Genomic DNA, 121,896 nt, shown 5'->3' with positions numbered 1-121,896 from the left:
TGCTCTTTTCAGGCCTGCTGAACTCTGGCAAAGCAGAACGCCATCCTCTTCATATGAGAGAACTGGGATATGTTTCTCTGCCAATTCTGGGGATGGTGAGACAGATCGTTCATCCTAGCAACTTAAGGATTGATATACTGTGACAATAGTGGTGGTGCCAGAATGCATCCCTGCCAGACTCCACTACTGACAGGAATCTCCTTGGTATAAAGTCCCTGGGAACCGTATTTGATTCTTATAGCTGAATTATCGTATAATTTATAAATAAGCAGAAGGAGCTTAGGCTGGGAAATTAGATCAAAGGCCACTCTAAAATCTCTAAAGGCTGCATATAGCTTAGCATGTGGTTGGGAGGTATCTTTTTTGGCCAGGTGGCCATGGGTGAGCGACTCCAGTTACAGCTCATATAGTAAGAAAAGCAAAGAAGGAGGTGAAAGAGAAACAAAGCTGTTACTCTTCAGATAAGCACAGAGCATAGAAAACGTCCACAGCAGGATACGAACTTGTCCATATGGACCCTTTGGATCTCACCTTCAAGAGAGGCAGAAGATTGCTGGGCACAGGAAAAGTATTTCGCTCTCTTAGTTCTTGCGAGCGTAAGCCCAAGATCAAACTCTTGCTGTTAACTGGAACACCCTAAAGAAAGACCTGGATGAGTTATAATTTTTCATCCATGGTGTTTCAACCCGGCTTGTCTTGGAAGTTGTAAGAGGTGACCTGTAGTACTAGACTCCAGAAATTTAACAATTATGGGGGCAGGTCTCTCTGAAGGACTGCCTATTGCCCTCAATCTGTAAGTGTCCATTATCTCAAGTTTAAAATCAGCCAGCAGTGAGATGATTTCCTGAAGGCATCTTTCTATGTAATTTAACAACAGCTTCTGCTGCTCAGCGTCTAAAGGTAGGTTAATTATTTTTAAATTATTTCTGGTGAGTTGCCCCTGCACTGTACACAGTGCAGTTTGTAAATTCGTAATGAGTTTGGGATTGATCCTACCCCCCGCCCCCCATGTCTTAATTAGTTTCAAGAGAAATAGCAATAATTCTCTTCAATGATTCCAGATCTTTATCAAATTTAAAGGCTTGGGATTTTATGATTTTGGGCTCAGTGGATCCTAGATATGCTATTTTCCAAGCTTACTGTAAATTGATCATGCCTCCATTTAAGAACTGATGGGAGTTTCAGCATTAATACAAAGCTTGCTATCTGATCTTGCTGAGATGGTGACACATTGGAAGTTAATAAAGTTTTAGCTGATCTACCAGAGCAGAGTTTCTCCACCTTGGCAACTTTAAGGTGTGTGGACTTCAACCCCAGAATTCCCATGCCAGCTGGGGAATTCTGGGAGTTGAAGTCCACACACCTTAAAGTTGCCAAGGTGGAGAAACTCTGCACCAGAGATGGGGGAGAGAACATCACTCCTCTAGCTGAGATTTCAATAGAGGGCATCGGCTCCTCCTCCTCCTCTTCTCCCTTGCCATTATCCAGAGTAGAGCCATTAGCTTGAAATGGAGGAGGAGGAGCCCTCTTAATGCTATGAGGCATATTGTTAAAATAAGATTACATCCATGCTATAAAAGCAAGCTGAGAGAATTTGGGTATACATCACTCACTATCGAGATGAGCAATTCCATCCACAGTTTCAGCTCAGAGTAAAGAAAGGCAGCCAGCTAGGTAGTCATAAAAATTAGAAATCTCTCTCATTCATGTCAGTGAGGATACCTGGAATGCTGGCTGGTTTCAAATGAGGGTGAGATATGCTCTACCCCCCCCACCACCCCCAGCAATGATAAGTGTTATTCTTTATTTCATTTTGCAGTCAGCATTCTTGGGGCTTTACAAGTGCAGGAGTTGGTCACTATGTCCAAGAAAGGTTTCTCATGAGGGCCACTAAAGCTCTAGGGCAGCTGCATTACACCAAAATATGACTCCATGGTCTAAGGTAGACTAAAAGCACAAGGGGATGGTCCCTTTACCAGCTATAGGTAAAGTTCCAGGCAGGAACTTGGCCCACTGAACATCCTTAGGACCATTCCAAGGTTTAGGGAACCTGTCTGAAGGGTTCATTTCTTCTAGGAAGAAAAGCCAAATTTAACTAGCTATCAGTTATGTTTAGTCACCATGCCAGCAGTATTGGAAATGGATTTTGGAATGTTTCATTTTGGCATTCATTCATTCCAGACTAAATTCATCTGCATCCAGCTCTGGTTTACAGACAAGTGAATTCACATGAGATAGGGCATCTGCCCTTCAGGAGCTTCTCAAATTCCAAATTGGTGGGTCAATTTGGTGCAAAGATCCTGAATTGTTCATTTTGCTTTTCGACAGGTCACTACAGAGAACGGAGTATGGATGTAGTATGGCAGAATGGAGAACCAATGTCCTTTTGGATATCACTGAAATATAACTGGGCCAACATACTGGCTGGGAATTTGGGGAATTGGAACTCCCAAAATATCTGGAAAGCACCAACTAGGAGAAAGCTGTCCTTTCCTCTTCTATTTTCCTGCAGGTAATTTTGTACTAGGGGATAACATTTTCCATAAAGTTCCCCCATTGCTACTAGCATATGGACCAAACTGAAGCCATTTAGTGGCCTGCTAGAATCACTGAATGAGCAGAGTTTAACACAGAGGAGAACCTGAGCACAGAAAAAGAATATTATCTTAAAATAGCTTTAATGAGCATGTCAGAGAAACACAGGTTATTGATCTTACGCACTCAGCCCTCCCAAGCATAAAGAATTACACACTTAGATATAGTAGGTTAAGAAGTAAAAAGAGTCTTACTGACTTTATTCTTTGTTGTTACAACCATCTTCGGTGGAAAATGAAGTTCCTTGTATCTTCTGTTCTTTCTAAACTTAATTCACCCTAAACTCTCAGCCCTACAGCTGCCAAGAGCTGTGTGGAAGAAAAGGGAGAAAGTTTCTTTTCTTAGGTTGACCGCATGGCCCAAGATGGAGTGGGAGGCAAAGCATGCTGCATGCTTTGCTCCCGGTGGAAGAAGGAAGAGAGAGGGAGGAAGTGGGAGTGGCAACAGCTTCCTCAGAATCACAAGAGTTGCATCCTAGAGCAACTATCCATATGCTAATGAGGCATGCTGGATTTGCCAGGACTTCCAACACAAACTAGATCCATGATATGATCTTTTGCTTAGAAACAGTAGTATAGAGGGGATGGAGAAAGGTGAATGTGGATTAGTGGTGGCTGTGATATTAATGAGTGAAACAGTACCTCTTTCCTCCTTGTTTCTACTTTAAATATCTGAATAAATATCTACTTTAAATACCTTTCTCTCCCTCCTCATTCTTTTCCATAGCCAGTTTGGGATGCTATGTATCTCCATATGGCAAAAAGACCTTCCTGATCCTTTTTGTACTCAGGAATGAAATGCGTCTTTTGTTTCTGGATGGATGTCAGCCTTACTGACTGGTAATTCAGAGAGACAGGTTAAATAACTGAAGATGAAAAAGAAAAAAAAGAAGGTAAGATAAAACTAACTGAGCATCACATGTGGCATGTTGTGTGAACACAGCCAGTAAGTGACCTAATTATATTGTGCCTGGATGTTGCATCTTCAAAGTGTAAACACACACACACACACACACACACACACACACACCAGTGATTCGATTATTTTGTCCTCTCAGATTCCTGATCATGAAAGAAGCCAAGCCTAGTAGGTATAATGTTCCTTCTGAGAAAGCTTTCAAGTCTTCCCAGGACTGTTAGTTTTTGAATCTGTAACTAGGACTTCAGAGCTGGGAGTAGTTGAGAGACCCTTTGCCTGTATGCCTAAGTACAATTACTTGGAAGTAAGGCTCACTAAATTCAGTGGAACCCCGGAATGCAGAATAGTGAGATGTGAACTTCCCATGATTCTACTTGATACTTTGAGCAAGCTTCTCTAGCAAGATTAACACATCCCACTGTTTACTCAAGCCATAGTGGTTGAATTCACATTTCTTGCTGAGCCATATTGAAACAAATCACATACTAGCTTAACACAAATATGAACTCAGTGTCCTTACCATTGCTTGGATTCTCACAACTTGTTAAACCAATCAATATGATTTTTTTTCCTATTCATTGTGTCAATGTGGTTTTTAAACACTAATTTACAATATTGTGTGAATTTAGCAAATTCTGCTTAGATGGTTTCACAAATCCGCTTTATATGTTGTGTGAACAAAGCCATTATACAAAAGGTAGCAATTTAACCTGGCAGGAAGATTGATTAATGGACAAGACTGTATCGCCTGCATTTCCCTTACCCAGAAACGTGGTGGTAGAGGCAGCACCTCTGCCATTTGCATGCTATTGCTGCTTAGAAATTATTTCCAAGTGCATAAATCAGCATTGATTTTATTGCTGTGAAATGTTCACTTAAATGTGGTCATATTTTCTTAGGGTCATGTCTAATAGACATGTCATATAAGAAACAGAAAGATAACTATGCATTTCATTGCCAAGTTACAAAATGGGAGGGGAAACCATGAAGTTTTGTCTTCTTGTGTCCAGGTGCTCATTCATACTTAATACAATTACAGTGATTGCTGTACAGAATCCATCATACAAAAGGAAAATCAAGGGTTAAAATTACAGTTATTTTAAACTGGAACTGAAATTGGACCTTTATCTGATGTAGGAAAACCACCTGCTCTTCCCGGCCTCCTGATCTGCAACCCAGCCAAGAGAAAAAAGGTTTGAAAATCACCTCTGAGAGAATTTCTATTGGCCTGAAACCTGTTACCGCCAGTTTCTCTTGCCCTTTTATAGGTCAGCTATTGGGGCGTGATCTCTTTGAAGATCAGTTGATGTAGAATGATCCACAACCCTTTCTGGTGGATTAGTGTCCAGAACAAAAGAATTTTTCCCTCTCTTCATTTTATTAAAATTCACCAAAGTAGAGAGGGATACAAATAAAATAAAACAAAAACAGAACAAAACAGGGTGCAATCAGATTAATGCTTCTACGAAACAATCATGCCTGTGAGGAAGTCTTGAAAGTAAGGAATGAACAGGATGCAGTATTTACACAGAGGTTTGAGAGAGACCATACACTAAATCTGTTCATGTTCATCAGTTAAAGGTGAAACAATCATACTACATATCAGATAGCAACGAATAATTTTTTTTGTGGTATGAAGCCTCGGGCTATATTATATTCAGCTGCAGCCTACTTCCTAGTTTCAGACAAGTGGTTTCCACACTATTCATTTTTTAGATATGCATTTTATAAAAATGTAAAACGTGAAGGACGTCCTAAGGATGGTCGCATGTCAGGTAGAGAAGAGAGATCTTTGGGTAGTGAGCTTACTTACTAATCAACAACAGAAAGAACTGATCCTTTAAAGACCCAGTGAGTCGTTTAAATATGAACGGAACAAGGAAAGGACTGTAAAGCTGCAATGAAGTTTTTGCCAGGATTTCAAAATTAGGGAAAGGCCTTGATTGCTACCATCTAAAGTCATTTGTATGATGGCACAGTAGACCCCCCGAATGTTGAATATACAGTCTCAAGTGGCCTGCCCATACTAACTGAAAAGATCTTTCTCTTGAACCCGGAATGACATTTCTTAGTAGAAGCAGTCACTGGCAGATCTCATCAATGTTTGTTGGTGGCTACCAACAAACAATTGACAGATTTAGAGACTGATGTCTTACCCACACCAGACATTTGGAATCAAACCTAACAAGAAGTTAAGCTTATTAAACTCAATTTTGAATCCAAAGGTACAAATAATACATTTGTATGGCATACAGGGCATCTCTACCATACTTAAACAGTCATATGTGTAGCCATACTTTAGTGAAATTACAGTAATTGCTTAGGTGTGGAGATTTCACTGTAGTATCGCTGACTCTGGTGGAACTCCGTTTGCACCATTGTGTGTGGTTGGTTCTTTTTTGGGAACAGATGTCTCCTATTGGAATGATACGCTCATTGCATGGGAGACATATTGGCCCATAATTGTTCTTCATAATAGGACAGTACCATGCTTAAGCAGATCGTGTGTTTTGAATGAACTGTGCCAGGAGACCAGCTGAGGTTTCATTACAGGTAGTCCTTGTTTAGTGACTGTTCGCAGTTATGACGGTGATGAAAAATAACTTTACAACCAGTCCTCACATGTACAACCTTTGCAGGTCTGTAAAGCAAAGGAAGGGCAACAGGCTAGAAACCAGGAGACTGAGAGTTCTAGGCCTGCCTTGGGTGTGAAAGCCGGCTGGGTGACCTTGGGCCAGGCCCTCTCTCTCAGCCCAACTCACCTCACAGGATTGCTGTTGTGGGGGAAATAGGAGGAGGAAGGAGTATTAGGTAAGTTTGCCACCTTGAGTTATTTATAAAAATAATAAAGGTGGGATAGAAAATAAACAAACAAACAAACAAAACTTAAGATCATAAGTACAACTGCTGTTTCACTTAGTGGCTGCTTCACTTAATGACCACGTTGCTGGTCCCACTTGTGTTTGCTAAATGGGAACTACTTGTACTGCTACTTTGTGAGTACTTGTCCTAACAAGTAAATTTAACCAAGCTGATCTTGGCTGATTTGAAAAAGTTCAGGAAAGCAGGTTAATACTAGGGGAGGAGACCACAGGCCTTTAGACTAGACTAAATTAGACTGTTGTAAGCTGCCTGAAATAAGAAGTTGGGCATTAATTTACTGATAAATGTAATTTTTAAAGAAATCTACTTGGAAGATGGCAACGGTAAACAAGTTCTACATCATTCCCATGTAAATTTCATGGGCGACTTGAATGAGCAGACTTTACCTTTCGGAGTCTTACCTCCCTCCTGAATTAAAAACTCCTCCTCTCTGCTTCTGTAAGCAGTTAACTCTTACCAGCATGGCAGTACCAGAGCAGCCAGGAACCCATACAAGAGTGTGTCTTCTAAGGATGGTCACCTTAGTTTATATTTACATCGTTAGTTTAGAGCTAATGGGTCTTCTGAAAAGTGTTATCATGAGAAAAATGTTCTATGGATGATCCCAGAAAAGGAGGAGACCTCCTGCTTGTTTTAGCTGGCCCTGTTACTGCTCCTTATGTATGACATCTCCACGTTTATGACAAGACAACTTCTGCAGCAACGGGCACCTTGATGTGGGCTGTGCCTAGGTGATAAGGAATCTTGCCTATTCAAGGATGCCCAGGGCCTACCCACTTACAACTCAGCATATAACATTGTTCTTCCAGGCATTCCTAGGGATATGTCCTAGAGGACTAGAGCAAGGAAGAACAACTCTGGCCTGCCCTCAACCCGCACCTGGATAACACCTGGTGTTGAGTCAGAACTGTTATGAAAAGGGATACAAAAAACAGTAATATCAAAATAATACAATAGACCTCTCCAGTCCCTTCTTTTGAACCCGCAGAGCATGTGACTGTATATCACTTCTTGCCGAGGTGAAAATTGGCTAATAAGAGGAACTGCAAATGGGAAAGGGACTCATTGAGGTGAATCTGTCGTTTGACTTCTCCTAGAGGGAAAAAGGCAATAGACTGAAGCCCAGGTTTGTTCATTCTAATCTGTGATTTCATCCTGATGTTGTATCCTGAGAAGGACTTGCCTTTATGGGCTTTGACATAGCTCTGGTGAGGATTATTTATAAATGCCCAGGCCTCAGTCATCAATTCTGACAATGCAGTAGTTGTACTCTCAAAAGCTCTGAGGTCTTTCATTTCCCAGTCCAGGGGTTCTTTCATGCGGTCTCAGTGGAAGTGAAAAGAGGTGTTCTTTTCCCTTTCATCCATCAGATGGGTGGGGTGATAGAAGTTCTCCCAGAATCTGTGTATCCCATGATGTTGTATTTTCGTAATACCTGATGGCACTCCCAAGTCTGGAAGTGCTATGAAAATGTGTGTTAGTGTAATATTTGGAATGACTGGATGTATGTGCACGCGCACACACACACACACACAAAGCAGTTTCAAGAGCAACGCTTAAAAATGGATAATCTTATCACATAGTTAGTGTACATTGCTGTCCTTAGAGTTGTTCAGGTTGGTGAGTTTTTACAAACTTTTTTCTGTTCCCCCGTTCAGTTTGGTCCACAGGAGCTAGATCACCTTCAATGAGATGTATAGGCATATATAGATATAGCTAGATAGATATATGTTTTAAAAAAAAATAACAGCAGCAAGGTTCTCTGGAAATAAATTCTGTCTGATGTTGCTAGTCTGTCTTTTCTGTTTTGCCCTCTTTCACTGCTGCCTCTGATGTTTTCCTCAGTGGGCCTTTCTCCGAGCTGCTGTGTCCTTGGCCAGATTCTGCTGCTCCACCATTTTTGTGTGCTGTGTGTTTTTCCAGGTAGTTCAGCATCTCACTGAGAACAGTTTGGAAAGTGCTTAGGGCAGCACAAATCGCAGGAGTTCCAAAGCCATGAGTAATCAAACTGTAAAGCAGGCAGAAAAGAGGAAGAGAAATATTAAAGAGTTTACTGTATGTATGGATGTATATATACACACATACATTACTTTTGGTGGAAAGAAGATTGCTACCCCCCCAACAAACAAACAAATCCAGGCAAATATGATGTCAAAGACTGTTTTTTATTTTCTGTATGGAGGTGGTGTGAATGCCAAATGGATGCAAGTCTGCATAAATGCATGGTTTCCAAGAAATTTATCCCAAATTGCCCTGCTGTGAGGTGTTGCCATTAAATCCCCAAAAGCAAGACCATGTGACTACCAATGGACTTGTCTACTGAGATGATGAGGGGTTCATTTGAAATAAATAATCCCCTCCCCACCCTCAAAGTTGGAACATGTTGCACTCATTTTAGACTTCTGGACTAGACAGCTGAACACCAGTACTAACGTCAGCCCTTTGTATATTTGTAAGTAGAATTCATGATCTAAAAACAGTATTTTCCCCAGGACTGATAATGACCTTTGTGCCAAATTACAGTCTTGCTACCTTAGGTGGTTCTTGTGAGAAGAAAATGGTGGTGTATGGAATCTCATACAATATTGAGAGTCTTAAGAGTAAAGGCAACTAATAAATATTAATGATTCATTTTGTATTTTTTTAATGCATTCATTTTGACTTTATTTGCTGTGTTACTAAAGCTTTACCTGTTTTCCACAAACATCACAAGATAGGGCTGTGAGTGCTTCAAAAACAATTCAGGTTCTTACCTAAGCACAGCACTTCTCTGCTATTCTTTAAAGAAAGGTGAAAGGTGAAAGGTCCCCTGTGCAAGCACCGAGTCATGTCTGTCCCTTTGGGGGACACCGCTTTTGCAATGTTTTCTTGGCAGACTATAGTGGGGTGGTCTGCCATTGCCTTCCCCAGTCGTAATTACCTTTCCCCCAGTGAGCTGGGTACTCATTTTACCAGCCTCGGAAGGATGGAAGGCTGAGTCGACCTGAGCTGGCTACCCAAGAGAGAATCCAACTTCTGCTGGGATCAGATTCAGGTTGTGGGGAGAGTTTTGGCTGCAATACTGCCGCCTGCCACTCTGCGCCACACGAGGCTCATTCTTTAAAGAAGCCCATCTTTCTTTTTCATGCTTCTGTGCCAACCTGCAAAAAGGATGTTGCTGCTTTAAAGCAACAACTTATGCAGGTTAATGCGCTTCTTAAAGCAGACCTGCTGCTGCTCCCGCACTATGGAACACTCTTCCCCTAGAGGTGAGACAAGCCCCCACTCTGCCGGCTCTGTCAGCTCCTGTGGGGTGGGAGGAGGAGCGGCCAGCCCTGGGGGTGCCTGGCACCCTGAAGATGCTCCTGCAGATTAAGACCTTTTTAACACCTCTGTCTTGGATTATACTTTGATGTAAGAATATTGTTTTATTGTATTTTAATGATTATTTATTTTTGTTTTATTTATTATTTTATTATTTTATTTATCTAATTTATCCCCGCCCATCTCCTCCCGTCGGAGGCCTCTGGGCAGTTTACAACAAGCAATTAAAACCATCACAATAATACAAAAAGTAAAATACAGTAAAAAAATACTATAAATAGAAAGAAAAAATAAAGAATAAAAAATCCAAGCGGTGAAGCATCTAAAACAGTTTTTATTGTAAACTGCCCAGAGTCGCTCCTTGAGTGAGATGGGCGATGACTAAATTTGAAGTATAAATAAAATAAATAAATCACAAATAAATCACAGATGTGAGAATGGATTTTATTATTAATTTTAACCCTGCTTTTCAGGGTAGGGTTTATTTATTAAACAAATTTATATGGTCACCCATCTACCAGAAGGAACTATGGATGGAGAACAAGAGTAAAAAACACATTATTGTAATTATTATTACAACTGTTTAAATGAAAAATAGTGTTGAGGCCCTGACAAACATTTATATCCATAAATCCACCACACCATGCCAACTCCATCAATATCCTGGTCCCGATGCCTGGGGAAAAGCCAAATTTTTATTTTCATATTCATTTGTCAAATTCATATAGCCGCCCATCTCACAAAACAAGTGACTCTGGGCAGTGCACAACAAAGCTAAAAGACAATAGTTAATAAATACCATCAATCATCATCATCATCATCATCATCATCATTCAAAATTATAAAAAACAAAGCTAAAAGAAGAAATAGTAGGCGAAGGGATGTTAAATAATAATGAAACCACCTACTAGTGCACCAGTTCCCTGGGGTCCCCAGGCCTGATGCCACAACCAGGTCTTGAGGGACCTTTGGAAAGCCAAAAGTGAGGGAGCCAGCCTCACCTCAGGGAGGAGGATATTCCACAACATGGCTGCCACAGCTGAAAAGGCCTGCCACTTAGGGCCTGCCAAATGTAACTCCCTAGATGACAGGAAAATCCTCTCTGCTGGATTTTCACAGCTTTCCTGAAGGCCAACAGGGTAGGGGCCAGAGGCATCTCTGAGGGGAAGCTGTTCCATAAGGCAGGTGCCATGAAAAAGAAGGCACATTTCCGAAGCCCTGCCAGGCAACACTGTTTCAACGAAGAGATTTGTAGCATGCCCACTCTGCCAGATCTCATGAAATGTGCAGAAAACACAATAGTCTTGGAAATTGCTGCCATCATTTCTTGAGACTGTCTGTGTTGATGGGCCATATTGGCTGGTATAAATCCAAATAAATGAGTCCATACTGGGCCACTATCATTCCTTTTATAGAAGTAGCAAACTTATCACCACCTGTTTCAGTTCTCTGGGGCAGAGAAGGCCTCGGATTCTCAAACACTGCTGTTCGGTATTATTTTAAAGAAAGCATCTCAAATGGTTGGCTACACTCAGAGAGTTCAGTGAACCAAGCAAGTTCTCAACATAGCTTAAAAGTCTACTCTTCCTCTTGAATAAAAATGAGATTAAATATAGACAAAGGCTTGAACACAATGAACTCAGTTTGTTCATATTTGCCAAGAGTCTTCAGAGATCTTAAAAGAGAAAGGGAGGGGTGGTTAGGTCTACCACCTGTCTTTTCTAATCATTATGCAGTTTATCAGAGCTGGATGGGAGGGAAAGCCCCTGTCAAGTTTTAATGATATCCTTTCATTGTATGTCAAAGCAGCCAAACTGGCCTCAAGACTTGGACTCTTCTTTGACGGCATCCACAAGGTATCTCACATCCTACCCTACCCTTCCACCCTCATAACCCAAGGCGGACACAATTTCATCTTACTGCAGAGGAAATACTTTCCTTCTCCATGGAGAAGGGGGAGAAGAAGAGGAGGATGCCATCTGTCTATATCCAGTTTCCCACAATGGCTATGTCTAGGTATCGCTAGCAGCAGAAGTTGCTATCAAATATTTACAGCGTACTGTGGCCAATGGATGATGCTCAAAGATAGTCACATTTTTCTGCTATGCCCTGCTCATATGAAAAGCATCTGGCCCCAGGGCTGGCCCATGTGATTTCAACAGAGTCTACCTGCACTCCATAGAATATCTTAAAAGATATTTGCTGTGTTTCAGCTCAGTCCTCAACTTTTGAGAAACTACTAGCATTCCATGGAATTGATGAAACAGTGATCTGTACTAAGCCATTCCATTCTTTACAGTAATGCATATGGGGTGACACCTTCAGACTTTTTAAAATTGCAAATGCCTTTTTAAACAGCCACGCTTTCCTAACTTATGCATGGCCATCATTGTTTTCACTCATCACATAATAACCCTCAGATTATTCCTGATGATTAATTACAATTAAACCAGCACAAAACTTACTGTACCCAATGGAGCAGCATAGAGGAGCACAAGAAAGGGCAACCTCAATGATGAGGGGCTAGAACAGCTCCTTCTCACACTTGTACTTTTTAGCTTAGAGCAGTGATGGGCAAGAAGAGAGATGATAAGGTACATGAAATCATGCATGAATTACCCAGAGCTAAAATTAAGAAAAATGATGCAGTGTGGTTGGAATTAAGTTTTTCTCCCTCTCTCACAAAATTTAGGGTTTTAAAGGGAGGGAATTTCAAGATTGATAAAAGGAACATAGGTATGTGAACAATATGTATTAGAACTGTGAAATCTGTTGCCAGTCCCAGGTGATGATTACTGATTAGGACGGCTTCAAAAGGGGGACTAGAAAAAATAAGGGAGGGCAGGGATCTCAAAGGCTAGCTGTCTACTTTCAGAATCACAGAAAGCATAACTTAAACATGAGCTGCTAGAAAACTGAAGTGGAGAAGGGCTATCATCCCTCTGTCCATGTTTATCGTCTCCCTGAAAATATCTGATGGGCCATGGTGTGATGCAGAATGCTGACCAGATAGGCTAATGGCTTGACCCAGTAGGGCTCTTCTTTGGTTTTTAGGTTAGATAGTCTCCAGTTCAGAGTGGGCAGCACAGATCTTTGCAAATGAGTGTGCAAGAATTTAGTTAGGGTGAAAGCCTCTGTGTTTAGAGAACAAAGTATAGGCATCTTTTTTCAGGCATTTCTCCTGATGTTGGCGGTCCAGTCGCAGGACACTGTGCAACCTTAATAGTGTGGCTACTAATGAGAGTCCTTTCTTCTTGACATTCTCTTTGACAGAAATAATACACCATTATTTAGTTAATTGTTTATTTAGTGCCTTTGAGTCAGCCTTGACTCCTGGCAAGGACTTGGACAAGTCCATGCAGTTTCTTGGCAGCATTTTTGGAAGAGATTTGCTGGTGCCTCCTTCCTAGACTGAGAGAGCGTGACTGGTCCAAAGTCACCCAGCAGACTTTGTGCCAAAGGCAGAAGTAGAAGTCAAATACCTTAACCACTAGACCAGACTAGCTCTGAATACACAAATAGAAATACTTTAATCCCAAATGCAATTCAGGGGGTCACATGGATGTTCACATGATCCACAAAATTTATGAACATTATGTATTTTAATAGTGCCATTATTGTAACAATGATATTAGGAGGATGAAGAGATTACTAGGGAGATTTGGCAACAGGCTCTTTGCTATTTCTGTAGAACAAACACATGAACTTCAATTATATCAAGAAAAAATATGGCTATTCTACTGGGAGTGCTTATATTTCTGTTTATTTTGAAGACAACATTGTACATAATAACTGGGGAAAATTTACACGCTATTATAGGATAAGGGGACCATATTCTATGAAGACTAAATTCAAAATTGTAGCACTTCTAGAGTTTACAAATAATTGCTAGGAAAATAAAGTGCATCTTTGCACTATAGATGGATTCTTCATATGTATTTGCTCCAACCATGGTACTGTTCCACCATATTTATATAACTGATACCTGGGAAAAGCTAAGCAATTTTCCCCAGGTAGTCCTACTTAGGTAAAACTGGAATTGTATTTGAAACGGACTGCTCTTTTAGGGGCAAGAGTGAAATTGTAAGGTAATATTCCTCCTCTTCATGTTTCCATAGGATGTGACACCAACTCTACTTCCTTTGTTCAAGAAACATTTAGTTCTTTCAAGGACCACTAGAGGGCACCTGACTGCTTGTTTGCTGCAAAACTGCTGTCTGGGATTAAATGAATGATCTGGGCAATATTCCAATGAGCTTCTACTGCAGCTTTCCTCCGTCGTGTGGTCTTCAGATGTGCCAGACTTCAAGCCCCTTGATCCCATGCAGTTTTGGATGTTTCATCTCTTGAGTGCACCAACCTGGGGAAAGCTTCTCTACTGAATCCTAGCCTATGTGAGTCTGAGGGCAAATTTCCATGCATGTGGGTTTTGTGTTCTCCAACAAACAAAACCCTGTGTATTCAACTAGACAATTTTTCATCAAAGCTCCATGCAAATTATGTAAAAATAAATACTGATTAATCAACTGATACATGAAGAACCAATTTCTTTCAAGGAACCCAAGGAGACTGACAACACTGAGTTAACAGAAATATAATAAAATGACTTCACACATAAATACAAATTTATTATTAAACCAACAGGGCAACTTCCAGCAGTAAAGCAGATCAGTAGAGGAGCTTGAAAAGCATTCACAGTCCCAACCCTCCTAAACAGGAAGACTTTGATGGGAGGGACTGAACAATATTAGCTCCCCCTGGATTGCTGCTCTCTGGAGTATTCTCTCATTTTCTCATCATTGTCTCGGAACAGGAAATGTGCAAGAAGTCCCAAAGGTCTCCTTTGTCATATCCCGAAGAGCTATGCATGCTGTTAGCTATCCAACAAGGGTCCAGGGTTCCAGGAACCCACTGAATGCTAGAAAGCAATGAAGTGTGCACTTCTTCAGTCTTCAGTTCTTAAACAATGAAGAGCTTAGACAGCCTCATTCATATACCTGATCTAAGACCACCACATGCATATTATTGATAATTGCTCAGTCTTATTAGATCCGTGTCCTTCCTGATGGCTTCTGTTGAGTTGAGTTTACAGATATGGGCACATGCTGAGAGCACACCGAAGATGCTGGAAGCTGGCCCAATCTTTTTGCAGCACACCAGCTTACCATTTACTTTTATTAAAGTGCTTTTATAAAGTATACTGGAGGCTAGTCAGTGGTGGGGGAGGTCTCCATATATACAACACATTGCATACTTCTGCACAGAGGAAATACTCCTAACATTTCCAGAACCGATTTTTTTTTTTAAAGTGACTCCATAAATAGATTTCAGAGGTCATACCTGAAATGTGTTAAATGTCTCTGAATATCCAGATCTAATATTGGGGTAGGTCTTGAGGAGCCCAGAGGTGACCTGTCTTGGCTTAGCAGATCCTGGAATTCTTTACATATTTGCCTAGAATCAGAATGGATACATACTCATTAAGGTTGTTTGCCAAGTTCATTGAATACATGTTGTAAGTTTCATACTACACATTCTTCCTTCAGCACAATTATACCACTATAATATAACTACAAAACTAATACCAATTTATGTAAATTTCTAGAACAAGAATGAATTACACTAGAGGCGGTTGCATGCTATATACTCAGCAGAGGAGCTGATTTCCTTCTTTTGTCAGTGATCGATAGAAAAAAAATCCTAACATTTAGGATCATTACTGGATGACCTAAATGTTAGGATCACTAAGAACAAGGGTGTATAATATGAGCCCCACAGAAATATGCACCCTCAAAAAATTAGGTAGATTACCCTGAACCCTTCCAAAAGTGGCCACTGCAGTGTCATTTTTCAATGTGCCAGAAGGCAAACGTTATTAAAGAAGTGGGGAGGAATCATATCAATTGTGTTGAATTAATCAAATTCAGTCTAAAGTAAATTTAAAGAAAAAGTTAGTTCTTGTCCTGGCCCTGCTCATCCATTGTCCTGGCTCCACTCACTTTCTGACATGCATCCATCCTCCTCTGATCTCCTACCCTCCACCCCACCCACCCACTCACCCACCCACTACTCAAAGGCCAAGTGGGACTCTGGGCTTGAAGAACATCATTCATAAATTGTAAGTCACTGGAGGGGGTGCACCAGAACAGATTATCTAACTGTCACAGTCCACACCCACTACATGCGCAAATATCCTTCAGTCAGAAGCCAGCAAGACTTTGTCCCTCTTCTCCGGCATACATTTAGATAACACGCCAAAGATTTCTAATTGGCAAAGGGCCTTCCTTGGCTTTTTCATATTTATCTCTTAAAGCTAGATATTGAAGAAAAACAAGTTTTTCGAACTAAAAAGGCCCAGCACTACTTTAAAATGAAAGCAGAATATGCTTAGGTTCGATTATTCCCCCTTTCCCTGTGTCAAACTGTACATTCTGAAAAACTGTAATGAAAACCACTCGACTGAGTGAGCCTTCCTTCAGAGATAGCAGACTAGGCAAAGCTACATCTCTCTTGGTAGAAAAGGCTCACTTTGAAATGATGCATTGTCACATATGCAGATGCACAAATAGTGTGCTTTTGTCTTAGTAAATGTTTTCAGATTCTGTTTGGTCATGGCAGTGTTATTGTTTTTTATAGCTCCTTTGGGAAGCTACAGAGCCCTTTATAACAAGGCCAGCTTGCTTCCGGTATGTTTGTGCATTTTAGAACTTCTGACTGTAATGTCTGCGTGTGGCCTAATAAAAGGGGAGGCTTGTTTTCTGCCACTTTAAGTCAGTTTGGTGATTTTTGGATCGTGGCATGCTGATATAGCCAAAGGGGATTCTTTGAAGAGGGGTTACACATCAAGTAGGAAAGAGGCTTCCCTTTCGAAGGAAACAGAAAGCTTGCTACTTTCATGAAACCCTTTGATACCGTATGCATTCTCTGCAGTAACCTCCTTCTTGTCACCAGGCTTCAAGTCATGGCCATGGAGAAACACAAAGATACGTCTTAGTGGACACAGCTGTTCTCTGTCCTTAGGTATAAGCACATGCTTAGAACTGGGGCAATATAATGTAGGCAGCTTGGTTCACAAATAAATTGGACTTGGTACTTGTGATTAAACCCTATACAGTCCCACAAGAGCACTTAAATCTAGTTTATTTCATATACCTTGAATGGTTTGTGGATCAGATTATAATCCTAAAATTAACCAACGAGTTGTAAAAAAGCCACTTTAAAGTTGCTGTCGCAGTCAGCGGAACTGCCTGAGTCATTTGTTTACAATGCCAGCAGCATGGCTTCAGTCAATGCAACCCATACATTTCGTCTACTGTACTGTGAAAAGGATGAATCGGGGGCTCAAATACACCATACCGTGTCCCATGACATACAAATATGAGATAAAACAATGGTAAGAAGCAGTCCTGGGCATATTTATTTGAGTGAGTTCTCACTGAACAATTTGATAATCTCTAGAACTGGGCTGAGAATTGTTAGCAGAATTTGCTTGTGCATCAGACAAGCTTAAGTTCAAATCCATGCGTAATGTGATTTGTTTTATTACTACTTTATTAAAGTAAGCATGAATGTTTTTTTCCCCCAAGGATACCTTCCTAAATCCAGAATATTTGTGCAGTTATTAGTATTTCATAAACTGTTTGTCAAATGCTTAATTTACACAGTAAGAATTCCACAGATACTAATCAGTGATTTCCATGATACATTGCAAGAGCAAGTCGCTGTAGCAGCAGCTCAGCTCTCTGGTTTGTCCCTCCATGTCCCTGTTAACTACAGATTGTAGAATTTGTTCATGTAACATGCTGGCATTAATGGTACAAAATGTTAGAATTCAAAATGCTTTGTTCCAAGTTCAAAACAGCTGCTCCAATTTTACTGGAACTGTTCCAAACATTCCAGAAATATTCCAAACACAAAGGAGGTTCAAGCTCAAACCATTTTTGGAATGGTCAGAAGAGCACTGGAACGCTTGTGATAATGGTGGAACAACCCATTTTGAACTTGACACAACTTTTGATTTGGAAGGCTTTGAGTACCTAATTGACATATCTATGGGGAACTTTCTGAAGGTGTATACTTACTTCATTCACGCAGGTTTTCTGAATAAATCTTCCCAAGAAAGGAAAATCTATGTGGGCCTCAGGATCCCCTCTGATCTGAGCACAACACTTAAAAGAGCCGAAGTATGAATAAAATTTATCTTCTGCACTGCTACTTACTTACTTATTGGATGTATTAAGGCCACCCAACTCCAAGAAGACTTGCCTTAGAGGCCTAGTATGGTGTTAAAACGAATAGTCAGCTTTCAGACTCACATGCAAGCAAAGAAGCATTTAAACAACTTACTTTGTTGCTAGGATCATTTTTTTCCTTGCTGTCTGTTCCTTCTGTTCCATGTGCTGCCTGGCAAGATGTTCCCCAACTGCCTTGGCTGGGAATTCAGTTTCACACGTATAGCCAAAATCCCTGGCCAAATGCAAAGCTTCTCCTATGACCAAACAAAAGGAACTGTGATTTTAAAAGCAGCCTGCTTTATAAACCTTGGTTAGTTAAAAAGACTTTTGGTATTCACCTGAGATGAACCATTCAAGAATGTCACTGCCCATGAGAAGACAATCCCCTCCTTTCTAAAATTCATAAACAGAAAGAGGCAAAGAAGAAAACCAGCAGCAGGTCTTAATATTAGGAGGTTTCACCTGAATAGAAAGAAATGGAGTTGGCTCTCAGCAGAGCCATCCCTGCAGTTCCAGCTCTTCTGGTGCTACAGTTGGATGGAATGAGAACTGCCGGCTGAAAGCAAAGAGAGCAATCTAATGGAAGTTGCCCAAAGAGGGGGGTGAGCCTCCCTCAACCTCCTCCCAGAGAGATTATGTTTTGTAATGCTCATTTAGTACCCTCCAACCAGAGAATTAGCAACAGTATCTCCTCCCCAGGTGTCAGCAGTTAAGCTTTCAGTAGAAGTACAGTATTGTCCTACTACTTTCTATTTTAAGCACTCGTAAGTGCTTTGGGAGTCTGGGTGTCATTGCTCTGTTTCCTCTGGATCTTTCATGCATTATTCATGTGAAGGATCTCTACACTGACCCATGGGTCAGTGGGACTGAGGTGCTGGATGGTTTGCTCAAGGTCGCTCCAGTGGCAATACCAAAAATAACTCCTCACCTCTGAAGCCAAGCCTGAGCTACAGGGCTTTCCTCATCCCATCATCCAGGTGTCAGGCATACACCTCTATGCCTTGATAGTCTTCCTTAAGAGTTGGAATCCTTGTGAAGGGTTCCAGTTTTGAAGAACCCAATGCACATAGAGGTATATCAGGGAGTGGTGAAGCAAATATATGCCAGTGGTAGCTTGTCACCAGTTCTTACTTATATAAATCTGATACAATCATTTTTTTCTCAATTTTTCATCGGTGTGACGCAAGTTCAATTCACAATACTCAAGATTTGTATAAACATTTGTATTTGTTTTGGTGCATAGTTCTCCAAACAATGCCATTTTCTTTGCATTTTTGCCTAATATGCCCAGTTGTTGTAAAATATTTTCTACCATGGTGTATGTGCTGGTATATTTGGACAGATTTCTATGTAACATACATTTTTAATTGGCAGGTTTCATGGGAAAATTCAGAAATGTGTGGATTTTTAAGGCTAACATAACTCAAGAACTGAGTCATAGATGTGAAATTAGAGAAGTCTGTATAAGAATGCAAGACAAACACATTTTGATGTTATCTTGACACAGCCAGAGGTGTGCCCTTCTGATCCATTGACATGTAGATAACATGTGAAAGAACTTTACTGAGGAAAAAAAATGTTGACAGAACACTTAAACAACATACATTTGCTATTTTTAATGCTTGCTGAGATTGGGCTTACAGTATTTCATAAATCGGTGATAATCTTGGGGAACTGCTGGTTCACAATCATCCCTTCTCCTTCTCCTACTCCTTCTCTTTTGGTTATGGGCCTGTGAGTAAATGTGAGCTTTGTATACATGTATGAGCACATGGGTGAACGTAGTGTGTGATTGTGTGTGGGGGTATTTCCTTGTTCGATATCTTGACCAGGAACACCTCTGATGTCTCATGTAACTCATGATGCTTTCAACAAAGACTGTGATCCCACTTGAGAAAAGGATGCTACAGCATGCATTCTGCCCAATGTGCCAGAAGAATAAAGCTTGGCTGCAATGACTGGAAAGATGTTTTATAATAACAAATGAAACTGTGGGACTTCCATTGGTTCCATTGGTTCCAAATGGTTACAAGAACAGTAAAAATAATGAGAAGCAGAATTGTTTTCTAATGTATTGGCATCCTAGCCATATCTCCTTGTTCCAGGGAAGCACATAAAGAAAGGACTGACAGGTGAGCAGGAAAGGCACAAAGCCAGTCAAATGGCAGGTAGATATTAGACCTATCCAAGAAAAAATACCCTTCTTTGGTAAGTTGTAGGAGGGCAGTGGTTGACAATGGTGATGAGTGAATAGTGCATCCTGATTGATGGAGAAAAATGGGGTTATTAATAGAGTTAGGGGAGACCCCAGCACTGGGGAAAAAAATGGAACAAATGGAAGTCCCACAGTTTCAGAAACTTCCACAAAAGCCCATTTTCATCAGGTGGGGCAAGAAAAAATGCAGTGAGTTCAGAGGTGGATTCTCTTGGCCAGGAATGACTAAAAATGTGGAAACACATTGTCTATCCTGCCCACACTGCCAATATGTAAAACCCAAGGGGGACAAAACAAGGAACCCATGGAAATAATTCCTTTTGTCCCCCTTTCCATTTTCTAGAATTGCTATGGACATTGCTGGTCCCTTGCGAAAGTCAGCAAAAGGAAATCAGTCTAACCTTGTAATTTCTGATTATGCTACGAGATACCCTGAGGCAATTCCCTTCTGCAGTTACCACAAAAGTCATTGCCAATGAGTTGCTTAAACTGTTCAGTAGAGTGGGTGTACCTAATGAGATTTTCACAGATCAAGCCCCAAACTTCCAATCTGCTTTGCTAAAGTATTTATATATAGCACTGGGGATATCTGGCAGGAGAACCCACAGACAGATGGATTAACTGAATGATTAAATCAAATTCTGAAAAATGTGTTAAAGAAATCTGCCCGGGATGACTCAAACATTGGAATGTGTGCTTTCCCTATAGAGAGAAGAGTCACAGGCTTTCCACAGGAATCAGCCCTTTTGAGTTGCTGTATGGAAGACAATCAAGAGCAGTCATAGATGTGGTGAAGGACAGGTGGACTAATAAAGATCCTGGTTGACTATGCTCTCACTCAAAGGGAAAAACTGCAGAAACTCCGTGACAAGACACACAACATCCCAAAGCAGTGCCAAATATGCAAAATGCAGGTATGATATAAAAGCCAGAAACAAATCACTAGAAGTGGCAGATAGAATGTTGCTTCTGTTGCCTGCCAGGAATGCAAACTGCAATCCATAAAGTGGAACCTGTCAACTGCAAAATAGACTTGAGGGTGGAGAAATCACAGTCTGTCATGTCAACCAGTGGGTTGAGAGAAAAGTCTAGAATTGGGAGCTCACAGATCAGATTATTCAGCAGAGCAAGTCTAGAGCTGTTTGTCACACACACACACACAGAATGCATTGAGACATATGTATATCTCAGCTTATCTTCACAACAAAAAGCAGATCTAAAAACACTTTTAGAAGTCTTCAAATACATCTTTACAATGAGCACTACTAAATTAGTGGAGCACAGAACTAAACAGAAACCTTAACACATTCCAGAGACACACTGAAGAGGGATAAAACATGTTCTTGAACCATCTCATAGTAAAATGATCTTCACTTGAGTGTTAGTTCCTAAGCCAAAGGAAGAAGTTAGATTTTGTGTAGACCTCAGACTTCTTATTTAAGTAACCAAGTTTGATAGTTACCCTGTCCCAACAGTGGATGACCTACTAGATGAGTTAAGTGTGGAAAAATACTTATTTACTTTGGATTTAAGTTAGGGCTACTGGCAAATTCCTCTTGAGAAAACTCCCGAAGTGAAAACAACCATTTCTGTACAGGTAGTCCTCATTTAATGATCACAATTGGGACCCACAACTCATTCATTAAGCAAAACCACAACTGTTCATATGATCTTACTTCAGCTTTCCTTTGCTTTACAGATCTGCAAAGGTCATACATGTGAGGATTGGTTGCAAAGTTACATTTTCATCACCATTGTAACTGCAAACTTGTGTTGTATGAGGCAGTTGCTAAACAAGGACTACTTGTACTTCAAGGAGTGTCTGTAATAGAACTTCTACAACTTTCCAGAGACCAAAGATTTCTGGGCCAGGGGAAATACTATGAACCATATTTGGATGACATTGTTATTTACTGCAGAAGAACATGAGGAAAAATTGAAGGATGTTATTTCCAATCTTAGAGCAGCCAATTTAACTATCAATCTAGCTAAATGTCATCTGGGGTTTTCTGAACTGTCTTACTTAGGAGTCCTTGGTGCTCTCTGAGCTTGGTTGTTTGCTTGCAGACATTTCATTACCTGGCTAGGTAACATCATCAGTGCTAGTGAGTGTGGGGTTTGCTTCCTGTTTATATACAGTCGCTTGCCCTGCCAGTGTTGGTGGGGGTGTGGTTTTCTCCTTGCTAGTCCTTGATGAGAATATTGTTTCATGCTTGTTTGCCTGGTGTTAATTCCTGCTTATATGGATGGTGGCTATTGGGGAGATTGTGTTCTGGTCTTTTTTTTTTTCCCTTCTTAGCTTCTTTATTGTCTCTTTTGAATGGTGTGTACATGTAGTTTATTTGTATGTGTCTACTGATGGCTGATGTCTTACTTAGGTTACATCATTGATTAAGAAGAAGTTAAGACAGAAGAGCAGAAAGTGCAAACTATTCAACAGAAACAGCCTCCAGCCTCCAAAATGGAAGTAAGATCTTCCCCAGAGGTTGTGGGGTTCTGTGGATGATTAATACCTTGTTTTTCTGTCAAAGCAGAGATGTTTACGGTGTGTGTGTGTAGGGTCAAAACGGTGGATGCAACTAGGTGACCAAACCCCTGCCTCTTTTATGTTTGTGTGTGTGATACATATGGCCCACCTGAAAAGGAGGCGGCTCATCAATCACCTACTTGCACCCACCATTTTGATGTTGGATACCCCTGCTGCAAACCAATATCTCTCAAGATTTAACCAGGAGTTCACTGAAATCCTGAGTGTGAAAAGGCATTTCAGGAGTTAAAGACAGCTTTGCGTAGGCATCCTGTGTTAAGAGGGAACCTTTCCTTTGTTTTGTACATTGATGCTTCTGATGTGAGGCTGACAGCAGTGTTAATGCAATTATTTTAAAATGAGGTACATCAAACCCTTTATCTTTCAAAAAGCTCTTACCAAGGGAAAAGGAGTATGTGGGATCAAAAATTCACAGCAATCATGGACCACCAACTTCAACTTTGGTTAGAAAAGATGAAACACTCTAACAGAGGAGTGGCAAACTGGTATTTGATACTGCAACCATACACGTTTGTTCTGTTGCATTATTCAGGAAAACAGCACCCAGTTGCTAATTTCCTGTCTAGATAGGGAAATGACCCGGAGATTGCAATCTGTAACACATGTACAAATGGACACTTGTGAAGGCCTCAGAAAAATGAATCTCCCCTGGAGCTTTTCTACAAAGGAGGAAGCTATATGATGTGTTGCTATGGCTGTTTGCTGGCTCATCATGACTCATACTTTCAGGGAGTGGCAGCCGGGTAGACCAAACAGGAAACATGACCAGATAAGCTAATTGTACTTTATTGTAAAGCTACACTAACAGAATCTTGCAAGTCTGAACGTACAGTTCTCCCGCCATCACCTTTATAGCCTGAGAACTTAGGGAAGATCCCTTCTGAGCCCCTTTCTCCACACACTATACAGCTGTGGGCTATGCTGTCTCTTTACCTTGTCTCTCAAGGTCATTCCCACATACAATTACAGGTAGCCACCATAACACTTTGTGCTGGAATGGAGGTAGTGATTGGCAACTAAGGTGGACTTAGGCATCTCTGACTATTGATTTATAGTTTTAATAAAAACTATGTGCTGAAGATTTGTTAAGTCAAGGGAAAATCTGGAGAAGTCTGCTGAAGATAGTTTTTGGGCATGATCTGGAGAAGTTCTGAAGTTCTAAAGAGGATGATGATGATGATGGCAGGATATGGTCTACTGTGCAGTTGATCTCTCAGGGATTGTAAAGGATGAAAGTCTAACTATTTTACCACCCCAAGAAAAGTCAGCTAATAACCTGACAAATGATCTTGCCTTGCAGTGTAAAATGCAAATGGCATTTCTGTATTATCAAGGCTTGGGAGGAGGGAGGAACTCACAATGGAATCCAGTGTAGTTAGTTAAGCTTACCAAGTGAGGCTAGGAGAACAACACTGTTTTTGTTGCCTATTTAATAACTTACTTAATGAAAGGATACAAAAATCTGGAGTTGTGCACTGAATTTTCTATCAAATCCTGAGAACCCACATCAGCCATCATCTGATTTGTGGAGAAGGCTGAAACATCAAGATACGTTCTCCTAAGCCATGGATTTATTCCATATCCTCCTGTCCTCTTTCATACTACCTAACCTCTGAGGTTATTCCTTCATCCTGAAGGAAGGTGAAGAAGATGATGGAGAAACACAAGGCTCCCTTCTCTAGCTTCTACCCATCCTCCTGCAAAACTAAAGCTGCAAAAGTGCTGACCATTATGCAAGGAAAACGTAGGAAGATTGGTGTAGAAACCCACAAGTGGGCATTCTCTGAGGACCCTTGGCTTTGGTTTTCACTCCAGATTGGAGGAGCCCTCCATCTTGAGAGGCCCAGGAGAATTTCCTGTGATTCTCTGCATCTGCCCAGAAGAGTCTCCCAAGGTAGACAACCTAGTGGGATCTTATCTGCCTCAATTCGTCATAGCAACTGTAATTTCCAATCATGCAAACACTTTCTGATCAACTGTCAAACAAAATGGGAAAGCACATTTATTCAGCCTTGGCTAGAGTTGTAAATAAGACAGCTGGTGTCCCAGATTATAACAAAGGTAAGGAACAAGAGCACTGTAGCTGTTTCAGGAATCTGTAGTATGTGAGATATACTATGAGCAATTTCAGTATGTCTGTTGGCAGAATGGAAGGTTTGTTCATCTACTGCTAATTCTACTTTTGTCTAATCAGATTCTCAAACAGCTGACCAAATCCTGAATCCAAGCATCTTTGGGAAGAGTAAGCATGACTCAACTCTACTTAAACTATTTTCTAACTGAACATTCAGGCTATTCTGATGGCACATCGACTTATGTGCCTGGCCTTACTGCCACTCTCCCCAGTTTCTGCAAGTCTCTGCTAATTTTCTGCTTTCCCAGATGAAGCCAGACATTAAACTTGATCACCAATGGGACTTTTCCTGCTTGAAGTGGAAAGTCATGCCTCATTGGAAGAATGCAGGCTTGCTAGCAGAAACCTTTCAATTCAGTCCCCAAATGCTGAGTTATGTGGACTAATAGATTGATCCATGTAAGGCAGCTTCCTATATTTCAATCTTAAAATAGCTTTATCTCTTACCAGATTCACAATATTGATGCCTTAGTGAGGGACTGAAAAAAATGCATGCTACCTTACTGAAACAATAACTATCCGTACTGCTAGGATGAAATGTCATCCTTGAATTTTTCATTTTCAATTGTTCTTCTAAGAACAACACATTGGTACCTAAACAGTCTCTCTCATACATAAGTTAACTGATAACCCCACCAATAAAAATGGATAATATTGTTTAACTTGCTAAAACACAATCTGATTGAGTGTTAATTCTTTTGTGTGTTCTAAGTCCTATTTTGGAGGCTGATTATTGGCTTATTCCTATTTATTGCTTTTTCACTTGACACTGTAACTGTAGAAATGTGTCAACAAAAACATTCGTGTGTCACAACAACTCATTTTGTTCAATTAACTTTTGCAATTGAGCGCATCCTGCCAAGGATTTATAATGAATGCAGCATGACTCAGTTTTCAAATTTCTTTTTCTTTCTCCTTCTACTCCATCCTCTTTCCGACTGTTTTTCTACCTTACATCAAAATTTGGAGGTGAGTTACCATGGGAATCATGCCACTTATATTTATATTCCTGTTTTTACAGTCATCATCTATGTGATTTTTAAGAGCCCTCTCTTTTGTTTCAGAGTACTCAGAAGTGTAATTGTAGCCCAGGAGCAGAATGCAAAAGTCTGTATTTACATCACAGAACAAGTCCTACCTTCCACCAAAGATGTCAAGAGGGTGACATTGGCTGCTTTTCTCCTTCCCGCAGGCAGATTGAGGCCCAGCCGGTCCAATTTCTCTCTTAAACACCGTCCTCCATTCTTGGATTTTGCTCTGTCAGGAAAGAAGTGTGGAGGAAGGGGAAGACATCACTTCTCTTAACTTTGCTGGCATTTGTTTTCAAATATCTGATTATTTACAAATACCCCCAAACTCTATTTAAGAGCGGCATGTTCCCAGTTTGCAACTAAGTAGCTTTTCTTCTGCAAGAATAATTAAAATAAAACAAGAGCAAAGGATGTGGATGCTCTTCTTGCCTCCTCTAATGTTCTCCCTGATGCACTTTGACTTTGCTTTTTCTCACCTTCTCAAAATCCCTCCCAAAAGAGAGGCATTGAGGCATTCCGGTGGAGACAAACGTCTTTTCACTTCTGCAATGGTCACTTTGTATTTGGAAGTGGAGCTGAGTAACGATAAGCGACCAGGAACTGAGCAAAAGAGATCCGTGGGATTAACCACACACGTCCCACCTGAAATGAGGATGTAAAGCACATTAGAAGAGGTCCAGTCCAGCTGTTTACCAGCTGAAATGTTACCGATCACACTGAAGTCGTTGCCAGTTTATCCCTTTCAAAAGCACACATTTGGGACATTTTTAAAGTACAAAAGTGGTTCATAATTCATAAATAGACATACAGTTTAAGCTCGTGGTGGGGAGCTTTATTTCTTTTCCAGTGAGTCCCTACAAAGGAAAACCACACAAATCTACAGTCCTTTCCGTCTAGAATAGCTGCTGGTATCAGAGGAAGGGGAGCAGTGCTGGATGGGAAGAGAGGCCTAGCCTATTGCAAAGTCCACAGCAATGTGCAATTATGCCCACATCATGCCATATGCACAATGATGCCACAATCCAAATGCTGCCATTATAATTCTTGTGTCCCAGTGTCTGGTGCAAGCCCCTAAACTGTGGGATGGTGTCATCACACTGTGTTATTTGCTTCCCTCTTACTTCCTGTGTGGATACCCCTAAGTCATGGAACTAAGTTTCCGTATGCCTGTTTGAAGGCTGTGACATACAAATCCATGGTCCTTTGGATTAAAGAGAGGCAGTCAGTACCGCAATCCATATAGCCATATAGCCATTCCCGTCCTGCCTTAGCCAGCTGGGTGACCGTGAGCCAGTCTCTCTTTCAGCCCTAGGAAGAAGCAAGGGCAAACCACTTCCAAAAATCTTGTCTAGGCAGTTGCCAGGAGTCAAGACTGGTTTAAAGGTACATCTCCCTCTCCCTTTCCCTGTATGTCATGCATTTGCACTCAGGGATAGCCTCCTCCTGAAAATTCAGTCAGTGTTGTTGGGGTTCTGTAAGCTCTTAAAGACAGCTAATTCAGAGAACCTTTGGGATATGAAGTGACTCCACTGGGCTACTGGTCTGGATGTGTATGGTGTTGGTTGAATCAGTTTTATCTTTTTTTATTCTGTATTGTTTTGATGCATTGCACGTGGATGTCTCATTGCTGCTGAGAGTCTTTTTTATTGTGGTGGGTATAAATCTAATAAATAAGATTTGTTATCAATGTTAAAAAAGATTAACTTCAGATAGGATCTATAAATGGATCCTTTCACTGGTCTAGATGATACTATCCACTCTTCTAGGTTGAATAAATTACTCGCCCCAAGTCTTAGCTGTAAATAATAACAGTTATATCCTAAAATACCAATATGGCAAGAAAGATCACAGAAACACACAACTGATGGCTGCCTCCTCTCTTTGCATGACATTCCTGACTTAAGAGAAAATAAGCAATTACATTATTATTCATTTGTTCATTTCAATTTGCAACCCATCCTCCATAAAAAAGGTGACATTAAAAATACGGTGAAAGATAGTAAAAATCAATAAAATGAACAGCAGCAAAAATCACATTTGTTATCATTGTTTTTAACTATTTTACATCATGAACGCTGAATCAAAATTTGGCTCATTGCCATATCATTGATTGGAATTTATAACTTGCATATTTCTTTGCAGAAAGAATTCCACATTTGGGGCATCACCACAGAAAAGGCCTTGTTATATATCACTCACCTTATGCATTTTGTTTATTTCTTTTTGTGTCCTTTAAAATATTTCAATATGTATTTTTCTTAACTCTTTTAACCAACTGTTTTAATTGTAGCCTATCTGAGATTTTCTTTTAATAGGAAGTGGTATAGAACTGCTTCATATAAATTCATAATTCCCATCATGCTATTCCTTTTTGAATATTATTATGCAATATTATGCAAAGCAGGAAAAAATAACTACAAGTAATAAGATAAAGAAGTTAAAGGCAAAAGAGAAGAGAAAATAAAATCTACCTAAATCTAGTTTATAACAACCCTACTCATTATACCTCTCCATAGCTTTCTATCCTTGCAAGCCATCCTTGCTTTCACCATGTCTGGAAGTCAATTCATACAGTGCCTTTTGTTTTCTAAACTTCTCATCTCTCTCTTTTTAATCCCTTCAACTTCATCTAACCATGGCTTTCTCAGTCTTCCCTTCCTCTTGACCAATTCAACTGGTGCAGAACGCTGCAGCATGGGGAGCAAATGGCACTGGTTACTCAGCACACGTAACACCACTACTCCGTGAGCTGCATTGTTTGCCGGTGTGCTTTCAGGTGCGATTCAAGGTGCTGGTTGTCATCTTCAAAGCCCTTCAGGGATTGGAACCAGGTTACTTGAGGGACTGTCTCTCCCCAGTTGTTTCTACCCATCTAATCCAGTCCCATAGGATGGGCATGCTTCAGGTCCCGTCGGCTAAGGAATGTTGGCTGGCAGGGCCCAGAAGACATGACTTTTTGGCCGTAGCGCCTGCCCTGTTGAACATTCTTCCTCCAGAGATCAGGGTGGGCCCAACCCTCCTGGCCTTTTGTAAGGCCCTGAAGATCTGGCTCTGTGTCTGGGCCTGGGGCCCCAAATATGTGCCGAGACCCATTTTTTGGTTGTGCAAGTGATTATGGGCTGTGATATTTTCTCAGCTGCTATTTTAATGTTTGTATTGCTGTAATTGTTTGTATTGTATTTAATTTTGTTCACTACCTAGAGTCACTTGTTGAGATGCGCAGCTTACAAATTGATTAAATGAAGAAGTCCACTGTTTCTTCATTATTTGTCTGTGATACAGTCCTCATCTATTTTCACTATATGATCAAATCACTGGAGCATGCCTTAGGCACTTTTGTATCTGGACCACATTCATTCACATGCATTCATTTCTCAGCCTATCTCTTCTTTTTGTATCATTCATACTTCTCAGGTAACACATTCCCACTGCATTCAATTTACATTCATGTTTCTCCTGCCATATCTAACTCTCCTGTCTATGTAGAAAAGTGAGCAGAAGCACAATTACACAAACAACCATTTTTGCTTCTCTTGGCAAACACCCATTCCTCACAATAGACCACATACTATCTACTATCTGCCTATCAACATATTCACTTCTTCAAATTTTTCCATCCATTTTCCATCCATAAACATTTTATCCAGGTGTATGAATTTAGCTATTTTATCTATTTTTTACCTGTTTTCAATAGTTTGCACTTGTTCACTCTGTTTTCCCTGTCAACACAGCTATCTTGGGATTCAATATATTACTTTCCAGATCCATAATTCTCATTGTATCATACAATCTATCTAACATTTGTTGAAAAGGGTTCTCAACCAATAATAAAGCATCATCTCTATACAAAGTGACATGCACATTCACCTCTCCAAACAACACACTTCTAATGTCACCACAAACATTCCTTACACATTTATTCATAAATAGATTAAACAACCAAGGGGGCATAGTACTTTCTTATCATACTCCCTGCTTGCTAAGATTCCATTTATTCTCACACATGCTTTATTTCCATTATACTGGATACTGCTCTTTTTACATTTGGCAACCAACCTTCAACTCCATATTCAAATAGAATATTTTATAACTCACTATACATTCACTTTTGTTGTGGGAAAAATGCTCACTTTAAAAAAGGAACCAAAGTGTTTGGAGATACATGGCATACACAACTACAGTGATCGCTAGTCTCCTGGCCAAAATAATGCAAAACAGCCCCAAATTAAGCGAGGTTATGAGTTATATACCCCAGAACTGTTACATAAGAATGATAAAGAAAGCAATGTAAATCATACATTTATAATATAATATTGTATATGTATATGTATATAATATATTTATAATATATAAATATGGGGGTGGTTGGCTCCTTGATGGGGCCAATGAGAAGATCATTATTCGCCATCTTGAATTTTATATTTCATATTTGTACTTTTATATTTATATTTATATTTATACTGCATTGTTTTAGCGGTATGTTCTTTTTGTTGTCTGCAAACTGCCCAGAGTTGTAATATGAGATGGATGGTAAAGTAATATGACAAACAAACAAACAAATAAATAAATAAACTTTATAGCTAGAATGCAACATCTGGTAATACTATGGGACAACCTTGCTATGGTCTGACCCAATGTCTCTAAATTCCACACTCCTACAAGGGCTCCAAGCCCATCTCCTTCTACTGATATTAGCATCTTCTAACATAAGCAATGTCCTTTATTGTACCCATATAATGTCTTTTTTAATGCCAGGGAAAAGGCAACAATCTGGTTTCTGTTATCAGTCTCCTTCCCCTCCAGGGTCATCAGGCTGTTTCAGTTCATCTGCTCTGTCTAATATACACTTCAGAACCATAAGGAAAGGGGAGAATATTATTCGTCCCCCCACACTTTATCTAAAACAACCATAAAATAAGCTTTCTCACATTCACACATTTTTCAGTAACTCAGCGAAGAGCAAAAATCCACTCTGCATTCTCAGCTTTGCTCACTGCCACCTCTCATACCCTGTTAATCAGAATTGTGCCAAACAGTTTCCAGACACACTTCAGGACAACCAGCCTTAGAATTGACAGTGAAGATATTGAAGTGGTGGGTAGCTTCTGCCTTTTAGGATCAACCATCAACAGTAAAGGAACAAACAGTCCAGAAATACGCCACAGACTAGCACTCAGTAGAACAGCCATGAAAGCCTTGGAAAAGATATTCAGATGCTGTGATGTCTCTATACCTACAAAGATCAGAATCATGCAAGCAATGGTATTCCCTGTGATACTCTATGGAATCAAAATCTGGACTTTGAAGAAGCAGGATAGAAAGAATATTGACATTTTTGAACTTTGGTGTTGGAGAAGGTTCCTGAGAACATGGACAGCCAAGAAAACAAACAAATGGATCATCAAACAAATCAATCCACATTTCTCACTTGAGGCACAAATGACCAGACTCAAATCATCCCACTTCGTACACATTAGGCGAAGACCTAGCTCTTTGGAGAAGGCTGTAATGCTGGGAAAGTTGAAAGAAAAGAGAAGGACAACCAGCCACAAGGTGTATGGACTCAGTTATAGCGGCTATGAGTGCACCCTTGGAAACCTGAAGGACCAGGTTAGGGACAGATCATCATGGAGAATATCTATGTGGTTGCTAAGAGTCAACACCAACTTGATGGCACATAATCAAAAGATCAATTTCTTCTGCCCTTTTAAATGTTAACTATTCCTTGTTCTCTTTGAATACATTGCTTATGCAACTATTTTTTCTGTATACACACTATATCTTTCTTTTGACTCATTTTTTTGCAGCTATCATTCAAATCATAGACCCATTTTATATTATAGAATGTTTAAATCATATGAAACTTTTAACTTAAATAAATCAATGACATGCATGTGGGGCAATGAGAGACATTCCCCTCCCCCCAAATCCAAAAGCATATGCTGAATGGTACAGAAAGAGAAGTGCTTTTAAATATCATAAATCCAAAGAGTTAGTACTTTAGAAATGAATACCAGCATCTTGAATTTGGATCAGAAACAAGCAGGCAACCAAAACACCCTTTCAGGGTCAGGTGTTATGATTCCAGGGATTTTGACTTTGTTAAGATCCTCCCATTCATATTTTACATACACTGCAGTTTCTGGGTAATTGAACTTGATCAATCATCAATATTTCTATCCATCTCCCTTATTTTTTATCCTATGTATAATTATTTTGATTGTTTGAAGGAGAGTTCATTGTAAGCATGCTCAATGAATACACTCAAGCGATCTACTTATTTAATTCTCAGCACATGAAACTATTCATATTACATTCAAAGCTAAGGAAATTCTTAGTTCATATATTCCTGATTTCATATATTCCTGATTGCTATATTTCCATCTAGCACCTTAAAACAGATTAATCCTATTTTCTTCTCTATAAAACCAGCTGTCCAATTTCTTATCATTAATATAAGGTAAAGGAACAAACTGGAACAAATTTGTACAGACATGGCTTACTTTTCAGAAACTAAGTTTCTATGGCAATGTCCTTCCTAAGGACACTCCATTGCTTTTTGCTACACAGTACAAGGTTAATGGCTGTCATTACTGCTAAGGCAAAAAAGTGAGAGCTGCATTTGGCATCTGTAGAGGCAAAATCTGTCCTTTAGCCATCTAGAGTGTGGCTCAACCCTCTCGATGGCCACTTAGTCCTTGAGAGGGTAGCTCAACCCTCACTAATAGGAATTCACCAGGTAAACAAGATTTTATTGTAAACCGCCCAGAGTCCCCCTTTCTTGGGGGAGATGGGCGGTAATAGAAGTTTGAAAAACAAACAAACAGGATGTTCCTCCGCAAGTCCAGCACCCATGATCAGAAAGGGCATTCTGATCACCACATACTTAGATAGGCAAATCAAGGAGATCCATATGGTTTGTTCTTAAAGTATCATCCATTTTATTTTCCTCTCACCTGAACTGCATCTATTCTGTATTTCACTTGTTTTTGACTCAACTATTTTCTATTTTTGGCATATGCTAATTTATACTGAGCAATGTCATTGATTTATTGAGGACAGTATTTTAACTACTCCAAGACAGCAATTCTCTGATCTTTCTCAGCAATACCTGAAGATGCCAGGGATGGAACCAAGCACATTTTCATACAAAGCAGGCATTCAACTGTTGCTTTGTAACAGGCCAGTACCACAGCAGCAGGGAATTTGTGGCCTCCAGATGTCGCTGAACCACAAGTCCCAGCACTTCTCACTTCTGGCCATGCTGGATGGGGCTGCTTTAGCATTCCTGTTATATGTGAGTGGCCACTGAAAAATTGCATGGACATTTGAGGCCAAACAATGGCTGAATGATCTGGGACGACTCCCAGGTCTTGCCTAACCTACCTTATCACAATGATGGGGGTACAATCTCAAATACATGTGATAGTCAGTGTGAAGGACCTTAAAGAGCAGACTCCCAAGCACATGTAATATTTGGGGGGGGGGCTGTTCTCTGTGCTACTATACTTGCCATGACAAAGAGATGTGCCTTCTTTGCTCAGGAATACCCTCTTCTCTGTGTCAACCAGTGCTGACAAGTTTCAGGAGTTTCACCTGAAAACACCCCTTTTGATATTGGCCTTCCCCAACCTAATTTTCCATAACATTTCCACTTCAGGGTGTCATGTTCACTGTTTCAATGTGCACTGTTCATCGTAACATTTCACATGCCATGGCGCTGATGCGCGTTTCTGTTTGGAGGGAGCTGCTGTGAAACCTTGTGCCAAGCTCTGTATCTATGTTCATTTCAATGGAATGTGTTTGGGTTATGTGCTCTGTTCAAGGACTTTTCCCGCGGACCATCAGAAGCCGTTAGGAGCACCTGGGATTGTGAGCTTGGGAAGATTCTACAGGGGGCGGGATCTCATTTGCACCAAGGGTTTTTTAGTTTAGTTTGGCGCACTTTTTCCATTCTCAGCTTTCTTTGTGATCCTGCATACTATTCTTTAATAAATGAGATATCTTTGTGATCCTGCTCATGAGTCTGATTACACAGGGATTTTTATCTTGTTTATTCTAATCCTACATAGGTTTCTACTCAGTTTTTACCTTGTTTTATTCTAGAATCACTTCATGGTCATTGTAAGAGTTTCAGGATTTTCTATAATGAGAAGCAGTATAAGGAAACTTCCTATATATTTCCAAGAAACACACAAACAAATGGAATGATCAAAATGGTATTTCCTAAAATGTGAGACCTAAAATGTGAGGGAAACAAAAAATTTAGTTTCAGACTAAGTCAGTTGACCTTACATCCCACTGAAACCAAGTTAGTAAAACATTAAACTCCTTTAAATGACTTTAAAACAGTGTAAATTCAACAAATGTAACATCTCCCCAATGTGTGTTTGATTCATCTGCAATAGACGTTAGCATTACAGAGAAAACCAGTTATTCAACTCTCATATCATGCACATGTTGACATTAGCCTGCTGATTCAGATTTCATTCAACCAAAAAGCATTTAATGAATTTAGTTGTAGTTGAAGGCACAATATAGTTCATGTGTATACTTGAACTGTATGCAGTATGCAGATAGACTATTTATTACCTGCAGCATGGATCTTTATATAGCACTGTCAGAGACAAATTAAGTCAGATTTGAAAAACAAGGTAGAAATGAAGCAATTAAATATTACTATTTCTTTGCTATAGTCCAACCTTATGTGCACAAACAATTTGTGCTGAATTAATAATTGTACCATTTATTAACAACATTTTGTTCCTACCTTTTTCACTGAAAGCTTTGTCCTTTGGTAAAACACAACCAAATGTGCAAACACTACTGCAAGGCTTTAAAGCACTACTGGCTCATAAAGCGGCACCATTTGAAATGGTACAATGAACAAAGAGGAAAAGGAGATAATGGTTGAAATCCAAAAGCCAGTATCAAGTACACTTCCAGGATTTAGTGATACCAGATAGGCTTTTGGACTGTCCTCTCACAGAATGACCAATTCTACACCACGCTTTCTCTCCCCCCCTGCCCCAGCTGCATGATCCAAACTACTTTTGAAAGCTCTCTCAGCTTCTAAACAAGGTTCCCTTATGGAATGTGGAACTGCTATTGGACAAGCTCAAGCCCAAATCTGCCTTGGGCATGCAGAACTAGCTGTGCATTTCCTTGGATCTCAGCCAGTGAGAACAAAGGCATGTCTTGAAATACAGGGAAATCTTAACAGTGTAGGCAATTCACCAGTTAAGTTGGTAAATGGAAACACGAAGTTCTGAGCAGCCGTTTTGGTTGTTGGTACCATGCAGCTGTTAGCTGGCAACCAAAGTACAAGCTGCATGGCCTGCCCACTGAATGAAGGGAACACATGGACCTGGAAGGAAAAACAAGCAGTTCTTGGGCATCTCCAACACAATGGCCTTCAGAATGTTGCTGTGTTTCCCTCAATACATGGTGGTTATATTCCCAGTTCCCAGTTTCCCCTTTGTCATTTTCTTTAACCAGTCATTCTGATTTGGCTACCATACCAATTCTGATTTAATTTCCATACCAAGATATGGAAGATTTTGGCACTAACATGTTTTGCAGTTATGAGCAGAGATGCTTCTAAGTACAGTTCTAGCCCTGCAAAATTGGCAGTGCACCATTTCCCAATCTGTTTTTTTTTAAAAGAAAAATTGAAGATGGTACAATAAAATCATAACTGCCCCAGGTAGTCGTGTCATTTTTTTGGTCTTATTTTCCAGTCTGACTAAGCAGAGCAAGCAGATTTTATGGTGTTTTGAAACGCTGCAACAACGCCCAATCTGTTTGCAACAACTGACAGTGGAGTGGAAAATACAACTGTACATCCTGATCTTCAGCTACCTGCAAAACAACTCTAATTCAGCTCTAGTATTTTCTTTAACCTATTTCAGTGCCACATATTAAAGTAGCATCTGCTTCTTTAATATAAAGACTACGTAGATGATCACTTTTCCATCTAATAAGGATTTACTTATCTTACCCAAATAAAATATGAAAAAATGAAGCAGTTGTGACTTTCACAGTTGGATTTTATATATTCAAAAAGCTGGAAATCAATTTTTTGTTCGTTCTTTCTTTCCAGAAAGCTTTGATGGCCCTAATAGCACTTTTGAACCTGATAATACCCAATTTGCATGTCTGACTCATGGCTTGAACTCCAGCCATATATTTTTTTCTGCCACATTTTTCCCTTCTGCATTTTTAATTTTTAAAATATTTTTAATTAGAAATTTTCAATGTAATAAAATATACAAAACAAACCAGATCAAAAATAGAAAATAAGAAATAGAGAGCCAAGAAAGAAACTGAAAGAAAAAACAAAGAAAAATTGTACAATTGTTCATCCTTCTTTCTATCGAGTAATTGTCATCTTAACCTTTTCCCCAACCTCTTCATCTCCTTCTGCATTTTTAATTGTCATAAAGACTTTTAATTATAATAAATACTTTTTGGAAATTCAAAGGGTTATAGCTATTTCTGAAATTTTCAGTTTGACTAATAAAAAGATTTTTCCTAATGGTCAACACAGCTGCTTCTGCTTGTTACGTTGCAATACATTTTTTGTTTCATTCCATATCCTTAATTAGCCAAACTCAACTGAAACACATTTTCTAAATTCCCACTGATGTTTCTTATAAATTTCACATGGACTTCATTTCATTCAGTTCAGTAATAGCTTTACTATAACCAACTAAAATATCACCAAATAGTGAGTTAGCTTCTGAATTCCCTAGAAACCTTTATCAGACTAGACTGTGCAAAACGCAATGGAGGAAGACAGAAATAAAACTAAATTTACACATATCTAATCAAATGTTGTAGCCGTACATTCCCAATTGTTAAGTGTTGCAGGGAGGGAAAAGGGGCAGGGACATACAGACACACTGTTCTCTAAATTACAATTATGTTACAGTGTTTTCAGATAAATAATTAGTGCTTAAAGATGCTAATATATACAGCGGCCTAAGCTTAACAAGCACGCAGACATTTTTGTGCAGACATTTCTATGGGATTCTTTTTACAGTTTCTTAACTGGCTGCCTCCCTCCCTGATTCACAGAGGTGTTTCTTATCACAACTTTGATAGGCGCACTCCATTAGGCAGCTTCATCGCTTTCAGTTCTTGGCCTTGCCTTTAGTCTAGAGAGAATGGAAAGAGGGAACAAGAATTCTTTCCTGAGTTTCTCCCAATTCCAGTACCTTTGTCAAGCTGCCCTCACTGACATCTAGTCTATCCTTTCCGAATGCTACAGTCTACTCTGTGGAACGCTTTCAAATCCTGCTCGATCCCACGACATCCTCAGCTACACATTCCTCCACCAGCTGCAACTGGATTCATACAGCACCTCCAGCACACATATAACACCAGCAGTGTCTAACAACCAACAACAACCTCTTCCATTACCTAATACTTTTGCTCTTTCACACATTCTTGTCAAAAGACCATTAGGTCTGCTCTCAGGTGTCTGAATTAAGCAGGAAGCTTCTAAGTGACTATGTGACAGTTTGGCTGGAGCTGGCAAGGAGCAAAGAACCACTTTCACTTTGAGTCCATTTTATGTCGTCTCCTCTCCATCAGGACAACTCATCCTGCCACAAGACAGAATAAATCCATACTGGATGCTGCTTGGTACCAGGATTTAATGACAGAAAGGCAGTATCCAAGTCCCAGGTTCAATCAGCTTGTTATCCAGAGTTATCTTATGCTTTTGTGAAAACACATCCGTTAGTAGATATTCAGAGAGAAGAAGCAAAGAAAAAGATAACTTCTTTATGCAAACAGAGTCAGATATTACTTTTGGTTAGTGCCCTAGCTTAGAAGAGGGAGCCAGTTTGGTGTAGTGGTTAAGGCATCAGGCTAGAAACTGGGAGACCGTGAGTTCTAGTCCCACCTGAGGCACAAAGGCAGCTGGGTGACCTTGGGCCAGGCCCTCTCTCTCAGCCCTAAGAAGGGGGCCAGGGAAAGTGACTTCCAAGAAAATTGCAGGGACTTGTCAGTCAGACACTGACTCAAAGACATACACACTAGCTTAAAAAATGAATAGAAGTTAAATTGTATAGTATCACCTAGTGATTATATTTATTTTATTTATTTTATTTTATTTAAAAGATTTGTATGACTACCCATCTTAGAGCACAACTATGGGCGGCCATACAAATCTTTAAAATAAAATAAATGTAATTAAGGAACCCTTAAAATAAATTACTATACACTGAAGTTACTCCAAAGGAAAGTATATTTAGGAGGGCAAAACATCTTAAGGAATTAGAAAAGTGTTTTAAAATATTGTAGAATAAATCAAAGGGGTGAATTAAAATGTGATATTAAGGCTGCAAACTTATTTTTACTTGTTTGGGAATAATTCTCGATTAATGCTTTGAATTGTTGTTGTTGTTTCAGCATAAGCTTTTGTTGCATCAGATAGTAGCATGACAACAAAAAGGATGAATGAGGAAAAGGTTGTGCCAGAAACCTCTGCAAGTGGCATTGTTGCTTTGTACATTCAACATCATGTGAGCCAGACTTTCTTTTCTGCCAATATGGATGCCCAAAAGCACATAAACACATACCATGCAACTTTATTCACAGAACAGGAAGCAGCAAAATTGCTTTCTCTCCAAGTCTACCTGGCCCTTGAAATTTTCTCTAGCAGCAGCAAAGGTTTGCTCTTCTTGAAGGCTGCCAAGAAATGGAAAGATGCCATTCAACGCCCAATCACCTTAATCAGGCACCAAGACGCAGCCTGCGTTGCTCTAAAAGATGCTTCCATCACCTTATCCCAAACTTTTATCCCAGTTTTCAGGATTTACAGGGGCAAAAGGCGTTTCCTCTCACTTTATTATCTTCCTTTGATCCAGGGGGCAGATGGACAGCAGAAAGAAAAAGGGCATGGTGGTTATAAGTGTAATAATAAACAGTTCAATAACTCTTTGATTGGTAGTTCAATAAGAGTGAAAAAAATCTTTTTTGTGGGGGGGGGCGGTCTCAGTGTCACTGAACTATAACTCCCATCAGCCTCAACTAACTGTGGCAATACTGAGGGATATTGGGAACTGTAGTTCAACAATACCTGGAAGGCCACAAGTTCTCATCTCTATTCTAAGTAAAAAGGATTGACCTCCTGATTTTTCTTTGTAAGGGAGAAATCATGCTCTGATTAGGTAAAAATTGCCTCCTTCTGACTCCTTCTCTGCCTGTGATATCCCTTTCCCTTTTTTTGAGTAAAGATCACCTTAACTGGACATAGCCTGTGGGGTATAATATCATATATCCCTTCCAGCTATATACCGGCAAACAGGAATAAAATACTGCCTGGAATGTCTTGATATGATCCTTTTGTGATGGCACTGAGGTTCTTTTCATGCGGTGACCTGCTGGTATACTTCATACATAGTTGAGTGCCATGAATATTATTTCTTGCAATGAAACTGCATACCAGGATAAAGGTAAGTGGGAACTGATGGATTTGGAACCTGCTGAAAATTATGGAACGCTCTTTTGAATAAGCAAAAGCTTCCTTAAATACTAGCTGTACTCCGTCTAAATGAAAACTTTTACATCTGAAGAAAAAAAAATCAAATGAGAAATTTGGAAACTTGCCTATTCAGCATGATATGTAAATCTGGGTTTGATATACAAATTAATATTCAGGTATTTGCTGCTACATAACATGACCTGATGAGGGGCATCCACCCCAGTTGCACTTTGGACAGGATGATGGTGCATAGACTTAAGTCTTTGACTTAAACCTTAATCTTGCACACTTCTGTTTGAAAGTGAATCTTATTTGCTTCAAATTACACTGAATGTGTTGCCAAATACTTTATAACTTGCCTCTTGATAGAGTGTTTGTCAGCACCAAATCACCCCTCCCTTTTAAATGCTATCTTTCTGTTAGTTAAATTCTACTGACTTCTAAGACTTTAACAGGTATGATCTAGAGAAGGTTGCCAGCACCTTCAATCCTGCAGAAATCAATCACGCTTAGAACTACAATTTCCTGCACACTGGGGTGAAGGTGAGAATATGCTGAACTCATTGCACATGTTTTTCTCTGTGTGTTTTATTCTATTGATTTTAACAGAAATTTAGCTGGACATTTCCTCTGAATTCCTCCCATACATGAGAATGTACAGTAGATCAACAGGCATCCATTTGTGGTTTACTTCCCATTCTTCCTCCCCCCCTCCCTCTCTCTCCCTCTACACACACACACACACACATGCACAAAATACAGTATATCCCCCCCCCCAATATACCTCCTGACCAACTTACACCAAGTAGTGTAAATAAAACAGTTCCCATCTTTTCAGAAAGGCATTTATCCAAGCTCTTTGGCTACAACAACTCTGAGTCACTTGGTTCAGTTCAGGTTACAATCCCCCAAAGATGGATTTGCATACATAGGGTGGTTGTGCCTGTCTCCTTGAAATAAGGGACCAGGTGGACTGATTCTGGCTGCATTAAAACTACCCTTGCCTCTTGTGGCCTCTTAAGGTGATTACGGCTCAAGCTGAGGTGGCCTATAGCTTTCAGCATCTACCCAGGAGGACTGGAACCCCGGAAAGCTTCGAAGCGTCAAACATCACTGCTGGGCAGATACAGTATGGCTCTTCTCTGCATTCTGAGATGCAGCGGCCATTGACTCTGGCAGAACCAGCCTCTAATGAATCCTTCCTGGTTCTGTTAGAACCAAGCTAAGGGGACACGAAGGGGAAGGGGGCTGAGAGCCAGGTATCCTTCGGGCTTGAAAGGGAAAGACCTCTCTCAGAACGCTGCTTCACCAAGGGACCCAATGAATTAATAGTCACTGCTGCCTCCGCTCAGAAGGCTCACGTGACCCACCAGCCACGCCCGATCTTCCCGTCCAGCCACTTCTGAAGCCCAGCAGCAACGTCGGGGCCTGCCAGCCGCTCCCTTTGCACGGGTCTTCCTCGCCCTTCCACCGCCGGCCAGCCGGGCCCCCGCACGCTCCTCTTTTTCTGCCTCCCCTTCCCCGCCTGCCTTGTTGTGACTCCATTTGAAATCTGCTCGACTGGAGCTATTAATTAACCTAGCGCGTTAGGCTTTTTCATGGGACGCACATTAAACGGTTTCTTGAAAAAGAGGCAGCCGCGTTAATGACAACACAGTAAGGGCAAATTATACGTATTACGGGATTATCAAGATGTGGGCAGCGAAGAGCTGAAAGGGGATGGGGAGATTGGGACGACAGACACAAAGACTACAGTTCAAGCACTGCGCCAGCGGGGCCAGAGGACGGATTGTTGTTTTCTCCTGGCCTTGCGCCGGGCCCCGGGCGCGGTTCAGCCGTCCAGGCAGCGGCAGCAGGCGCGCAAGGTGGAGGACAGCAAGCACGGAGCCCAACGCGAGGGCAGACGGCAAAAAAAGAGAGCCTTCCTTACAAAGCGTTCGATAAAGCGGTGATTAGAAAGCCGGATGTGTGCAGTGTCCTGAGGATAAAAGGGCTCCGAGATCTGGGGGAAAGAAACAAAAGAAGCCCAAGGCGATAGACGCGGCAGAGCGGCCCGGGGGCGTACCTGCGTGAATTGACCCCGTCAGCCTTACTCGCGAGGAAGTAGGCTTGGGGTCTGGAGAGAATAGGCCTAGGATCCCTTCCAACCTCAGCTCTGCCAAGAGTTGTCCTCCTCTTTCCCACCCTGATTTGGAGGAAACACCGTCCCCAAATTCCTTTAGGTTTCGTTTTCTATTCCGGCGAAAACCAACGAACTGCTGCCCCTTTCCTGCCCCGCGTGCGTCCTTCTCTTAATCCTCTTCTGTACGCCCGGCCTTCGAGGGGACGGCGGGGAGGCGAAGCTGAGTTCTTCCTAACGCGGCCTATGCGTCGTTGTGCTCTATCCTATCAGAATGAATGCATAAGCAAAATTGTAGGCTTCTTGACAAAAATGCTTGGTTTGAAATATTGCCCCCTGGAGCTTTAGTCCATCCCGTGCTAAAAAACTCCCTTTCCTCTCCACCTCTCCCCGCCACCCCCCGCCCCCGCCATCCCGAACAACTATTAGGCTGAGGTTTCATAATTAAGTACCTCAAATTAAAATTGCAGATCAAAGACATACAATCAAATCCGAATAGGCTGCGCCTTAAGTAAACACATCAAAGGCAGGGAAGGGGGGCTGTCCAAAGAGGTGGCTTATTCGGTAGACCGCTTTTTGGTGACTGCGCAGGCTTTTTATAAGTCTTTTTTTTTAAAGATATTTTTAATCAAATACGATCTGACAATGTTCCTAGCTCTGCATTAATACCTCAGCCTTTTCATGTCAGTCACCTCTAAGCGATTTGACAAACTCAAGATCTCTTAAAACGGGAAGAGTTCAGATCATATTAATTTCTCCAAAATGTTTTGATTCAAAGTAGTTTGTATTTTACGTTGCCAAGGGCAATCGGGAAAGAGACAGTGTGGATAGCCCGGGTCCCCTTTTTCTTTTTATGGCCCAGAGGCGATAGCAGTATTTAAGCTGCTGAAATTAGCCTGGGGCAGGGAAAGATAGACGATCACAAAGTGAAACAAGAGGCAGCTTTTTTTTCTTTCCTTTTTTGGGGAGAGGGAGGGAGATTGCCATTTCATGAAACGACACAGGAGGCCTAAGGATCATTTCTGGCCTGTCTTGTCCTTACCTACCTACCTACCTACCTACCTGCCTACCTTTCTTTCTTTCTCTTTCTTTCTTTCTTTCTTTCTTTCTTTAATTTAGGAGGGAAGCTACTGGTCTGGTGCATATGGTTGCCCATTCCTAGACCAGTTTCCAGAGAGGAAGCAAAACAGAACAGATGACAAAGAGAGTGAAAGGAAGAAGTTAGGGAAGAAAGGGACCCCCCGCCCAGCCTAGACTTATAATTAGAGGGTTTTAAAAAAAAATTATAAAGAGAGGAAGAGAAGACACTGGAAAGGGTGGAGGAATGGCTGGAGCTGAGAGAGAGAGAGAGAGAGAGAGAGAGCGTGCACTCTCCTCCTTTCGCCCCTCCTCTGTGATTAAAAATCTCAGACAACTTCTCGTATCTTTGCAAGTGATTCCTTTTGAAACAGCCGATCTGAATATTCAACTTTTAAGGCAAAGCTGTGCCAGTCTGTATGTACAACATTAATATGATCTCTGCAGAATTTGGGTCCTCAGAAAGATTACCATATCAAAGCTTGACGCCTGAGGCTAGAGAAGCTATCGATACGCTCGCAGCAGGTAAAGTAAAGATTATTGGTTGCGATGGTGCAAGGAGCGGAGCTCCGGGCAAATCCTGCACGTCATTAACTGGAAGTGATAGCGGTGGGAGCTGGGCCACCTAATCAGTGGCTACTGTTGGCGCTGGCTGGTAATTAGCTCGCCAACACCGAAGTCCTGCCGTCCCGATCGCCCCTCCCCCACTGCAACCTTCAAAAGGAAAGTGTCCTCCTGGCCCGATTCTCATGAAAGAAAGCAACAAACTGGCCAAGCCCCAAAGGCCAGGAATTATCGACTGGGACCAGCCAAGTCAGAGGAAGAGGCAGGCAGGAGGCAGCTTCTTGGGTGGGGTGAAGTTTCAGGGCAGGAAGCAGTTTTCGAAGAACACAGGAAAATCCTGTGTGCAGCAGCCCAGAGCCAAGGCAGATCCGCGGTGAAATCGTTCACGTTATCTCACCATTTTATTTAGCACGAATAGCTTATGCTTCACTCTTGACAGTTCCCCCATCTGTTTAATAATTATTCATTTCTAAAGCCAAGTCTTTGTATGCTTCTTTCCTTCCCCCCCCCCCCCGCCCTCAATTTGGGAGTTCAAAGTACTTTTTTTTTTAATGAAACAAGATTTTTCTCTCTCCCTCTTTTCTTCCCGTTGCTTTCTTAAGTGAAATCTTTCTCTTCTTTTCTTCCTTGCCTGCCATATGCTTTCTAGATCGACAGTACCTTCCTTTTTTAAATAATCCTAACCCACCTTCAAGTTTTTTAATAAAATGTATAAATTATTAAGTGGCCTCCTTGCTATATATTTTTAAAGAGTTAGTGGCCAGGATGGAGTCAGTCTGGCTGACTCCATACTGAAAATTCCATGGCCCAAGTCTGAATGCTACGATTTTATTTATTTATTTATTTATCTATCTATCTGTTTTCTATCCCGCCTTTATTATTTTTATAAATAACTCAAGGCAGCAAACATACCAAATACTCCTTCCTCCTCCTCCAACAGCAGCCCCGTGAGGTGGGCTGGGCTGAGAGAGGGTGACTGGCCCAAGGTCACCCAGCCGGCTTTCGTGCCTGAGGCGGGACTAGAACTCACAGACGCCTGGTTTCTAGCCCGTTGCCTTAACCACTAGGCCATGTTTTTAAAAAGTGATAAAGTATTTATTATTTATTTTAAGCACACATTTAAAACACACAGAGCCGTCTTCCCTATATTTCCTTGCTTTCACTGGGAGATGGATGGCTCATAGAGCCAGAGCATGAGCTTATAAGATTAGTCAAGAAACTTTTCATTTTCAGACAGGATTTCTTTATTATCATCGTTTACATCATTGAATAACTCAGTTGCCTTTTAAAAGGCAGAGGGAGCAGGGAGGGAAAGAAAAGTGTGTATAGTTTTAGCTCCTGTAATTGGAAGCACCTTACCAGGAAAGAACAGAGAAATTCCACCAATACTATTTGAAGGACTCAATATGAAAATCTCCTTCAGATGGGAGATTAGAGTCCAGTCAAGTGCCACAAATGCAGCACCTCAGTTGAAGGCAACCCAGCTTCTTTCTCTTTGGGCAGTAATGATCTAGTCCAAAAGACAAAAGCATTTGTTTATGTCTAACACAAACTGAGTTCCAAGAAACTCAAAATTCCTCCCTCCTGTGATGGGAAATGGAGAGTTATTTCAGTGAGAATGAAGAAGTCATTGTTAACTCTTTCAAGTGGCTTATGCCAGAGAAATGGCCCTTTGTTTCATATTTAGACTGCAACTAACCCTTGGAAAAAGTATGTTATTCTTCAGCCACTCCCTCTTCCTATTTATTTCCAATCTTCACATCGTTTAACTGCATAATGATGCCACATATAAAATTACTTAGGGATCTCCAAACACAGAAACGAAAACCTTGTGTGTATGGGGAGAAGGGGTCAAAAGATTCACAGTCTGGTGGAAGGAAGGAAGGAAGGAAGGAAGGAAGGAAGGAAGGAAGGAAGGAAGGAAGGAATTTACAGAGGGGATTATGGTTTAGAATGAATGGCTCCATTGGCCTACAGTTAGAGAAATACAACAGGCAATCCATGCATTTATTTAGAAATAAGCCTTTTAGATTCCCATTGTTCCAAGGACTAAAGCAGAGAGACCTATAAACCTGGACTTTGAGGGCCCTGGTTACAAAAGCGGTCAACGGAACTTCAGACAGACAGAACGCCTCGTCAAGGCGCTGTCCATTTCAGCACCAAAAACTATTCCTGTCGTCTTTCCCCAATTAATGCGATTTTTGAAACGCCCGTAGTCTGACCGGTTTTAAAGAACATTGCATTGCCAGCCTCAGCTTGTGCTAGTTTTAGAACACTATAATTCATATAATTTGTTATGACCAATTACGATTTCATAGTTCTAAATCTGGACTTTAAATTGAATATTCTGCTTGTTCATTGTGGCCCACTCTTCCCTGAAATTAAAATTCAATCCACTCATTCCTTCCACAATGACATTAAACTGGTAGAGAGCTAAATGCATAACATATATAGTACAAATAGCAAATCTGAAATTCACCCATATATATACACAAGCCAAATGGAGAAGGATACGGTTAAAGCAACATATGTGTTTCTTTCCAGTTACTTCCAGTTTAGTTTGTTTATTAATATATAAATGGCCTTATTTGTTTTACCTGAATTTATTACCAAGTTAATGAATGTACATTTCAGTTGATCCAATGAATGAACATACAACAAACTCAGCTACTGTACCCTTTTTCTGTCTGCTATCAGGGATTGGATCAGGAGTAATTAAAAGCCTAACATAAACCTAGCATAACTTGCAATCCCCAGCCCAGCATTTAAAGGCTGCATGTCTCCATTTCTAGTGGTGAATCCCAAGCCTTGTGGATTGGTGGGGGAAGGGGATCACCTCATTCTCTACCTACAGTTCTTGAAAGCTAAAGATTCCTCCTTTCCTCCAAATACATTTCACATCAGGATATAAATCTTGAATAAGGTTCTGCAGTGATATTTTCCTTAACCTGCATTGTAACCCTTCTGACAAGGTCATACATGTGCCTATTAAAATAATGGCCACATAAGAACATAAACTGACACCCCCTGTACATCACACATACATCACCATACACCTACATCATTAGGATAGGAATATAGAGTTCGGACTGGGAAAACTCCCCAACTGGTTACGGTTGCTGCACTTTTCCTGCACCTGCCAGCATTTTTATTTGCAAACGCTGCCTGTTATTTTAAACTTGGATTGCTAACAGTCACTACGTTCCTTTCCCGGCTTTCTGCTTTTCTGGCGCAAATTGTTCCAGCCACAAGCAAGACTGGAAGGGTACAAGACACTTACCAAACAGTGAATCCGAGCCAGCAGGTGGGAAAAGGTCCATGCAACATTACCGCTAAGTTGCAAAGAGAGCATGTCTTTCATTCTTGAACCTTCCACTTCAACATGGCCATGTCTGAATTCAAAAGCCGCCTAAAGGCCCTCCAAGCAGCTCCGATCATTTAAACCCGCTTTTTCCCTCAGTATACTTTCTGAGATTTCTTACAAGATTCCGCTGATGGGGAGCGGAGGGGGAGAGAGAGTTACAGGAGTACAAAAGACAGCCAAGACCCCCAAAATGCTTTTTAAAACCAAATTTCAGACCCATGGCTTGTCCCACAAAAAAATGTTTCAGGTGACAGGCAAAAGACTTGAGTTTTGGTGGGAGGGGACGAGGATATAATTTGTTTTTTAAGTGCTTACCTCTCCTTATCACCCCACCTTGTCCGTTCAACACTAGCCCACACTGGGCCTCCACCGAACCCTTGGATAAAGAAAAGAAAACCAGATTCAGAAATCCAAGCAGGTAAAATGCATGGCTCCAAGGATGAAATGTCTGGGATTTTAGAAGAGGCTGCAGTCGCTGCAGTGAATAGAATAACTCTCCTTTGGAATTGCAGGATGGGAAGGGGAAACCTCAGAAAAGCACAGCTCTTGCTCAAAACATATAAGCCGTCTCTTTTCCTTCCTCTTTTTTTCTGTTCTCAAATATGACAGTTCTTTGACGGACTGATTGATTGGCAGGCAGACAAAGAGGAAGCGAGTAGTACGGACACAGACAGAAGTTGCCAAAGGGATATTTGGCACCGGGAAAAAAAGAGAAACAATAAAAATGAAAGGGACTCTCTGCCTATTTGTGCGGCATAAAATACGCACGGCCTCTGGAAATGTAGCATCCCTGTGTCACAAAATTGCCACCAGTGAATCAAATTAGAGGGAGACAATGGACAGATCTGAGGATGGGAGTTGGGGTGGGGGGATGTGTCGCTATAAAAGTGAGTGCTTCTTAGCAATATAGTTCTAGACTAAGCTGAACAGGAAAATGACCGAGGCAGCTTATGTACTTCCATGGGAAGAACATAAAGCGAGCATCGTTGCCTGTTTTAAGATACAAGGGAGGACTTTGAAAATAAGAGGCCTTTTCTCATGTGTGTGTGGTGTATACTGTGTGTGCTTATATGCTCTGTTGAACTGCAGCTCCCAATTCTTTTTTAGCTAGTGCAGATTTCAACAAAGACACACTCTCGTCTACAAGCAAATGAGGTTTTAAGTATGAAATAAGCTTTTAAAGGTGTTTCACCTACTCAGCAGCCTGTGAAGAATTAAGTTCATGTGGAGGAAGGGTTGGTGCATAATAACCATAATACCCCCAGAAAAAAAAAACCCTTTTACAAAAACAACCTTTACTGCCCTTCTTCACCCCCACCCCCTTTTTCGCCATCTTGATGCTGGCCTAAAAACCCCTCCTTTCCAAGGCCTCTTTTGAGTTTAAATGTTCTGCCTTAAAGTGATTATGAAATCAATATGGACAAAAACTGGGCGACTGAGCATAAATTAAAGCAATGATGGGAAAAGGTGTGACAGTTTCCTTTGTTGCCCATGGAAAATCTTTTTAGGGGACTGAAAGATGGCCACTGCGGCTCCGAGAATCCTTGCATCTGTTAGGCTGACTTAAACAGCCTTCCAAACTATTGGACTTTCACTTAACATTCTGAGCAGGGGTAAGTATATTTACATTTGTTGCATTAGAAATGAGACATATGTTGATGAGGAAAGTGGAAAAGAGGGGGGAGGGGGAGATGAAAAAGAAAAGAAAGAGACTGAAAGACTGGGGAGTAACCCTCTTCTAGAGTGGTCCTTTCACTTGGGGCCATAAATCTAATAATTTGTTCCTATAAAACCTGGAAGTGAAATGAACAAAGTATTGATAAGGTAGAGCTACATAAGTCAGTTACAAGGGCTCCCTTCTCTCTTTTTACACTCCTGTTCCTGCTTTGCACCTAAGGAAGTACCCAATGATGGCATGATCCAAACAAACCAGCATTTCTGTGCCCTAATTAGAAAGCCGGTTGGGCTGCAAGTACCACTGAAGAATCTGAGAAGAATTTTGTTGAATTGGGCTTTTTAATAATCTTGCACAGGTCAAATACCCAATGAGCAGGCACGCGCACACACACACAGAGGCATACCTATATAAAGGAGGGAAGGCACGATCTTATTTTTTCCTCTCTTAGCTAGAAACAGTAATAAATCTTTAAAAAATGGAAACGATTCTTCCAAATGAATCTGCCTTCTCCTGCCTGGTGAGGGGAAAGGGAGGGTCAAAGGGGGAAAACGTTATTTGGTCGGACGACATTGCACAAGTGACCAGTTGAACGGCACTAAGTCGAAAATTGGATAAACTACGGTGCTTTTTCCGCACAGGATTTACGCATTGTGGGTTTCCTTGCAAACGACGCTAATCCCTTCTTTTGAAAAAAGATACAAGGCTTTGTGCTTGGCATAGAAAAAAAATGTACAGCTAAAAAAATCAGCAGCAGACGTGGTTATAAAAAAGGGGGAGTAAATAGGTCTTAGTGAAGCTAAACAGTGAATGGCAGATTTGGGAGAAGGAGGAACATAAGGGAAGCTCTTGTTGGAAACGGAACGGGGGTCGGCGGGAAGGGGGCAACAGACGCGTAGAAAATTATTGAGTGAGTTTCAGCGCAGAAAGTCAGGTTTCAAGGAGTTTATGGCCCCCGAGGATTTTATTCTTGTGTAGATTCCACCGTGGATGAGCGTGAGGGGCTTTCGTTTAGTTAGCATACTACCCCCTCGGCTTTCGCTTTCGGGTTGAAAGAGTAAAACATTTCTTTTCTGTTTTTCTCTGAAAATAGAACCACTTTTAACACTTTTTTAAAAAAAGGAATAATTCCAATTTAAATAGTTTGAGGGAGGAAACTGATAAGAAAACCAGAATATTAAATACTCACAACGTCAAGCATGGTAACCAGAAACCACTTGATCAGACGTAACCGGGAAAATTGCTCTCTTGACTAACCTGCTAGGGTGGTTTCCCTGTTCTTGGCGTGTGTATGTGTGTGTGTATAAACATACAGTTTTTTCTTATATTGAAACAAACATTTTACAACGGGAAAAGTGTGTTTGTGTAAGCAAAAGTAAACAGCTGTATGCTTCGGGGTAGGCACAGTTGAAAGGTAAGCCGATCGGTAGGATGTTTACATTTCTAAGGCGCCCATAGAAACAAATTCCTGTCGTCGGAAGGCCGGGAAGAGATTAAGCAAAAGAAATTGGCTGGACTCCTGGTGGATGAACGTTCAGATATATTCACACCCGGGACTATTTTCAGCGCTTGTTTCTTGCTACTGCTAACTACACCCCCGATCTTATTCCATAACCTTTGCCAGTTTCCTCGCTTCGGGATCTAGTAGGGCGTCTACCCTCGCGTGTTTAACGTTCCCTGGTGGAGAGCGGATTTTTCCTGGGAAACGCTGACTTTCGGTCCCGCCGCGCCCTGCCTGCCTCGAGGGCTGGGTTCTCCGCCCTCGTAGGACAGGGCTGGCGGGCGAGGGAGTAGCTAATCTGGATGGGCAGGGCAGGGCAGGGCAGGGCAGGGCTCGGAGATCCCGATCCAGGGCAGGAGAAGCGAGGAGGCAGAGAAGGGTCGGGGCGATTCCGCGCGCCCCGGAAGCGCGTGCCATTTACCTGCAAATCGTCCGCTCCCGTGGCGGCCAGCCCAAGGCTTGGTCCCGGCAGGAGCCTTTGATCTGGATGCATCCCATATTGGGAGCCATGGCTCATAAGAGAGAGGTCGTGCCGGCGGTAGGCGTCTAGGCACCCCAGTTCTCGCCTCTGCTCGTCCAGGCAGGACGATTTGAGCGCCCGGGCGTTGTGCAAATTGATGAAGTCGGCGGGTTCTCCATGGTGGATCTGCTGGTAGTACTGCTGCGAGTGGTGGAGCGAATTCAAGGAGTAGGCGTCGGGGTTAACCGCCGGGTGGCTGTGTTGGAACTCGTAGTGGAAGGACTGGTGGTGTAGGGGAGTGTACTGGTGGTTGGCAGAGAAATAGGGGGTGGCGAACTCAGTGCCGGTGGTGGAGTAGGTGAGCGGCGACGAGGAAGAGTAGGCGACGGTGGAGTTGGCCACAGACTCCAAGCATCCCAGCTGCATCAGACGGTAACTGTTTGATCCATCGTGACGTATCTGAAAGGTAGAAGGGAAAAGGTAACCCAGGGACGGCAAGCCGGGCATGGGGAAAAAGCGGGGCGGCCCAAAGCACCCCGTCCTGCCTAGCGCTCTCCCCGACCCCAGCCCGGCTGCCCTGGCCCTCACCTATACTTTGGGCTGATGCCGGGCAGCTCTGAGCTAGTGCTTGCTTTGGTGTCTTTTTTAAAGGAGAGAGACAAAATCAAAGTGTGTGTGTGTGTTGGGGGGGGGGGGAGCAGAGCCTACGTCTGAAATCGAGGAATCCACATCGACTGGCCATAAAGTCGCTCGTTCCCCGCGTTTGCTGCTGGTCGTAGCCGCTCGGCTAAGTCACCCGACCCAAAAGCCTTTCCGTTCCCTGCAGGTCTCAGCCGCAGACCGGCGCCTTTCGGATCCCGACTCGCTGGCTAAAGGCGCAGGGCCCCCACTTTGGGGAGCAGGTTCGGCTCCGCTGTGCCGAGGACCCTTCCGACGGATCTCTACCCCTTCTGGTTAAAAAGATCGCCGTCCCGCCCCGTCACAAGCCCGTACCCAAACCTCCGCTTCCGATAATCTGAAGGGGAGGCGCGCGCTGCTGGGCCCCCGTTTCCCAGCTGTCTCTCAGGCTACTTTCCTCAGCGCCGCCAACATTTCAGCGCATTCTCGCGCCGCTCAGTCTGTTTCGGTCCGGGCAACCGTTTGAACGCGACAGCGGTTTGCCCCTTGCCTGTTCCTGGCGACAGATGTCCTAACGAATTTTCGCCCTTTACTTCCCCAAGTTTTTTCTGAAGCCGGATTATAATTAAATGTAACGGTCCAATGTGGATTAACACACACACACAAACATAAGAAAAGGAAGCGCGCGGGAGAGAAAGAGAAGAAAACCCACCCGCACACACGCGCACACATAGAGGCTCACTCGAACACACACATGCATAAGCATACACGCACACACACACACTCACACGCGCACACACTCGCGCGCCCACACACACAAAATACCTCCGCATCGTGGACGAGTCCTGGAAAGGTAGTTGACATTTTGCGTTCTTCGAACGAGGCGTGAAATTAAATTCCTTCTCCAAATTTAAAAGGAAAGAAAAGAACCAAAGCCACCATCAAACCAACAATAATTTCTTTAAAAAAAAATTCAGAAAAATTGCCGTTGTCTCCCGTTTCCCCCAAATGTGGAAAAAATAGAGACACACATATATTCTGTCTAAATGCAAAGGTGTTCCCCAATCTGCTTGTCGAGATCGCCAGCCTTTTTTCCGCCATACAAGCCTTTTAAAAACCTGTAGGAACAATTTTCCCCTCTGCACAAAAGCGGCTCCCCGGATCAGATTTTGTACTTGCTGGGTATTTCTTTGGCTGATGTCGTAGGTCCCTTGGTAATATAGAAGTTTTGAAAATTAAGCATCAGCACTGAGAACTGGGAGGACAATAGATAGAGCAGCCTCATCCCAGGAGACAAGGAATAAATATTGTATCTTCGCCTAATAAGGAACTGGAGGTTCTTTCAACGTTTTTATACATTTTCCCCTTCGCTCTTTCAGAACGCTTTTTTCTCACCCGTACTTAGGCTAATGTGGGATCCCCACATTCAGCGCTTCGACACCGGCCTTTTTAAATTCATATGATTGGGAAGAACTAGATCTATTATATAAAACAATGCAGATGAATTTAAGCTAAACCATCCTTTTCAATTGGTAAGTTGTTTCTTTTAGCTCACCGTATTTGCGGTCTCTGTGTGGTTCCCCCCCCCCCCCACTTTTGACCAGAGCAGAATTTTGCCTTGTGTGTAATTGAATTTCTCCCCCACCCCAAATTACAGAAAACCAATTAGCCGGGTGTTTTTTTTCCTTTAAAAGAACAGAATCGAAATTAACCCCCCACCATAGCCTGACCTTTTAATGTGGGGCATCCTAGGTGAAATCACATTGGGTGTCTTAAAAAAAGCGCTTCAAAGGAAGCACTTATTTGAAACCTGGGTGTTGTTGCCACGCTTTTTATATAGGTACTACACACGCACTCTCACACACACGCTGACATACAGTGGGAATAACACGGAACGTGGGACATCTGTAAGAGAAAAGGTGAGCATTTTCCACTGGACAAATGTACTGGCAGTGCCACAGACTTTATTTTGTTTGGTGGAAGGCTAATCAAGGCTGGGCTGTTGTTTTAAAATCCCCCTATGGGTTCACCCCAATCGGCCGCGTTCCGTTCGGGAGGTGGCCGGCAGAGAGGCCGGCAGAACCACCCCAGCCCCGCTGCCTGCGTGGAGGCATCTGCCAGCCTGGTCCCGAGCCCAGCGCTGCCGCGCCTGGTGAAGGCAGGCGGGTGGGCACCTGGCATCTCCCCTCTGCTGCCGGCGAGCTGAAACCGCCAGCAGTGGCGATAAGGAGCGGGCGGAGCTGGTTTTTAATTGCCATTTAATTCGCTTGGCTTTTAAGTATTTAAACCGCGAAGGGTTTTTCAGAAGAAGCCGCGGGCGAAGAGACAGGTGGGCTCTGTTTGAAGGTCCGAGGTAGGGGAGGGTTTCTTGCTATCTGTTTGCGCCGGCTAACAGGAGCTGTCAATCAAGCCGCTTTTCTTTCTACAAATGGACCCGGGTACACGACCGGAATGACAATGCGTTGTCGGAAATGGGCAAGGCGAGTTTCCAATCGGGCCCTTTCCAGGGTCAGTAGCAAACCCTTTTGGCCTTGCCGGACTTCTCCGAAGAAAGATCCTGGGGGCAAGAGGTCTTGCTTAACTCGTTCATAAGAAAGAGAGGGAGAGAATGAGAATGAGACTGCCTCACATTTTGGTCCTGAAAGGCTATTTATTAATGGGACTCCCGACGGTCTTCTTTTCTCAGCGTTCAGGCGCATTTTGAGTTGCGCCTGATGAAGATGGGCAAAGAAATCGGCGCATTGACCAGAGTTCCCTGCAATTACTTTAGGAAGCGTCTAGTTGTGTGTCCTGCGAGCAGAGCCATCCTCTGCACATTTCCCCGGTGGGCAGTCCCTCTGTCCGCTTGCTCCCGAGTAACGGTCCTTGGCTCTCTCCCTCCCGGTCCCAGGCCGCAGCCGTCCGCCCGACCTGGCGCTGCTTCGTCTCGAATCACCGCCTCTTTTAAATATCTGACTGGCCCACCCAGACCAGGACAGCCACCCGCCTCTTAGGATAATGAAGATGATTCAATATGCCAAGTCGGAAACCTGATGGGGACCCAACTCAAACCAGAGCCGCTCGTGGCTCCTTTTCTCTCCTCTCTTCCCCAACCCTGTCCCCCGTGGAGTCTGGATTTTTAAGCATTTTCTCTGATTAAGAATTCTTAGAAACTCGGAACTTTGCATACAGTTTTGTAAACCTTTTTTGGCCAAATAGAGGCGCTGTCTTACGTGGATTTAAATCCCAGACGCCTTGCCTTTCACCTTTGGGGAGAAGCCCCATCCATTTCAATGGAACTTCCTTTCAGTGGAACTGAGGATCCGGAGGTCATACTCCAATTTCCTCCCCAACTAGATTGAAAAGGAAATCCTGCTATATCAGCCCAAACGTGCTCTCAGCAACAAGGGCGCGGGACTAGGACCCGCTGAAATCACAGAGATGGTAGTGCCAAACCAGGTGCCCCGAAGTCTTCGGTGCCCTGCAGAGCTAGAAGGCTCGGCTTCCCAGGCGTGCGGTTGAGAGTTCTCTCAATCTGCTGATTTCCCTGCCGTCACAGAAAGTTTTCGTTTGTCCCGGCGGGGGTGGGGGAGCTGGAAAAATAAAGGGCCAAGTGGAAGGGAAGTAAGAAGGTGCTACGCTTTAATCTTCCTTGTTTTCGTTTAGGCTGGTTTGCAGTTTTTACTTCCCTGCAGCCAAAACAAGGCAGAGGAGGTGCACAGACCTTGCCAATCTCCTCCTCAGCTTCCTTGGCAAAAGAGTGATTCCTCCAGAGGAGAATTTAACTCCTCTGGTCCTGCAGAGCAACCACAAGGCCTCTGTCCATAATCAGGGGTTGAAACAAATAATCTGGGCTCTTGAGGATACGAAGATTCAGTCACATCAGCTGCATTTGCCATGCTTTGGATGTGCTTGGTTGAACCCTTTCAAGAAAATCATCCAAAATCACCCACACACTCCCCCCATGCAAGACGGTCCACATCCAAATGTATTTACTTAGTAAAAGCTGTGGAGTGGCTTCTCATTTGCTACCCCAAAGCCATCCTTCTAAAGAAATGAATCACAATTTTCACTTAGCTAATTGATTCCCTTCTGTGCTGTCCTGGCTACAAGAGCAGTTTTGCAGAGCTGGGACATGATAGGTGGCAAAAAATAAATGGCCTACTTTAGTTTTCCAGAGCAAGCTCTCCCAAAGTTTTTATGACTTTCATCTGGGCAGCTTCTGGGAAAGGATTTTGAAGGAATGAAGAGGAAATGGATGAGAGAGTCATGTGCTTCTGTGGCAAGTTGTTGTTGTTGTTGTTGTTGCTGATGGTGATGATGATGATGAAGAGTTATAAGAAGAAATGGAAAACATTCTGAGGTGTCCTTTCTCTTATCAGAACAACATCAACATACAATAAAAGGAGGGAAGGTCTAAATAGTCTTACTAAGTGGGGAAAAATTACTGTTCCCTTCCTTCCTTATTAATGTATTGCTTTACAAATTTATAACCCACTGACTCCTTGAGAAGATTAGCAACATAAATGAAAAACATTCATAAAACTTCAAAAATTACAGTTATATCACAACCACAAACTATAATATAAAATCCATAAACAATAGCAGCACCCAAACAGTATATTGCATCAGTTCACATTTAAATATATCAGAAGGAGATTCTGAAAAACGAAATCCTAAGGGAGGAAAGCTAGAATTTAAAATAAGTACTAAGTATTCTTAAAGACAAGCAGGGAGGGGAACAAGCCAAACTTTGAGGGGAAGGGGGTTCTGCAGAGCTGGGGCCACCACAGAGAAGGCCCTTAGCCTAGCAGATCGGAGCCAGGCACTTGTAGAAAACTCTTGTAAGACTGTTGGGGCTCCTGGTTTGTAACATATGGAGGAAACCCAGCAGCAGGCAGGGCCCAGCCTATGTAGGGATTTGTATGTCAAAGCAAGCACTATGAAGTTGGTCCAGACATCTTGATGCAACTAAGGCACCAAGAGGCACCCCCAGAACTTTGGCCACTGCATTCTGGAACTGCTGCAACTTCCAAGGCTCCTTCGAGGACATCCCTGTAGAGCAGGGTTCCTCAACCTTGGCAACTCTAAGCTGTGTGGACTCAACTCCCAGAATTCTCCAAAGCTGGCTGGGGAATTCTGGGAGTTGAAGTCCACACAGCTTAGAGTTACCCAGGTTGAGGAACCCTGCTATTGGGGGTGCATTTCAACATTCTAATCTGGAGATAATCAGTGTGTAGATAATAGTGGCTAGATCAGACTTCTCTAGGAAGGGAAAGGCTAAAATGGTAATAGTTAAAAAAAAGGTGCTTTTTGTCTCTGCAGCCTGTGCACTAAAGGACAGCGCTGGATCAAAGCACACCCCCAAACTGTATTCAATTTTTCCATTCCATCAATGGAAACACACACACACACACACACACACACTTCAAGTGCAGATACTTCTATCCGTATGGATAAAGTCTCCACCAGCTATGAAATGCTCTGCCTTGCCTGGATTTTGTTTTAGTCTATTATACTTCATTCAGTCACAAAGCGGCTCAAGCAGGAGCCACCAAAGATCCTAGCGCAGCTTATTCAGGTGGAAGAGAGACGTGGACCTAAGAGTGCCGGCATATAGATGGCACACAGCTCCACACCCACAATAACAACTCCCAGTAGCTTCACAGAGACATTAGAATGCATGGGGGACAGAATGGAACCTCATGGCACTCTGTAGCAAAAGGTCTGCAGAGCAGTGATCCTCAAGGAAAACCATCAGGAGCTGAAGAAGAAGCTGAACCTCATGGAAGAAGCTGAACCATTACAAAGTCATACTTCCAACCCCCAATTCCCCAAGGCAGCTCAGGAGACTCTTCTACTCAACGGGATCAAAGCTGCCCAAGACCCAGAAGCATAAGCCAGAAAACACTGCCGCTGTCATGCTTCCTGAACAAAAATGTCCACCTGACCAATGCAGCCTCCATTCCATACCCAGGCCAGAAACCAGAAAAAAAATTGTTCCAGAAAATACATTTCATCCAGAAGTACCTGGAGCAGCACAGCTACCTCCTGTTGACCACCTTGGCCAAGAATGATAAATCTGAAACCACTTCATAATTGTCAAGAGGGGGTGGACCTGGTGACGATCTCTTCAACAGAGGGCACAGCACCATCCCTTGACTGAAGGAGGCATTAAAAGTCAGCCCCCCTGACCAATATCTACCTAAAGAAAGCTAGGTCTAAAGTTGGAGGCATAAACACTTCCAAGGACCCTGCCCAAGAGAAAATTAATTCAATAAAAGAGGACAAACAGGTGCACTGGCTTCCTGCTATTATCTTTTTTAATGGTGATATCAATCTGCTGGCAAATATGAATGCTTTAATCTGTGAAAAAATTAAAAGAAAAAAGGGCCATTTAAAAATAGGAATTATAAATTTGGGTAAGGATCTTAGGTAATTATATGGAAGATCTAAAATGCTATCTGCACATGGCAGCAGCTTATATTTAAATTCAGCTACCTGTATTCCCCAGTTATCACCAGCTGGTCTTATTAGGCATGCCAAAGGTTTTAACACCAAACTGAAAATTAAGGGAGATTAAGGGCATCCTTGACTCATTACATAATGCATTTTGATTACCAGTGAGATATGCTTGTTAGGAAATCCTCAAGCAGAGGGATTGGAATAGTAATTATTATCCAAGAAATAAATTCTACAGGAAATCTGAACTTCATCATCGCTTGATCCAAAAAGTTAATTGACACCACATGAAAGGCTTTTTCTGTTTTCAGTGATGATTCATGTTTAGCAGCATACAAAGGTATTATAAAACCCAGGAGTCTAATATTATCTGAGGCTTGATACCCTTTTATACAACCAGATTATGCTGGACAAATTATTCGGGTAATACTTTCTGGAATTTTCTTACCAAGGTAGCTGTTAACAATCCATTTCAAAATTAAAAGTATATGAGCTTCATAATATGAAGCTGGCAGGGCTTCAGTCTGAAAAGATACCTGATGTATCCCCAGCATTAGAGGAAATGTACTCTTCCCTTGAATTTTCTGCTCTACTCTGTACTTACTCCATCTGGCCCTGAGGCCCTTCTAGATTTCACCTTTTCAATAATGTTGTCATTTATGAGCACTCTCTTTAAGCAAATGTCTTCGGTGAAATATGTGTCCCATTAAATGTATTTGTGGATATATTAAAAATAATGGGTTTGTTTAGTAGAGAAAAGGTTAGGAATAAAATTACTTATATCTCTGGCAAAATAAGTTTCATGTTTTACAATTGGATCGTTCTTAACTCACCAGCCGACTGTCCCCCTCCCTTTTTCCAAGAAGGAAAGGAGACTTTATCTCTTAATTCTTCTCATTTATACTTGTATACCAGCAATATCTTCTTTAGGAGTAATAGTTGTTACTTGTGATATATCCATGCCATAACATCTGCTCTTCTTTGGATGGGTGTGTGAAAAATCAATATCTTCCTTTAGCTTCACTTTTTGCCATCTATACCCTACATCATGCATTTCACAGATGGTTCACAAAGGGATGTCACTTCATATGCTGAATGATGAACAAATGGAATAATGTATGAATTACAGTACTTCACCGAAAGACATGCATGACTTTATGATGCACAGTGAAATTAGAATCCTGTTGTGATGTTAAAACTGATGGCCATTCACATCTGAAATTTACCTTATAAGTTTTGCAGTGATAGTGTGATGAGTAAACATGTGGACACTACTCTATGCAGATCTTGCTTCCATTAAATAAAAGGCAGAGAACCCATGAGTTCACCATATGTGAAAAAAATAGCACCTATCACCAATTGAGGCAGCATATATGTATCTAACTGTGGTATATTTACTCTACTCAGTAACTGGAATTTTTTTTTTTTTAATGGATGAGAATAGTGCACAATAAAGCCAAGATGAGACCATAAAAAGAGCAAAAACAATGCAATAGATAAAATCAAACTAAAGCCATCATCAGAATGAAAATATTCAGTGTCGTGTGAGCCTTTCTCACTTGACCATACCTGGTGTACAGAGAAGGTACCTGCAATCTCTTTTATAGAACAAGGGAAATTCATTTGAGCAGTAGAGAGGACTGAAACTGTAACCAAAGAAGATACATTTTAAGCTGCTGAAGGACTTAATACATGGGTGAAAAAACCAACAGTTGACCTGTGTTTCTCCATCTCTTTCTCTGCTGGGTATAGCTTTTCTTCTGGGATTTCAAGAGTGCTACTCAGCAGAGTTGTTCTTAGGAACATTAACAGATCCAGAAGGTAAGGCCTGACTCTGGCTGTGGTTAGCATGGCCTCTATGTTGCAGGTTTGATATTAACATAAAGCAATGGCAGATTGGATTGACAGAAATAGTGTTAAAGTTATATTAATTTTAGGACAGTAAAGAAGAATCATTTCTGTATGCATTTGCTAATGCCCTCTCAGTGTGTTAGGACTGTTATCATGTTTTCACAGCAGCTACGCAGATGTTGGATACCCCTAGATTTATGTAATAATTTACATCCAAAAGGAGCAAAATAATATAAAACTCCAATCTGCCCAGCAGTATAGGGTTAATGTATTTAAATTCAAGTTGTTATAAAAAGGGCAATATAATGAAATATATTTTATTATTTCAATTTTCCCTGATTCATACAGGCAGGCTTTCTTATCCAGGGGAGTTTTAGAATATTTACCTTTTAACAACCCAGATGGAAAAACATTATACATAGAGCTCTTTTGACAACTGTGGAAAAGTAAGTGTGCTAAATAATTTTCTGGTTCCCAGGTGAATTTTTTAACTCAAGTCTTGGTGTTCTGTGATATTCTATTCACTTCATTTTGGTGTTCTATATTAGTATTGACTTTTTTCAGGAGTCTCTGATTAGACTGGTCATATCCTAAAGAGATAAGGAGCTCTGCAAAATTCATATGATAAATGAATCAGTTCTTATCAGTTTTGGCTTTCTACCTCAATAAATGTTTATTGGCCAGAATTAACCATGAATTAACATGAAGAAATAAATGTTAAGTCAATAACTAATAGTTTGTCTCCAAGCCCTCACTTCTATTTTAGGTATCCCAGTCTCTAGTCTAATTGCTGTGTTGGATATTTACCTGGGGCAGAAAGAAGTGCAGAAGTGAAGACTAAGTTCTTAAGAAGTTAGTCTGCACTGTCTTAATTTCACCTCTGTTCATATATAGTATGTGATATATCTATAATCCTTATCTATAATTATATCTACAGTATATCTACATCTACATCTATACACTCCATGAAGTATTTGGGATTTTGCCTCAGAACAGTTTAAAGCTGTTGGAATCGATTCTTCTCCTTTAGAGAAGAATCTTTTAACAGTTATTGAAAATTTTGATGTTCTTTGCTTGACGTATTCAATGTGGGCCTTCTTAGGACTTCAGCTCCTAGAATTCCTAGGTAGCATTGGTCATACCAGCTGGAGGAAGGATGCATTTGTTCATCTTTCCATCTATGCCAGTTGTTTGTTTAACTTGCTTACTTGTGTCCCTGGCTTCTCTTAACCTGCATTATTTAAGGCCCCTCCTTCAGCTGATTAGGATCAGCGACAGTTCTACATATCACCTCACTTTTAATGGTCCTGAACTGTTTTCTTCTGCAGTGAATATGAGAGTGCAAGTTTGTGTTCATGGTTCATCTTACATGTGATTGTTGGCATCTTTTATCTGGGGAGTCTGGGGAGTCCATTCTTCCAGCATAAGATTTTTCCAGTATTTAAATTAGTCCAAATTTTCTTGGCCTCGCGAATCTTTTCCAAGATTTTCAATTGCCAAAAGCTAAGAAACTACATTTAGTCTATTCACGGAACTTAAATCATACTCTTTTGGATTCATAATGTAACCTCTTCTGTGATAATGCTAAATCCAGGTTAGTCCAACATTTGCAAGTTGAGACTTGGAATAGTGAAGAACGACCTGTTCAAGATAACCTGTGCATCAAATGTGGAGGCCTTCTTCAGAATTATCACATAGGCATGCTCTAAGAAGCCCAATACCAGATGGCTGTTTCACCCATTATGCCAAGCCATAAGCAGTTGGAGAAGAGAAAGTGTCACTCAAGATTATCAACTAATAAAAGCGTTTGACATTATCCATACTTACCTAGAAAGGAAGAGCACAGGAAACTGATCTGTGGGTGCTGATGTGCGGACTCATTGCCCTTAAATTCTCAAAGTCCTTCACCTAGAAAGGCCTTCAATTCTTTTGGGAACGGCTGCTCTTATCTTGATTTATTTAATATTCACTAAGAAAGAAAGGATGGCCCAATTACTCAAAGATGAAAAACTGACTTAGGGTCATAGGGAAAGATTCCACACAAACTCTTCCAAGTTCTCAATTAGATCCTGGTCATACTTCCCATAATAAATTCCTCTGTAGGAAAATATCACACCAAATGACAAGCTGTTCTTCCATTAAAAACACTAGACTGATGTTATTTCCCAGATCCATTTTAAGGATCCACTGTTTACATTTCTCAGTGGTAGTTGAGAAGGAAAACTTCTGTAGACTGTGACTAACATCAGATTCTTTAGATTATTGAGAATAATCTCATTTATTTATACCTACCAGTAATAACAAGCCTTATTCCATGAGTAAATTCATAGCATTATGGTATGTCTATATACCAACAAAACTATGGCATCCATTTAAAATAATTAATTTAAAGATAAAGCTGAGCACTGGCATTCACATATGATTGCTGGCAATTGCAGGTAAATGTGGTGGGGTCAAAGGAACTTCATGAATCTTGAGGGCCACCTAGATTTAAATCTATCAGTGAGATCCAGCTAGTATGGAAATACACAGGTGAAAGAATACTATGATTTCCATAATCTGTCTGGGATTAACAGTCCCCCATGAATGTGGACAATTTTGATATTGCCATATTAACCTGATATAAAGATTTTTTTTCCTCCCAAATAATTACCTGTGAATTGGATTGGCATTACCTGATAAGAATAAATAAGCTATTTAAAACAAAGGATTGGGCTGTAAGTGTAAAGATGATGAAAAGCATAGATGCCTTTGAAGATTAGCTTGAAGATTAGCCCTTGCTTGGGAAGGGTTGCTTTCCTAGTGAATTTTAACCCTTTTTGTAGTCCCCAAAGAAAGGGCTTCTCTCTCTTGTCTTTCCTTTCCCATCTAGCTACCTTTTCCCCTTGCCTCATTTCCATCCAGTTTTGCTCCCCCCTTTCTCTTTATTTCCCTTCTCACTGCAGCTGCTCCTTCCCTCCCTCCATCTCCATCTCCATCCGGGTTCCCCCCCCCTTCTTCTTTTTTGCTGTTTCTCTTGGAAGAAGGGAATGCAGTGTGCATGGCTTGGTGTATTTCTGTATGTAAGAGTGGTTTGGGTTTGTGAGAGAGACTGATTGGTATATGATATGGGGATCAATTCATTTTTTCAGTTAGGTGCCTTATTTTAAAGTCAATTAATTTTAATCTTCCTTCCTTCCCTCCCTTCCTCTCTCCTTCTCCTTCTCCCTCTCCCTTTTGGACTGTGGCTTCTAATAAGTATCTAGATAGGCCCAATAGACACACGAGTGACATACATTTGCAAATACTTATTGGGGAAAGGAAAATCTTCATCTGAAGTTGGCCAGGCTAAGTTGGTAAAGTAGGGAAACTAGCCATTGCATTGAGTTTTTGCTTGCATTTATAATATGCTTTCTGCTAATCTTTCATTTGGAGAATCACCTTAAATGTAGGGTTACCTTCCTTTCAGATAAATAGTTGTATTTTGCATACAACTTTTAATTATTCATTTGCAATGTTTCATACAAAGTTGTATTTTACCAGATTTTTGTGGCTTCCCTCTAGATCTAGGATTTGTCAGTAAATGCTCACTACATGAAGGGTAATGCTATTAATATTTTTAAGCCATTATTCTCCCAAGGGTATGAGCAGCTTGAATAAATCTATGATTAAGGTGGTGTTTTTGTCAAAATTTGAATACATATTTATTCATGGTTTGAAACATGAAGCCTTTATTGACTCAAGAATCCAAGATATATTGCACATATTTTCCTTGACTTTTTGCTATTAAAATGCATATACTGCATTCCCCAGACTGAAACCAGCTACTTCAGAGATAGTGGAACCCATCAGGGGATATATATTTATGTTTTTAAAACATATTTTAATTTCCCCATTGATCATAACAACTCATGAATAAAATCAAGATATTCCCTGAGAATTATCACTTAAAAATTAAGAATTAAATATGATATGGAAAAGGAAAACACATCTTCAGCAACCTAGCCATAAAATGGGTAGTGAAGTTTCATTTTTAATCAGCAAGTGTTCATTACTGAATGTTTTTTGTTTTTGTTTTTAACAGAAAGAAAGGAGGGACTTCAAAATAGTTTTCTGGTAATAACTAATATCTCACTGTTTGTGCTGACAGTACAAACTAGGAACTCAGTTCTGTAATGTCAGTAGATCCACCTTAAACCAATTGTGTTGCTGACACCCTGGTGGACTCTGGTTGAATGGAGGCTGAATGATCAAAGCCTTAGAGCTTTAGAAATCTCAGTCTTGAAGGATTTAGCCAAGGCTTATATCAAATTCGAGTTCTTTGCATTGATATGAGATGGGGTCAAGATGTGGTCCCAAGCATGCCTTTGAGATTCTGTGCTATAAGGAAGGAAGGAATAGAAAATAAATGTCTGAAAATAAATTTTTAAGGAGATCAGGCACATCATTTGGAAGTAATTTTACATGACAGTTAAACTTGGACATGCCATCTGGTAAAACCAGGCTACATCTTACACACAAACAGAAATATTTGATGTCTAATTTCTTTTGCTATATGTATATTTTAAAGAGTACCTCTTGAGATGGCAACTGAAAATGCAGTTGCATTCTCCCTTCTTAGAGATGTTGCACATGTTTGCCTTGAATATAGTACAATATTTACATAGGAGAGAAAAATACATTTGCAGTGCTGGTAGAGATGGGGTTTCATAGATAGTCAAATGATATTAAGAAAGGCAAATGTCAAAGGATAACATACTCCTCTTTTCTGCGTTTCTTGTAATTAAAAAAAGAGGGGGGATACAAAATACTATTTTGCATGTATTACAATCCTGAGCTATAAACTGGAGTCAGCTACAGTTCCTAGCAAAATAATCAGCATTACAGTTTTACCAGCCTCCTATACAGATCTCTGCAAAACTGGAAAATAAAATATTTTACAGTACTGTTTGTATATACCAATTACTTTACCGCTTGAAGTGATCACTGGAAAAAACAGAATCAGTTTGAGACAATATTTTGGAAGACTTTATAATTTTAAGGGTGTGTGAATTGACTTCATTTTAGCCTGAACTGTTGCCTTGATTTGGATTGATTCAGAAATTAAGTCAATTTAAAGCAGTGATTTGATTTTCCAAATCGATTTTAACAAGGATCTTTTGCATAAACTCAAAGCCATTCTGAATCATTATATTGATTTGAGGGCATTCAATTTGATTAATTAAACTGATCTGGAGAGTCAATCTGATTCTAAGGTTCAACAGAACACCTTCAGATCTTAAAAACAAAGCAACATGCAACCCTAATAATTTCCATGTCTAGTATAGGTTTTGGAAATTTGTAGCTTTGTCATTGAAGTGGTGATAACATCCAGCTTTTTAATAAAGCTTGGCAGTTTATCTAAACATGTGCAATCCTAGAAGTATCAATAGCATATCCAGAGAACTATGTATTATTTACAAGGAGCATGTGTCAAAACATGTGTGCATGGGAATGTGGTCTTATAGCTCAGAATTAGAGTGAAGGAAATATTTAAAAATTTAGATGTATGCTAAATCATTAGATGTATGAAAATCAAAGAAAACTCCATGATTATTTGCAAGATGAGAATACCATTAGATTTCAGGCATCAAACTTACAGCAGTGATCATCATTTCAATCCATATTTCAACTAACCACAATTGCTTTCTCATGCGAACTGTCCAAGGTTTCCCACTGGAAAACAACAACAACAAAGCACTTGGAATCCAGGTGTTATTTTTGTCTACGTTCATTCCATGGAAATGTTGTGACACTTTCATCAAGAGTGAGTCATTGTGAATTATTCAGAGCAAATATAAACTTGCTCACAAGCTTGCTTATGTATTTGCAAGTATAAAATTTGGCTTAATGAACTGTGAGATAAGTGATGAAATCACATGCTTCTGTTAAGAAGAATATATATCTTGTCCCTGGTATAATCTCTTCATCTTCATCCACATCTGCTCTCACAATACAAAGCTCAAGTTCATACAATTTAAAATTGTCCTTATTTTCCTTTATTTATTTGATTCATATGCCACAATTCTACTCTAGCAACTACTCAAGGCAACTAACCAATATACATGTTCACACACACACACAAACTAAAATGAACACAAAACTGATAGCCAAATCATTTAAAAATAGAAAGCTTGAGAAAAGAATTGCAGCCCTTCTGATTTTCTAAGGACCAAGAGGGAGGGAGGAAGGGAAAGACAGAAGGAGAAAAAAGCATTTCCCAAGAGAATACATTGTTGCTATAATTATAATTTGGATCTCTATCCCACCTCTCAAGTCAACATCAAAACCTTAAACTGTGCCTGACAAATTGTTGATAACTAATGTATATCTTTCAGGACAGACATGAAGTCATTCCATGTGGAGACCATTGACCTTGCAGCAGTTAGCAGCCAAACTGCCATACAGAATTTCCCTCCAATTGCAACTTTCAGGCATTTTCCAAGAGAAGCCCCAGCCAGAGCCTGCTGCAGCAGTTAAGCTGTGGATAATTTAATTCCACAACCAACTTCCTCCAACCCCTTTGCTTTCTCCTGCTTTGTTGATTAGAGATGCTTAGGGAAAAACAACTTTACTTCTAATTCTCTAGTGCAAAACAAAAAATCAGTTTGCAAAAACCCCTGTTTTGTAATCTGCTCATTCTAGGACATCCTGCCTGCCTTCCAGACGTTGTCAAGCCACTTCATGTCTGGCAGAATACTTCCTGAAATGTGGAAAGTTGCCCCCTTTTATTGTCTTCAGGCAACACCAAACCTGGTTGAGGATTCTGGACAGGTAAATTGGCAGGAAGTTAGATAGAAGGAGGTCTGCTTGGTGTATTTGCCTTTTAGATCTTGCTCGTTGGAGGACGCCTGGGCCCTCTCCCTCCCACAAGGCCATTTCCCCCATTGGCCTTCTGCAAGAGCGGTTCCTTTATTGAACCTCATAGCCCTGCAGCACATGGCCTCTTGTTTATCAGCACAGCTCCGGCGGGGAACTGTCCATTCAGAACCAGACCACCACGTGGTGCTTGCCCGCGAAAAAACAAAAGCAGTGAAATATTAATTAAGAGAGCTAAAGAAAGAAGGAGCAATCTGTTCAATCCTACGCCGGAGGCAAGCTCTAACGGAAACCACATATGCTTCCCCTCTCCCCCCCAAGAAATCTTCATTTGGGCATTAAAATACTTAAAAGGATTAGTCATTAAATACTGGTACACTTAGTTTAATTTGCTCAAAACTCTGTGTCACAGGGTTTGATCAGAAAGCTAAGGGTTTTAATCTCATTTGCAGTATTTACCTAGATGTTTTATTTCTTCTGCTGCTCGTTGCAAGGATCATATTAATATCCCATCTATCCAGAGGGAAGAGGCTTTAAAAAAATAAGCCGGATGCTCACCGATGGCATAGAAATATCAAAGGGCCTTTTCAAGTAAAACAAAAGATGTTACTGGGAACCCTCTGTTCCCTACAGCAGACTGACTCTGACTGATTCTAGGGATCCGTAAGAGTTGCCCAGAGAGGCAGTGGAGCTCAGTGGCTAGAACTGGTTTTGGAACGTTAGGAGGTTTGGCTGGTGCTCCACCATCTTACCACTTCTGAATAAGTCTTTGCCTTCCCTTCCCAGATTTCAAATAAAGGACGTTCAGTTGTTTAATACATTGGACTTTAGCAAGGTATCAAGTATTAATGCAATCTCATCTATATTCACTTCTTAAACTGACATAGCCACTAGACATGATTTATCTCATGTTTGCAATAATTGTGTTTAATTAGAATCAGTAGGCCAGGATGCTGGATGCCCAATACTATTTAAGACAATTCTTGAAGTATAATCCAGTCATTAGGGATCTTTAATAGCAAGGAAGAACTGTGATGTAGTGGGAAAGCACGTGCCTTGCATAAAGTTCCTAGCTTCAGTTTTCTGTATCTTGAGGCAGAGCTTGGGAAATGTCAGCCCATTAATGTCGGCCAGGCCAGGAAACAGACCCTGCAAAGATATTGGAAGTCTGCTGTTGTAAGGTGTAATAATAGAAGTTGAAAAACCTGCTAGGGTGTCTCTCTGTTTTCTCTTACTATATACCATACGGCAGTGTTTCTCAACCTCAGCAAATTTAACATGTGTGGACTTCAACTCCCAGAAATCCCCAGCCAGTATTCTGAGGATTGAAGTCCATGTATCTTAAAGTTTTTGAGGTTGAAAAACACTGCCATACAGAATCAAGATGGGGTTGTTCTGAGTCTCTTTCTCACCCTAACTTTCTCCCAGGGTTGAGATTTTCAATCCCTGCTGTGCTTTTCTTTCCCTCTCAAAGAACCAGAAACTCTTCTCATATTCAGAGTGCTAAGCCTGTTGCCCATGGGAACACTTACAGACTAGATAAGAGAGTCACATTAGGACAGAAATGCAGGTCACATCATATCAAAATGAAACCATCAGTCCAACAATGAATTTGCTAATAAAATGTGTATATCTTAATTCTGCATGTTAAGACTTGCCTTGCAATGTGTAGGTAAACAAAAGTAAAGCACAAGGAATGGGCACAATTTTAAAAAGCATGTTTTAATTTCTGTGCCTTGGTTTAGAAACCTATCATTTTATTATTTTCAACTGTCTTCAGTACTCTGTAAAAGAATAGCCTGTCACTTTCTGATAGTAGCACATGAACATTCCATATAGTCATACATAGAAAGCTGGTTTGCAAAAGAGAAATAATCATCTAGAGCAAATCCATAATGAACCACATTGGTGGAGAGATGTTCTGTTGTCTGGAGGAACATTCCTTCATGTGGACTCTCAGGTACATTTCAAATGTTTATGAGGCAGTTAGGTCTCAACACAGCTGTGCTTCATCAGCTACCAAAGGAGGGACATGCAGGACTAAAAAAAGGAAAAAGGAAAACCCAAGGGTCTTGAAACATATCCTGAATGTACATTCCCCAACCTGATGTTTTCCGGGTATGTTGGGATGAAATTCTCAGCTAACGTGCCTAGGAACTTTAAGAACTGTTATTCCCACCATCTGGAAGATACCGATTTGGAGAAGGCTGTGATATATCATGAGTTATCAATCTCAGTATAGATACTTAGAAACGTATTAATGTTTTTCAGTTCTAGTTTTATGGAAATACATGAAGAGAGTCTGGTTATTTGACTCCAACATGCTGGGCGTCCCATCAAGAAAAGGAACGTAAAAAAAAAGTAACCAAACAGGAGGTGATCCAAAATGTCTAAAATGCTAATAGGACGATTTCCCACAATCTCTTCTAATTTGTCTAATCTGTGGCTATTCCAGATCTAATTTATTCCTAAAACCGTCCCAGGGAAGGAAAACGAAGCAGAAGAAATATTGTTAAGGACAATTCATCTGCATCTCTTCATCTGCAAGGACCTGTTGAGTGACATTTAAAGAGAATCAAAACTGATCTTGTACAAGCAGCTGAATAACCATATCTCTCAGCTAAAGTAGAATTTCAGATCATCTGCAAAACCTGACTGCAGTTAAATCATCGTTCAGTAACTTACATGTCATTTACAGGGACACACATTGTGCCTTTAGCACTGTAAATATGATCTGAACAGCTTTTGATCTTTTGCAGCATCTGCAGGAACACATTAGGGTTCCAGAAGAGGGGTGGAAGAAAAACAGAGTTCTAGGAAGGAGAGGAAAAATGCAGGAAGGGCAGTAATATTGTCAAAATAAACGTGTCAGCCAAATGATAATGTAAACGCAAGCTTCATTTATATGAGCTTAGTGGATATGAAGATGGTTTAATGATTGTCAAGAAAATACTTTAGTAAGAGAAGCAAGCTTATTGTTGAGCCACCAGTGTGATTGAACAGGCAGCATTGTAAACATCCTCTTGTGTTCCAAGAGCATTGAAAAACTCTTTTTAGGAAAATGGAAACAAGGAAGAAAATGCAGCCAGTGAAGGTGCAGCTTCCTATTTTTCAAAAGTTTTAAATGATTCTAATGTCTTTGATATGAGCCTGCCACTCATTAACTTCATCCTCTGGGATTCTTCTCTGATTTTTATCAGATTTGGAAGTTGGTTGATGGGTACCAGAGGAAGGGTTTTTTGTTGCGTTGTTTTCTTAAGGGAAGAGTTTTGTGATGATACCCCAGCCTTGGAAATCTTACTGGTCTTTTGGGCTGCTGCCTGAGTTCTTAAAAGCAAGTAAGTGCTATTAGTCTGACATGGCTTAATGGTTCATAAAACAGAAAATAGGTTCCGGCTCCTGGGTACGTGGAATTCAGATGTAACATGAAGGGGAGCAGGGAGAAGAAGTCTGATAGATGGGGCTCCGGTTCCGCATCTTCTCAGTTTTCAGTCTGTTTTCTTGGACATGTTGCTAGCATCACAGGCTGCCTTTGAATGGTTGTTACGGCAGCAAATGTGAGATAAAGACTAGTCTGGTGTTCCTTGCCAAGACCACAAACCACCTGCCTTCTAGATTCTAAGTTGACTTTTAATAGTGCACTATTTCTCATCTTGTCAAACTGAAGCTTTTGGAAAGCTTGTGTGCAAGGCAGGGAGCAACAAGCATTCAACATTGTTCCCAACAGTCAATATTCTTTCCACGAACATGTTCCAGATGGCTGTTTTGGCCAACAGGAGGTTGTTGCATGGGTGGAGTAGGGATAAACGGGCAGGAATGAATTAAGATATAATTGAAATGAGTTGGAAGAGTGAAGGACATTGTAGCATTCCCACTTTCTGTACACCACCTCTCTGTGGCTGCTTTGAAAGCACTCAGTGCCATAATATTCTAATAAGCTCGGTAGGATTTGCTTACTTCCCAGTTTCCATTAGATTGCAACCCAGTTCTATCACAATTATTTCCAGTTCTTTTAAGTTATAATCAAAATAACATAAATATGCATTTTGATGAGGGGCAGTGGGATTAGTAGAGAAAGCTATTGACTCCTACTGAAATCTCAGGCAGTAATGAACTAGTTAATTATTTTCCAGTTATTAGGCTATATAAATTAACAACTGAGTATCAGAGGAGGGTTGAGATTTTATATGTGTGTGTGTGTGTGTATACACACACACACACACACACACAAACTATAGTTGTTCAGTGTAATTGCTAAGGATCCCTGGAGATTTTGGCTTATTTTTTGTTTTATCAAGTTTAAATAGGTGCTTCCCTTATCATCAAAGAATTGTCTAGACTAATTTAATTTTAAATTATTAATTATACAGAACAATCCTAAGTGGAGATGAGTAAAGGGACAGATGATGTGTCCATGTTCAAAGCCCTGTCTTCAGTTCCTTATCACTGGAAAGGAAAATACCTACATACAATATCTCCCATATAGACTACTGCAATGCGCTCTACATGGGGCTACCCTTGAAGAGTATCCGGAAGCTTCAGCTGGTCCAGAATGTGGCTGGGCGGGCTATTTTTGGCGCCCCTAGAAGGGCGCACTTAACACCTTTGCTACATGAGCTGCATTGGATACCAGTTTGCTTCTGGGTCCAATTCAAGGTGTTGGTTATCACCTTTAAAGCCCTACATGGCATGGGACCGGGTTACCTGAGGGACTGCCTCTTCCCCGTATCATCAGCCCGTCCCACCCGATCATGCAGAGAGGGCATCCTGCGGACCCCATCGATAAGAGAATTCCATCTGGCCGGGTCCAGGAGGCGAGCCTTCTCTGCAGTAGTGCCCACCCTTTGGAACATCCTGCCCCCAGAGGTGAGATTAGCCCCATCGCTCCTAGCCTTCCAGAGGAAGTTGAAGACCTGGCTCTGCCACCGGGCTTGGGGCAGGGAGGAGAATCGACATACTTGGGGTTGACTAGTGCCTTAAAGTGCCCCCTCCTACATAATGATTGAAGGAGATCATAGCCATCTGGATTTTATGAGCTGGGGTAGTTAAGAAATTGTTTTAGTTTTAGTCTTAATGGGATTTTATTAGAATTTTATTGTATATTTATTCTGTATTGTAAACCGCCCAGAGTCCCTCCAGTTGGAGGAGATGGGTGGTGATAAATTTGATAAATAAATAAATACCTACCCCAGTTCCAGGCTGAGAAAAGTAACGGGCCTTATCCTGAAACTTCCTGGGCTTTGGGGCCAGTGTATCCAAGGTAAAGTCTTATGTGCCCCTAGAACAACCTGTTTCAAGGCATATAATCAGCAAAATAACTATTAGTAAGTGATATTATAAACAAACAAGCAAACAGGTGGCCAATGTCTCTGGAACTTTCTGTGGATACAAGAGAAGACCCTAACAGATTGCCTCTTGTTCAGGAGGGAGATTCCCAATCCCAGTCTATCCCAGTTATCAGAGATTAGGATTAGTATTCTGACTCCTAAAATCTGCTATCTGGGATAGATGAGCCTCATTTAATATCTTGAAAATCAATATATTGGAATAGAGTATTGAGCAAATATTTAATGTTCTGATGAAAACTATCAAGAAGTTCAGTCTAAAATTGATAGCACTGCCCAATATATGATAAGGATACTGAATCAAAAACAAAATATGATACCATATTTTACTTAAAATGATAGGAAGTTAATTAAATAATTGGTTAAAATGAAACTTTATGATTTGAGATTCATCAGAGTTTTGACATATTTATCATCAAAAACCTTAGGAAAGGTAGAGCTCTGGCTTCTTATTTCAGGACAGAAATATTCATTTCCAGGTGGGAACTTCTATTTGAATTAATTATTTGTGTGTGTTTTTTTTTAATTATGCATGCCCCAAAAGCAGAATGCATCTGTTTATAGTATACTCCTGGAAATGCCTGATGAATCTTTTAAATCAGGTTTCCTGATGCTTTAATTTTGTGTTTTAGGGATTGTATAGTATTAAATATTATTGGGCTTATTTTTAATGTTTGCATTTTGTTTTTGCACCCAGTGAATCATATCCCATCTCTCATCTATAAACAAATCCATAAAACATCTTTTTAGTCCTGGTGTCAGCAGAAAGTCCATAAAGGGTTGGCAGAAGTAACAACATATCTTGTTTTATCATTAATCAAATAAACCAACCATATGTTCCAGTCTTAATTTTTGGTTCATTCAAATATTGTCGTAGGATTTTATTTTTCTTCATTTCTTCTTTGTCCCATTGCACAGAGTTCTTCAAGGCTTTAATATGCCTTTTTTTGTAAATCCAATAGGAAAAAATTACCCAGTCACTCTCTTGGTCTGTCATTTGTATTTCCCTTTTACATTTCAAAACCTCAGCGAGTTTCTTTTGTAGATCCAGTGAAACATCATTTTCTAAGTCATTCTCTTGGTTTGGCAGTTGTAAATCCACTTTTGATACCATCTCTATCTTGTCAGATAATTTTTTTTCTATATCTGTCATTTCTTTAATAACATCTTTTGGACATAGTCTATCCATAGAAGCAGACATCATTACTGACATTGTTGATATCGTGGCTAATTTCTGACTCCATTCTTCAAAAGTCTCCTTCAGTATTTTTATTGTCATAATGTTTTGCACCATCCTACAGGTCTGTATATCTTTCCTCTACCTAAAATCTTTAGTCCCCTCTAGTGTCCAGTTTTTGAAATCATGAAATTGCTTATTTTTGTTATGTCCTGTACCAAAACAGAATCTATTTCCCATGAGAAGCTGTTTGTTCTTTATAATTAATTCCAAAATCTTATTGTAAAAGTTTCAATAGTCCAATTTTATCTGGACCCTAATCCATGTAGTGGCAATGCAGAATACCACTGTGGAGGAGTTTAAGTGACATATTTTGACTTTTCTCCTTCACACGAGGAAGCTTAGAGTTTACTTTGAATTATACTAATGTTTAGCTGGCTTGCTTTTTATTTCTGTTTGAAATGTGGGGGAGAAGAGAAAACCCCAAGATTGTTTTTGTTAAGTACTAGCTTATCTGTAGAGCTTCCCAGGCTCTTGGATTATGTCATAAACAGGTGCTCCAGACCCTGGGAACTCTCCAGTCTAGGTCAGGTCCTGCAGTCTCAGTACTATGGAAACAGGGTCACGGGGCTTTAGGGCCAGACTTTGATAAAAAACCTGAGGATTGCCTTTTGCGTTGGGGAGCTTCTGCTCCTACAGCCTATGGGAGATGGGGTTTCAACTTGCTTGGTATGTTATGATTTTTCTTTCTTTATGTTCTGTTTAATCTGCCTAAACTATGTTTCTGTTTAAATCTGTTTGCTTAAGTTTATAATAAAGCTTAAAATCTCTTTATCCTTATTGTCTCTAGATTTAAAAGAACTAATTGTCTGGGCACCTGATCACTGCTTGGACACTTGGCAGAACAGTCCATTTGTAACTTTCTAAGACCAAAATCTTATCAGCTTTTTCCTGTTTATTTCAGATAAACAGGAAAAAGCTGATAAGCTTTAAATTCTTAAACTACTGATGAGTTTTCTTTCATTCAGGATTGAAGGCAGATTCACACAGCAGTTTAAAATGTGTCATTCTGAAGGTCTCTGATAGCTTAGAAGTAGTAAATGAGCAACTTCTGAAAGTGATTAGAAAGTGATGTTTGCAAATTTAGTGTCCTTTAAAAGTCTCTGCTGCATTTGCAAGCAAGATGGCTAATCTTGTCTCCTGGTGCTGAAACCTGCAGAAACCCACTGTCCTGCAGTCTCCTTGCATGGAACAGCCATTTGGAACACATGTGGGTGACCTCCTGTCCTCTCCTTATCCAGAGAGGTTCCAAGGGACTGGTCTACTCACCGGTTCCTTGGTCTTTGCTGCTGCTGTTGGCTCCACTTTCACAGAGCCATCTTCAGTTTGCCATACCTCCCCTGGAGCATAATTTGACCCATAATTGATCTGATACAGTTGAAATTGATCCTCTCTTGCCCCAGTACTAATTGGGTGCATGCGTTTATGGAATACATGGGACCATCAACTGACCCAGGTTTGTTCTGTGAACCCAGACATGATATAAGAATTCTAGCCTGCACAAACATCAGGTCTGGGATATAGCATGAATCGTAGTTCCTCCTACTTCTCACATTCTTGTATTTTAACTCCTGTCTTTTCCCAACTGACTTATGCAACATAACAGATGGTTCCAGCCCACTCTCATTGGCACACTTAAGGGAAGAAGATGATCAGAAGTTAATGACTTGTGTGCAAGGAAGACACTCAAAGGATTAAAGAAACCAAATCCAGAAACTGGAGATTTGGTAACTTCCAATTTGAGATAAATAGTTAAGCAGAAAACTTTTTCTCAGCTTAAGTGAGAACATCACTGAAGGACATATGTTAAACCATTCCTGGCACTGAGACAAGAAGCCCCACTAAACTGCACCAAGGACAAGTTGGGATCAAAATGTGCATAAACAACCAGATGAACACAAAACAACAGAATGCTCATTTTGTACAAAATTATCTTCTGTCGGATTCCACCATAACGTTCTTTCATTCAGTGAGTGGCATTTGGAGAGACCTGCAAAGTGTTGGGCAATGTAATTAATTAGTGTTTGTTAGGAGTTAAGAAACCTTCAGCTAGAGAAAAATGCTACAACAGCACTTTAAAAAAAATTAAAAAGAGAAAACAGTCAAATGATAAATCTCAAGACAAGTACCTCTGACTGAAGCTGCCATGATTTCAGCAGTGATTAAAGGCTACAAGCAGTAAGCAACTGGAGTGATAAACTTCCTTTGTGGCAGATTGGTGCCAATCACTGATTGGTGATTCGCAGCGAGACCTTGGAGTTCATTAGCAATAGAGGCCTGTGTGTGTGTGTGTGTTTGTGTGAGAGAGAGAGCAACAGAGCAAGATAGGGTGGAAAACTGAATGCTTTTGACTGTCTATTCATACATTCTTTAAATAAGGAAAGTGGTTTTTACAGATGCTCCAAGAATCTTTTGTTATCTTTCATTTGGCATCCATTACTTTTCTTCTTTCTGTATCTCGAACTAATAAGTAAACCACAAACATAGTTACTCCTCAGCATTCTTCCCTTGCCTTCCCCGACTGGCATCCCATCCACCAGAATTTTCTTCCATTCCCATTAATTGGTCCTTAGAGAGTCTCCCTCTCCTACCTTTGCTGTGACAGTCAGTGAATGTTTCTTCGCCATCCTGAGTCAGAGGCCCTGTGATAGCTCACAAGTCATAGACTGAACTGCAGCTGTTCTACTCCCTGCCATAATGTTTAATGCATAAGGCTTTTAAAATGGCACCATTAAGGGGATCGCACATACTTTATTTTGAAAGGATAATGGATTCCTTTGGTTATCGTGTGACTGTGTTTATTAAAAAATATGAAATAGATTTTTCTGTGTCTTACACACACATACACACACACAGACACACACCCCTAATGGGAAATCCAACTAGGCAATTGTCTGTCATATGACTTCTTGGTAGCTGAACCTGAAAGGTGAGAAAGCTCTAAAGGAGATTTCTCTCCACCTCTATCTCCCAAGGTAATGTATGGCCTTGAAAGGAATGCTACCTTTTCTCCAAATAATTTACCTTTAAAATGGGAGGAACATTTTAGATTTTCCGAGAATGTGAAAATTGAGAGAGATAAGGCTTTGTCCCCCCTGTCTAAACTTCCTTTTGGCAAGCAGGGTTGTCTTAAATTCAAGGTCATCTTCCTTCCAGGTAAATACATTTTTTATTAGATGCTTGCAATTTGGGGGATTAAATTAATTCTTAGGCTAATATTACTTTCATCTTTACTGAAGGTCACTACTTATTTTTATGGTTTAAATTTTCTGAATTTATTGATGCTTTATTTAAAGAAAATCTTGTTTTACAATTAAATAATTATAGATATTGCAATTTTACATCCATAATCAGTCTAATAAGAACTATGATTTGTGGAGATTTCATGAAAATTCCATCCCCATGAGTTATAAAACTTTCTTAAGTATGGAACAGCAGCATATTATTGTTTAAGGATTTGAATTTTGATTGTTGGCTATGGTAAATTGATGATGTTGAAACCCATATTTTCTTTCATCTGAATCCCCACATTTGTGTTTGCTCTGATATTCGCCAGCATTTCAGAACTGGATATAGGTGAGTCAATTAAACTTGAACTAAGTTAAGACTGGACCTGTAACTAAGTACAAAAACAGAAGTATAAATAACATATCTAAATTCTCATTAGAGAGCCAGTTTGGTGTACTGGTTAGAAACCAGGTTAGAAACTAGGAGAACATGAGTTCTAGTCTTGCCTTAGGCACAAAGTCAGCTGAGTGACTTTGGGCCAGTCACTCTCTCTCTCTCAGCCCCAGGAAGCAGGCAAGGGCAAACCACTTCTGAAAACGTTGCCAGGAAAACTGCAGGGACTTGTCCAGGCAGTCACTAAGGGTCAAGACTGACTTGCAGGTACAGAATATATAAATTCTTATTGCTATCTCAAAATCTTAACTAAGCAACAAGCATATCTGGTTAAATATTTGATCAATAACATATATTTAGTTATATAAATGATTAATAATAAATAGTGGAAAGCAAAGACCTATAATCAAGACAAACTACAACTGTGTACTCAGTAGAGTTTGATGATGGTATAACCTCAGAGACCATATAAAAAACAAATTACTTGTTTAATAATGCCTGTCAAATCAGGCTATTGAGGATAGGGTGATAAAGAAACAGAATTCTTTCAACAGGTGATCAGCCAAGGAGGGAGGAAATAAAGTAGAGGAAGGTCAATCTGAAAACGTTTGTAAGCCACTGTAAATTGTTGGCAGTGTGTTAATCCCATTACAGGGAGAGCAGTGAGCCCTAAGCAAGCATAGACATTTTTCTGTGCTTCAATCCACTGTTTTCTTAAAATCCCTGCTCCTCTGCTATCCATAGCTGGCACTTGGACTAGTAGTGTTTCACTAGCATAAAGTTCAAGTAGGATCAATTGGATGTCTTTTCCTCCTACTGTGTATCGTGATACAGACTCTTTTCATGTGTGTGGGCAGGCCCGCAACTAGGGTCTGTGTCACCCGAGTCAAATATGGATTCTGTGCCCATTTTGGTGCCCCCCCAGCGCGGTGTCCAGGGCACATGCCCTGCTTCCCCCCTAGTTGCAGCCCTATGTGTGGGGTGCATGGGTGGGTGGGTATGAAGTAGTGTTTTAGTTGTGCTGGTCTTTTCAGAGCAATTCTTTCACAGATTCTCTCTCTCAGAGATGAACCCCCCCCCCATATGTTTACTAAAAGTCAGCCTATTATGAGTCCTCTTAATCCTTAAGATAAAATCAGAACAATGAGCCTGATGTTTGAATAATAAAGATTTACAATGAACTAAACTTGAATCCTATACAGAGCTGTGTTTTAAAACAAAACATCTGTCAAGCATTCATACGTATAACAAACATCTGATCCTGTCTGATCCTGCAAAATTCAGATTAAATTAGGAGGGAAGGCATAATCTCATAACGACTTTCTGTTATCTGTCTTCAATAATACTCTTTGGTATAAACACACCAGGAGACCCTTCTCTGTGACTCATGTTGTAGCAGCAATTCCTTAATCCCAGCTCCAAGTGCTGTAAAAAAAACTGTCAGACTGTAAATGGCATTTGTTACTGTGCAGAATTCTCTTACAGATGGTGTTCCACAGTGGCTCAGTCATTCACAGATCACTGTCCCATTTGGCTCCACACAGAAGTGTGAATATTTCAGTGTGGTGATGTGCAATCATTTTCACCTTTGTTTCAGAGTGTCTTCATGCTGGGAGAGGTGTCTTTAAAAATATCACAGCAAAATGAACAGTGGCTTTAATTTCCTGCATATTAAAATCAGGTACATGCATGCACACACAGGCAGACACACACAGTCTATGCTTTTACCTGTAGCTTTATTTGGAATCATTAGAACCAGTCCAGCTTTGAACATGATTCTATTTAGAATTTATCAAATCTTAGACATTGGTTTGTACTTGGGCGGTGCCTAAATTTATTTATTTATTTGTTTGTTTGTTTATTGCCTTTTTCTACCAGCCATCTCAACAATGACTCTAGGTGGTTCACAAGAGAATTTGAAACAGTAAAAAATTAAATATCAATTAAAAAAGATACATTACATAAAAATATTAAAAACTCTAAAATATAATATATAAAATATGAGATCTAAAACCTGAAGTGGTGAGATCACAGGCTTAATAAAATTCCCTGGGCCACATCAAGGTGCCAGCCATCCCCATGACAAACTACCCCCTCCCAGCCCAAGTGAGGTGGCACAGCTACATCTTGAGCCCCTTTTGGAAGGCCGGGAGAGTGGGGGCTTGCCTTATCTCTGAGGGTAGCTTATTCCAAAGAGTGGGGGCCACTGCAGAGAAGGTCCTCCTCCTGGACCTGCCAATTGACAATCTCTCAAGGACAGGGTCCGTAACATGCCCTCTCTGCCTGACTGGGTGGGATGGGTTGATTTGATGGGGTGAGGCAGTTCCTCAGGTAACCTGGACCCATGCCATGTAGGGCTTTAAAGGTGATAACCAATACCTTGAATTGGACCTGGAAGCAGATTGGCACCCAATGCAGCTCGCACAGCAAAGGTGTTATATGGGCCACCTTTGGGGCTCCTAAAACTGCTTGCGTGGCCACATTCTGCACCAGCTGTAGCTTCCAGATACTCTTCAAGAATAGCCCCATGTACAGCACATTGCAATAGTCTATATGGGAGATGACTAGGCATGAGTGACTGACTGGAGGGACTTCTGATCCAGGAAGGGATGTAGCTTGTGCACAACACCAAGTTGGACAATGGCTCCCCTGGCCATGGTTGCCACCTGCTCTTTGAGCAGGAGCCATGAGTCCAGGAGAACCCCCAGGTTACACACCGGGTCTGTCTGGGACAGTGCAACCCCATCCAGATCCAAAGATGTTAAATTCCTTGATGCTAAGGAATCCCCAACCCATAGCCACTCTGTCTTACCAGGGTTCAGCTGAAGCCTGTTGTTCCCCATCCAGACCCCTACAGCCTCCAGGCACTGAGAGTGGGAGGTCACAGCCTCACTTACATCACCCGGGATGGAGATGTATAACAGAGTATCATCAGCATACTGATGATACCTCATCCCATGGTGATGGATGATCTCACCCAGCAGTTTCATGTGGATGTTAAAGAGGAGCAGAGAGAGTATCGAACCCTGCAGCACCCCACAGAGAGGCCGTGGGCCGGATCTCTTGTTCTTTATCAAAACCGATTGGGACTGGCCCTGGAGGAAGGAGGTGAACCAGCACAAAACATGCCACCCACCCTGGCTCCCTGAGCCAACCCAAAAGGATACCATGGTCAATGGTATTGAAAGCCACTGAGAGGTCAAGACTATCAAGGATGGTTGCACTGCCCCCATCCCGCTCCCACCAAAGATTATCCATAAGTGCAACCAAAGCTGTTTCTGACCCATATCCAGGCCTGAAACCCAACTGAAAAGGGTCCAGATAATCTTAAATAAATAAATAAATAAATAAATATAGTGTTTTACATCTAATCATTTAGCATTGTACTCATCTATCAGAACAAAGACCATAGAACTAATGAAAGGATATTTTTTATCAAATACACTTGGTATTTACTTTTTGACACATATTTATTCTGTGGTGGTTTAGCCTATTTATTCTTATGTCAATCCTACTCATTTCCCTCAGGGACTGGTTTTCACATGCATATACATATATATCACTGAATTGCTATATGCTCAATGATTGCCAGCTTGGTATGTGGATTGATTCCACTGAAAAATTGGCTTCCTGAAAGGAAGATGATGCAGATATTCTGGACAACCAGTGCAGGCTGGAACTTCATTGAGTTGGTTGCATATAATTAGCTGCAAATAAAAATATTTATATTCAGGGAAAGATGCATATAAAATGCATTTATTAAGAAATGTTATATGAAGATTCAATTACCTTGCTTTAAAAAATCGAAGAATGATGTAAAAAAATAAGGATTGAATGGATTGGTGATTCAATGGATGCAAACAAAAGGACCAGATGTAGGTTGAGCTGTACGTCCATGTGAACATCGTACAACTCTGAAATGCTCATAGGACACAGCTGTAACACAAGTTTTAGTCTTCTAAGGTTTTTTGCTTCTCCCAAGAACATTGCAATCTGATTTTTCTGAGGATACTTCGAATTCTTAGTTTTTACAATATTACAAATCCCAGGTGCCTTTTAAGGGAAACAGTGGTACTTATGCTGGAAACTAAAGCCGAAGCTGGAATTTTGACCATTTACAAAATTTCTCACTCATAATTGGCTGACTTGTACTTTATTTTCTATTTGTCTTTATCCAAATTTCAAGGCAACACCTAGCCTTATAAATCCTTTACAAAGTGACACTGCATTCTTCATTCATTCTTAATAAACAAAATGTGCTCTCTCCCCCACCCCTAAACATTCCACTTCTAAAACTTTACAAGCTGTTAAATTTCACATCCCTTCTGCTCCATTTCCCTACCAAACTTCTAGCACATGCCATGTAAATTGTTAAGTCAAGCACCTGGCATGCAAGCAACCTTGTTAAAGTTGGAAAAGAAATGCAAAGACAAAGAAGTAGTGGAATATGTATTTATTTATTTATTTAATTTTGATCCCGCCTTTATTATTTTTATAAATAACTCAAGGCAGGGAACATACCTAATCCTCCTTCCTCCTCCTATTTTCCCCACAACAACAGCCCTGTGAGGTGGGTTAGGCTGAGAGAGAGAGCGACTGACCCGAGGTCATCCAGCCGGCTCTCATGCCTGAGGGGGGACTGGAACTCTCAACCTCCTGGTTTCTAGCCCATTGCCTTAACCACTAGACCAGACTGGCTACACACACACACACAGTATATACATACATACATACACATATACATATATACACACATACATATATACATTATATACATATACACATACACATACACATATACATATACATATATATAAATAAAAACTATATATACATAGATATTTAATTCATGATGAGTAAATTTCCCCAGAACTATGGAAGGAGTTCCATGCAGTTGTTGAGAATAGAGATCTTCCAGATTCTCACTGAAAATCTGATCATCATCATCATCTCATCATTTTAACACTTATGTAGCACCTTAGGCAATTAGAAGTACTATAGATACCTGACTTCAGAATTCCTTCCTAGGGTTTTTGCCTAGTTTCATTTAGACCAGTGGTAAGCAACCTTTTGGCCCTTACAGCCATGATCTGAATGTCTGTGAATCATGTAAATGCCATGATTAGGTACTTGCATCCCAACATCTGGCACAATTATGTATATCACAACATTGTGTGCTTCATTATTTGCCCCCTTCCCTCCCCAGATGCTCATACTCAAAGCCCTCTGCTACCCCAGTCTTACCCCTTTGTTAGGAGCTCCCATGCCAAAAGTGTAATGGGCTATAAGACTAAGCTTGGGAGACAGAAGGAAGAACCCCAGCCTAGACAAGGGTCTGATAAGAGAGATCTGAGTCCAAAGGAGGGATGGGGGTGGAGAAAGTATCTTAGAATCGACCCTCCCTAGTTCTCTGGAACATAAAGCCAGGGGAGGGGGAAGTGCTTTCAGACTTGCAAGAACCTGTTACACCTGTAACCTTACAATAAAGGTAGTATTCATACTCATGGTTTTGGTTTCCTGCCTGGACTACCTCAAGTGGCTGACAAAAAAGTGGCCATGATCAGGAGAGTGCATCAGTCTTTTTCCAACAGAACCTGTTGGAACCCTAACCTTTTCTTCCAGTGACTGGAAGGCCTTGACTATAAGAGATGCTGCTTAGCACTCTGAAGGGAATGGCTATGAATAGCACAGTTGCCAGGTTAAGTGGGATTCCTTGTGGTTCTGGGGGTAGTTAAGATTCCCCTACATTGAGGCTAGACTTTCCTATCAGCCTTCCCAAAGGTCCCCTTCAGTGCTGGTGTATATCCCTGGATGGATGCCATACATGGGCTGAAGCTTTAAAAATTAATTTTTAGAGGGAGTATATTGGCTCACTGCCCAGGAGATTACAGAGGACTTACCATGAGCTTCATTTCTATTTGTTGTTATGGGATTCTAGCCTTCAAGCCTGCTATTATGGGGAACGGCAGGATTAATTTTATCCCATTCAGGGAAATTTAGAGGATGGTAGTCCAAACATCCTTATCTTCCCATTTAGAATCCTCTTGGGTTTTCCAACCATTTTTTATCTCTTTTTTCTGTCTACAAACAAAAGTCCAGCTAGATAGAGAAATTGAGTGATGTACTTTGATTGAGGAGCCTTAAATGTGGAAGCACTCTGAGTGTTGTATTCTGATAAAGTGTGTGAGCGTCTATGGAGTTAGAGTATAGATGGAGTCATTAGCAGATCTAATTAGTCCCAACCAGTGAAACACATATATTTCTTCAGAATTGAAGTGGGGAGCTAAAGTAGATACTTTAAAGAACCAACATGGAAATGAAGAATCACAGCTATGATGCCTTTCCTCCTGAAAAAAAAGGTCTTGATTTATTCCTTTATAAGTGAATTAATCCCATGTATCCAGGTTGAGCAAGCTAGAATGTACCTAGAGAGAAGGACGACTCTCAACTGGCTTCTCTGCATAATTGAATTGGACAGCCATATTCAATTTTGTCAAGGCATTGCCTGATATATCTAGTGCTAACCCATTTAAGCTTTTTAGGGTAATGACCAACAATTTCAGCTGGGCCTGCAACTACTTCAGTTACTTTAATACATATGTCATTCTTATGGGTTGTTCTACCAGCTATCTAGCCATTGCATTATGTACCAGGTGCAATTTCCTGGTCATCTTGAAAGGCTGCCCCATGTACAGCACATTGCAATAGTCCAGTTGAGTGGTGATCAGGGTGTGATGTCAGGGCATCCTAGTCCAGGTAGGATTGCAAATAGCAACCAGTAGGTGCTGAGAGTCCAGGAGGACCCTCAAGTCATGAACTATTGCCTTTAAGGGGAGCACAATCCCATCTTAAATAAAGGTTGCTAAATGTTATTGGAGCTGTTAGTCTAGCAACTAGCAACTCCATCCTGGAGGAGAGCTTTCAGTCCTCTGGAACCCCACATTGTAGCTCCCATGAACTTGAGTGCTTCCCTCCCTTCCCTCCATGACCACTGACTAGAACCACCCACTTAGATAGGAATGAAGCATCCCACAAGACTAACAGATTTTTGAGAATGAAACATAAAACAAATAAACAAATTCAAAGAATTAGGTTCAAACCCAATGTTTGCTCCATTCTGGATTATTCCTCAAGGACTTTGCTTTGGCTTCAAACAACAAAAAGTGCTGTTTTCAAATTAATAGCTATTATGAATCAAATCCTGACTAATAACATTTCTGAATTGTGTATTTTTAAGGACTGCTTTTTTATTTCTTAATGCACAGATGTGTTTATCCTGCAGTGCTCAGCCTATACATGGCCCCTTGTAGCAGCTTTCAAAATCAAAATTCAACAAAGTAGGATCAAAATATACATGTTTTAGTTAACATGTGGGAAGAATCTCATAGCTCCTGTACTGTAATTGCAGAAACTAGCCTCAAAAGAAGTCTCACTTTCCTAATATCCTGGGCTAATATCAGAATCAGTCTTCTTTTTTAAAAAATAAGTTTTATTAAGTTTCAAGAGAAGAGTAAAAACTACAAAAAACCAAAAAATTACAAAGAAGGAAAAAAGAACTAAAAAGGTGCGAAAACACAAGAGAATTTTTTTTTCAATTTTACAAAAAGATGTGGCTTCCAACTTTAAACAGCAAGGATATACAAAAATTTCCATAATCAATCTCTTACTCTATATTTGTCCTGTTCAGACTATGAGACAGCCAGGCAGGATTACTTAAAACTCTTTTATTCAATCAACTGTTTACAGTAGTAAAGTCCTCAATAAGTAGCAACACAATCAATCAGGTCCACCCAGTTGCCCTCCAGGCAGAGGAGGAAAACTAGGCAAGACTGCAGAATCAGGATCCGATGAAGACTGAGGCAACACAGCTAGGCAGAACTTGGCTAGACTCCTCAATGAAGCAGCAAGACCTGGGGAGGCAAATGCATGTAGCAAGAAGAAGACTGGAAATGCTGGGCTCAATCTTGGCATGGAGGCTGGGCAAGGCTTGACTGGATCTGCAAGGCAGGACTTGGTTCTGGAGGCAGTACAGGTCTTGACCGAAGCAGCAAGGCAAAAGGTGGAACTCGGAGTGATACTAGGCTGGACTGGAGCAGCAACACAAGGCTTGGATCTGAAAACACGGCAGGACTTGAGTGGAATGGAAGAGTGAGTTGAGGAACTGGACTTGGAGCTAGGCTGGACTGAAATGGCAAGACTGGACTTGGAAGCAAAGTTAAGACTGGATGTGAAGGAGGCAGCGAGACTAGACTGGGAACTTGAAGCAAGCCTGGGCTGGAGTTGCAAGGCAAGACCTGGAGCTGGAACTCTGGCTGGACTTGACTGGGTCTCCACAATGAGGCTTGATGCCGAAGGCAGGATAGCACTTGGCTTGAACTGACACGGCGAGGCTGGGAGCTGAAAGCTAGGCTGAGATCTGATGGACCGGCGAGGCTGGACTCAATTGGAGCAACTTGTGAAGGAGGCAGTCCCACAACATTAGAAGAAGCTGGCTCTGATTCCACAATGGCTACAAACGAGGCTTCTGACTGGTAAGGACTCATCTGCTGAAACAAGCTGGAAGGATTGGTTGTCTCCGGCAGCTTGCTCAACACGCATGTCTTGACTTAAGCAAAGAATCACACTGAGACAAGAAATTAGTCTCTAGTGTTTATTAACTGCTAAAGTAGACAGAAAATCCTACCAAACTGAAGGAGCGTGGGAAACCCAGACAGATAAACCCCAAAACTCAAGGCGGGTCTGCTCTGAGTTTCTTTGAAGGACAATTAAAAGCCTCTAAACTATGCATCTTCAGCAAAGGATCGTTACCTTGTCGTGGTGCTGGAGCTTGAGCACCTCAATGATGCCATGAGCTAAACCGTGAAGGGCCACCCAAGACGGGAAGGTCATGACAGAGAGGTCAGACTAAATGCGATCCCTGGGGAAGGTAATGGCAACCCACCCCAGTATTCTTGCCATGAAAACTAAATGGATCAGTACAACCAGAGATATGTCGGTATACCATTGGAAGATGAGACCCCCAGGTCAGAAGATGGTCAAAATGCTACTGGGGAGGAACAGAGGATGAGTTCAACTAGCCCCAGACGTGATGACGCAGCTAGCTCAAAGCCAAAAGGATGGCTAGTGGCCGACGGTGCTGGTGGTGAACGGCGAATCCGATGTTCTAAGGATCAACACACCACTGGAACCTGGAATGTAAGATCTATGAGCCAGGGCAAATTGGATGTGGTGATTGGTGAGATGTCAAGATTAAAGTTAGACATTTTGGGCGTCAGTGAACTGAAATGGACTGGAATGGGCCACTTCACATCAAATGACCACCAGATCTACTACTGTGGACAAGAGGACCACAGAAGAAATGGAGTAGCCTTCATAATTAATAGTAAAGTGGCTAAAGCAGTGCTTGGATACAATCCAAAAAATGATAGAATGAGCTCAATATGAATTCAGGGCAAGCCATCTAACATCACAGTGATCCAAATATACGCCCCAACCACAGATGCTGAAGAAGCTGAAGTAGAGCAGTTCTATGAGGATCTGCAGCACCTACTGGACAACACGCCTAAAAGAGATGTTATTTTCATCACGGGAGACTGGAATGTTAAGGTGGGCAGTCAAATGACACCTGGAATTACAGGTAAGCATGGCCTGGGAGAACAAAACGAAGCAGGACATAGGCTGATAGAATTTTGCCAAGACAACTCACTCTGCATAACAAACATTCTCTTCCAGCAACCTAAGAGACGGCTTTATACGTGGACTTCCCCAGATGGACAACACCGAAATCAGATTGACTACATCCTTTGCAGCCAAAGGTGGCGCACATCTATACAGTCGGTAAAAACAAGACCTGGAGCTGACTGTAGTTCAGATCACGAACTTCTTCTTGCACAATTTAGGATCAGACTAACGAGATTAGGGAAGACCCACAGATCAGCTAGATATGAGCTCACTAATATTCTTAAGGAATATGCAGTGGAGGTGAAGAATCGATTTAAGGGACTGGACTTAGTACATAGGGTCCCGGAAGAACTATGGACAGAAGTCCACAACATTGTTCAAGAGGCGGCAACAAAATACATCCCAAAGAAAGAGAAAACCAAGAAGGCAAAATGGCTGTCTGCTGAGACACTAGAAGTAGCCCAAGAAAGAAGGAAAGCAAAAGGCAACAGTGATAGGGGGAGATATGCCCAATTAAATGCAAAATTCCAGAGGTTAGCCAGAAGAGATAAGGAATTATTTTTAAGCAAGCAATGCACGGAAGTGGAAGAAGACAATAGAATAGGAAGGACAAGAGACCTCTTCCAGAAAATTAGAAACATTGGAGGTAAATTCCAGGCAAAAATGGGTATGATCAAAAACAAAGATGGCAAGGACCTAACAGAAGAAGAAGAGATCAAGAAAAGGTGGCAAGAATATACAGAAGACCTGTATAGGAAGGATAACAATATCGGGGATAGCTTTGACGGTGTGGTCAGTGAGCTAGAGCCAGACATCCTGAAGAGTGAGGTTGAATGGGCCTTAAGAAGCATTGCTAATAACAAGGCAGCAGGAGACGACGGCATCCCAGCTGAAAGATGATGCTGTCAAGGTAATGCATGCTATATGCCAGCAAATTTGGAAAACACAAGAATGGCCATCAGATTGGAAAAAATCAACTTATATCCCCATACCAAAAAAGGGAAACACTAAAGAATGTTCAAACTATCGAACAGTGGCACTCATTTCACATGCCAGTAAGGTAATGCTCAAGATCCTGCAAGGTAGACTTCAGCAATTCATGGAGCGAGAATTGCCAGATGTACAAGCTGGGTTTAGAAAAGGCAGAGGAACTAGGGACCAAATTGCCAATATCCGCTGGATAATGGAAAAAGCCAGGAAGTTTCAGAAAAACATCTATTTCTGTTTTATTGACTATTCTAAAGCCTTTGACTGTGTGGACCATAACAAATTGTGGCAAGTTCTTAGCGGTATGGGGATACCAAGTCATCTTGTATGCCTCCTGAAGAATCTGTATAACGACCAAGTAGCAACAGTAAGAACAGACCACGGAACAACGGACTGGTTTAAGATTGGGAAAGGAGTACGGCAGGGCTGTATCCTCTCACCCTACCTATTCAACTTGTATGCAGAACACATCATGCGACAAGCTGGCCTTGAGGAATCCAAGGCTGGAGTTAAAATCTCTGGAAGAAACATTAACAATCTCAGATATGCAGATGATACCACTTTGATGGCTGAAAGTGAAGAGGAACTGAGGAGCCTTATGATGAAGGTGAAAGAAGAAAGTGCAAAAGCTGGCTTGCAGCTAAACCTCAAAAAAACCAAGATTATGGCAACCAGCTTGATTGATAACTGGCAAATAGAGGGAGAAAATGTAGAAGCAGTGAAAGACTTTGTATTCCTAGGTGCAAAGATTACTGCAGATGCTGACTGCAGTCAGGAAATCAGAAGACGCTTAATCCTTGGGAGAAGAGCAATGACCAATCTCGATAAAATAGTTAAGAGCAGAGACATCACACTGACAACAAAGGCCCGCATAGTTAAAGCAATGGTGCTCCCCGTAGTAACATATGGCTGCGAGAGCTGGACCATAAGGAAGGCTGAGCGAAGGAAGATCGATGCTTTTGAACTGTGGTGTTGGAGGAAAATTCTGAGAGTGCCTTGGACTGCAAGAAGATCAAACCAGTCCATCCTCCAGGAAATCAAGCCAGACTGCTCACTTGAGGGAATGATATTAAAGGCAAAACTGAAATACTTTGGCCACATAATGAGAAGACAGGACACCCTGGAGAAGATGCTGATGCTAGGGAGAGTGGAGGGCAAAAGGAAGAGGGGCCGACCAAGGGCAAGATGGATGGATGATATTCTAGAGGTGACGGACTCGTCCCTGGGGGAGCTGGGGGTGTTGACGACCGACAGGAAGCTCTGGCGTGGGCTGGTCCATGAAGTCACGAAGAGTCGGAAGCGACTAAACGAATAAACAACAACAGCTCTCCAGTCTCGTGCACTGATTGTAGGTTTCAAATCCTCCTCCAGATTTTGCCCAATCAGCACTTGCGCTTTCTCCTGCTCTGCTGAGACGTTTTGGGTATCTGTTTCCCCAATTCCTACCAGATAAGTTTCTGTTTCCTCAGACTGTTCAGGATAAGTTTTGTTTTCAGAGTCTGACTCAGATTCAAACCTCACAATATTAAACCAAAACCAAATTATTTCTATAAATCATTCCACTTTGGCACATAATAACAATCACTAAGTACAGTTACTCCTCCCCCTTATATTAAAACAAAAAAAATTATATAAACCTCCTAAACATCTTTCTCCCCTCCAAAAGATAGCATGTGTTTAATTATTCCCTTCCTACCACTATTTTATACATTTCTGCCTACTAAAATGAGAATCAAATTAAAAAGCACATAGATTATCTGCTATTATACTTGATAATAGAACAGTTTTAATAATCTTAATCTTAATAAACCCAAAAAGCAAAGATAACTCAAAATAGTAACCTTAAATCAAATCCTTAAAACCATCCAAATAAACACATTTTTAACTTTAATAATCTTAATCCAAATCTTTAAAAGCAAATGACATCAATCAAACCCTTAAAGCAAACCAGCTAGACTTTCTTTAACCCTTATCGCACTTCAAAATCAACCAGAGCGTTTACATATCCCCACAATGTGAAGAGTTTTTCTCTTAAAAGAATCAAACGGCCCAACTGCAAAGTCGAGGATATGAAAAAGTTATGAAATGTATTTACACAAGCAAAAGTGAGTTAAGTAGATAGTTCCCAAGGGAAAGTGAAAACAGAAAGCTGAAGGTTGAAATCAGTCAATTCAGCGTGTAGGAAAATGCAAATATTTTCAAATTTAATACAAAAATAATAACAGGAAGACAATTGTTTACTCTCAGTCCTCCTTTATATTAGAAAGGAGAACAAAATCCAAAACTTAACTTTAAAAAAAAATTTTTTTAAGAAGTAATCCCAAAAATAACAATAAGCTCCAAGAGAGCCAGCTTCTCCTTGCTGTAGAAAGCCTCTCTTGGGGTACATATAGTTAAAAAACAAAAAACAAATTTGGTAATCTAGAAATGGGGTGGCCAGTCTTAGTGTCCCTTTAAGGCTACAGCGCAGCTTGGAAAGTGATGAAGTCCCTGCCTCCCAGCTGGCTCTTACCAGTTGGACGTGAAAAGTTGTTTGTGATCTTCTGGCTGCAAACAGCTGTCTGGAGGACAGATGGGGTGATTCCAGGTGTTTTCCTTTATCCAGAAAATTTTTCTGGGCTTCAGGAGAACCCGCCTGAGTCTGAAAAAAGTTACCATGTTGTCAGCTCTGCCCGCTAAGCCCTCAGGCACAGCCGTTCAGTCTGCCATTCCCCACTGGAAGCCCAGAATCAGTCATCTTGAATAAACTTACCATTCCCATAGGATAACCACAGATGATTATTTATTGAAACAAAAATCAATACTCACTGTCTGATGGTGCAATTCTATATATGCCTTGTCAATGATGGCTCCAAATCATTGGATTTCCTTCTAATGCAACTTACACCTTGATTCTTCAATTCATAGTTCAAGGTGAGATTTGAAGCAACTCTTCTTGAAGACTGCTATTGATTGATTTCTTACATAGAAAAGTTTACTTAAAAGCAATTGCTGGTCAACTGTTCTGATGAGATCATCCTATAATTTCTGCCATATCTGCATTGCTTTGAAAGGATATAGTTTAGAAAAAAAGATTAAACATACTTAGATCAACAAATAATAGTTACAAAAGCCTCCCTTAGTTGTTCTTGCCTCCTTGGAAAATTAAAAGCAAAAACTCTCAATCCATAGTAATTTTTTTTTAAAAACCTGATCATTACTCAAATGTTAAATTCTTAGAATATTAATGAATTGACTTTAGCTTTTCCCTATTTGCATCTATTAGAAATTTAAATTTAACTGAAGTAATAGATAAGGCTATTTTTCCCAATACAAAACATAAAAATATCATCAGACTTGGGAATCAAATTCCAAGAGGATGGTTACCTCTCTGGGTTCCAATAAGAACAGAATAAATATTTCTAATCAAGAATGGAAAATAATTTGTTAAAAAACATAATGTTCTGTGAAAAACTTCTGACAAATACATTGGCAAGAAGGGCAATATTTTCAAATATATCATAGATATCTAAAATTGATAGGGATTCATATAAATTGAGAAAGTCTTTACCTATTAATTGAAAAATGTCACCTTAGTTTTTTCCTGAGGCAGGCTCCTAATAAAGAATAGGATATTTAATTGATTAAATAAATTGTTTAATTACTTTACTAGAAAAGTAACTCTGAACACATTGACTTTTTACTTCTTTGGTAGGCTTCACTGAAAAATTAGGTATATTAATTACCTAATTATCAAGCTATTAAATAACACTGTTACATATGGCAACAATTGGATAATAATCCACACTTAGACAGAAGGGGCTTTCAAATTAGATTTTTTTTACAAAGCAAAATCTGGAAATACAAAAGTTGCATTTAGTATAGAATGGAAAGGGAACAATATTTTGAGAACTGAAGAGTATTCCTTTTCTGTCACAATGATAACTGTAAAATCATTGTACTTTTTATTCCTTTTCTTCAGTCTTGTCTCTAAGTGTGGAAGGTTACCAAGCAACTTCTCTTTAGCATCTGGGGTTCCTGTGGTATCTTCACTCCAAGACAGCCATGTCATAGCACTATGTGTTAAGATACTGTACATCGAGGTAAATGACTTGCCACAATCCTTCTCAGTAACTTTTTAAAAAACTTCTTGACATCACAGACTAAAATAACATGATAACTGGGCATTAAACAAGAAGAAAAAAAAATGGCTGATAGCCTCATTTTAAGAGATGGATAGCACAGATATCGACAAAGTAGTCACAAGCTTCAAAAAATAATATGCTCAGTACTATTAGCTCTTGAGTTGAATCTATTCCTTGTGGTGAACTTTGATTCTGAAAGCTAATCTTTCAAAGGAATGGAAGCATAAATCATGGCAGTGATGTCTTCCAGAATCCAAAGAGGGCCAAATTTTTCCATAGGAAGTATAGTCTGTACATAATGTATACCAATAAAATGTTCTTGTGTTGTCTTTGTGGAGGCTAAGTGGGTTTTTTTTTTAGCTTGCAGTGTGTTTGATTTTAGGTATACACATATACACAATGCTATGAGCATTTTTCTATTATATACAAGTGAATGCCTGACAGATTTTTTTTTCCCTTCTTATTCCCAAAACAACTTTGATGGCCCATAAGCGTAGTAAATCCTGCAGCTGCCGTTCTGTTTTCAGGACAATTCCCCAGTAAACTATTCATTAACAAACTTCAACCAACCCAAGTCTATAAAGACTCTACCTCCACAAAGTTACTATGTCTATCTTTTCTCAATATAAAGACTGTAAAATGTAGGCACTCTGGATTATATACAGCCAGTTCCCTACAGTTAGGGAGTTAGTGAGCCTCTTATATACTAGCACTCATAAAGACAGAAATAAAGGTCACAAAGCATATTGAAAAAAGCAGTGCTGGAATGAAAAAAGATCGCCTTTGATTGTAGGAAAAGTTGTTGTTGTAGGAAAAATGGTTATTACAATGGCAGAGGTTCCATATATTTGCAGGAGTCTGGAATGTGATGATGATGGTGGTGGTGCTAGTAGTGAGAAAGACAAGAGTAATCTATGGGAGACCATTCAGAAACTTACACTCTAAACCAGTTCCATCAATGGAATCTCAGGACAGCCCTTGAAAAGCAAGTTTCAGTACCCACATGCTCATTCTAACTGTACACTTTTACAGTCTCACATTATAATTTGAATGAGAAAGCTGATTTTGTCTTCTTTTTAAAGGTCAAATGCAGTCATGGAGGCCTTGGCACTAAGAGAAGGGTGTTCGTTTCTCCCTCTGCACCATTTCTTTTACTCAAAATGTCATCCCATTAAACTAACTTCCTTCCTTCCCTCCCTTCCCCCTCTCTCCTACCAGTTAATGCCAGAATACCTCAAAAAATAGCAGATGTATTAAAAAACAAAGCATAATATAACCCAATCCCTCCACAGCTAGCAATGCCAAATCTCATGATAGCCAAGCTGAGAATTCTCCAACCTCTTTGAACCTAGATGTACGGCAGGATGGCCAGCAGAGAAGAGGTAGATGTGCTTTTCTGGGAGAAATTTCCAAAGCTTTAGAACAGGGGTGGGGAAATTCTAGTCGGTGAGTCTGATTCAACACACCAGCTGGGACTGCAGTTTGCAGAGTGTTGAATAAGGTCCCTTTTCTTCCCATGAGTCTCACTCCTGTCATTTCTTTAGTGTGAGTTCCTACAAGGGCAATTTGGTCTTGGCCACACTCCTCCTTTCCCAGTGGTTTGAGGCAGCAGAGATGAGAAGAGCTGTCCTTGCAGGTATTCCGCTTAGAACCTTTAAAGGGTAGCTGAAGTTGTCTGGACAGGTGGGGGTGATGCCTTCCAATTTAATCCTGAACAATCACTTTTTAAAATCAGATATGATAAGGACCAGCACCACTGCTTCCTTCTGCAGGGACAAAAGCACTCTGTGCAAGCCAATCAGTGGTCATTGGTTCTTCTCTTTATTGCTTGCAGGTAATGGAGGGTTTCAGGGTGTGAATCTTTTGCTGTGGGACGAGGCCTCAGCATCAGGGTTCCAGCCAGACTCAAGAAGCTCCAAAGAAGCCCATTGCTACAAGGGAGAGCAGCAGGTTCCTCCAAGCACTACCTTTTCAGGTCTGTCTGCAGTAGAAAGCAGTTCTGTCAATAAAAGTCTCCTATTCTAAATGCCATTCTGAATCTAAACTTTCATTCCAAAGGAGGTCTGGGTGACACCAGCTTCAGAAGGCTGACTCCCCTGCCCTCCCCTTTTCCTGCCTGGTTAGCTTTGGGTTCTAATACATATTCAGAATAGCTATTTTCACTTAGACTTGTGAATCGAATGATCCCTTGCATGAATTGAAGTGGGCCTTTCCTACTCCTTCTGCTGATACTCATGTGCTGAGCATGTGGCAATTTATGCACCTAGACCTCCAGATGGAGATGTTTTCCCAAAAGCTGGAGTCCAGATTGTACAGCATTATAGCTGCCTTTGAAGCTTACGTACACTCAATCCTGGGCAGGCTGACCTTGCTCAGGTGGCAATGCGCAAGCAGCAAGGAAATATTGAACACTGCTATTCTACTGCTTCCATGCTTGGACTACTTTCATGTATTTAGTATGTATAAGGGGCTCTGTTAATTGGCAAATGTGGTAGCAGTGTAGAAGAGAAAGGATTGTGTAATATTTTTTGTGATACAGAAAGAGAGAGACACTTATACTGCAGCTGAATAGAACAACTTTACTTTTATCTTACTCAGAAGCATGCAGCTGAGTATTTTTAATCTCTCTACTGGCAGTAGCTGGAATTGCACTCACTTTGCACATATTACAGATTTAGTATCTTTCTAAAAACAATTCCTGGGGTTCACTGAATCCCACTTTTTACCATCACTCCTTCCAAACAGGAAATAATACAGCCAAGTCTCATTCCAACCACATAGCTCAGACATGTACAATGGTAAAGAGTACCCAGACCTAGAGGAGGAACTGGGAGAACCTGCAAGGACACATCCCTTCTCCATGTTCTGGAAAAGAGCATGTGCTAGCCTAACCAAGAAAACCTCTACCATTACAACTAGCTACAAAACAATCTGTTTAATCCAAGAGAACTTCAAGCTAAGATTACTAATATAATCTTTTTTAAATACAGAAAATTGGAGTCTAGCCTAAAGGTGTTTAAATCAGCCAGGTACTACCCACTTGTTTTCCTCAAATTTCACCCAAGACCTCTGTCAAGGACCTGGGAACTCCTTCAAAGAATCACGTATTACCTCCATAGTCCAGCAAGCAAAGTTGTATCTTTCCCATGATGGTTTTTACTTTCTTGGGTAGCACCAACTGAAAAGCACCCCCAACAGACAAGCAGACAACTCAAAGAAGCAGAAGACTTTTGTCAACTCTGTGTTGTTTATCTGACCTCCATATGGTCAGACTTTGGCATAGGTGTAACTAAGGCTTGGGGAGGCAAGGAGTTCTGTGCAGAAGGCAAATGCAGCTTGAGTATAGTAGGACTTCTGGGGGTGGCATCTCTTCCTCCTACAGGCCAGAATGATATGCCACTAATTGCTTGGAATACTGGCTGCTGTTGCACCAACATGGTGGTGGTGGGCAAAATGCAATCACTCTTACAGAGTAGATATGAAGATGAGCTGCTATACATCCTTCATGGGGTTTGATGCGATTCTTCTACTATTATTGCTCAAGTTGTCATCCATGCCATTTTATCTCCCAAAGCTTCTCAGAAAATAGGCTTTTAACAGAAGACTGTGCTGTAAGTAATTATCTCAGTCAATTCCCAATATAAAAATGGGTAAGGGGTTTGACTAGGGTGCCATTCAATTGCTATTAGCTGGAGTGCAGAAAAGAAAGACATAACATCGGTACTTTTTAAAAAAAACAGTCATTTATTTATTTATTTTTATCTTGCCTTTATTATTTTTATAAATAACTCAAGGCGGGGAACATACCTAATACTCGTTCCTCCTATTTCCCCCACAACAGCAACCCTGTGAGGTGGGTTGGGCTGAGAGAGAGGAATCGGCCCAAGGTCACCCAGCCGGCTTTTATGCCTGAGGTGGGACTAGAACTCACAGCCTCCTGGTTTCTATCCCAGCACCTTAACCACTAGACCAAACCGGCTCTCCATTTTTGCACCATTACAGTTAATGGGAGTGTGTGGGCATGCAGGGGTAAAAAGTCAAATGTGATTCCCACACTTGTATAGTGTGATTCCTCTTTGTCCTAGTAAATGCTACTTAATAAGTAATACATGGTTTAGTCCTAAGTGTGCCTTTTGTACACATTTGTTAAATTAGGCATGTAAAATTAAATATAGCTTGGAGTGTGTATTTATGCTGGAAGTTGCATTGGCCCTTAGAACAAAATGTGTACTTTTGTTGAATTCTACTCATCTACTACTGATGAAATTGAATGTTATCTTCTGTTCTACACAGATATCCCATAGGAACCTTCTTCAAAGGCCAGTTAAGTTTTAGTATCTTACTAGCATTCACTAGACATGCATGCACTTACTGACATCAGAAATTGAAAAAATTGTGTAACTGTGGCTTCACAATCAAGAAGTGCTTATCTGAAGCTAATCAAGGAACAGGAACAGTCTTAGGCCTCTTCACAACAGGAAATCTTTAAAAGTCTACTAAGTTCTTTCAAATGGGCAGTCAAACATAAAAAAAAAAATACAGATGTGACAGATATTACTAACCTAGATTTGAATACATTTGGTACTTAGATTCTATGAGTGGCTGCAGCTCCTCTTAGATGTATTTTGAGTGGCAAATCTAGGTTTGTATCTGTGCAAATGGACAAAGAGTTAAGAGCCAAAAAGAAGAATAGGATTTTTAGTTCATTTTGTGAAAGACTATAATTTGAGATCTTGTCATAATTTAGATTTCCACAGGTGTTTAGATTCTGTTTCATGCCTTTAAACATTAAATGTATATAAATCTCTGCAGCATATTATCTTGTAGCACAGCATGCATTTCTATGTGCATCGTCCCATTTTTTAATCATAATGATATTATTTTGTGAATATACTGTGTGATTTAAGAAGCAGTAAGGCTTCCAAATGTGAATTTAGGATAGACAGACAGATAGCAAAAAATTGAGCAAGTTTAGTTTTCACATTTTCTAATAGATGTTTCAGTCCTTCTCACTGAAATGAATAAATGTACGAATGATATACTTAGACTAGCAGCACACCACTTATAACCTATAAACTTGAAAACTGTTATTTAAATAACTTTTTGGTACACTGTTATGTTTTTGAAATTAGCACAGTCTATAAAGTCCTCCTGTGTTCTCATCAGAACACAGTCTTAAGCATACTTGGGCTTATGTTCAAATGAAAACACTGGAATATTAAGGCTGCATAGCTCTCACTGGATTTAATTGGTCTTGAAAATGCTCGACTTTGCTTGGTGCAAACATATTTCCACCCTATCTTGATCACACTGTTTCTTAACTGCTGGTTCTTCCTTTAATCTGGACTGCTACTGTTTTCCAAAGAAAAAACTCCAACACAAAAAGCCATTTTCTGACTTTCCCCTCACCTATATACAGAATGCATAAAAAGGGCAGATTTCTTTCTGGGGAGGGCTTCTAAATGTGTATGCACAAAGAGACTCTTTTCAGACCTTCTGCTGAACACTTTTCCCCTTTTACACACTCAAGGACACATGAGAAGCTATTTTTAAAAACACAAGTATTTTCTAATTCCATCATCTAGTTCCATAACTGGAGGGGAAAACTTGTTTGTGAACATGTGCTGTCTTTAAAGCATTTGCTAAAGCTTCTTTCTATGATTTCTTAAGATTAGAGGATATTTTTGCTCCTTAGGTATACATATTATCAAAGATGCTGAAGAAGAAAACTTGGGAGAATCTCTATGGAATTCTTTCTTAGAGTTTATCTTTGCTGTTTCCCTAATCCCCTTTGCAAAGAAACAGTGGAATTTGCGTAGCAAGTTCAAGATATTGCATACATAAGATGTATAAATATGATTACTTTTCCTTCATTGGTGAACAAATGCTACATTTTTTTAAAAAGTGCAGATTAGCATAAATACACCCATAGAAATACCAAAGACATACCAGTTAAAAAGAAGACAAAGGTTAAGATCTTAAACACTCTTATTAAGGCATAATTCCATTGAAATAAATAGGCATCATTTCTGAGTAACCAAAATTAGGAGTTGAAAATAATATGTAAGAACAGTATTCCACCTGAAAAAGTTGACATTTTGTAAAGAGCATGATGCAACTACATGGAAGTATTTCTGGTAGCTAATGATTTAGTTTCATGATTAAATAATCCTATAAATAAGCAAATAAATGAATAAAATACACAGTCCAAGTATACTTTCAAAAGCAAGCAAATTAAGCAAACAAACATAAAACTCTGTTAAGGACAGTTTCTTTACATGATCACAGGAAAGGTTGGAATAATGTGATTTATAGCCCCTAAATTATTAACATTATGCCTGTTGTAAAGATGAGACAGAGAACCATGGAATGTAACAGAAAAGGATCAAATGGGAAAAAGAAAGAAAGAAATATTTTAAGAAACAAAATTTTTATTGTTTTACTTTTTCATGAGCCTTTGCATTCAATTGTTTTCTTTCCCATTGCTTGGTGACAACTTAATATGTTAATAGCATTTAGCATTAACCTAATACAAATACCAGTAGCAGTTCCACAGTTTTCTTTGCTAGTGACTTTCATATCAAATGTAACAACAGATTTTATTCTTTCTAATTGAGCAGAATTTGTACATTTTATTATGGAAGTGGTTAGCGTTTTGGGATGACATGGAAATTTTTATGTCCCTTTTTTAATTCCACTTCATCCTATAATATTATGTTACAAGGGAGCCGGAGAGGTGAAGAAGAAGAAGATGATGATAAAATAAAACAATTCAACTTTCAAAAACCTCACCTTATCCATTGTCAGAAGATCAGATTATCCAATTCAGTGGAAGTGAACTTATTGCTAACCCATTAGATTCCCAGGAGATGCCTTACATTAATTGTTTAGCAAAAACACCCTTAGGCTATAACTAGGGAAGAGCATTAAATGCATAAAAAGAGAAGTTGACAGAGATCCCTGTAGAACAAGCTCCATCTACTCAAATAAAACTTCTCTAAAAGGGTGGCGGGGTGGGGAGCTAGAATCCCGAACAGCTATTCTGGAGTTAGGTTCCCCCCCACCCTTCTATTCTCTGCAAGCACAAACACAATTAAGCCAAACAAAAGAGGGAAAGAAATCAATGAGGTGCCAGCACAGAACCCTTTTGGAAACAGTGTGGAAATGGTAAGTATGGAACAATATGTTAAAATTTAAAAGAAAAGATGTACTTCAGTTGTTTGTGTGGCTGGCAAGGACGGAGCATGAAGAAAAGTTGGAGGACACAGTAAAATCAACAGTACAGATTAGGGAAATGGATTAGAAGAGTGTTCAGGAAGAAAAGGCCATGAAACATTTCCAGCAGTAGAAATAAATTCTCTAGAAATCTTCTGTTGAGAATCTTCGGTTGAAAATCTTCTGTTGTGAGCAAATGTAAAATTTGCAAATAAAAAGTTATGAATTTAAGGTATGTTTCCCACCGGCCATTTTTGCCTTCACTTGTTCTATAACTCTGAGCACTACTTTGAATGGCTATTTTATCATTTTGAAAGTGGTGCTGCCTATTTTTCTTGATACCAAGTTCAGTGTGTTTTAAAGAAGAAAGTTTGCTATGCAAAATATTGTGAAGATTAGTATCAGAGGAAAACGTGTGTCAGAATTCAAGTTTGTTTTGTTTTTTAAAGTTCTTTTTTGCTGGTATTGCTGCTAAAATTCCACTAGAGGGACCACTGGTTAAACAAGACGGAAAAATGGAGCTTTTCATTCTATTTTTTAAAAAAGCAGTTTCCGTGGAAAAACCCATTTCCATCGAATAGCCCTATCCATAATTATAGTATGGTTTTATTACTGTTTGTTACTACAGTAAACTTTGAATTACTATTGCTACATTGAAGAGAAGGAAGGAAGGAGTGCTTTGATTATATAAAATTAAACAAAGGAAATAAGTATTCGCGTACACATTTAAAATATGGCCACATATTTTAAAATTTACTATTATCCGATAGTTGTCCTGAAATATTGTAGCTTTTCACATTCTTTCGAACATTTGTATTTTCATGTTATGCACCAAACAGTCATGTTTATCTTATAGTACAACTATTAACTGTAAAAGTAAGTTATTATTATTATTATTATTATTATTACTACTACTACTACTACTACTACTAACAAAAGTTTGGTCTAAAGGTGTTCTCATAGAACATCCTCATTTTTGCTACTCCAGGTCTATCTTACTCCATAAATATAATACAGGGATTTCAATGGACTTTAAAAAAGTGGTTTAGCCATCTCATTCATCAATTGAGCAGCCATACCTACATAATTTCGCATATTATTAAAGCCTCAGCAACAGAATATGTGCTTTTGTTCACACTCTTAAAGGAATGTGATATTCTAAAACATAATAAATATCAAAATAACTAAACTCAATGGAAAGAAAAACCACATTTAATATATTCTTCTTCTCATGACCTGTTAAAAAAGCACATCACAATAAATATTTCATTAGAAAATAAAGGGTGCCTCTAATTCACAGTCCCACTGATTAACTTGCTTTACTTGATAGAAGACTATTTAGAAATTCTCATAGTTATTTGGAAGATTACTTAGCAGCACCCAGCCAATGCAAAATCCATTGGAAACACTTCTAAGTACTTGAATCACTTAAATGTGCTGCCATATATATGGATATTGCCATATAAACTTCTCCTATAGGACTGGGAGAACATCTCAAAGGCACCTGAAGCTCTGAACCTAAGTAACTTCCATTCTACTGACTAGAAGGACAGAATACCTGAAAAATAAATTAAAGACATAAGAAATAAATTAAAGACATCAGGCCAAAGGCTCAGCTAGTTCAACACTGCATGTTATAGAAATGGCCAATTGGATATATTCTTGAGCAGACATGCCAGGCATGAGGGTGATAGTCCTTTCCCACTGTTAATTCTCTAACACGTGCTATCTAGGGAATCCTGCCTCAGATTCTAGTGTTGATACGAGTATCCTGCTGTTCCGGGTGATGGCTTAGTACATTGTGTTGTGTGTTTGCCAATCAGGAGAAGGTATGCTAATTTTTGGTGCAATAATGACTATATCTGCATAGATACAGATCATGCCCTTAAGTCATCCATATCAAAAAATGGTAAGTTGAATACAGACTTAGCAAAACATAGAATGGCCCAATTAATTCAGTGAGACTTAAGTTAGTTATGATTTATTTCTCCCATGGATTTCAATGGATCTCTTCATGTACAGTATGTCTGGATCCAACCCTGTGTATCCAACTCAGTGTACCAGCATATGGCCCCAGCAGTATTACCAAATTCAACAGTACAGTAATGCCTTTTATTAGGAACAACCAAATCTCAATGTTAGGAGCAAGTTTTCAAATTTGCCACGCCTGTTCATTTGGTAAGATATGAAATCAAAAACATGGAAAAAGGAATGGTAGGAAAGGAGAAAATCTACCTGCAGGGTAGGATGGAAAAGCCTGACAGTCCGCAGCTTCTAAGAGTCTTCTAGAGGAGAACACGAAACTTTAGCGAGATATACTTAGCATACAGATAACTGAAGGTGCAGCAGGAGCAACTAGGATGGAGACACATGGATACTGTCCCCTTGGAAATAAACAAGCAGACCTTCAGTTTTGCTTAGAAGCACACAGTTCACTGGTAAGGTGCAAAAAAAAAAAGTGTGGCAATTTGCATTACCAATTATTTAGTACAGTAGGAAGATAATTACTAGCTTTGCTAAGATAAGGACTAGTTTTTTCTTTCTTTCTGCTCTCAGCTTCATTAGGGACCAGATACTGTCAGAGGGTACAGCTTGGAAAAACAGCTGCCTGGAAAGTCATCACAGCCAACGCTCTAACCAGAGGTGCACAACCTGAGGTCTCAGCATCCATGCAGCCCCAGAAAGTCTTAGCCACAGCCCCTCAAGTGGGCCAACAAATTGTGAAGGAGAGATATTGTTAAATATACAAGAAGTAACCTGATTAATTATATTGGTTTCCCTTTTGATTCAATTTAACCGAAAACTAGATTAAATTGCATTCCATTTTTGTCCTGGCCCTGCCTATCTATCATCCTGGTTCGATCTATGTTGCTTCTCCTCTCTCTTGTTCCCATATTGATTAGGTAGGGCTGCCTTGGCACGCAGGGACACTTTTATTCTGCATTACTGGTGAGCTTAACAATTGCCTGTATTTTCATGAAGGGTCTATGGGCCAAATAGTAGTCCTTGCATTGCAACTGAAGAGCCAGATTCCCACCCATCACTTGCACTGCAACTAGACTTAGTCCAAGGCAATTAGCTGCTGGAGGCAAAAGACAAGAGGGCCAATGGACTGGCAGTGATCCTTACTTCAACACTGGTAATAGCACGCTGCCTGCCCACCCCAGGGGCCAGCAGATGAGTTGACAAGGCATGGGACAGGCTACATGGTACCTTCCACTTGGTTTCCCCAAATCGTATTTGTTTTAGTTGGGTTGATACTAGGGCTGTACAAGGACTGCCCAATTGTTTTGCACCAAAATTCCCAGCTAGAAAAGTAGCCCAACTCACTTGGTGTTGGTTCTGAGGGTATCAGTACCCTCATATTTCTGTTTGTCCCAGAATATGCCCTTTCATGTGTCTAGCAGGGGAAACAAATGGCTATATTTATGCATTTTTATCAGAATGGAATGAAATTTGCTGGGGAGTTAGAATATTACATGTGGAAGATGCATAGCAATTGGTGCAATCTCTTGAGCTACACACTTTCAAATATATATATTTCATTTTTGTTTTTCACTGTAAGAAATTTCCAGGAGAATGAGATTGCTACTAATGGATGAAGTAACCCCAGGGCTGTAGGCCTGATTAGAAAGCTACAAAAATTCCAAAAGAAGGCAACGATAAGCGATTTCTGTACTACTGCCAAGAAAACTACATGGACATGTCTATGAAATCACTGGGAGTTGAACTTGATTGAAGGGAGAATTCACATTACATGCCTAATTTAACTGAAATTGATACAAGGATTTTTCAAACTTTGCTCCTTTTAAATTCTGATTTTTATTTTTAATTTTACATGTCTGTAATATTTTTGTATGAAAATAGTATCTTTTTGAGACATTGCATTATCAAAAGTTCTGTTTGTATTATTTTGTAAGCCACTTAGAGCTTTGTTTGGATTAGGATGGCATACAAATTGTAATAATGAAGCAAATTTATAAATAGATAAAATCTGTTTTAAAGTCTAGTTCAGTATGGTTTGCATTCCAAAGCAGCTGGCAATACAATATATAATAGGCTTATATATACACATTTGTGTACATGAAGGACAGCTCCTGGGCTGAATATGGCCATGTGGAACGTACTGAAGGATGTAGCTAATTATCAATATTGTCCAAATAATTTGCCTGAACCTATCTCCATGTCAAAATGAAGAGAATGTTTTTTAAAATCAGTTAGAGGAATTGTATATGAAGGGGAGCTCATTCAAAAGCCGATTCCTCCTGCAGCTGTGGGCTTTGATAAAACTATGATCCACAGAATCACAGATCCTCTTTTTATCAGAGCTGGACTCGTAGAAAGGTAAGTTGGATTCTCATTTGATCTCACTCCCATGAACACACACAGTCTCCTACATGTCTTGCCACTGAGCACCAAGATCTCAAGATGATCAATCACAGGACTGGAAAGTGGGACCATATCCCAGTGCAACTTACATAAAAAGCTCACACAGTCAAGTTTTGCTGTCTTGGGTTATGTTTGAAACAAATCTCAGCTTGTGGAGGTGTATGTGTATTTGCCTGGAATAAGCTATTGAGATATAAATTATACTGGGACTTATTGCCCCTCTAAAAGTATATTTAATTTTCAAAACAGATCCTCCAAATGTGAGAGAGACTCTTTCTGGAAAGAAAACATTGTTTCCCTTCAGTATGCCCTATTTGACTCATGGAAATGTCTGTGAAAATAATTCATTCTCTCACACACCAGGTTTCTTCTCAACCCAGGAAGACTGACTATGGGCTTGGCCTATTCAGCACATCTTCTAAGCATACAACTACTGTATGCCTAGGTTGCGTTCATCCAATTTTCCCAACCCCAGGAAGGGGAGAAGACAGCATCAGGAGGCAGATCTTTCTGCTTCTTTAGGAGAGCTCTCTCAACTAAGAACAGCTCCCTCCCTCCATTGTATGCACCTAAGATTCTATCACTGAGGAGCAAATCAGCTTTCAGGCAGATTTCACACAGGTCATTGAACAGCCATCTTTCAGCTGCTACAGCCCTAGGACAGATACAAGCCAATCCAGGCTTTTTTGCACCAAAAGCCTGTGTCCTGTTACTAAGCCCCCAGGGTAGTCATCTAGCCTCAATCCCAAAGGATATACAGCCAAGACACAGAGTGGGATTCATACCAAATCACATCATCCCCGCCAATAAGCTATCCTCAATCTGAGATACCTCCAGGGCTTAACTATCTTTGAAAATGTTCACTGTAACTATCTTGGGAAAACAATCCATGAAGGTAATGCTGCACCACCATCAGTTTCAGTTTCATACATGTAGAGCATATATAGCTGCATGTAAAATCCTCTCTGAAAAAGGCTGGTGAGGAACATCTATATAAATACTGAAAAAGAAAGGTGCATCTACCCATGTCTTCCTTCCCTTAACATGACCTATCTGACAGATCCATATGAGGATCCATTACTGTTTCTAAAGTCCGCCTCAGTTCATTGAATTGTTCCTTTTAATATTTCCCCTCCACAGACCCAACAGCATATGAAGAAGCTAAGGCCTGGCAGTTGCTGCTTTGTGACATTGCTTCCCCTGCTTCCTGTAACTGCAAGCAAGAACTGCCAAGATTTCAGGATCCTCTTCATGCTATCACTTCACAGGCTGGAAGGTGACAGCTTCACCAGGGAATAATGCAGACCAACATAATTGAATGTGGCCTGCAGCAAAGCAGCAGCCTGGAGCCACTCGTGATTGTAGCTGTCATCAGGTGGAGCCTGCTGCAAGAAGACATGTTCCACTGGAATGCCAGCCTGCCATGCAGCTCCACACTGATAGCTTATTTACTTCTCATCAGACCACAACGGTTTGTAGCTAAGAGTTGTCAACCACGTCATCGCTATTAAATGAGTGTGGATATTCCAAAACACAAGGCGCTACATTCTCAGGACCAAATAAGATATTTGCACTTTTTATGCCCTTTTCCAATTGTTCCATGCCTTTCTCCCCAATTCCTGCCACCACCAACCCCTCCACTGTAAGTATGCTGGATGCATTTTTTTTTACCACCACATGGTAATGCTCAAAAATAATCAACTAAATTAGGCATGAAAAAGATACGTTCAAGAGAAGAACAAGACTAAACCTTTCTAATTTCTGCCCTAGTCATAAAGGATGTCACATTAATTGCAACTTCAGATGAAAGAGCAATCAATTTGTGCAGTTCATTTCTTCCAACTGACACCTCCTTGCTGTTTTCACTCTTATTCACTTACCATAGATTCAATAGAACCAATTTAAGAAAATAAATGTTTTTGTCAAATAGCAGATTGTATCTCCTGAAAAAAGCATAGTATGGTTCTTGACCATTCTGATTATATTTCTGATACAGGACAGTAGCAGCATTCTTACACTAATCAGCATTTGGCATCACATAGATTGACATGAGGGTGAAGGTTCTTCCAAAGCTGAATTTGAAGGTTCAAAGGGTGTTCCGTACATACAACCTGGATTTCACCATGGTTAGATGGGGGACTGTAAACACTTAAGTTGGAAGGAAATGAGAATAATAGACTGATCTTATTAGCAAAGAACATTCACAAAACTATTGTTCTGTGATAACACAGCAAGCTGATTAATGGGTTTCATGTAATTAAAAACCAAAACCAATGTTCCTGTTCTATAACTTCTATAACTATAGAAGACATTGCTGAATGATTGTGACTAATTCAAATCTCACAATGGAAACTCTCTTTGAGGTTCCTTTGTCCAAGATTATTCTTGAACATTTTCCCACTTGCTTTTGAATATTGTTATTTCTTATCCTGAATGTACATCTATTTCTTCTTTCCATAAAGATTGGCTTGTTAGTGCAACATAGAGTGGAATGCATCATGAATGATAAAATAATGGCAGTGGGGCACAGTCCAAACTTTACTTAGCCTCAGTAAACTTTAGTTGAGTTGCTAAAGAAAGTTTAGTCAGTAAGGAAGTTTCATTAAACACTTGAACCAATATGTTGATATCTTGTTTATATTATACATGAATATTATTTCCAATCTTTATTTCAGAGGAATCAAAACGTTTCATCTGAGTATTAGAATCTGCAAAATTGTAACAACTTTAAGAATACAGATTTTTTTTTTGTCACCTTAAAGAGCCAGTTCACACATGGCTATTCATATTTGACAACTTGTTAACTCATGCAAGTACTTGATGCTCCAGTTTTTTCAGTTATGTCCACCATAACTGGAATTTTGATTATCACCTTGAATTTTCTTGCACACAATTCTCTTCTATGGAATATTCAATTACAGCTGTCAGCCATCGATAAACAGGTCCAGCATAATTATTTATTTATTTATTTATTATTCAAATTTAGCCACCGCCCATCTCCCCCAAAAGAGGGACTCTAATTAAGTAAGGTACCTGTATATATGAGCTAATCCTAAATGTCAAAGTACTATATTTTTATCTACAATAGGAGGTGAAGTCCCTTAATGCTGACAAATATAAAGCTGTTCATAACTGAGTTAAAAACTAAGTAGTGTACTTAGAAGTAACAGCTTAAATATCAACATTTTACTTCTAATATTACTTACATTTTTATTTAAAAACTGCCTCCATATCAATACCGTTTAGACATCAATAGCTTATACATCAGTCAATAACCAGGCAGGGATAAAGCTACACACACATCAAAGAGCTCAAAATTGAATGATTAAAAAAATGTAAGGGATATTTCAAAGAAGAAATGCATCTTTTGAATATGTAACAAGAAACATTGTTCATTGTTGCCTACTGAAATGAGAATTTCAATGATTTTGCCTTGGCTGATTGGTTAACTGACATTATCTTTGGGGACTCTTTTAAGTTAAAAAATATTAAGCAAGCCAAAATGATTGGAGAGACTGACTTTTTTCTAATTCAGAAAAAAATATATAGGCAGGGTAGAAGTTGGTAAGAATTATTAATGCTTTGGAAGCTATGGAAAATTGTTTAGGCATGGGAGAATAATATAGCACATACTGATGCGTGGAGGTGGTATATTCCAGTAATTTTGGACCATAGTCCTTTATTATTGGCCATGCTAGTTCCAGCTGTTGGTTACCGAATTCTTATCTACAGTGCAGCCTAATACAACCTGGCACCTTTCAAAAGTGCTGGACTACTGATTCCAGAAATCCCTAAGTGGACTTCCAGAAGCTGTAGTCTGGCATATTTGGAGTATACCAGATCTGCATAGGCTGTCATCAGGGTCAACCTCAACATTATGTACTGATTTTGTAGACACAAATTTCTGATGATAATAAAAGCAGTAAGACCAAATTAGACTTCCTATATTTAATTAATTTAGCAGGAAGAAAGATTCACAGAAGCACTTATTTCTGAGTCTTTTAAAATTGCAATGATAAAAGGGTATGAGCTTCAGCCAGTGTCTTATGTCCTTGATACATGAATGGAGAAAAGGGGAAAGTTACAAGTTGCTAACTTCCTTTTGGGAGTAATTCAGGTGTTCCATAAATTCATGTAGATCTGAATCACACACATTGATAGATTTACTGGGAATTACTTTTATTGGAATAACTGTTCATTTAAAATAGGATGTTTCAAGAGAAAAACAGTCTCATATTATTTAGCCTTTAAGTGAAAAATGAAATCATTGCAAACTTTTAACAAATTTTAGTATGTCTGAAGAGCTGTTTGAATACATATTCCTCAACAGGAAGAACAGAACAGAACAGAACAGTATCTATTCCAGTAACCTTTTAGAACTTGTACTGTGTTCCTGTTTGTTATGTTCCCCCACAATAGTAATTGTTACTGCAATCTCAACCCAACTCACCTCACAGGGTTGTTGTTGTGGGGAAAATAGGAGGAGGAAGGAGTATTAGATATGTTCGCTGCCTTGAGTTATTTATAAAAAATAATAATAAAGGTGGGATAAAAATAAAATAAAAATAAATAAAATAAATTTTATATGCAATTACTTGTGACTAAATCTTACTGAATGCAATAGGTTTTATTTCTGAGCAGGCACCTACCTATTCATACTGTAATTCATTTAGTGAACAATATGTTTGCAATAGTGATACCCACCCCCCGGGATTCTGACCCCTGACCTCAAGAAATTCATACCGTGGCATGAGCATACATTTCATGCCTTGATATATATCTTTATATCTATTTACAGTTAATACTTCCTGACTTTTCCCTGCTGTTCTTGTAAATTATGTGACCCTACCCTCACTCATAAATGAGAATCTGTTGTTTCTGCACCTGATTTGAGAGTTTGATCTATATATTTACAAAACGCACAGACACAACATGGCCCGCCTGAGACTACACCGTAAACGCCCAAGAGAAATATCAAATTTGTGTATTCTCACGTAAATTTCCTCTCTCAATCTCACCTTACATATCAGAGAACGTTCAGGTTTTACCTCTGCGTACTATTTTATTTGCAAGTAGTGTTTCTTTGGACTTCTCATGATAAACAGACAGGATTACTAGATTACGGCCCAGTGAAAAGATAAATTCTAGCCACTATCAAAGAACCCCAAACAAAATTTTCCTGCTTATTGCTTTTTCTCTTTCTTCCAAGCTGCTATGACCCTCTTCTGTGCACACATGTGCCTGTGTTGTGTTTTTCCTCCCTCTCTTTTTTTCTTTCATGGTTTTAGACAGAAACAGAAACAGGCAACCATCAACTATATAAAACTTATGTTGGGACTGGCTTTTCAATAAACATAATCAAACATCTGGAGCCTGGGACTAATGTGCCAGAGGAAGCGAAGGGAAGGCATGGGGGGGCTGGAAATGGAAAGCAAGCACAGATGTCTCCCTGCTTTCTTCCAAACGCAGCCAACAATGTTTTCCTAAAATACCAAAAGTGTATCTTTAGAAGGAGATCCGGGATGTCTCTGCAGCTGTCTCAACGTGTTCGAGCAGGGAGTCGGGGGGGGGGGGGACGGGGACTGGGGAACCACTCGTTTTTCTCCTTCCTCTTCATTCTCGCTTTCCGCCCCCAACTTGTTACAGTCACAGAGTTGGCGCTGACCCTGGGGAATCCTCTGAAAAGCACCTGCCCTGGGCTACGCGAGATGCAGCCCTCACGAACTGATATGAAAGGGCCGTAATTAAGCTCTTAGCATTTCAAGGCGGTTCTCACGGCTGGCCCGCAGACCGAGCTGGCAGTCCGTCACCTCCGATAGCCCACCTTGCTCCTAACAGGAGTTGAGCAGAGTCTTTTGTACTGGAGGCGAGGCGCCCCGAGGCACAACCTGCTCCGCTGACCCTCCCGGAGACACTTCCTCTGCCGGAAGGGACGGATATCGGATGTGACAACACTGAGGACGGGGGAGAAGGAGATAACTCCTTTTTTTTTTTCCCCCAATAGCCTCCCCTCATTTCCCGTCTCCTGCGCACGCACGGAGGGGAGAGTTGGCGTAAGCGGGCGCTCAGCAATGTCCGCCTGGACGGGATCAAGCCGAGCGACGGAAGAAACGGGAAGGTGCTGGGCAATGTCGCTCCCTGGCCGGAAGGCTCGCGCGCTCTCCTCTTCGGCCGAAGCCTGCGCGCGAGGCGGAGGGGAGGACTGGGGTGGCAAAGAGAGAAAAAGTTAGTTGGAGAGAGAGAAACTTATCCTTGTTCTTCATCATCATAATCCTCTGGGCATAGGAGCATAAAACCTTGGGTGGCGGAGATGTTTATCTTTGCATTAAGGAGGCGGCAAGGCTCTGGCAATATTAAAATGGAAAGGGTTAATGGAATGAACTATAGATTAAATTGGAAAGCAATCAAAGGGGAGGGAGAGAAAAGGCGCGCGCATGCGCACACCAGACTGTTTATAGCAGACAACCATCTTCTGATGTTTGGGTCTATGTCAAGCCATGGATGTGGAAAATTAAAGCCATACTGAGGGAGGAAATGAACCATGTCTAATACATCCACAGCAATAAAATGTTTTCACTAGGACTGTAAAACTGTGGCTTACATTAGGAAGGAGAAAATCAAACTATATGTCAATTCCACATCATGGGACATGAAGTGTCCACAAAAATTTATATTACTATTTAGAAGTGTTTCATTCTGGTGTTTTATTGTGATTGGATGCGCCCTTCTCGGTATCTTTTGACTGGTATGAAAATGATTTGAACTACTTTTTTAGCATTTATTTTACATCTATTACCTGTTCTATTACTTTTTATTATTTTATTGTGCTTGTGTAGAGGGTTTTGCACAGTTTCCATTATAATGTAGCATTAAGTCAATTTATTTGTGTATTACACGCTGTATAATTGCACCTTTTTCTGGAACAATTTGGATTTCATTATGCAACAAATCAGCTGTGTTACATTTCATAAGGCTCCTGCTAGAAACCAAGTACATTTTTAAACTATGAAAGCAGAGGTTAAGTTTGCATTAAAAACAAAACAAACTGTGGAAAAGGAAATTTGCCAAACCAGTCATTCAGTTGTGGAAGGTCAGGCTGGAGACAACCAGAGACATCAAGAAGAGGAGGAGGAGGAGGAGGAGGAGGAAGGTTAGCCTTCATATCAATGGCTGGCCGCCTGTCTAGAAAAGGAATAATGGAAAAGTGCATTTGAGATGGAGCAGAAGAAAGTGCACAGAAAAAAACCCTCCAAACCAAATAAAATAAATATATCAAATATAATTGGGTTTATTATCCTGACTTGAAAAAATCATTTCGCTCTTTAATTTAGAATCAGCATAACATGCATAACTGACAACAGGCAGAACTAAAACTAAGCAACAATCCATCTGAGAGAGAGAGAGAGAGAGGAGAGAGAGAGAGAGAGAGAGACAGAGACAGAGACAGAGACAGAGACAGAGACAGAGACAGAGACAGAGACTGCTTTGCTATCAATTAACAGGTTTGAGCCTCTCCCAGGATTTGGCAGAATGACTTGTAAAGGTAAAACTGACAGCAATTTAAAATTAGTATGGAACATATTCTTTGATATATACCAAATTGTCTGTAGATGGCATGTTTTATGTGCTTTTGCTCCTTGAGTTGATGGCTATGAAACTTTACAGGAAAATGTTATTTCCAGTTGTTCTTTCAGTCCACTGCTAGTTCTTTGGAAGTCAGCCTCTTTATAGCATCAAGGACTACAAGGAACATCAAACTACAGCTGGGTTGTAATTACGTCTTCACCATAGGAACCTATATAGAATTATGTGGGCAAATTATCACAGAATGCCTGGAAAGCCATTGTTTTTCTAGAGCAGAGTTGGAAAACTAATTCTATAGGCTGGATGGATTCAGACATAAGGCTTTGGTGTAGGGAAGCACCTCCCCTTTCTCAAGTCCCATCCCACGTCATCCCCCAGTCACTCATTTGATTGCTCAGCCAGCATCTCCGAAATGTTGTTGGCATGGAAGAAATGGCAGCTAGCACTTGCAAACAGTCCCAAGTGGGAGTGCCTATAAGCCTTATTGTTCCACCACATTAAGCTAGCTTCCCCCAATCCCCATCTTTACTCCTTGCCAGAGATCGCTGCAGCTCAAGAGTGGCCTAAATGAAAGATTTAGGCCACAGTCCAAATGTGTGACAGGTATGCCTGGAGTAGAATCATACCATAGATATATGTTTGTGTGTGTGTGTGTGTGTAAGGCCAAAGTGGTAGGAGCACTCCGGACTGACTCCCAAGCTGGGAGAGTTCTCCAACAGATCCCAGGAACAACATCAAAGCTTTCTGCCCTGAAGAGTGCAGTGCTAAGAACAGCTAAGATACTATGTAGAACCCTCAAACTCCCAGGCCTCTGGTAGTGGACCCGAGGTTGAGGAAGACACAGGCTTGGGGTGAGAAGGGAATATTTTTTACACACACACACACACACACCTGTATATTCGTGTTTTTTTTTTTCTTTTTTCTTCAGTAGCAGAGAAACACCAAAGGCTCCTATTATCCAGCAGTATCCTGTTTCCCACAGTGAACCATGGGAACTGGGTCAGGGCAAACTAACAACATAGCTGGGGCAGTTGTCTATAGGGCACAAAACCAAGAATCTTTTTTGACTCTGTCCTTTGAACAGCTTGGGAAGGAGGATGTTTTTATTCCATTCACCTATTTACTTAAAACAGTTATATGCCATTTCTTTTTTTAAAACTCAGTTTAGAATAAGAATCCATAATTAAAACAATAAAGTATAACAACCAAATCATACATTAAAACATATAAAATATATGGAATAAAATAAGGAGCAAAATAGCAAAACAATATCCAAGAAAAACAACAACTGAAGGTTAAACATGGCTAGAGGAGTTCTATCAAATACTGTGCTCCCAAGCTTTATTTATTTATTTATTATTCACATTTCTATCACCGCCCATCTCCCCCTAAAACATTAAAGCCAGCACCTTGAATTCAAATCAGAACTGGAAGCTAGTGAAGATCTTAAAGAATTGAGATGCCAATTCCCATCAGTACTTTTGCTATTTTGTACTAAGTTTCCAAACTCTTCAAGAGCAGCTCCCCATATCATATATTGCAGTAACCTAAGGAAGATGTTATCGAGGTATGAATTACTGTTGTTCAGTCCAAGTAGGCCCATAACTGGCACATTAGCCTAAGCTGGGGAAAGATGCTTCATCCCATAGAGGCCATTTGTGCATCTCTCAAAAAGAGAGAAGTGGGGAGTTTAAAGACCAAAAGGCAATGAATGAAGCAGAATGTTGATGACACTTAACTCTTCTACCAGTCCTACCCATATACAGTTTTCATCCCATCCAGTTTGCACCACTGCACATCTATTGTGGCTCTTGGTTTCCAGAAGGGCTTTAAATGAGACTCCCAGCCACCAAATGGTTACCTATCGCTGCTACCGAATAAGCTGAAACACGGAATATTTCTTTCCAGGAGTAGGGGAAGACAAAACAGGTGGAAAAAATCCAATTATATGAGTGAAGAAGCAAAGGCAATTTATTGTCTTTGGAGTTCCATGTGCCTCAGTAGTGTATCATATAATAATAATAATAATAATAATAATAATAATAATAATAATAATAATAAATCTTCTGGCCTTGCATCCCATGATCTCTCATTAGTTGGTTTGGAGTGCCAGTGAAGGTTAAGAGCGAACTAAGCAAGCCACAGTCATGTGTAGCAGCATTAGTTTAACTAAGGCTCAGCTGTGCTATTGTGTGTGTGTGTTGGTATTCTGTTCTCTTTCTGCCAGGGAGGTTCAGAATCGAAGTTTCCAGCATTACTTGCACGTAGATGTTTCCTCTCTTGTGAGAAAGATGGAAGCTGACATATCAGTACAATTCCTTGTCAGAAATATACATCTGCATGAAGAGGGTAGAGTTAAAAATTTAATCTGCAAAGCTATTTGGAGAGTGGATAGGCCTTGACAGGCCTCCCAAATGTATTAAAAGAACAAGAACAGCAGAATTATGGGCGGAGGGGAAAGCTGTTGCAAGCAAACAGAATGAACCTAAGCTTTCTTGACAGAATCAGTTTGCCAAATGACTTTAAAATGTCTTGTAGGGGTTTCCTTCCCCACCCCCACTTAAACAGACTTTAATTTAAATTATATACCAAAAGAAAGTTCCTTAAACTTCAGAGGTCAATGTTCTGTCCAGAGGTGGAAAATGAAAGTGAGAGAGACAAATGACAGAGGCAAAGAGAAAGGGGCAGACAAGAGCTAATAGTTGAGTCAGAAGATACAGGAATGTGGGATTTAGGAGAGGTTGTTCAGAAGTTTTTTGTCTTTTAACAGATTTTCCAAATGATTATTTTTTTTTAAAAAAGTATGCATGTTGTCAAACCAAGAACATAGATATAATCTAAATGAGCTATTTGAATTCCTGTGCATCTTGTTTTTACTCAAGCTACGTACACAGAAAATGTAACAGACTTGAAGATCTCTGTCGGTCATTAGCAAACATCACTGTCCTCCTCCAAATAATTAAGTTGATCCACAAGGGTTATCAGTGGGGCTGCACAAAGCATTTGAAGAGGCACTTCATGCAACCCATTAATGCGAGTGGAGCATCTTTCTCAGACAGCTGTTTGAGAGGGCTGTTTCTGCCTGCATGTGGCTGCATAGGATAAATGTGAACAACCTGGAATAGCCCTTGAAGATGAATCACTAGGCCTTCTATAAGCACCCCTTCAACTGTTTTTGCAGAGGCCTGGTTAACAAAGGTGAGAGGGTAGACACAATTAGAACTCAACTGAATACTGTGAAGATTTGTTCTTTATATTTTCACCCATTTTTGTTTAATTCAATGGAAAGGAAACTGCTTTTTTGCACCAGTGAACATTTTGGTGAAATATTCATGGGCAGGGCAGATCTGAGGTGTCTGAGGTGTCTGGATGAATGCCTGTCTTTCATTGAATAATCGTCTCTTCAGTGTTCTACAGCCTCCCTGGCTTCCCACATTTTGGCCAGCCTGACAGAGATCTTTTGTTATACTGGATGTTAAAAGTTTTATCATATGATGTTTTCAATGCACCATATGCCATTTATTTAATTAAAGAAAATAATTTTTGAACTTCAGAATGTGATATGGAATTTTTACAAAACCAGCATTTTTAGATCCTTCCTTGCTCTGAAGAAGAAGAACAATTCTTATTCAACGAAGAGCAAACTTTTTTAAAACTAAGGTTTTAGGTAACTTACGTTCTGTTTCTCAAAGAATTACATGATGATCTGGTACTGGCTCCTATACTTTAGTTAAACAAGAAATTAGTCGATGAGAAACTAACTAAAATTACCTCTGAGATATGAAAGATCTTCCCTTTCTTGAAAAGGGAACATTAAGGCTACAATCTTACTCTTTTACTAAGAGTTAGATCCAATTGAATGAATTGGCTTTGAGAGTCTATCCATTAAACCTTTTTATCACTATAATGTCTGGCTTATTCACTTGACACATGACACACTTGCAGTCCAAACTCCTGATGTTATTTTCCATCAATATACAGATATTTTCCAAGACTGATTTTATGTTCTTTTGTGGAGCAACAGTAGCTTCTATGTACTATCAAGAAAAATGTACTTCAGTCTTGCAAGAACAATGAGATAGCTTTCAACAGGTAAATAAGAGAAGTTGCTTCATTCTTTAGGGATATTCAAAGAGCATCAATGGGTTAGACTGATTATATGTCATTTTGGAGTTTTTGTAACATCCATGCATGTAGAAAAGGGGCAGGCTTGAATCATAATGTTGTGTTTACTATCCTATTTACTTAGACACCCCCCTTTTCTCCCTGGCATACTGCTAGTAAAGGTAAAGTAAGGTAAAGGTTTCCCTTGACGTAAAGTCCAGTCGTGTCCGACTCTAGGGGGCGGTGCTCATCTCCGTTTCTAAGCCTTAGAGCCGGCGTTGTCCGTAGACACTTCCGGGTCATGTGGCCAGCATGACGACACGGAACGCCGTTACCTTCCTGCCGAAGCGGTACCTATTGATCTACTCACATTTGCATGTTTTCGAACTGCTAGGTGAGCAGGAGCTGGGACTAGCAACGGGAGCTCACCCCGCCACGCAGTTTCGAACCGCCGACCTTCCGATCAGCAGCTCAGCGGTTTAACCCGCAGCGCCACTGCGTCCCTATACTGCTAGTAGGTAAGAGGAAATGCAATTAGGGAGGAAAATAATTAGGGAAAGTAAGGGAAGAAGAAAAAGGGTAGTTATGGGGTATAAGTTACAGGAAAGCAGCCAATCCCTTGCAAACAGGCAGCTGAATTTTCAAATGAAGAGGTAAGTGAAAGCTGGAGATCAGAAGACAGATGGGTATGTCCTGCACATATATGGGACTGTGCATTCTATTAAGTGGAAAACAGAAGCAAGCAATGCATCAGAACCCATGGGTCAGGCATGAGGCACTGAATCAAGGCAAGGGGCTCAACCTTCACAAATTAGCAAATGTGTGGTCAGCTGCATTTGTTATCATGTGCCAATGGGGCAGCAGTAGCATTTGATACAAAGACTATCACAGTGGTGCCTCACAAATACAAATACAAGAGACTCCAGAGTAGATCCTACCTTAATAAAGATTCCTAGGATTTTTATTTTTATACGTTTATTAAAAATATTTTTATTTAACATGACTATTTTAAAAAATATTCATCTATTTAAAGTAAATATGTGTTTAAGATAGGTAAATATTTATCTACGTCTTGTCCATTATCCAAAGTAGTTCGCAATAATATAACAACAAGAACAAATACAGTAATACAAACATGAGAAAACTATGCACATCTATATATTAAATAAAATCCAGTCAGTATGAAACTATTTCTGGAACCACGACAATAAAAAGTGATAAAAAGAGAGATGGGCTCTTAAAATATTTTTGAACACTGGAATTAAGGGGGGATGTTTGGGGAGAAAGTTCTATAAAGGATGCTCCAGGAAGATCTTGCCCCTCATGTAGCCCCACTGACAGCAATCTTGTCCAGATGGTTAGGGACCATCCTTTGAACAACCTGGCCCCAAACCTTTGAGGACCTAAAGATGAAAGAAGCCAGAAACAGACATCGAAGTAACTGATACAGAACCAGTGTGTTGTGGGCATGTCCCAGCCCCTTTCTGTACTAGCTGTGTCTTCAGAAGCAATAGCACGGATAGTGAATGGCAATAGCCTAGTTCGGATGTAATCTGCATTTACGGACAAAGGAAACCTTGGCTACCTCTCACGCCCTGTTTCACTGGAAATCTCTCTTCAAAGTGTTGTGCGTTTTCTCCCTTCCCCAAAGTGTCATCTACCGTGGAGAGATTCTTTTGATGAGTGACTCTGAAACCGCACAGCCCTTGGTGCAGAAACTCCAGCCTCAGAGCCCACATCCCCCTTGGTTTGGGGCAGGAGACACCATGGTGGTACAAGACAGTTGCTAGATGGCTGGCAGCTCTAAACACACAGGAAAACATTCCCTCCTTTGGTGTCCTAATCTTCTGGCTCATGAGAACAAATATGGCTGTTCCTCCTTTCTTAATCTGGAGCCAGGCTTAATAAAAAGTTAAATTACTTTTCTGGCTTCCCAGGTAAACATGATTGCCCAGGTTTATTTCACCACTGTTCATTTGCACCAGGAGGCTGTTAATCATGCAAACTATCCCACCAGCTTCAGCAGGTTTTTTGTCCTCAAGGTCACTCTGTAGGTTGCTATTCATTGACCAACAAGTGTAATCAGGTTTAACAGCTGGATGAACCCTCATTCTGACCAAGAGCATGCTTCGAGCACATGCTTGCAATGCATCCATGTCTAAAGCAGCAGGTTTGCTAAGGTCTCTGTATGAAACCCTTTATCAACTGCAGATTCATGCCACAAATTTTGAAAGTTTATATTGTAATGTGCACCACAATAACTCTTTTAGCATTAAGAGGAGAAACAGTTTAGACAAAAAACCTGTCTCCTCATCTAAAGAACACAAAGCATCTCCCAAACATTTCTTTACTGATAACTTGTGAATGTTGTCTCTTTCTATTATTTCAAAATTAGAAGATTGATGAATATTATAGTTGTGGATTGTGTACATTTGCAAATATTAGATGAGTGCTTTCAGTTTCTTTGGAGATGTCAAAAATCACAGAATTGCCTGAAGCCTGAAAGACAAGGCAGAGCAGGATAACAGGGGAAGCACTGAATTCAGTGATCAACCAGCCTGCTCTCAAGTCAATGTGAGCCTTTCAATCAGGCCACCAACAGACAGCCAAATTGCAGTGTTTTTAAGAGGAGGAGGTTATGAGGAATGGTGCTGGTAGGCTGAGAGCTTTCTTCTTATCATGGGTTGCCCAGTCTTAACCTAAAACATTATGTGATTTTCTTTTCCAGTCCTGGCCTGGCAACTGAATTGTACGGGATAGGCCAGAGAATTCATCCCTGATAGTCCCACCACAACCAAACCTCAACATTAACTTCAGGGAGGGCCATAATCAGTCTTTCTTTTGGAAAGAACCCCCTCCCCCACACCAGTCTTTCTGTTTTGTAAATAACAGTTGTAGCTTCACAAAGCAACACAGCCTCCCTGTAGTGCTACTAAGAGGGAAGTGAGAGTTCTGTTTCATTTTGCATCGTGCCGAGTCTTCTAGCAGTTCCATTTCTGCTACTGGAATTGCCCAACGGAGTGACACAAGGTGCCCCAGTGAGTTGCAGTGCCTCCATGCCAAACTGAGGTGAACTCCTTCCTCCATGGCACAAAGCTTCTGAGATACAGCCCTTCCTATAACCCTGTGACTTGCACATGATGCATTTAGATACCGTGTTGTTCTTCTGTTCTTCGTAGCATCTGTTCTGATTAGTTGCAGGGTCCACTTGCTCTTACAATTCCTACAGTGAGGCTAGCATAATTTCAGTTAATGAGGAAACAACAGTAATGTATTTAAATGTATTATTGTATCTAAATGAATAGAGAGCCAGTGTGGCAGAGGGGTCGAGCTGCTGGACTAGGAGCAGGAAGACCCAGTGTGGGTTGCGACGGGCGTGTGTGTCTGTAGTATTTATTGGCTGGCCTGTCACAGAGCCTGACAATGATTTGAACTGAGAAGAAGTGGTGGACCCAGCGTCACCCAGCTGGCTCCCATGCCGAAGAAAAGACTAGAACCTGGGTCTTCCTGCTCCTAGTCCAGCAGCTCGACCCCTCTGCCACACTGGCTCTCTATTCATTTAGATACAATAATACATTTAAATACATTACTGTTGTTTCCTCATTAACTGAAATTATGCTAATTAGCAGAGTATTGGCAAAGGCACTTTGTTTTTCTTCCATGTAAATGATGGTGTGTGTGGGGGGGCACTTTCTGCTTTTTTAAATGTGTTGATCCTATGAATATAACTTGAATTAAAGACCTCTTTCTCTTTCTTTCTCTCTTTCTCTCTCTCTCTTTCTTTCTCTTTCTCTCTCTTTCTCTTTCTCTCTCTTTCTCTCTCTCTCTCTCTTTCTTTCTCTTTCCCTTTCTCTTTCCCTTTCTCCCTCTATACAAAGCGAAGCAAGCTCACAGGATCAGCTAGACAGCAAAAACACAATATGTTCCTCCTCTTCCAGCATTCATCCTGTCATTAGGCAGCTGCTGGGGTGATGAGAGAGCTGATCTATGATAGCAGTTTCACACATTTCAGGAATAAAGTAATAGCTGCAATTATCACAAAATAAACATAAGCAAGCTCATTTTAAACATCAGTAACAAGGGTCATCTCTGCAATTGCTCTTTGCTGCAGTGCAGATGCTAACTGATAAACTGCTTAAAATGTGGCATAATTGTTGGGCAAATTGTGATCACTAAAAAAGAAAAAGAAACAAAGCATAAATGCAAAGACAAAGATTCACTTTTCTCAAAATTGTATTTGTGTCAGGCTTGACTAACAAACTTAGGCCAGGTATATTTTGCTGCTGGGAGAATTGGGCTAGAGTTTTAGAGATCGTCATTGGCCTCTGATGAGGCGGCCACCCTGCATGGGTGTTGCCATGGAAACAGTTAAGGCACTGGAATGTTACTTGGAAGACTCAGGTTCTGTCCCTACTCAACTGTAGGGCTGAATGGGTCTCTTTGTGTCAGTTCACCCTTTCTCAGCCAACCTATCTCACAGAGTTGCCTGAGGATTAGGCCCAGCTCCATAGCAGGATGTTTTGTTCCTAGAGGGATAGAAAGCAGGATATAAGTTGAAAGGAAGGGAGGAAGGGAAATGTTAAAATCATTTCCCAGTAATGGTTGGAGAGGTATTTTGCAGGAGATGGAGCGTGGGAACTGGATCCTTCCTTTGGCTGCTGCTTTGTGAAGGAAGAAGGGCATGAGTTAGCCCCATTTGGCCTAGTGAAATTAGTCATAAAAATGTAGTAGTTTTGGCTGCAAAAATGTTTTTTGGGGTACAAAGAGCTACAAAAAACGCCAGTTATTTTTAATGGGCCGGTAAAAGTGATTCACTCAGGATTTATGTCATTGTAGGAGGTACTTTTTCTTTTATTTTTTCTCAGCTATGGGCCATATTCTAATATCATGAAATCATAGCAGGAGGACCGTGATAGCAAAATAAGGGGGAAAATTTGGATAAACTAAATAAATTAACAGTTTGAAAATGTAACAAAAGGATATCATTAAAAAAAACCCTCTTAATCATTTAAGGCACTTCCATTTTGGTTCTAAGGAAGTTTCAATCACTTTATGAAGTCTTTTAAGGGGGAAGGTGGCTTGATGGCTTTGCTGCTCCTCTCAAAGGAACTACTCAGATTTTATCTTATTCAACCTGAGAAGTGGACAAAGCATGAAATAAGAACATAGATGAAGCATTGAAACAAATTTAAATTTTCTCTTTTCCTTGAAATGGAGATGAAGGGAGTTTTGTTATTTCAGGTTCTGTGGCAGAGTAGTGATTAAATGATATTCTTGATTCCTTTTTTCAGTGTTTTGAGATTAGCAGAAGTGAAGATAACTACAAATAATCTGCAATTGCTTTTGAGGGACTGGGGAATAGTAGAAATGAAAGGGGGATTCTGCCATCAGAATCTCAACATTACAAAAAACATATACAACCTCAAGAGAGCAACAGATTGATTTCTTAGAATTTGGAGACAAATTTAAATTTGCAGTATTTTGTAACATGTAGAACTTTGTGCACATTTTCTCCTAATTTATGTAACTGTTAAATGTCCCAAAGCCTTAAAGTGATATCAGCTCTGAATATAAAATATCTTTTAAAACATAAATACCAATAGTTGCATGCAACTTTCAGAAAAAATCTTTGTTTTTTAGACTTGAGGGGGTGGGTTAATTGGAGAAAATGAATTCTAGTAGAATTTACATGCTACTAAAATAGAGTTTGTTCCACTGCAAGTGTGATAAGAGTAAAAAGCCCAGATTTACTTCCACTGGAAGTTGTGGCAAAATTCTTTTTACACTCTTAATGTTAATATCTCACTGCTTTAGACAAAGCTATGGTATGAACAGATTTAGCATGCAGTAAGTAGTTCTGGCTACCCAAATATCAAGAAGGATATCGTGAAGCTGGAAGAGGTGCAGAAAAGGATAATCAAAATTATCAATGGAGCTGAAACAATATCTCCAGAGAGAGTGATTGCAAGACTGTATTTGGAACTCTTTAACAAAGAAAAAGAAGTGAGTAAGAGCAGAGGGGTGTAACACAAAAAATACCAACATTTAGGATGTCCAGTGAAAGATATTCTAAATATTTGAAGTGATTCTAAACAAATTAAAAGTCTGTCTTCAGACAGCACTGGAATTTGAAGCAGTTATGTTCCCATTTGAAAGGTTTGAAGGGGGGATTAACAGATTCAGGACATGGAGTTAAAGAATGTTTGTCACATTGCCCCTATATTGTATTCAATATCAGAAGGAATGTGTTTTCCAATAACAGTTAATAGGGAACATGAATGAAAGGATAATGTTGAACTTTTATCCTGTTTGTTGGCTTCCACTGGGCATCTGATTGGCTACTGTGGGAACAATATATTGGCCTAGAAACATATTCTTATATAACATGATAGAAACTGGAGCTCAGCAATACCTAAGTTGTTCATAAGTGATGAAACTCTACCAGGATAAGCAAGGCAACAAGATAATGCAAAGAAAGAAGGGAGTTTTGGGCCTGGAATATGGTCTTGGCTACAGAGTGAAGACTAATGCCAGGAATGAATCAGAAGGAATAGGCAATTTGAAACCTGAATGGGGGCACAATAGATCAAGGCAATACAGTATATATGCACACTGGTTCCTGCTATCTTAACACAGGCAGAGAACCATAGCTGTAGATATCTTCATGTTATGTTTAAACAAAAGATACAGGAGTTGATTGGTTTTTGGACTGAACAGAGGTCCACGTTTCATGGTTAAATTACTTCTTTTGCAGTCTTTGTGAGGAGATGGATTAGAAGGTATTTCTTAACAGGGATTGAATAGAACAGTTCATACAATGTGCATGCTACTTGGAGTTTTTGGAAATAGAGTGGCTTATACACTAAACAAACAAACAAATACTGATTTATAGGCAGGTGCTCAAACACATATGGGGTTGTTGTGCTTTGCATTCTTGTTTGAGGTCAACTCCTATTGTTTGAGGACAAAGCCTGATTTCTCCTGTGTGTATGTCATGGACTTCAAATATATCTAATAACTTGCATCCCACTGTCTGGAATGGAATCCTGAGTCTTTTGCTTAAACACTCTTGCATTACTAGAGTGATACCCCAAAATAATGTGTAAATGCCATCATGGAAGGCTCTGGATTACTAGCAATGGCTAATAACTTGGGAGGCTTTAAAAGGAAGTTGGATAAATTCATGGGGGACAGATCTCTCAAGGTATCACTGATACCTCCAAATAACAATTGCAGGTAGAAGGGAGGGGACAAACCCACAGCATCTAGTTGGCTACGGTGAAGAGCAAAATATTGGACCAAAGTGTGCCTCCAGCTGGGCTATTCTTATATTCTTAGGAAGGAAACAATAAATAGTTGCTCAGACCACTTTTTCATGTCTTCCTGAAAGACTTCCTGAAAGAATAAATGCAGTCACCTAAATGTAAGCAGACAATTAACCTCATGGTTTTCAGGATGAAGATCAGTGGGACTGGAAGAATCAATATTTTACTACGGTCACAGACCAGAATTACAAATAAAATACGAATTTATACAAATATGGATAAAATGCATTAAAATAAAACAAAATACGATAATATTAATGGTGGGATCATCAGTGGGCAATCACAGTCTGCCTAATTTTACAGACAGTATAACAAAATTTAGCCATGTTCAAAGAAACTGAACCATACTGATCAGATAGCAACAAATGTACCTAAAAAAGAACAGAATTTCCTGGGTACTTTATCAAATAAGGAGTTATAA

General features: G+C 40.3%; 1 protein-coding gene across 1 annotated transcript; it reads right to left on the bottom strand.

Annotated features, from left to right (window-relative positions):
- Positions 1–8,184: 8,184 nt before the first annotated feature.
- Positions 8,185–51,598, bottom strand: TFAP2D (transcription factor AP-2 delta). Its single transcript, XM_063291459.1, has 8 exons — positions 51,560–51,598; positions 50,078–50,575; positions 46,796–46,856; positions 26,338–26,503; positions 25,969–26,087; positions 18,046–18,187; positions 15,040–15,153; positions 8,185–8,404 (listed from the first exon to the last, which is right to left on the bottom strand). Exons 1-8 carry the CDS (start codon positions 51,596–51,598, stop codon positions 8,185–8,187), a joined length of 1,359 nt encoding a protein of 452 aa, XP_063147529.1.
- Between the last annotated feature and the right edge of the window lie 70,298 nt (positions 51,599–121,896).

Source organism: Candoia aspera, chromosome 1, assembly GCF_035149785.1.
Source record: "Candoia aspera isolate rCanAsp1 chromosome 1, rCanAsp1.hap2, whole genome shotgun sequence".
NCBI classification, from domain to species: Eukaryota; Metazoa; Chordata; class Lepidosauria; order Squamata; family Boidae; genus Candoia; species Candoia aspera.
The sequence above is the reverse complement of the archived record's forward strand: the minus strand, read 5'-3'. Positions and strand labels throughout refer to the sequence as shown.

Bases quoted from the DNA above. Each gene is read 5' to 3' on its own strand.
- TFAP2D (XM_063291459.1), bottom strand. From the start codon at position 51,598: ATGTCAACTACCTTTCCAGGACTCGTCCACGATGCGGAG. The intron at 26,088-26,337 runs GTGAGAAAAAGC...CTTTCCTGACAG, and splicing joins TTGGGAGGGATTTTGAGAAG to AGCAAAATCCAAGAATGGAG. The intron at 18,188-25,968 runs GTAGGACTTGTT...GTTTGGTCATAG, and splicing joins CTTGACATCTTTGGTGGAAG to GAGAAGCTTTGCATTTGGCC.